This window comes from Cibotium barometz, chromosome 51, assembly GCF_041138505.1.
Source record: "Cibotium barometz isolate CiBa-2024 chromosome 51, ASM4113850v1, whole genome shotgun sequence".
NCBI lineage: Eukaryota > Viridiplantae > Streptophyta > Polypodiopsida > Cyatheales > Cibotiaceae > Cibotium > Cibotium barometz.
In genome coordinates, this window is record NC_141096.1 from 44,123,328 (window position 1) to 44,267,506 (window position 144,179).

Genomic DNA, 144,179 nt, shown 5'->3' on the forward strand with positions numbered 1-144,179 from the left:
GTTATTATAGGAAGTTCGTCAAGAATTTTGCTTGTATTGCCAATCCTTTGACTGAACTCCTTAAGAAAGCTACAAATTTCAATTGGACTGATAAGCAAGATAAATCTTTTGCAACACTCAAGAATGCTTTAACACAAGCACCAGTTCTTACACTACCTGATTTTCAAAGACCATTCTTTATAGTAGTGACTGATGCTAGTGGCAAAGGATTTGGAGCTGTTCTTATGCAAGACAACCATCCTATTGCATATCAAAGTAGAAAGCTTAAGCCTGCAGAGCAAAATTATAGCACTTATGATAAGGAATTAGCAGCAGTAGTACATGCTTTGAAAATTTGGAAGCATTACCTAATGGGCTCTGAATTTCTTATCAAGACAGACCAACAAAGCATTAGGCATTTGCTTACGCAACCTCTTATTTCAGATAGGCATATCAAATGGGCAGCTTTCATTCAAAGTTTCCAACCTATGATTCAATATCAACCTGGAAAAGAAAATGTTGTTGCCGATGCTTTGAGTCGAAGACCAAATATCAACAACATTTCTATAATTGAAAGTGAACCATTCGTTCTCATGAAAGAAACTTACGAAGTTGATCCAGATTTTTCTCAAATATGGATCAAATTGCGTGAAAACAATTGGACACCTCAAGGAAGTTATTCACATAATGATGGTTATCTTTTCTTTGAGAAAAGATTGTGTGTTACTCAACCTTACAGACAGCTTGTCTTGGAAGAGATGCACCAACCACCATTTGTGGGACATAGAGGAGTTTTCGCAACACTTCAAGTAGTTTCTCGAGAATTTTATTGGCCCCATTTGAAGAATGATGTAGCTAAGTTTGTAGCTGAATGTAACATTTGCCAAACAATTAAAAGCTACAAAGGCAAAGCTTTAGGATTGCTTATGCCTCTACCTATTCCTGATAGACCATGGGAACAAGTGTCTATGGATTTCATTACTGGCTTCCCTACTACTTCCAGTCACCATGATATGATTTGGACAATAGTGGATAGATTTAGTAAGCAAGCCTATTTCATTCCATGTAAAAAGACACTAACTTCTCAGCAAGCCGCGAACATATTTGTTAAACAAATTTTTGTTCATCATGGTCTACCCAAAGTGATAGTTTCTGACAGAGATTCTAAATTTTGTAGTCACTTTTGGGTTGCTCTTTTCTCAAACTTAGGCACTAAGTTAGATTTTTCCACGGCATTCCATCCGGAATCGAATGGACAAACTGAAGTTACAAATAGCACTATCTTAGATATGCTTAGAGCCTATGTTTCCCAGCAACCTAGTGCATGGGATAAGTACATACACCTACTCCAATTTGCTTATAATAATACTCCTCATACTGCTACTGGTCGAGCACCATTTGAGATCATCTATGGAAGAGCATTGCCTATTCCGGCTACTAGACTCTCTCATAAGATTGAAGCAGCCGACCAATATGTTAGAGACTTTGATCGCATTCTATCTGAAGTGCGTGATTGTATTCAAAGAGCTCAAGAGAAGTATACATCTCAAGCAAATAGGAAGCGCAAAGATTTTTCATTTCAAGAAGGTGATTATGTACTCTTGAGAATTGAAAAGCGTCGATTAAAGAGTGTGGAAAAATTCCCTGTAGTGAAGCTAGCGCCTAGATATTATGGGCCATTTAAAATCCTTCAAAAGATTAATGATGTGGCCTATAGACTAGAGCTTCCATCTAATTGGAATATCCACAATTCTTTTCATATCCATCTCTTGAAACCTTTTCGAGGAACACTTCCTACTCACCCAACATATGAGGAACCACCTCTTATTGAAGGAGAGGAAGAAGTACTAGTTCCTGATGCAATCATTGACCAAGAGATAACAACAACAAGGACAGGTAATCAATACTTCAAGTATCTTTTGACTTTCAAGAATCATCCACAAGAAGATGCTAAATGGATGCCTGAGAAATTTTTCCGAGTTTACCCTGAAATTCTTCATTCTTTTCAAACCCAGCAAATCCGCAATTGAGGACAATTGCAAACTCAAGCAAGAGGGATGTCATGAGAATATATTTTAAGTCCTCTACAAAAATATTATTTATCCCCTCTTGAGTAATTTGGGGACGCCTAGATTACTCTTGCGTCATGCCGGCTAGGTTAATATCGTGGGTGACACCACTATAAATATTAATACGTGCGGTATATGACGTATGTTTGAGGCCACCTATGATTATTTCAGTTAGGTTTGTATGGCAGGGTGATTCCTGGGGTACTTACGCCTGGTAGTCATGAGTTGGTGATGATTTGTGCCTGTCTAATATTTGTGGGATTAATTTAATAATTAATTGGGCTTATATTTTCAGGTGATGAAGACTATGGAAATTGAAGAGTTTACTTTGGAAGAAATGTCTTGGATCATCACATTTCATTTTTGGCAAGCATAGTAGCTTGTAATCTTATTAAATGATTTTTCCATTTTGAACTTTAGGAAAGATACATTTATTTTTGTGGAATTTATTAAAGCCTATGGCTTTACCCTAGTCCCAATTTGACACTCTATTTTTGTTAAAGAAGAGTGCCGTGCTCTCTAAAAAGCACATCTTGTATTTTGGGGGCTATGGCCTAATTTTGGTGAAAAGGAAAGCTAATAAAGAAATACTCTTGTGGGGGGAGGGCCACGCACAAGAGGGGGAAAGATTGCACCCAATATGGTCTTTTTGGAGCTAAGTATTTTTGTTTAAGTGTTTAATTTTCAATTGCTTTGATTTAGTTGAAGCTTACAAGCAATGGTTTTTATGATTGAATTAATTCTCTATCTTTCCACAATCAATTCCTAGAATAAGATTCCGGTTGCATTGGGTCATTAGTTCATGTTGAAGAGGAGTTGAGTTGCTTCAAAGCCATTGTATCTTTCTTTTGGTTGGTCAATGATGAGCACCACAATGATGAGTTGAGTTGCTTCAAAGCCATTGTATCTTTCTTTTGGTTGGTCAATGATGAGCACCTGTTAAAACCCTAAGATCTCTCTAGATAATTGTTATGCATAAACATGCATAAATCAGGCATAAACTCAACCACCCAACCACCCCCGAGCCCAAGGGATGCACACATGAATAATGAATGAAATACATCATACCTCTACCTTGATGTCCCATACCATCAAGAGGTATAACACAATCCAATAGCATGTAGCTATAGTGTGAAATGGTAGGTGAGTAGATATGGACCTCTACACAAGAGACCATAGCATAAGCCTCCAAGCCCTCAAGCTCCAAGCCCCCTTGAGTGTGCCCCATGTCTCTATTATATAGGAGGGCCCTCAAGTGACTCTTGACTTTCCATTCCTCATGTGTGACCCTTGGATGCCTGACCCTAACCTTAAACCTTAAGGTTAGTCCTAACCCATGCTCCACTAGAGCTTGTTCCCATGCTCCCATGCTCACAAGCCTAATGTGGGTTAGCCTCCTAGTATATGCACACATAATGTGTATATAATATAGCACACATAATGTACATATAACATACTTCCCCTCTCTCAAAACATTGCACTCTTGCAATGAAAAGAAGGAGAACTGCGCTGAACAATCTCAACCGACTCCCAAGTCGAATTCACAATTTCCCTATCTTTCCACCTAATTTTAACCTCAGAGATTAGTCAACTACAAAGTTTCCTTTCCCTGAATTCAAGTACCTTATCAGGTTCATGTGGAACATAGGATAATTCATCGACTTCAACGAGTTCTTGAGGAGTAACTGTGTCATCCTCACCTCCCAGTTTCCCTTTCAATCTATCGATATGAAAGACTGGATGAACTCTAACAATTGGAGGTAGTTTTAATTCATACGCAACCGTGCCAATCCGATATATAACTCGAAATGGACCACAATATCTAGGAGATAAATTCGAGCATTTTCCCATTGACAAAGTCTGACAATCTTTAAGAACATTAAAATAAACCAACGCTCCTGGTTCAAAAGACCGAGATAAGCGTCCCCTATCAGCATAAAACCGTGCCCTATCATGAGCACTCCTGATAGAATCCCGAGCTTCGGTCAGAATTTCCTACATATCTCGCAAGAAATCCCTCGATGCATCAAGCTCGATGTCCTTAAGACTGACATCAATAGGTGCCTTGAGTTGATACCCATACATAAGTATGCACGGACTAAAATAATAGCCGTAAATTTAGAACTGTTATAGGCAAATTCTATCATTGGAAGATATTTTCCCAATATGATGATTTTCTAGAGACATGCACGAAGCATATCCTCTACAAACTGATTCATACACTCTGTTTGCCCATCAGACTACTGCGGATGATCAGAACAATTCACATTCAAAGTAACTTTTTTGTTGTAAACCTTTCGGAATAAAGTAGGAAAGCATGGCATTATAACAGCAGAAACCAGGGATTCATCGGTGCCCCGACATACCCACATCTGCATATGGAATAATCGACGTCTCGAGTTACCATATCAACATAGAGTCATCAACGTCTCGATGAGACACATATGTCCATCCGTAAACCTATCAGGTTGATTGTGTAAATCACCTAAAGTACGGAACTAGAGAAAGAAATGCCAACAAAGGAAGAATCCAAATTTCCTTATCCGAATACAACAAGATAAACTTGTTTGAACTCTAAAGAAAGAGATTTCAACAAGTGAAAATGCCGATGAGATTACCCTCATCAAAACATGTAGGCTATAGATAAAAGATGTTTATCTAGAGAATGCCCACAGTATAACTTCTAGTGAATTTTAGAAAATAAGATTGTCTTTGAATGTTGAGGTCAACATGCTAAGTGATGTAAGCAAAGCAACAATCTTGAGCCCAAATTATCCATAAGATAATATATGTGAGGGATCCCTAGCGTCCCATACCACCATGATACCACCCATACATACCTTAACAATTTGAAACTCCCTAGTATGCCGTCTAGGAAAATATGAATAAAATCCTGTATAAAAGGAATAAGATGGCCTTATCCAGACTTTCACATACTAAACCTGTCTCTATATACTTGAGACTACATCAAGGAATAAATCCTTCTGAGTACATCATTAGAAAAGAAATTGAATTATTGGCGCCTTTCTAATGATAACTACCCAAAACACAATAAAGTTAGGGTAGACAAATAACTCACCTAGATATATAAGCAACTAGGTATCTGAGTTGGAATATATACAAGAGTATTAGAAATATACTCCAAAATTACGTGCAAAAAACGAAGGCAAATGCTACCTTCAAAGCACCATAGTTGATCATAAAAATCAATGCATACCATCTAATGGACATAAATCATGCCAAAAGAAGCATTAAAATTGGTGGCCAACTCATCAATCCGGAGTATATGAACTTATGTTGTTCAAATAAAACTCCAAAGTAATAAAGTGAAACACATGTGTGTAGCACTCAATAAAAAACCCCTAGACACAAGTGATCTAGGCAGAACCTGATGAGTCCATAAAAACTTGGAAAACATCCAATAAAAATCCACCAAAACAAACCGATCAACTAACCCATGATAGAGGCTTAAAAAATTAAGCACAAACCACACTTAAATAAGTACAAAATAAATTATCATGGAAACGTGTCAAAGGTGAAACACACTTTGAACGTAAATTATAGCCATCAAAAGAAATTAAGGAACATGTCCAAAAAGAATGGCTAAAAAATGGTAAAAAATCATGAATATATCGTTTAGAATTAATCCAAACATAAATATCCATTAATACGAGATATGATCGTATTAAAAATATGCGAATAACACGCATCTATCTAATGTCAGCACGATGAAACGTACTTCAACATTAAATAACCCTCGAAAATATTAATTTCTCGAGAAAAAGAATTATCATGATTTTTTTTCTAATTTTCCCAAATTTTACAGGGCCTCAAAATATAATAATTTTGAATTCCACCCAACCTATCCTATGGCATTCCAAACCTATATTTTTCCAGAAAATTTTTAGCAATTTAATTTGCCAAAATACCATTGATATTTTAAAAATACCAATTTTTAGGATTTCTAAAAATAATTTCTAGAAATTTCCTAATTTTCCCTGAGAATCCCATCGTTCACGAAATTTCCAATTCCGCCCGACAATTCTCAAATCCAATGAAAATTTTCAATTTTAATGGATTTTTCTAATTTTCTGGGTCAAAAAATATATTTTTAAAGGAATTTGAATGGTCATGGGCGCCCGAATGGACACACCACATGCCAAACACCAACCCCACATTTTTCCAAAATTTAAAATAACCTTTGTCTAATTTTCCACTAATTTTCAGGAATTTTTTGAAATTTTTAATCAACCCCGAACGCATTTAGAATACGAACGGTCAAAAAAATTTCGGAATTCCAACGGTTTTCCCGGAATACGGAAAGCCAAAAGTTTTGGGAAAATGAAAAGACAAAAAAAATCGGAATGTGAAAGGTCAAAGGTTTCCGGAATACGGAAGGTCAAAAGTTTTTCCGGAATTCGGAAAGCCAAAAGGTTTCGGGAAAACGGAAAGCCAAAGGTTTTCCGGAAGATGAAAAGCCAAGAAATTTTAAGAAGAAATTTTCCAGGAATTTTTCAGAGATTTTTTAACCTCAAATTCCAATTTTCTGAATTTTTTAGGCTTTTTTTTTTCAAGCTTTTTTCTTGAAAAATCTCCAAAAGCTTTTTTTTTAAATAAAAAACTCATTTTTTTTTAAAAAAATGAAAAAAAATGGAAAAATAAGCTTTATTAGCTTATGACTTGGTTTTGATTTTTCAGGGGGGGGGGAGCGATTTTTCGCCGGCGGCTGCTGCGCAGCCCCCCCCCTCCCGTCGTCGCCTGCTGCGTGTAAGAGAGAGAGAGACATTGATTCTCTCTTCTCCCCTCTCTCCTCCCTTTCCTCTCCATTCTCTTTCTCCACCCTTCTCTCTGTTAATCAGAGATTAGCTTAATCCTCAATTAAGCTTTTTTCAATTAAATCCTTAATCATAATTAGCATTAATTATGATTAATGTAAAAAATTCATTTTTAAGAGAATTTTCACCCGGAAAAGAGAAAGAAAAATCAGATTTGAGAGGCGGAGAGGACCCCACGCACACGGGAGAGCAATTTATGCATCAACACGCTGTCCCCTACTGAATTTCAGTAGCAAATTGACAGAAATTTGATCGCATTCCCGCGGAAAAAACCCGCAAAAAATGTATAAAAATACATTTTTAATCATAAAAATGCTCAAAAAATTCCTAAAAAATTAGGAAAAAATTTCTAAAAATTCTAAAAATTCAGGGAATCCATCCTACAAAAATATCCACCATAAACTTTATGGTATTTTTGTAAAAAATTCCATTAATGCTCAATTTTAACCATAAAAAATAGAGAAAAATAGCATTAACTCACGGTATTCCCCCGCAACGTCGATTCGTCCATTGAATTGAAGTACCACACGTTCCAATCACCATAACGATGATCCATGTGCATTTCATCAACACAAATCAACAAAAAATAACATTTTATTAGTAAATATTAAAATTTACTAAAAAAAATCAACAATTAAATAGAGATTGCTCTGATACCACTGTTAAAACCCTAAGATCTCTCTAGATAATTGTTATGCATAAACATGCATAAATCAGGCATAAACTCAACCACCCAACCACCCCCGAGCCCAAGGGATGCACACATGAATAATGAATGAAATACATCATACCTCTACCTTGATGTCCCATACCATCAAGAGGTATAACACAATCCAATAGCATGTAGCTATAGTGTGAAATGGTAGGTGAGTAGATATGGACCTCTACACAAGAGACCATAGCATAAGCCTCCAAGCCCTCAAGCTCCAAGCCCCCTTGAGTGTGCCCCATGTCCCTATTATATAGGAGGGCCCTCAAGTGACTCTTGACTTTCCATTCCTCATGTGTGACCCTTGGATGCCTGACCCTAACCTTAAACCTTAAGGTTAGTCCTAACCCATGCTCCACTAGAGCTTGTTCCCATGCTCCCATGCTCACAAGCCTAATGTGGGTTAGCCTCCTAGTATATGCACACATAATGTGTATATAATATAGCACACATAATGTACATATAACAGCACCACAATTAGCTTTAAGAATCTGACACTCGCTACAATAGTTGGATCTGGGATACAGTGCCAGGCATGTATCCATGCCAGCATGTGCTGTCTTTATTGCGCTATATATGAAAAAGTTACGGGGACAAATAATGGAAAGTTGTAGCAAACATGTGAATCCCACTGCTTTGCTTCATGGAACTCTAGTGGCATCATTGTGTGGGCGTGCACATTGGTATCATTGAGACTATATTCTGGAATGGTTAAGACTCCCTTCGCCATGCTGGCTATACACCAAAATCTTCTATTCTGGGATTTGCATCATCTGTGACAATTGTTGTATAGCCCCCCTGTGTATGTACAGGATGTGCTTTCTGCCACCGAAACAGTAAAGGTAACAATTCTAATCTCCAGTAGATCCGCCAAATGAGGGTTGGCCAATTTGGTATGCTTCACCACATTTGCCCCATAAAGTTCCTTCTCTTGCCAACTCGAAGTAATTCGTCCAGTTTTGGCATTGGTGCGCGGAGAGGATACGGTACATACGGTTGCCATGTAGATGTGACTTCAGAGTAAGCTTCTGGCATTATGCGTCTTGTGGGTCCGAATGGTGTGATTTGCATCAACACTTTGAACATCAGCTTCGACTTTAGCAATGGATTTCCAAATCTGATTAATCCTTCATACTCTACACCAGATAAAGACTCAAGAACATGGTCGTCAATAAACGCATATATATCATCTTTAGGTGGAATTAGACATACCTCTTAAATTGGCCTTGGTGGAGATGGGTGGGGTGCTGGCAACTCCTCGGGGCGAGAGTGTCAATGGGAAATTCTAAAGGGATAGAAGGAAGACCAGAGAATATACAATCCGCCTCAGAATAACACTAAGGTATGGATGTAGTAGTTTACATGCTATAGAGGAAAACACATGATAAGTGGTAAGATTGGTGTTTCCTCTTGACCCTCTCCGGAGCTAGGGGGTGCGTGGGTGGGGTTGTTAACTTTCATAAACTCTTAGAGTTCTATGATTTCTTCAGGAGTTATATCAGGATATTTGATACGTACTCTATCAAAATTATATATGACATTAGTCATCATGGCTTCCAAATGTTTATGTCTATATCAATAAAGCTTAAGAATGCCATATGGGTGATAAATTGTGGATGCACTTCAATTTAAGTGCTGATGTGTGTTATAGACCTCTAACCACCCATGACTAATTATCCATTAATAACTCAGTGCTACAACCTCATAGTTGGCTGGTGTATTTGGAATATCATCTTGTAGTACAAACAAGTCAAGTTTGTCGACACTGTTGTCTAAGATGTCTGAATTTTACAACACCCGACACCAACTATGTAGGTTTAGCACAATGGGATGCAAGGGATAAAAGAATATATCACTAGGGTCTATTAGTACTAAATCCCCCCGAAGAATACCCATTATTATAGTTGGGTCTGCATCTCATTCTATATTTTACTTAATTAGTGTTAAATCACCTAAGATGAGGTCTTCAAATAGGTTAATCTCATATTGAAGTAATGAGAGGGTTAGTGTAGATAAAAATAAATTTAAAGTTTGAGGAGGGGCCGGAGGAGTCACTAGTAACGAATCTATCTCTGAGTCTCTTTCAATCAGTAGTCTCAATTCGTCCGGTGGATCTTGTCTTACACTTCTTTCTCTTACAGCAACTTGGCACTCCAATTCCTCTATTCTTGAGTCTTTGTTTGACATAAGAGCTGATATTGCCGTTTCTCAAACCACTCTAGCAGAATCAAAGTCCTCAAACCTGCGTGTGGAAGCTTCCTGTTCTCTTTTCACTGATGCTTCCAAACCTTGAGCCTCTTCAATCCTCTGAAGCCTTTCTGCTGCCAACCCTTGGCTGTCCTTAAGTTTCTGGGGGATTTGTTCCATTTCTTATTTGTGACTTTTGGACATCTGTTCCATCTCCACCACCACGGACTTGGTATTGAGCATCTTATTTAATGTTTTAACTTTTTTTGCATGTGCTTTGTTTGCCTCTTCCCTTTTAGCATGAAGATGAAGTACCTTTTGGTCAACAGATGTGAGGGCTTCATTGATTGTAGCTATGGTCTTTGTGACTTCTTATTTCTTTTTGTTAGCCTCTTGAAGCTGTTGAGCATGTTGCTATGCTTGTTCCTTTGTGTGTGTGACTTCTCTTTGAAGTTGTTCCTTGGCTTTCTCCACTTGAGCCTTTAGTTATGTATTCTCCTCAATCCTCTGCGCAATTGTTTGGCTGAGGACTTGATTGTTGCTTTCTAAAACCTTATACCTGGTCTCTTACTCTTCCACAGCCTTTAAATCCTTGAGGATAACATCCTTATGTGTTGCAGCTACTGCTACCATTTGTTCTTGGAGCATTTGCACTTGGTCGCTTGCTTCATGGACTTGCTTTCAGATAGAAGCATTTTTATCCCCAAGCATGTGTGTAGTCAATAGATGGCAGTGCCATACTCTTTGTTCCTGTTCCCATATTGAAGCACTACTTGATGTGGGGCCTTCTAAATCTCGTAATGGTAATTGCATTAAACTATCCAAGCCCTCCATAATTTCTTGTAGGAAGCGGTCTACATCCAAATTATGCCAGAAAGAATCAACGGGGATCTGGTCTTCATCATCCAGTCGGTGTCTCTTACTTGGGATTGTTGCTTCTTTGTCTCTTTTTCTTTTGTTCGCTTCCTTGCTTTCTTTTGGGACCTCCGAATGTGCTGGAAGTTACTTCTTCATTCCTTTGGCGCACATCTTCTTGTAGCACATCTTTCCCTAGGGCTTTCTTTGCACCAACAATCTCTGTTGATGCATCTTGATCTTATATAATTTAATTTCAAAGCGGTGATAAGTTCTTGAAGACCATATGAGCTGCGCTAGGAGGAGGTGTTTGTTGAGGTACTTTAGTGGCTTTACTAGAATTTCTGATAAGCTCATCCCCTTGGCTTCCTGGTGCTCCACCACTTGTTGAGATAAGCAGCTATTTCCTGAGTGAGTTCTTCTTCTAGGTGTTCTGACTCCTCAGCGACTCCAAGGATGATACCCCTCATTTTCTTGTCGGTATGTTTTCTTCTGCTCTTCTTTAGTTCCTTCATTATCTCTTTTGTGTCCTTTAATAATGCTTACCCTTCTTGTAGCTCACTAGGGGTAAGTATTGGCTACTCTACCTGCATTGCTTGTTGTACTTATTCCTGTGGCACTAATTCTGGAATAAGAAGCTCTGCAGCGTGACTTAGCACCTTTGTAAGCAAGTAGGGGTTGCATACTTTGGATTGGTGCGCCTTCAGGTAGTTCTCCATTTCCATATGGATGTACCAGGCCCAGTCTTCCGCTTTCTCCTCATGCACCTTGCTAATCCTATTGAGAGGGACCCTGTTGTATCAATCCATTGGCTTTACCTACATAATGAGAGACATACGGTAGGCTTTCTCTCTCACCTCATCCTGTATATTCTCGTATTCAGTCCCATTTAAATTGTACGAGCTTCTCTTAAGCATGGCATTTAAGGGCATCTTTTTGAAGTTGTGAGAGTGGATCTTCATTGGCGGTGGTAGCTACAAGGCCTCACATATTAAATCTTCGGAGAGGAGGACCTATTTAGTGGTACCATCTACCTTGGTTACCTATCCCCGTTTAGTTGCCCTATCATAAGTCTTTAAATACTCAGCACATAACTCTGTGTTGATTGCGCGGGGAAGGCATTCAGCCATTCGTCCTAGCCATACCTTCTCCAGCTTATTCTTGACTTCTGCATCTTCTAAAATCTGCAAACATTATGGGCTATGGTACTGCAAGGCTATCTTCTCATGCACAGTTTATACACCCTTACTAATTATGGAACCATGAAACATCTATGCATATTGTCCCAAAATAGCTGAGCTTTGGATCACGTGATGGTCTCTTTTTTCTATCCATTGGTGACCATGAGGCACTTGCCTATGTAATGGTCAGAGTTTCTGTGACTTTCGATTCAGGGGTTTCGGATGTCGACATCTGTAACATTGATTAGAGAGTCAGTCATAATGTGACTGGTGAGAGCATGTGGTCTTCTTTCCTTTTTTTTTGATATAGTGTGCGTGTGTGTGTATGTGTGTGTTATATTGATGAGAAGGGTGTTAGTGGGGTGAGCAATAACCAGGTATAAAATTCATGAAGATGGATACAGGCGGGAAGGCTTAAGCCGTGAATATGCAGGTTTTTAGTCCATGAGATAACAGGTTGCTTAGCCAAACTAAGGCATTTCACGACGTGAACTGTTTCTAATCTTGTGCATGCAAGGTTGATATTCTATGATCCCTAGATTTTCAAACACTTAACCCCGTGCATCATGCATTCACAAAATGGTTGAATACACATGAAACGAATGATCATGTTTCATGGCATGAAACTCAAATATTTTTACCTTGTACCCATTGTTTGAGAAATGGATACCTCTTGTACATCTCTGTTTATTGCCACAAAAACCAATTTGGTACCTTGGCACTTGTGGGAATTTGTTGTTGCAACCGCTTCAGTTCGGTGTGGGAGTAATTGATCTTTCCCTCCATCCGATTGAAGAGTGCCTACACTGAATCCTATTGATTGGGTTCTGTTTCATTCACATGTGGTTGCACGTTTTCTCTTCTTTTCTCCTTAACTTTGTCCAGTTCGTAACAATTACTCCCTAGACTAGGTATGGATGTGTTTCAAGTTCGTAGAAAAACAACCAAATTGATTTTAAAATAGTCCTAAAGTTAAAGATCCATCAATGGGTAAAGTTGCCCCAATGCCTAACCGAATAGCAATCGCGGTACCAATTGCAAAAATTGTTGTAGCTACTGGATGTCGGAATGGATTCTGAAATTTATTGACATTTTTGAGGAAAGGGATGGTCAACGAACTTGTGGGTATTGACGCCATCAGAAGGACACCTAATAATTTATTGGGGACTCTATGGAGTATTTGGAATACAGGAAAGAAGTACGACTCAGGTAATATCTCCAAAGGAGTTGCAAAAGGATTTGCTAGTTCACCAATCATTGATGGTTCTGAAACTACCAAACCTACGGTACATGCAATGGTTCCTAAGATTACCACAGGAGATATATATAAAAGGTCATTGGGCCAAGCAGGTTCTCCATAATGATTATGTCCCATACTTTTATCTTGATGGATGCAGTTGGCGATATTGCTATCCTTTGTTCACTGTGTTGAATGGGCTTCTTTCTCCAAACCAATTTTTGTACCTTCTTAGCATTTGCTTTAGCTGAAAATTAGTCCTTTTTGCTTTTATCGTCCTTCCTTGTATTTCTGCAAGTATTTGCAGTATTGAACCTTGGGTAGGACTTCGGCACCCATATTGTTGTATTGCCCTGGTAATAACCCTATGCAGCTAGCAAATCCTTTCGAACCCATTGCTTTTGAGTGCTTTGTGGATGGTGGCTTAGGTTGGAATATTGCTGGCTAACTTTAGATGGCCTTCTCTTTCCCTTGTCTAAAGCTTGAACTTTTTTCTTTGATCCTTCAGTTCCTCCTTTTACATTATAGTCTCCCTGGGCTTGAAGGTGGTTCTTAGGAACCCACTGCTGAATTACTGGAGACTTTGGCTGTTTTTTTGTGTGGGGGCTGTGACGACGCCCTCTCTGGTATGATAGTTGTTTTCTTTGGCATTGGCATTTTCATGTCATTTATCATAGCCTGCTTTCCCTTATTTAATGGGCTCCATAATGACATAGTAATGATATCCTTGCCCTCGTTGAATTGTGTAGCCCTCTTTTCCCACTAGATATTACAATTACTGGTGCAAATCTAGGATCATCCTAGGATCATTTCTTCTTCCGTAGATCCTGCAAGCAACAAACACCTTTCCAACCAAGGGATTATTTCGGATGGAAATATTAACAGTTAAGAATCCCACAGCTTTGGTAGTTGACAAATGCACACTTCGTAATTATGCAATGGTGGCCTCAAGGTAAGGTTTATCTAGAGCTTCCCATGTTTCATAAGAGATCAGGTGAATACTCGATCCTGTATAAATTAATGCAATACTTGTTGCATGACTTTTAGTCGTAGAGACTTTCGCACTGAGACGTGCTAGCTCAATGTCCAAGTCATCCTCATCAACGAGGGTTAGTGAAGCCATGTTCACATGTAATATTCTCTCCTGGAGTCTCTGTTTGGCCTTGGCTTCTTCCTCATCTTGCTTTATTTTTTCCTTAGCTAGCTCTTTCTTTTGTTTTAGTAGATGCTCTTGCATAAGCAACTCTTGGGTCAGTGGTCCGTAATACTTTTTAAGCTTACTTCCATTGATATAACCCTCCATTTGCACACCCTTAATAGTTTCAATTCGGAACGACCCTTGAGGTGTGATTTCGGACACTCGAAACGGTCCTACTCCTCTGTACTTCAATTTCTTTTTTACGGTGCTTTCGACACCATACATGAGGATAAAGTCCCCCATTTCTAGTTCTTTTTGTTTTAGGTTATGGTCAAACCAACGCTTTCTCGACAATTTCTCAACCATAAGCCCATGTGATGTCATTAGCTGGGTTTCATCAAGTTTCTTTAAATCAACCAACCTTTCGACTAATGCATTTTCAGTTAATCTCTCTTGCACCACAATTCGCAGGCTTGGAACTAAGTACTCCATAGGCATGACTGCCTCCATGCCATAAGGTAGACGAAAGGGAGTTTATCACGTCGCTACCTTATACGATGTTTGATATGCCCATAAAGTTGTAGTCAGCTTATTTTCCAATCCATGTGACTTGCTTCTAATATTTTTGTCAAGATAGTATACAAAATCTTATTTGTACTCTCTGCTTGACCATTTGCCTCTGTGGATAATAAGGTGATGACTTTCAGTGGACTAAAAGGAATCCAGCAAGTAAGTGATCAATCACCTCATTAATGAAATGTGAACCATTTGCCTCTGTGGACAATAAGGTGATGACTTTCATTGGACTAAAAGGAATCCAGCAAGTAAGTGATCAATCACCTCATTAATAAAATGTGAACCCCGATCATCACTGACTAATTCCAATGGGCAGTCGAATCACGAAATGATTTGTTCATATAAGAACTTAGCCATTGTATGTGCATCAACTCGCTTAGAGGCTCTTGCCTCTACCCATTTCGTGAAATAGTTTGTGGCCACACGATCACATATCGGGCTTATGAGACAGATATGCAACTGGACTAATGGGTTTAACAAAATCAATACCCTACTTCTCAAAAGGTTATCTTACAATCACAGGGTAAGCGACATCCTGTCTCTTTGTTGTAGAATAGCGAATCTTTGACACTCTTCGCACCTTTTTATAAACTCCATGGCATCCCTGAATAACGTGGGCCACCATAGTCCGGCTTGAAGCACCTTCTGTGCTATAATCTTCCCAACGAAGTGTCCTCTGGCTATTCCTGAGTGTGCTTTATCCATTATAGTGACAAATTCGTCTTCCTACACACATCATCTTAAGACATTGTCCTTACCTAGCTTCTAAAATTCTCCAAGACATTGATAATGTGCAACTAGCTTAATAAGCCAACACATTTTATCCTTGTTCAAAGGTCGTTCTTGCAGAAAGCCATAAGCTAAAATAGTATGATATTTCCTCACTCCATTCCAGCACGCTGCACCATGTCCAGTTTGAACAAATAAGCATCTGGGAGATCATCATTAACACCAGTTGTTTGCAGGTTCCCCATTCAAAAGTAAGAGCAGCTAACGGGTGATTCTTCCCGTGGTGCAAGGCTTATTCACAAAATATAATAGGGCCTGATGGTCCATAAAGAATACAAATTTGTTTGGCCAATAGGTAATGTTGATATTTCTTGACAGCATACCATGGCCAACCCTTCCCGCTCCGTGGTGGTGTATTTTATCTCAACATCATTCAACTGACGATGACTGGCAAAATAGATTAAATAATCCAATTTGAACTCACTAGGTTGTGGCAGCACACACCCTATTACGAAGTTCGATGCATCAACGTGCACATGGAATATAAGATCCCAGTTGGGTGGTCTCATAATTGGTGCACTGGCCAATGCTTGCTTCAATTTATCATATGCTTCTTGGCATTCTTCAGTCCATTTAAAGACAATGAGTAGTCTATATAATGGTCTAGCAATTTTAGCATAGAATACTATGAAGCGACGATAATACCCAACGTGGCCCATAAACCTCTATACACCTTTATAATTGGTGGGTGGGGATAATTCTAAGATTAGTTTGACCTTACTTTTGTCCGTGGAAATGCCATTCTTAGAGACAATGTGTCCCAAGATCCACCATGTTTGACCCAAAATTGGCATTTCAAAGGGTTTTAGAATATTCGATACAATCAACATTGCTTAAATACCTTTCTCAAATAAGCTAGATGTTTCGACCATCATGAGTGTGCACACAGATCATTAATGAAAACCTCCAACCACTTTTGCAAGTAGTCTTTGAAGGTTGTGCACACCGCCGTTGAAAAGTTGCAGGGGCATTAGTGAGGCCAAAAGGCATAACCTTGTAAGCATATGTTCCCTACATTGTATTGAAGGTCATTTTATGCTGGTCTTCAAGTGCTATAGACACCTGATTATAACCTGAAAATCTATTTAAGAAGCTGTAAGTGTCTTCATTAGCTACCCGTTCCAATACATGTTCAGTATAAGGCAGTGGGTAATGGTCCTTCCTCGTAGCTGCATTCACCTTTTTGAGATCGACACAGACCCTAAGTTTCCCATTCTTCTTTGGCACTATCACGATTGGTGATAGCCAATCGGTGTGCTCAATTTTGTAGATGAAATCCGCAACAATGAGTTTGTCAATTTCCTCCTTTACAATTGCTGCATATTTTGGATTCATCTGGTAAGATTTCTACTTCGTAGGTCTTCATCCTTCCATGATTGGGATCGTGTGTTGTACCACTTCACATGGTACACCCTTTATCTTTTTGTAGTTCTAGGTAAAACAATCTTTAAATTCTTTGAGTTGTGCCTCTTAGGCAAGCTCGTCTAATTTTGGCGTTTTATCGCTCTCTTCCTTTGATTGGGTGGATTTGGTGTGAATAGTATCATCTTCATATCCATCCTAGATTGTGACCCTGGTGTCACCTTTACCCACTTTTTTCACTCTCCTTCTCTTGCCAGTTCTAGAAGTGGTGGCACCTGCTAGGTTCCTCATAGTACTCACTATTGATTTCTACCTCACGTACCATTTCACCCTCGTCTGATGGCTCCTTAATCAACACTTGGTTGATTTTTGCCTGTGGTGGTTGTGGCAGTAGAACAGGTGGCCGACAGCAGCAGAGGCGACGCATCGTCCTGTACCTGGAACATCCCTCTTGGTAAATAGGATGGGTTCGTCTGACTTACAGCCGTAATGATTTACACTGGTGGTGCTGGCAAGGCCAGTGGCGCTTTGGAATCTCGGATACCTACACATGGAAGTGTCATGGCTCCCTAATTTCACACAATGATCACAATAGAGTAATGGCCTTACTCTTAATTGAGGGCATTCAGCAGTGGTGTGATTCATTCTGCACATAGAACACCATACTAGATCTCTTCGAGGTAGAGATGAGCATGCCCATGACCTGATGCTTCTCTTCCATCCTTAACCTTCAATTTGTCGAGTATGGCATTACTGAGTTTGTCCATAGTCATGTTTCCAACTTGATTGCTCTGAGTTCCTGTGTCTTGGTGATTCGAGACTCGCAAAGTTGTTGTTGCTAAAGCTGCCTTGACATCTTTAGATTGTGGCAATTCAAGCATATTATCTTCATATTCAATTACCAACTTACAGCATGCATCCAGAGTAGCTGGTCGGGCTCATACTAGATAATCATGCATTTTGTGATCTCATACTCCTCTCTGGAAGCAGGGCAATAACTAATCAGTTAGCCTCTCCGTAGTTTACATCTTGAAGTCAAGTGCTTGAGCTGGGATACATAGTCTTGCATAGACTCATTCTCTTTCAGCTTAATATTATGCGCAGCTGTGCCACAGGGCTCCATCTGTCACCACTTCTCGGGCAAAGCTTGGCACGAACACATTCTTAAGCGCCGAGTGAAATTTATCTTATCTTATGGATTTAGGGTTCGAAACCATTGATGAGCCTTTCCTTCTAGGGTGAGTGAGAAGGCATGAATCATGGTTACATCACTCATTAGCCCACAGGTTTCGCATGTGGACTCAAAGATCTCAACATGCTAGATCGGGTCCCCATCCCCTGAGAACTTTTGAATGAGCTTTGAAATGATGTGCGGCTTCATTCGGGATGGTCTGGATTCTAGAACAATGCCTAGTTCCCTAACCACTCCTTCGCCCATTTCCACAGTAATATTCAACAAATCTGCCCTTGTGGCCGCATTAAGATCTACATTTGGATTCACCATTGGTCTTTGAGGAGCTACTCCCCCTTTACCTAGACCTCGTCCTCTTCCTGCATTGGCTCTTCTATGCATTTTGGGTCTATGATGAGTAGGTCCAACCACCTCATTATGGCCTAGCTCATTATTAGCAGCTTCCGCCCATCTTTGTATAATTAAGAGCTCCATGTCCTGCAATAACGTGGGATGATTGATCATTTGCTCTATGTCTTTCTTTGTGTACAGGCGGTCCTCAACTTCAACAGTTTCCCTAGGTAGGTTGTCCCCTTCATTGTGGGTATCAAATACCTCCTCCACCCTTGGCTCTTCATTTGGCTCTTCATTAATGGGTTCTAAATTTGGGATGGCTCCCTCAGCCCTACCTATTTCCATATTATCGGTGGCATTCCTGAACATTTTTGGTTCCTTGCCACGTGACTAAAATGGATTTACCTTTTCCATTTCCTTTTGTTCAGCCCTTGTTCGAGCTCTTGTTTCTTTAAGCTCAATGCTCACAGTTGTCACTCGATTTCAACCCTCTTCAAGTCTAATTCTAATTCCTCTGAGCTTGGGAAGAAGATTTGACCGGTCCTGGCCGCACTTTCCATATCCCTTCTCATCCTGGGAGTTCCAATGTTAGACAACCTAGAACTCAAAGGCTGGGTTGGTACTTCTAGTCTTACACCTTGTCCAGCGCGCGCTAGTTGACGAGGCTGCACCCCCGCAGATTATGCTTCGTCTTATGTGTTGGTTTGGAGACCAAAAAATCCCCTAGCTATGTCAAAGATACCACTAGATCTTGTAGGGAAAGATGGTTTTTCTTCCTCTCCAATCCTAGGGAATCGTATCCCTTCTTCCATGGACTCTTCACTAGTCATATCAATGGTGGTTAGATTTCTCTGAGATGAAACACTCAATTGAGTGCTCGCAGAATGGCCTGAACCAACACTCTTTTGATAAGAAGATCTTGGGTGGTTCGATGCACTATCGTCAAGAGTAAGGTTGTCTCCGATGAGTTTGCTAGACCTCAAGTGCATGTGAACACGATCTGATAGGCTAAATCACTACCTCAAATGAATTTTTGTAGGGTTCTGCCGATCCGAATTTTTAGGCCGTGAGACTGCAGATAGCAGTTCACGCCGTGAGATAGCATGAAATGGTTCACGTTGTGAACTATTTTTTGCACTTTCACGTGTTCAACGATTACTTTGAATTTTGGGTCTGCGTGCCCTTATCTGACCTAACTTGAATATGACTATCCTTAGTTCATGAACTAGATCCGTTATTGATAGTTCACGTCGTGAAACCAAAAAACTGATCACGTTGTGAAGTGTTGAATAGTTCACGCCGTGAAAAGGCATGCGTTTCGCGTTGTGAGACCAAAAATGGTTCACATCGTGAAAAGGTAGACAGTTTACATCGTGAAGTATTCTCTACTAATTCATAAGATAAGATTTCGCAAGATCCGTTCTGTCCGAGGTGTCAGGATAAGGTACCCTATTTTTAGCAAGGTAATCTCGTAAATTTGCAGCACTGATTGCGGAAGCAATTCACTTATTACCTATCCATATGCTCCAAAATGGTTGTGCTAGTAATAAGGAGTGTAATCCAAGTCCAAAGCACAACTAATGGCTCCTTATTTTTGTGATTTTTTTGAAAAAAAAATAAAAAACAAAGTATCACCTTGCTTATTCACGGCGGCAACAAGCTTGGTGATACAAACATCAAAATTTAAAAGAAAAAACAGTGTAGTTTTCCTCTAGGGTCACCCAAGTACTCACCCACACAACAAAAACAAACAATTTCTCACAAATCTTTACTTCCACTCAAACCTTGTCCATTCATTCTTTACACAATGCACTACCTAAATGCAAGGACAATGATGAAACATGTATAGTGGGAGCTGAAACTCAAGGAGAATGGAATAAATAATGGTGTTTCCCCGACAGTGGTGCCAAAAATATTATGGGTTACCACACCTCCCAAGAAGGAACTCTAAACATTCACCATTGAAAGGAGCAATAGATCACAACCCTCGTAGGGTACTTACCAATCCTTCGAGCTTGTGTCCCTTGAGGTCTCCATGCTCACTTTGAGAAGCTCCAATCCTCCAAGCTCTACCTCCATGCTGTCACCGTAGAGTTGCTTGCACCACCACACAAGGCAATCTCTCTCTCTCTCACTCCTCTACACAAGCACACAAGCATAGAGACGGCACATGCACTAGAGTACACTCTCACTCTCTCTCTAAAGACAAGGCAAGAGCTCTCGTAGCACAAAGGGGGATTGTGTCCATTCATTAAGAAAATACCTTATATACAACTAGCCCTTATTCACACTTGGGTGTTCAAAGCATACTAACTAAGGCCTTGGGTGGCTAATATCTCATAATGTACAACTTTTACCTTTGCATGACACTTATTAATGTCCTCAATGGAGGAGCATATTTGTTAATCCAACATGGGATTAACACACAGACTGCTATGTAACTAAATTTCTATTGCAACTTTGCACCAAACCAGAAATTAGGCATACACAATCAAAATCAACACTTTCATAGTGCCGATAGAAAACTTGTAGAGCCCAAACGAGGTTTAAAACGGCCTCAAATTGAAAAACCAAAATCACCGGGGTCCTATGGCTGTTGCTCAATCGTGAAGGGTGGCTCAAGATGTGACAGTGTACCTTATTGTTGTGCATCTCTTTGCCTAGCACAGCTACCTACACATATCTAGTGAGGTGGTGGACACTGACGACCTGCCTGGGGGATAGGCCCCACACTTACACCACTGGCATGGTTGGTGAGATCATGGGTGATATGCGGCCAGTGGGATGACAGGCTGTGTGACAGCTAGTTAAAGCGCCAGCTCATTTAGTTGGGTTCACACTATAAAGAACCCTAGTATGTATTTGGTTGAGTGCCTTTTCATATGTGTGTACTCTTATCTTTGTATATGGTGTGTTGAGTGTTGAGTGTTGAGTGAAGAAAAAGAAGATTTTCAGCCTCTCACCTTGTGTGTTCTCTTTTAGGGTTTTGTGAGTGTGTGTGTGCTTGCAAGAGCTCAAGCTCTCTTCTCCCCTGCATCTTTTCATGGTATCAGAGCCTGGTTCATGCTAAGGGCTGAGCTGCAAGCAAGAGAAGCACATGAAGTGGTACGAGGGTAAGAGCTTCAACTATTCTTCCCTATTTGTGTTGGCGCGCTACACCCTTGTCGGGAGCTCTACGGGAGGCACTGGCAAACGATCTCTGATTGAGGAGCTTTCTTCGTGGGAGTAAAGCTATAGGGAAACTATACTGGCTTGTCGGACAAAAATTTTCGGACCAAAAACGCATTTCGGGCGCATCAGGACCTCCGTTTTTCTTCCGAAAGCAAGCGATTTCGAGCACTGCTCTGCGGGTAAGTTATCGATTCTCTGCAGAACTCTGGTTTAAGAACTGTAAGAAGACAGATTGGCTGTGCAGACACCGTGTGTGCTGCAAGAAGGTCAACAGTTGCCATTGGGTGTATATATGCACATTGAGGTCACTGGTTGTGTCATTTGACTGTACTATAGTACCGCTGTAGAAAATACAGCAGTTTGTGCAGGACAAACCAGAGTGCTATTTCTGGTAAATTTGTGTGTCTGGCAAGATGTCAAATGATGGCATAAACCAGATTGTTGCTGAGAAGCTTGATAAGAACAACTTCCATGCTTGGAGGTTTAGGTTGACGAATTTCTTGATGGGAAAGGGTTATTGGGACTACATAGAAGGTGAGCATGAAGAGGCACCGGAGATACCGGAGATCAATCCGACTGCTGCAGATGTGAAAGAGTTCAAGGATTGGAACCAAGGAGCCAGAAAAGTTATGTATTGGCTCTCTATCAGTATACAGGACACCATGATTGGACACATACAGGATGCCAAGTCCCCTAGGGAGGCGTGGGACACCTTGGTAAAACTCTATGAAACAAATACCAAGGCACGAAAGATACAGTTGAAGAATGAACTTCATACTGTGGAGAAAAAGATGTGAAGAAAAATAGTATGTCTATAAATGACTATGCATTGAAGATAAAGGGTATTGTGGAATCCCTTGCATCTATTGGCGTTTCTGTAGATGATGATGATAAGGTGGAAGTCTGTCTACGTGGTCTCGGGTCACAATACAAGGCGTTCAAGACGTCTATTCAGACTCAAGAAAACATTTTCAATTGCACAGATTTGGTGTCTATGTTGATTATAGAAGAGAAGAGCTTGGGTGAAGACCAACAGTCTTCACAAAACAAAAACAGTTCAGAGCAATAGGCCTTCTACACAAGTTCAGGAAGAGGACGAGGTAGAGGAGGCTGTGGACACGGTCAAGGAGGTGGCCGAACAGGTAATCAGAATTATAGCCAGCAGCAGCAGCAACAACAGTCCCAGAATTCACAACAACAACACGCAGGTGGAAGAGGCTGATTCAGAGGCACGGGGGATCAAAGAGGTCGTGAAAATTGGCAAAAGCAGTATAATGATACACGTGGATGCTTTTATTGGTAAGCCTGGACATGTGTAGGCAGATTGTTATAAGAAGCAGGCTGACATGCCAAATGGGAAATTGCAGCAAAACAACTATGCATCCTCGAGCAGAAACAATGAGGATAATGAAAGGTTGTTTGTTATGCAGCACGTCGTTAATGCCATGTCTGAAAATGTTGAAGCAGCACATAAAGATGATGTATGGTACGTTGATTCAGGTGCTTCGAACCACATGACAAGTCATGGGGAGTGGTTCAAGGAGATGAAGAACCTTGAAAGACCAAGTTTTGTGGAAACAGGGGATGACACTGCTCATCCAATTGCCCATGTTGGAGATGTGCCATTGTCTATGCAGGATGGCAAAGTGAAGTACCTTGCAGATGTACTTCATGTTCCGAACACAACAAAGAATCTGGTTTCAGTTGGCCAGATGATTGAGAAGGGTTTGCAGGTTTGGTTTAACCCTGATGGTTGTTATGTTGAAGACTTTAAAGACAAGTGCAGGTTAGTTGCAAAAGGCAACAGAGTGGGCAGAATGTTTACGTTGAATGTAAACATGCCTGAAGTGAGTGCTGCAATGTTTGCAAATGGTTCAAGAATTGTTGCAACAGACACATACATTTGGCATAAAAGAATTGGGACATGTGAATGTGCAGAGAATAAAGTCTATGCAAACTCAAGGAATTGTGACAAGGCTGCCAAAATTTAAAGTTGAAGGTATGCAGAGAATATGTGAAGCATGCCAATTTGGAAAGCAAACAAAGCATGTATTTCCACGTAACAAAAATGTGAGCAGAAATGCACTAGATGTTGTGCATTCAGATGTATGGGGTCCTACAAAGACCATGTCTATGGGAGGCTACAGGTATTATGTGACATTTATTGATGACCACACAAGGAAAGTGTGGGTATACTTCATGAAGGAGAAGGGTGAGGTGTTCACTCACTTTCAGAATTTCAGAGTTATGGTTGAAAAGCAAACAGGGAAATATGTAAAGTGCCTAAGGTCAGATGGAGGGGGAGAGTACTTCTCCAATGAGTTCTCTGAATTTTTGAAGAAGAATGGTATTCGGAGATAGTTTACATGCAGATACACTCCACCATAAAATGGAGTTGCTGAGCGAAAAAAAGGCACATTGCTGAGATTGCGCGAGCATTGATGGAAGAGAAGAATATGCTGCATAGCTATTGGGCTGAGGCTGTTTCTACAGCAATTTACATCATGAACAGGACTCCAACTGCAGCCATACATGATGTAGCTCGAGAGGAGAGATTTACTGGTGGCAAAAAATCTGATTTGTCTCATCTAAAAGTTTTTGGATGCATTGCATATGTGTATGTGCCAGATGAGCTGAGAACTAAGTTGGATCCAAAAGCTGAAAAATGTGTGTTTATTGGGTATTCCCTTGAGCAAAAGGGATACAGGTGTAATAACCCTGCTACACGTGAGTTGAGGGTAAGCAGGGATGTTGTTTTTTATGAGATGAGCAGTTGGTATGCTGTTGTTGAAAAAGATGGGCTGATGTGAGTGGAAATGTGGTTGCACAGAATGCAAGTCAGCAATCACAATCTTTGAGTGGACCAGGAGAGTCCTCATCTAGTGGTTCAGTTGATAGACCATGGAGTGGCAGGCTGCGTCATAATACTAGTCCTACAAATGTGATTAGTACATCACATAAAGGCAAAGAGAAAGTGGTTGAGCCCCTTAGTATGCCTGACATTTCTGTAGGGCATTCTCATGTTGATGGAGAGTCTAGTGGCTCAGAGATGAGCCTTGATGAGGAGCTTCGGATAATACCAGCTATGAGAACACCTGGTGTAAAGAAGGCTATGGAAGCCATGAATGCAAAGCTGCGAAGATCTGGGAGAGTGAAGAACCCTGTGCAGAGGTTTACCTATGATGGTTATGTGGCACATCACTATGCATACATGGCAAAGGTTGTGCAGGTTGTAGAGCCCACATGCATTGATGAGGCTGTTGGAAATGTGTGTTGGGAGAAAGCTATGGATGAGGAGATGGATGCACTATATGGAAATGAGACTTGGGATTTAGTGCAATTGCTTGAAGGCAAGAAAGCCATTGGATGCAAGTGGGTGTACAAAGGAAAACATAACAGTGATGGAAGCATAAGCATAAGCAGGTACAAGGCTAGATTGGTAGCCAAAGAAAGCCATTGGATGCAAGTGGGTGTACAAAGTAAAACATAACAGTGATGGAAGCATAAGCAGGTACAAGGCTAGATTGGTAGCCAAAGGATATGCGCAGACATATGGCATTAATTATGAGGAAACTTTTAGCCCAGTTACCAAGATGGCAACAGTGAGAGTTGTGATAGCAGTGGCTGCGTCAAAGCAATGGTCTTTACATTAGATGGATGTAAAGAATGCATTCTTGCATGGGGATTTGCAGGAAGAGGTGTATATGTTGCAGCCACCTGGTTATGAGGATGTGAGTCACCCCGAGCATTTTTGCAGGTTGAAGAAAGCCTTGTATGGCTTAAAACTAGCACCAAGAGCATGGTCTGACAAGATTTCTGAATATCTTGTCACTATTGGCTTTCATGTAGCCAATGAAGATTTCTCGCTGTATGTGAGACACAGTGATAGAAGGGGTTGTGCTTGTTGTCATCTATGTAGATGACTTGATCATTACGGGGGACCATGATGCAGAGATCTTTGATGTAAAGATCTTGCTTAGACAGAAGTTTGAGATGAAGGATCTGGGGGAGCTCAGATATTTCTTGGGCATTGAGGTGATTAGGTCACCACATGGTATTGGATTACTGCAGAGACAGTATGGCTTGGACATATTATCCAAGTATGGTATGACAGGCTGTAAGCCTATCTCAGTGCCATTGGATCAGAATGGCAAGTTAAGTGTAGATTCAGGAGAGATTTTGGAGGATCCTACTATGCATAGGCGCATAGTAGGGAGCTTGATTTACATGACGATCACCAGGCTGAATTTGAGCTATGCTGTTGGGTTGGTGAGTCAGTTTATGCAGGTTCCTCGGAAGCCGCATTTGGATGCATTGAGACGCATACTGAGGTATGTGAGGTCTACTTTGCATTATGGACTATTTTATGAAACTGGGACAGAGATATGTGTACATGGGTACACAGATGCTAATTGGGATGGTAGTATCTCAGATAGAAGATCTACTAGTAGCTTCATGTTTTCTTTGGGGAGTGCTGCTGTGACTTGGAGCAGCAAGAAGCAGCCTACGGTTGCTCTATCCAGTACAAAGGCCGAGTACAGAGGTGCTGCTACTACAGAGGTGCTGCTATGGCAGCATGTGAGGTAGCTTGGTTGAGAAAGCTACTTGCAGATTTGGGTCTATCAGTGGATATACAAGTTGTCATTTTCTGTGACAACATTAGCAGTATACAGTTAGCTAGGAACCCAGTTTTTCATGCTCGCACGAAGCATATAGAGGTCCACTACCATTTTGTCAGAGAGAAGGTCTTGGCAGGAGACATTGATCTTGTTTATGTCAGCACACAGGATCAGGTAGCTGACATCTTCACCAAAGCATTGGGTACAAAGAAGCTCCGCAAATTCAGGGCTTCGCTTGGTGTACATGAGATGGAGTTGAGCTCGAGGGGGAGTGTTGAGATATCGAGCTCATCTAGTGAGGCGGTGGACACTGACGACCCGCCTGGGGGATAGGCCCCACACTTACACCACTGGCATGGTTGGTGAGATCATGGGTGATATGCAGCCAGTGAAATGACAGGCTGCGTGACAGCCATTCTAGAGACTGGCATAGTTATAGCGCCAGGTCATTTAGTTGGGTTCACACTATAGAGAACCTTAGTATGTATTTGGTTCAGTACCCTTTCATATGTGTGTACTCTTATCTTTGTATATGGTGTGTTGAGTGTTGAGTGAAGAAGAAGAAGATTTTCAGTCTCTCACCTTGTGTGTTCTCTTTTAGGATTTTGTGAGTGTGTGTGTGCTTGCAAGAGCTCAAGCTCTCTTCTCCCCTGCATCTTTTCACAAGTTGATGAGCAATATGAATCAATTTTTCCTATGTCATTCCACAAAGTTCTTGTTTGTGATATGCACACTTTAGTTTGGATCGTTCCCATGCCATAAATGAATCGTTGACATATAAAGGTTTATTTCTTCAATATGCAATTTCATTAACTAGGCTAGCTATGTTGTGCCACAATAAACACACTAGTGTACACTGCAAATTCGGGTTGCACCTATGAATATACTTACACTCATTTTAACACGTATATTACATTGGTTAAGTATTCACTAGTGAAAGTTAGTCATCTATTCTTACGTTTAAAAATGTTGATTTAATAGCCGAGTGGTGAAGTTGGTCACTCCACAAAAGGGGTAAAGAGTGTCTGAGTTCTTCTTCTTCTTCTTTTTAAATGTGTTGATTGGTGTATCAACAATAAAAATTGACAAAATTCCATTAAAAAACAATATTATATCTCGAAACTTGATCACTTATCTTTCAATCAAACGTAGGGTTTCTTTCCACCTCCCTGCAGTGCTCAAGGTAAAGTTTTGCGGACGGGCTTCTTCTACGAGGAGGTTCTCGGGGGCGTATTTAACCGGTTTTGGAGGAGCAGAGCATTTGGGCTGAAGCACACAGCTCAGGCTTAGGGTTAGGGTTTGATTTTGGTTACAGTGTAAAGGAAGCGATTATCCATCTTTTGCCTGCAAATTAGGGTTAGGGCTTTTTGCGAGGTCACAGGAAAAGGGTTGTACAGAGCTCCCAGCAGACTTCATCTCTCCAAGCGTGTTTATCGAAGGAAGGCGTTTCTCGCAGAGAATCTGTGCTGCGTTCATCATCACCATCTGTGCTACGTTCATCATCGCCATCTGCTTCAGCAGTGCATTTCTTGGCGGTTCGTTGCTCACAACTCCTGGCTGTGCTGCACTCCAGACTCACTGTTGCATGGATCTTCCGTTTGCGGTTTTCTTGCCCTAGTTTGCCTCCCTTTTTACCATTATAGTGCCTTTTTCCTGCTGATCTAGCTTCCCAGGCACGCTTCCGTTGATACCTTTCTCAATACACAAACCGTTTCTTGTGACGGACGGGAGGATGAAACAGCAGGGGAATCGAAAGAAACAAAGCGGCCCAGCCCCTCTGGTTAGCACAGTTGCAAACCCTACTTTCTTTCTTTGGTCATTTTTATGCTGTGAGTAGGTAGGAAACTGGCATTTTTATAGGGGCTTAGACGATAAAATGCATTTTACAGAGCCAACAGCAGGAAAAGCATGCCCTTTTGATGTTCCAAGGCATACAAATTGAATGCCCTTCATGTTGCTTCTTGATCACTGTTGCGTGAAAAACCTTATTTTCCACGTCATGAGGAAAAACTCTGACCAGCAGGAGAGAACCAGATTGTTTGCAGTAGTGTGACGCCACATTAAAATGCACATTAAGTATGATGCAGATCGGAATTTAGGTTCCATTATGGAATCCTTAGCTTTTTTAAAAACGTGAAGCAGCTAGCGATCCATTTCAGAAGGATTTCATGACATGCAACCTTCTTGGCTTTTAGTAGGTGTTTCCTCCATGAACAAAAGTGTGAAAATTGTAAATTATCCGAACCTGTCCAGTGTTGGATGCGGTTCTTGATTTCCTGTCAATTAAATGATTCAGTACAGCACTGTGCTTACCTCCTTGTAAGCTGGATATCCAAACTGGATAAGCATCTTCTCTTTCAACCAGACAACAAAAGCAGTTAATTTCTCTTTCCATCAGCATACATAACTTATTGGCATGCCTTATCACAACCACCAGCATCTTGCGTTCAAAAACCAAACCTTCAGCAGGTCTGACAACAGCATGAAATGCAATGTAACTGTCAATTAACCACCTGAAGTATACCGAGACTATGTTTTGTTACCTGCTCGCACATGAAGTACCTTGTTTGCAATGGTGCAAGAACTAGGTAGGTTCACATTTATCTTGTCACTGCAGATGTATCTTAACCATAGATAGCTTTAGTTGTCTGCCTGAAGTGAAACTTGACTCAAAAGTTCGTCTTTATCACATCCTGAGATAAAAGGATTTTATGGTTGACGGAACATTAGCAATTGACTGCTGCTTACAGTGTCTGGAATTACTTATTTTTAATAGGGCTGAGCTGTTGCAAGTGACTTTCTGCAAACTTGAGATTAAACTTTAAGCAGTAGGCCGCCCTGAAATGCCCAGCATCACCTCCTCTGTTAAACCTTCTGCCACATAGTGTCTGGAATCACTTGTTTGTAATAGGGCTGGGTTGTTGCAGTCGCCTTTCTGCAAACTAAAGGTTATACATTGAGCAGTAGGTGGCCCTGAAATGCCCCCAGCACCACCTCTTGCATTTACATCAGTGCAAGTCTGCCAACTCAAGCCATTTCCATTCTTTTGATAGTCAGAGATTACTTTTGTGCTTAACAGCAATCTGCTTGGAGCATTTGGTGGCTCCTCCCCAACCCGGGAAAAAAGGAGGTGTGTTTTTTGAGGTGTGGCGGCTTTAAAATGATATCCTTGCTGAGCTGTTGTGCTCTACACTGTGTTGGTCCTAGTTGTGAACTATGGCTTGTGAGAGTAGCTTGTTTGCCTCTGCATGGCTGCACCATAATCATTTCTTAAATTTCCCAGATTGGTATAACGTGCTTGTGCTTTGACATGCTTGGGTGGGGCGTGTTAGTAGGCCTGGTTTTCAAAGGTGAATATATGCGCATGCTCACTTGTCACATACATGACTGCAATCATGTATGTAGCCATATTGGGCTACTACTTTAGTAGGCCTTGCTATCGAAGGTGAATATATGCACTTGCTCATGCATGACTGGCACCATGTGACCTGGCAGATGTAAATATGGCCTAATGTAGACCTCTACATGAAGAATAATGAGTGGGGCAGTTTCACATGTGTTGCAGTGGTGATGGGAATCATTTGAGTAGACAAAATGCAGTCTGAACGTGTTCAGTTCAGATAGCTATCAAGGATAGCAATATCTGCAGGATGGAAGCGGCGTATTCACGGCAGATGGATCAGCCTATATAAATGTAAGCCCTTCAGGCTCTTCAGACCATCGTTTCCCTCACTCTAGTCTAAATACCAGAGGTCCAGCAGCTGCAGAACAAGTAGCAGGTCACTTTTGGTGTGCTTAGCGTGTGAGCTTCATTTTCAGCCTTAACTGAGTACACAGTGAAACTTTTGATGCATCCAGCAGTAGTAACTTCTGATATTGTTTTTTCTTATCAATTAAAACAAGTACCGTGCAAGCAGGCTGTATTAGAATTGATAGTCGAAACATAGGTGTAGATATTATTGTGAATGCATCCTTAGGAGGTGCACTGTGTGAATGCACCCTTAGGAGGTGCACATGATGATGAACATCATGTGTTGGTGTTATCAGCGATGATGTTATGCAATCATCAATGATGTCATCAGTTAGGGCTATGAAGCCTATATAATGGCTTAATTTGTAATTATCAAAGATTTAATGGAACCTGTTATTTTTTTTAAACTGTTCTTCTTTTATTGTAACCATGAAGTGAGCACCATTTTCTCTCTCCTTCCCACGCATAGATTAGGGTTTTTCATAGCCAGTTTCCCTGCTCCACCACCTCTTTAAGGCCTAACCTCAATCCTACAAATGGTTTAGAGCATCCTTATCAGGGATATGGCTTCGCATCTGCAGCATTAGGGTTATTTGTGGAAAGGTTCTTCCCTTGCTGCGGCAAGTCTTCTGGGTTTCTCTTTGCGCCCTGTGTCTGTTGTATGTGCAGGGGTGAGAAGTGCAGGCAGTAAAAGCGTTTGTGAAAGTGCTCTCTCTCAAGGGGTGCAGGCAAATGTGGCGCGCTGCAGTGGCACCCTAAGCAAGCGCAGCAGACCTTTAATACCAAAATTCGCCTCTCCATGCGGCTCCACAACAGCTGAAACCGGCCTTCAGAAATCTGGCGGGCGGTGGAACAAACACTCGCACACAAAACACTTCATCACCCATGGGAACCTGGAAAAGGAAAACAAACAGGGGAGCTAGAGTGCTCGTGCAAATAGTACAAGGACACCGATTGGCCCTAAAACGTAGTGGCGTCCCTTGCGGTATTTCTTTACTTGAACAAATTTGAGTACAAAATACAACTTGTCAAATCCTCTACCAGTAGGATCCCTTTTAGCTTTTCACCCAGGACTTCCAAATAAAAACTCTCGCTAATACAGCAAAGCATTCCATAGAGAAGGCACACCTGTACGACACCTCCCTGCTTGAAAAGGTCTTCTCCATCTCAACCATGGATCCCACGAACCCTTTCCCAAACAGCAGTAGGGCTATACCAAACCATATGTCCTTCCTATAGTCACAGCTTGCATGTAACCTTGAGAAAACTATAACCTGTTCACATGAATCCAGAGGCATGCTTTCCACACGAAACCAAAGACCTGTATCTGATAAACCATAGACCTGTAGACCAATGTCCTGTTTCCATGACAGATAAATCCACATATGCACCATCCAATCACGGTGCCAAAAACCAAGAGAGAGAAAGATAGAGGATGTGTCAAGCAATCCCTGAATACACATAAGTCCCAGACGAAGAGCAACACACATCTCTAAGTCTCTTCCAAGAACATCATCCTGTGCTTCTTAACTTGATCCTCTGCATCCCAATCTCATAAAATAAAAACCTGATTGCGAAGAGAGAGAGAGAGAGAGAGACCCCTTGGCTGTTAGCCCCTCGGTGCCTCCTTCAGCTCACCTTCTTCAAGAGAGATAGAGAGAGACCCGCACTGATTGCTTCCACACATGCAGCCACCTGGCGTAGAGGGCCTCCCATCTGACACTCGTTTGGCTGCCCGACTGGTTGCAGAGAAACTCTTGCCTGGCTGCCCATTGCTGGTTGCCCGTCTGGTTGCATGTTTGGCTGCCTGATGCTGCCCGGTTGTAGTCCATACGCAGCAGCAGTAACACCATGCGGCGGCAGCAGAGCAGCAGCACCCCATGCGGCGGCAGCAGCTCCTTGCACAGTAGCAGCTGCCTATGCACCGCAGCGCCCCAGGAGATGCGCCCGTGTAAACCATACGGCCACCCCCACACGGCGACCTTCCCTTCAGCTCGCCACCCTTCTCCTTTTAAAGAGGCGATGCGTTGTGTTCTCAAAAACGCCAAAAGCAAAGGTTAAAAAAATGCATGCTTTTCAAAATAAATAATAATACTTTAAATCATCAAAGGTTTAAAAACCTTATAACTTTAAAAATCCTTTTTGTCCCCTTTCACACTTGGACTGGCCACACTTATGATGAGTTTTCCTTTTCATATTAAACTGATGCCTGACCACACTGTCCATCCCGTGCCCGTGCCCGTGCCCGTGCCCGTGCCCGTGCGTGCTTGCTTGTTGTCCTGAGGGAAAAACATAGGGTCGTAACAACAGCAGCACTTAACAGTTTGTGCAGCCATACCAGCAACAGGGTGCAGTTGTATGCCATAGCTTAGCACTGCAGTGACTATACAGTAGTGAGCAGCCACACGATCACATGTGGTGCTTTTACACTGAGCAACTAGCGACAGATCTGAGCAGCACAATCTGGTGGCGGCTACCTTCTTGGTAGCTGCGGTGCAAAACAAGGATTGCCAAAGGATATAGAAATGTTGATGACTACAACCTGCTCAACAAATTTGCCGTACACCGTTTTTGGGAGAGCTTGAAGGTGGAGCCAGACGACAGAAGACCAAGTGGCAAGTGGGCGAGAGTTTCAATTGGTTTCCCAGAAACGTAGTAAGCTGTTCCTACCTTCTTTGTCTTCAGTATTAATATCTCATTATCATCTGCAGAACAGTAGTAATGGCATTCTCACTAGATAGAACAATTGAGAAGGTTGACAGCACCGGGTATCACACATGTCAAATCAAAATGTTTGACAGCACCAAGCAGAGGTCTTGGGGTCAATTCTTGCTACCTACGGCTGGTTGCGTCATTGCAAGGGGGTGGGGGGAGGAGTGTTATGTACGTGAGGCTAACACTAGGGCTATGTTGACTAATCTGTGGGTTAAGGGGCCTACACGTGCGTTGCGTGCTAATGCTGTGTACAGCACTAGTCACTCCGCCGTAGCCCTACTCTCTGTGTTAACAGTCCACACGCGTGCATGCGCTCATCAGTCCCTTGTACACATAGAACTAGAACTGCACGGCCTCTGCATGCCTTCCCTGCTACCATACTGGTGTATGCCCAAGGTCATGCACACAAAAAGTACGGCTTCTCTCTTTCTTCTCCTCCTCCTTTCTCTCCTCCTTTCTGCAATCAATACATACATACTTCAACATACACATACACATGCGTCAACCACATGCATCGCCAAACTTCTTCTCCGTACATGCATCACCTCGTTGCAAGCTAATTATAAGATTTAAGGCTCATAAAAGCTTATAATTTAAGAATAAAGCTTATAAGGTAATAATCTTGTAAGTAGAGATTTTCTTGGCTATTGGCAAAAGCTATACAAGTGTGGGTTAATGAGTGAGTTGTTATTGATATATTGCGATCTTGTGTACATGGGGTCTTGTTATGTGCTATCCAGCTGGGCTGGCTGGAGTGGTAACATCCTAGGAGCTCTAGCATGGGTCTCTGCCGGATGGCCTGGATATCTGCCATAGTGAGATGCTTGGTCGGACGAGCCCGATGCCTCGCAATGATGCTCTGAATCTTCCGGTGTAGGCACCGTCTCCGATGTGAGGATCCGCGAACCCTCGGGCGTCTGGATCTTATACTGTTGTACTCATTGTCACTTTTGTACTCCCCTATATTCATGTATTCATGTATCCATGTACTCATGTACCCCAATTTGACTAGTAGCATTAGCTTCCCACTCTCCCTAGTTGCTGCTTTCGGATGCTCCCTACTGATGTATTGTAGGGCTAGATACTTACCTTCAGTTCTTTCTTTTCTTTTGCAGACAGTGTATCAGATGTCACATGGTTGTAACTTTGGTCTCATAGGTCACTTTGGCCTTTTGAAGACGTTAACATTTCATTTCATTTCATTTCTCTCTCTCTCTCTCTCTCTCTCTCTCTCTCTCTCTCTCCCGTCGGATAGATCATATTTGGTCTCTCGGGATTGTTCCTACGACGTTAAAAGAGCTTCTTCTTCTTCTTCTCTCATGCATTTTGCATTAAGGTTTCGACAGGGTGCTTAAGGGTTGTGATTAAAGGCATGAAGGCTCACAAAAAATATGGGAAAAGTAAGAAATTGGGCTCCTAGTGAAGAATTTCAGCAATCGGGTGTGCAATTACTTAAAATTGAAAAGCTAAATGAGAAATTCGGAATAATATCAAGTGAAATTGGTTATTATTTTACTTCAATTTCAAACATATATTTATGTGTGTGCAAGCTTCAAACCTAAGGTTTGGGGAAAAAACCCTTAAAAGAATGTAAATCTAAAAAATGGTTTTAGGATGAAACACTGTTTCGACGAGGACGTTTTGTGTTGTTTGAAACATTTTGTCCCATTTTGAAGGGACGAATGCAACTACGATCTCGGGGTACCCACATATTTTGTAGAGATCCTTAATTAGACTAGATTTTTTTGATATTGAAATTAGTAGGTTTCTTCGATAGATTTATTCTCCCGAGAAGATTCAGTTTGTGTGCCAAAAGAAATTTCTAACAACCTTAGGAAATCTTTTGGAAGATTTGCAAGTTGAGAAGTGATGGATTGTAAGATGTATATGGGGTATGCTTTGGTGGTATGGGATTCTAGCATGTATTGCATGTGCGGGTTTACAGGGTTCTGTTGAGGCAGATGTTTTAGCCTGTGATGGGATGGTTATCTAGAACTCACGATTGCTGGATGCCTAGTACATGGGGTGAGTGCATGTCTTGTGCACCTTGCATTGGGATACACAGTGACACATTGGCATGATCATTAGTGCAAACATTTGTACAATATAGTACCTTTTCTATAGGAATATTTGTCGTACGCCGTGACCCTAGCCCTTAGTCCAGGGACAGTAAGGCATGAGCTACGTAGGTCAGTCTCCGAGCCATAGAGGCTAGTTTGGAGTCAGTTCTCTTAACCCACTTGGAGAATTCATCAGATAAAGCATGTAGAGGTCTATCCTTAGTCGTAGGCTGCATTAGCAAGCATGTAGAAGGTAGTAGAATCATCTATGGGCCAGCCCATAAGCATGGTAGCAGGCCTTGGAAGTAGTCGGCTGCCTACTTCTGCCCCTACCGGCAGTCGACCAGCCATGGAGGCCCTAGAGCAGCAGTCGGCCAGTCATAGGAGCCTTAGAGCTCTAGTTGGCGAGCATTGGAAGAGGCAGCAGCAGTTGGCCAGGACAAATAAACAGCAAAAGATGTGAATCACAGCATTTAATGCTATTTTTCCAGCATTTTGTCCAACTTGAAACTGGTCGACAGCGTATCTGGACTCACCAGCATCATGAGGGCATATATAAGCAAGCACATCATTGCCTCATAATTCATTTAGGAATTTAGCAACGTATCAACAATTCAAGCATCAGATAATCGTCCTACTCTCTCTAGGCAAATCTTTGAAGCATCTCTTTAGCTAGCATATGTGCAGTCCTACAGCTATCTGGACTTGCATACATGCCCCAAAGAGTCTTTTGCAGTGCCTCAGATTGGTGGATACTCAGCCGACGTAAGGTCTTCCTTGTCCTTGCGATGGGTAGTCATATTGCTTGTTTTCTCAAGCATTGTACAACATTTTCCAAAGAATAATATAAGCAAATACTCCTGCTTGCAGATAGGGGAGGGGAGGGGAGCTTCAGTGGATAATTGGGACCCAATATTGTGTCGTCTACTTCATTTCTATCCTCTTCTCTCTCTCTATTCTATGAATTGAATGCTAAAGATCTCACCACATAAAGGCATAAAGAAGGCCCTGCTGTGTGTTACCACGATCAAATGCCAAAGAACTCCTGAGAATAATGATGGAGCAAATAAATTCTTTGAAGATGCAACTTGCCACAGATAAAGAGAGAAGCCCAAAGAAGGTCTCTCTGATCTGGTAGGTTCTTCAGTATATGGAGAAACAAAGAAGAAAAGCTAATGAAAGACGTGAAGAAGTAAGAAAAAAAGAAGAAGAAGAAAAAAATAGGGAAGAAGAGAGACATGTGAAGGAACAAAGTACGCTTCCAACAAGCACCAAAGAACTCCTGAGAATAATGATGAGCAAATAAATTCTTTGAAGATGCAACTTGCCACAGAAAAAGAGAGAAGCCCAAAGAAGGTCTCTCTCTGATCTGGTAGGTTCTTCAGTATATGGAGAAACAAAGAAGAAAAGCTAATGAAAGACGTGAAGAAGTAAGAAAAAAAGAAGAAGAAGAAAAAAATAGGGAAGAATCTGCTCAATTCCAGACGTAATGATGCGAACATAATTTCCATCGGAGTCGAGCCAAAAATAGTGACTCTCCTAAATTTTAGGAGTGTGCTCCTTTATATTCTAGGATAATCTCCCATTCTCAAAGCTTGTTCTTTCCAAATATTTGGACGTCCTGGAGTCCACCAGACTTCTTTCATACTGGAATTGGTGACACGGGAAGAAAGATTGCACTTAGTTTTAGGCTGAAAAGTGAAACCGGCCTCTGGTAGAAACCAAAGTGTGGTAGACTAGCAGTCACCCAATCCAATTGTAGTCCAGCCAATAAAAACAAATAAATAGGAGCTAGAGTGCTCCAACACAAGAGAACGACACCTATTGGCCCCAAAGCTTGGCGCCCCTTTCGGTTTTTCTTTATTCAATTTCAATGGAAAAGTTTTAAATGATTACAACATGGCCATTCATGGCTCGTATGTCTGAAAGTCCAATCTGCGAATCCTTTGGACCTCTTAGCATAGAGGTTACACACACCTTTGTGTCCCATGAACACCACACTGTTATCTCCTCTAATCTACTAAGTCAGTGCATCCATGAGGCCTTGAATATGCATCTGACCATTCATGGCTCGTATGTCTGAAAGTCCAATCTGCCAATCCTTTGGACCTCTTAGCATAGAGGTTACACACACCTTTGTGTCCCATGAACACCACACTGTTATCTCCTCTAATCTACTAAGTCAGTGCATCCACGAGGCCTTGAATATGCATCTGACTGAACCATGCACATAGCCACAAACTCAGCCATGAAAACAGTCCAGAAACTCTTCCAAATCAGTCCACAAACTTGCCCTGTTTCCACCCTCTGAATTGTCAAACCCTTCCTCTCACAAAGGGCCAGATAAACAACTCCGAGACAGTCATGAGCCAGTGAAAAGAGAGACTTGATTATACACTACCTGCAGTCCCACCTGCTCGTAAAGAGAGAGAGAGCGAGAGAGAGAGAGAGAGAGAGAGAGAGAGAGCTGCAATCTTTGTGCCACCTTTCTCCAGAGAGAGAGAAAGAGAGAGAAACCGTCGACTGTGCTGCCTACAGTCTGCCCGAATGCATCCAGCTTTCCAAACAAGAGAGGGAGACAGAGAGAAGAAGCAGTTCAGCTTCTGTGCGCCACCTACAAGCAGCCCGCCGCCCTGCTGTTCAGCTTCTGTGCGCTGCCTGCAAACAACCCACCAATCCTTGCTGTTCACTTCTGTGCGCTGCCTGCAAACAACCCGCGAGCATGCTGTCGCCCCTGCCCCTCTGTCCAGCCCGTGAGCAATCTAGCACACTTTCCCTGCAGCCAGACTGTCGCCATACAGAGAGAGAGAGTACAAAGCACTTGCGCCTGTAGCATCAGCCGGTTCCTCCCCTTCTGTAGCTGTTTTTTTCCAAAGCCAGCCTTCAGTGCTGCCCGCCAGCCCCTCTTCCCCAAAAAGCATGAGAGAGAAAGAGAGAGAGGCGTGTGCTCCAAAAGTAGAGTAGCCCCCCATAAATAGCCTAGGGGCCACTAAAGGTTTTAAAACCTTCCTAGGGGCCACCCAAGGTTATAAAAACCTTTGAACTTTAATTCCTTTGTCCCCTTCACACTTGGGGTTGTCCACACATGTTTCCTTTTTGTCTGGCCACCCAAGTATGAACCTTAAAATATTTATCTTGCTCACCGACCACCATGCTCACACTTATGCTGCACCCATTTCATAGGGTCATAACATAAAAGTCTGCCAAGGCATCCACTTCCACATTAGCGACCGTAGCACCCCCATCCACACCTCCGCCATTAGCCTCGAATGCCGTTCAGCTTTTGCCTGTTTTGAATTCAGTGCCACCAGTGGTATTTGATGATAAGCAGGAGGGTGAGGCTGAGGGACATAAGAAGGCTCTCATCCGTGCCTATGGCATTGCAAGGGGACAACAATTCATTGTCCTCTTTGACATGGGCGATTTTGAGGATGCCATCTCTTCGTTGCTGGCAATCAAAATGAGCTGTACCTTGGTTCCTTACCATTGAGATGTGGACAGGTTTACACTTGGTCTACGGATACACATCTCTCATAAAGCTCAACAGTTTGAGTTTTAGATTCAGAGGGCAACATTCTAGCGGGATTTCATTGTCTCCCCTCTCTTAGGGTGTGACATGATCCTCGGGATACAGTGGTTTAAACAGTATACACCCATTCTTGATTGGAGGCAGGACACTTTCATTATCCTTGAAGGTTTTCCTGAGTCCATCATTATTTGTGAGGATCAGAGCATTCTTGGAATTCCATTCATTTCCCACATTCAGGTCCAACAAGCCATAAGAAAGGGAGTAGAGTGTGCGTTACTATATGTCCGTCCTTAGTCTAATGCAATTTAGACAGCACCCGTAGTGGAGCAGCGGATGGCTGGTCTTTTGTCTCAATACAACAACATCATGCTACGAGATGACCTCCCACCCATTCTCCCACCTAGTAGACCTAAGGACCATCATAGAGCTGGTTCCTGGTTCAGATGTAACGGGAGGCGGACGCGTGTATTGGAATCGTATAAATGTGAACAAGATTCTGAGCACTTAACACTTGAGCATTACAACCACAATGCTGAAAATGACAGTACATCACATAAAGGGGCCGATGATAGGCTGACCCCCCCCCTTTAGGTTATATTACCAAAAGAGTCTGCAAGTACAAGATTACGGGTGCCTGGGGATTCACCACCAGCCTGCACCTGATTCTTCCAAATACATCATGAATGAGTACATTTCAAACAAGAGAATCTGTAGGTACATCCACCCTACACACAGGTACATCCGCCCTGCACAAGCCTCTTCACAGGTACATCCGCCCTGCACAAGAGTATCACAATCCTCACAGGTACTCCGCCCTGCACAAGATGTAAATGGATCTTTAGGCCCTGTTTCCATGCGAGAAAGTGATCCAGAAACATGTATTCTCCGCGAGCAAGTGTCCCCAATGCTTGCCCTAAGCACCTGTTTTACCAGGAATCCTTGAGACACATCCATGCTCACATATTCCATTGCTGTCCGGCCTATTTTGTGCAATAACCAGTCCAAAACAGCAACTTTCTATCGCGAGAATTCCACCTGTAAAGGGTCCTACAGCCCTGTGGAGGTCCCTAGAGCTGTCGTGTACTGTCCAAGTTGACTTTGGACACCTGTAACCAGCCCAAAACTCGCAATAACCAGAAATTGCAGGTTTGAAATTTACCAACCAGCCCTTTAGAAGAGTGTGGGGATTGATGTCCAAGCTTGTGTGAGTCCGGGAAGCAAGCAACCAGTCCTGTAGCAACTCCCAAAGCTCCAACCAGCTCTCCAATGTGTTGAATAATGAATAAAACAGCCCAAAAGGCCTCTTGAGGGAGGCGCCTTTTTCCAGTGCCACCTAAGGGGCTTGGTGGGTACACATACTGGCTGACATGTGTCCCCATAAGGTGTCCAGGTAGGTGTCCAGCCCATACTGCTCCATTTGTCCTGTTTGTATAAGTTTAGGTCCAACCAAATGGGAAATGGCCATAAGCTGTCCGGACTTCATTAATTTTGGTCCAACCAAATGCGAATGCATTATAAGTTGTCCGGCCACTTATTAATGAGTGTGGACCTGCAAACCAATAAACTTTAGTAGTAAATGAAGTAAGCTGTAAATTGAGTGTGGATGCACTTACCACTTGCAAAACCCATAAGCCCACAGTTTTAGGCCCAAACAGGAGTGCACACACGTGTCCACAAGGTGCCCGGGCGTCCCCGGTCCCTCGGACTTCACAAGCCAAAATAACAAGCATTGTCCAGGCAGCAAGACAATGTCACACAAAGTAAACTAAAGTTATGGCATGCATCATTTATGCATTGTGCACATGTAAACTTGGAGAACCACCTATCATTATACTTGTACTTGAAAATATTCCGCCTGCCATCATAACACACCATGTGTGCATGGCCGGAATCCACACGGGCACCGCTCGAAAGTCCACAAATGTCCTGCCATGTCCTTGGACTCATATGCATCCACTCATATGATCCATACACATGCCCAGGTATAATACATACATGCATCCGCATGTTTCTAGGCCTGACACGCATCCGCATGTCCCTAGAATATAGGGGTTTGTGACATCCCCCCAGCTTCTAATAATCAATTGACCGCAACTGAAAAGCCTCCAGATAGGCCTTCAAAAGATCTGGGTAATCCTCGAAGTAGGCCTCATCCATCCATTTCGCATCCAAAGCTGAATAATTCTTGAACTTCACAAGGTACCTACGAACAAGTTTGCCTCCGGCAAGCTTTCGTTCCTTGTGAAAAACAATCTGTTCAGGTTGAAGAATCTCTTCCAGCTCATCCACCTCGGGTGGGTCTTCCAAAACCGGCTCAAACGGTGTCGGTCCCACATAAGGCCTCAATAGGCTCACATGAAAAGCATTATGCATGTTCCAATGATCTCGGAGTACAAGCCGAAATGCAACATCATTGATCTTCTCCAAGATCTGAAAAGGTCCATAGTACCTGTTGGAAAGCTTAGGATACTTTCCCTCTTTCCCTGGCCTCTTCCGAAGGCGTGCCTTTTCAAATTTCAGCAAGACCCAATCACCTTGTTTGAATTGTACATCCCTTCTATGCTTATCAGCTGCCTTTTTAATCTTGGTTTGAGACCTCTCTATGGCTGTCCGTACCTGTGCAAATGCAGTATGCAAGTCTCTGACATACTCATCTGCTGCAAAAATCTCATCCTTTGTACGAAGGATGGGTGGTAGTACCACCTTGCCATAGATAATCTCAAAGGGCGCCTTGCCCGTAGAAGTATGTACCGTATTGTTGTAGGCAAACTCCACGAGTGGTAAATACTTCTCCCAATCCGATTTGCGGTCGGATACATAAGATTTCAGCAAGTCGAGGACGGCTGAATTTGCTATTTCACTTTGCCCATCTGTCTGTGGATGGTAAGCTGATGAAAAGTTCAGCTTTGTACCCATATTGTCAAACAATGCGCGCCAAAATAAACTTGTGGTTCTAGGATCTCTATCTCCCACAATAGATTTAGGCATGCCATGGTGTTTGAATATCTGTGCCAAAAACATCCTAGCCATATGATCTGGTTTTATTGTCTTGCGCACGGGAATGAAATGTGCCTGCTTGCTAAACCTGTCAATGATGGTCCAAATAGTATCATTTCCCTGTGGCGTCCTTGGCAAATCCATAATGAAATCCATAGCAATGCTTTCCCATGGTTCATTTGGTATAGGCAAAGGCTGAAGCAATCCAGGTGTTTTATGTCGATCAAACTTGACCTTTTGACATACCATACATTCACGTACATATGCTTCAATATCCTTGCGAATACCTGGCCAAAAGAAATACCTCTCCAAAGCTTGTGCTGTGGCCAAAATGCCTCTATGACCTGCATATGGAGGAGCATGGCAATCATCCATAATCTTATGGCGAAGGTTCTTTACCACACACATACGATTTTGCATCATGAGATATCCATCTCTTATGACATAAGATGGGACAGCAATACCCTCTTGTAATTCAGCCCATACATGTGCAAAATCCTCATCCAGATGATAAGTATTACGCATATCCGATAAGTCCTCATGGTATGCAACTGTAATAGCATGAACCTGTGGTCGTCTAGATAAGGCATCTGCCACCACATTCTTTTTCCCTGGAGTGTGTAAAATCTGAAAATGAAACATTGAGAGGAAATTTACCCATCTCATATGCTTCTCTGAGAGCTTACTTTGAGTCAAAAAGTATCTCAAACTTTGATGATCAGTTTTGACCATAAAATCAGCCCCTAAAAGATAGTGTTTCCAAATAGTAAGGGCATGAATTACAGCCAACAACTCCTTCTCATAAACCTGTAAGTGAAGCTCTGCATGTTGCAAGCGTCTGCTCTCATAGGCAATGGCATGTCCTTCTTGGTTCAAAACAGCCCCTATGCAGTCCCCACATGCATCACATTCCACCACAAAAGGTTTGTGCAAATCCGGAATAATGAGTACCGGTCCCGAGATGATTGCACTCTTCAACTTTTGAAAGGCATCTCTCTCTTCTTGTGTCCATTTAAAGATTGCTTTCTTCTTCGTTAACTCATGTAACGGAGCGGCAATGAAAGCAAAATGCTTGACGAACCTCCTGTAGTAAGCACATAAACCAAGGAAGCTCCTCACTTCATGGATTGATTTCAGCTCTGGCCATTCTTGCATGGCTTGTATCTTTGCGGGATCCATGCGCACACCATCCGTTGATACAATGTGACCAAGATAGTGAATCTCTGGGAGGAAGAATTCACTCTTTTTTGCATTTATATAGAGCTGATTTTCCTTAAGCTCTTTAAACACAATAGCCAGGTGCTCACGATGTTGGACTTCATTCTTTGAGAATACAATAATGTCATCAAAGAATATACCCGTGAACTTTCTATGCTTTCTGAATACCCTGTCCATCATCCTGTTGAAGGTAGCGGGTGCATTTGTAAGGCCAAAAGGCACCACCAAAAACTCATAAAGACCAAAGGCTGTCCTAAATGCAGTCTTGTGTACATCTTGAGGTGCCACTCTCACTTGATGATACCCACTCTTGAGGTCTATTCGGCTGAAACATGCCGAACCTTCAAGCTTGTCCAAGATGTCATCAATACGCGGAATCGGAAACCGATTCTTGATGGTTATCTTATTGAGGGCACGGTAATCAACACACATCCTGTAAGTACCATCCTTCTTTTGAACAAGAAGTACCCGCGAGCAATATGGCGAGGAACTAGGCCGAATCAAACCCTTTTCCAAAAGTTCATTCACCTGTGCCATAATCTCTTCTTGTTGACTAGCACTCACCCTGTATGGTGGCCTATTAGGTGGAGAGCTACCGGGAATTAGATCTATGCAATGATCTTCCGGCCTCTCTGGTGGCAACCTTGCTGGCAAAGCATTCGCAAAACAATCTTTGAACTCATTCAAAAAGTTAAGCTTGTCTTTATCTACTGTACTAACATCAACACTAGAATGTTCAATGGTATCACGTACAAAAACCAAGTAAGAACAAGCTGATTTCTTTATTGCCTTATTAATTTGTACATGGCTTACAAGAGGTATGGTACTTCCAGTAGTACCAGCATCTATAGAGTGCTCACGGCCTCTATGTACAAAGCTGATTTTCTTCTCTTTGTAAGCCTTAATAGGCTCTAAACGGTGATGGCAGGGCATCCCCAACAAAACATCACAACCTGTAAGAGGAGCCACTAAAAAGCTCTCATGGTCGAGGTAGTCCTGTATTTGTACACGGAGCTTACCAATGACCGGAGTTACATCAACCTGTTTGCCCTCAAAGGCGGCATCTGCATTCATTTGCATTCCCATGTCTTCCACATTGAGACCTATGGCGGCAGCCATCTGTACGGATATAAAGTTATCTGTGGAAAGAAACAAAGCGGGCTGATCCTTCAATTTGCCCCAAGCCTTGCATATGACTCTACTTTTGGGCTCATGCCCTGTATTACCCTGCACATCGGGCACAACATTCACAAGAGGCTTTTCCACATTAGACTCAGGATTCTTAGGATTCTGTGGGCATTTAGGATATATATGATCTTTACTGCCACACTTAAAGCATTTTCTAGCCTTCCTGCACTCTTCCAATTGCTGTTTTGAGAGCCCAAAATTGTGGCGTTTACCCTCCGGCTTCTTTTCGGAGTCATCCTTTGCATCTCGGCCATCTTTGGGAGCATTCTTAGGTGGCTGTCCACCCTTTTTCTGGTTATAACCAGCCCTGAATTTGCTCTTGTTTTGACCTGCAAATGGCTTATTTGTGGGTGCTTTTATGTGTAAGTTCTCCGCAATCATGGCTGAGTGTATAAGCTCTTGTATGGTCTTATTTGGGTACACTCCCAAGCTTTGTTGAATGATGTGATGGAGCCCCGATTCAAACTTTCTCTTCTTCTCGTCCTCTCCAATATTCATGAAGGGAGTAACCTTGAGAAGGACTTTCCAAAACTTTGCTATGTATGAAGCAACGGACTCTCCCTCATCTTGGGACAGCCAATCCCACTCCTTCCTTGCGTACATCCTTTGCAAAGTTTGGTGGTAAGAATTGATCATAAAACTGAATTTTGAAAGAAGACCAAGTTGGGACAGCACTTCCATCAAGTATTTTTGCAAGCCACCAATCACTTGCTGTATCCTTGAGATGCATTCCCACATGCCTGAGCATAGACTTTTCCGAAAAGTCTTCATTGCAAAAAGCTATCTCAAACTGTCTAATGAAAGCAAGTGCTTTGGTAGAGTCCATCCGTCCCTGAAAGTTTTCAAATTTTACATCCTTGTCACTGGACTTGAACTCTCGAGGCTTCTTCCTTCTATATGCATCCCTATGTACATCCTGTTCATCTGCATGATGATGATGCCGTGATGAAGATTCACGATCCCTCTTCGTTCTTTCTTGAGCCACACTCTCCAAATGAGTGGAAAGCTCAACACGAGAACGGATATGTCTTCTTGGAGCAAAGCGGGAATGAGTAGAGGATCCCTCATCCTTACTCTTCTCTTGACTTGCGTCAAGCCTAGCACCAGGGACTCTTGTCCTTTCAGCATTTGGCACTTGTTGTGCTCTTTCTGCTTGTTGTGCATCATGTGCACCACCACGGGCAGCCATGAGGGGTGGCTTCTTGAAAGCCAAACTACCATCTGCTTCAGTGTATACATCACCCTTAACCATTAGGTATGCAAGTGCAAGCTCTCGGGGTTTCTCAACATCCATTTCCTTTGCAATTGCTTCAAAAGTGACTTCATGGACCGAAGCTTTTGCCTTCGCAGCCAACACCCTTTGTACATCCGGGTCATTTTTCAATGACCTAAGCTCTTCGGTTTCAGCCCTATAGCGTCGCACTTGACGCCTCAAAGATTCCAAATCAAAATGCATAGTGTCATGAGTACCTGCATCTCCATAGACATCATTGCTTGCAGCATCTTTTGCATCCCTTGTACCATGAAATTCACGGTCCTGTGTGTTCTCCACACTGTCAGAAATGTGGCTGTCCATGACACTCAAATCAGTTCACCAATTATGATTCCAAGCCTCAGACCGTTTTCCAATGAGGGAAAAAAACTGAGCTCTGATACCAATGTAACGGGAGGCGGACGTGTGTATTGGAATCGTATAAATGTGAACAAGATTCTGAGCACTTAACACTTGAGCATTACAACCACAATGCTGAAAATGACAGTACAACACATAAAGGGGCCGATGATAGGCTGACCCCCCCCTTTAGGTTATATTACCAAAAGAGTCTGCAAGTACAAGATTACGGGTGCCTGGGGATTCACCACCAGCCTGCACACCTGATTCTTCCAAATACATCATGAATGAGTACATTTCAAACAAGAGAATCTGTAGGTACATCCGCCCTACACACAGGTACATCCGCCTTGCACAAGCCTCTTCACAGGTACATCCGCCCTGCACAAGAGTATCACAATCCTCACAGGTACTCCGCCCTGCACAAGATGTAAATGGATCTTTAGGCCCTGTTTCCACGCGAGAAAGTGATCCAGAAACATGTATTCTCCGCGAGCAAGTGTCCCCAATGCTTGCCCTAAGCACCTGTTTTACCAGGAATCCTTGAGACACATCCATGCTCACATATTCCATTGCTGTCCGGCCTGTTTTGTGCAATAACCAGTCCAAAACAGCAACTTTCTATCGCGAGAATTCCACCTGTAAAGGGTCCTACAGTCCTGTGGAGGTCCCTAGAGCTGTCCTGTACTGTCCAAGTTGACTTTGGACACCTGTAACCAGCCCAAAACTCGCAATAACCAGAAATTGCAGGTCTGAAATTTACCAACCAGCCCTTTAGAAGAGTGTGGGGATCGATGTCCAAGCTTGTGTGAGTCCGGGAAGCAAGCAACCAGCCCTGTAGCAACTCCCAAAGCTCCAACCAGCTCTCCAATGTGTTGAATAATGAATAAAACAGCCCAAAAGGCCTCTTGAGGGAGGCGCCTTTTTCCAGTGCCACCTAAGGGGCTTGGTGGGTACACATACTGGTTGACATGTGTCCCCATAAGGTGTCCAGGTAGGTGTCCAGCCCATAGTGCTCCATTTGTCCTGTTTGTATAAGTTTAGGTCCAACCAAATGGGAAATGGCCATAAGCTGTCCGGACTTCATTAATTTTGGTCCAACCAAATGCGAACGCATTATAAGTTGTCCGGTCACTTATTAATGAGTGTGGACCTGCAAACCAATAAACTTTAGTAGTAAATGAAGTAAGCTGTAAATTGAGTGTGGATGCACTTACCACCTGCAAAACCCATAAGCCCATAGTTTTAGGCCCAAAGAGGAGTGCACACACGTGTCCACAAGGTGCCCGGGCGTCCCCGGTCCCTCGGACTTCACAAGCCAAAATAACAAGCATTGTCCAGGCAGCAAGACAATGTCACACAAAGTAAAATAAAGTTATGGCATGCATCATTTATGCATTGTGCACATGTAAACTTGGAGAACCACCTATCATCATACTTGTACTTGAAAATATTCCGCCTGCCATCATCACACACCATGTGTGCATGGCCGGAATCCACACGGGCACCGCCCGAAAGTCCACAAATGTCCTGCCATGTACTTGGACTCATATGCATCCACTCATATGATCCATACACATGCCCAGGTATAATACATACATGCATCCGCATGTTTCTAGGCCTGACACGCATCCGCATGTCCCTAGAATATAGGGGTTTGTGACACAGACCCTCCCAGCAGGTTCCCCTACTGCCTTTCGAAGGCACTGGAGAGCGAGCTGCTGGAGCAGTAGTTATCCCAGCTATTCCCCTCCCCATTTGCTGCTCCCATTCTGTTTGTCCAAAAGAAGGATAAGATTGCATGCTTATGTGTGGATTACAAGGCGCTAAATAAGCTATCAGTTAAGAATAGATTCCCCATGCCCAGAATAGAGTACATCCTAGAACGACTCCATGGTGCTAAAATTTTCTCTAAGATAGATCTTAAGAGTGGCTACCATTAGGTTCGGATCTTTGAGGCCGACATTCCAAAAACTGCCTTTGGGACCGAGCGCAGCCACTATGAATTTGTGATGATGCCCTTTGGACTCACCAATGCATCGGTGACACTCAACAAGATGATGTCTCGGTTTATTCGGGATCTCATTGGCAAATGCGTCTTGATCTTTCTAGATGATATTCTTATCTTCTTAGGACAAGCAGCATGAGTGAGATGTGGCACAAGTTTTGCAACTCTTGCAGGACAATGAGTTGTTTTTAAATCCGGTGGCCTAAAGCACACCTAAAAGGAGTCTTGACTATGAAAAGTCCTATTCTAGACCTAGTCACTGACCTATTCTCAAGGGGGAACTAGATGGTCTAACACAAAATGGTTGTTTTGCTTATATAGGCCCCAAGTATACAGGTTGGCCAGATAAAGACCTGTTGGCCAGATCTGTCCTCTTCATATTCAGCATTAAATGCATCGCTTTCACATGTGGGCTGCCCCAATGCTGCCAACTAGTCCTCACTATTGCTGAATGCCGCCTTCCTCTAAGCCTATAACGAGTCTAAATCTGGTCTTAATCTGGTTGCAAATCTGAGATTAGGCATGTCCATGAGCAATGCACATGACATCTGTCACCAGCTTGGACATTTCCCAGTCTGAAAGGGGTCTGGTGGACTCCAGGATGTTTAAATATTTGGAAAGTACAAGCTTTGGGAATGGGGGATTATCCTGGAATACAAAGGACCACTCTCCTAAAATTTAGGAGAGTTGCTATTTTTGGCCCGACTCCGATGGAAATTCTGTTCGCGTCATTACATCTGGAATTGAGCAGATACCAAGAGTTGGCAAAGTGTCTATGACAGAATGTCTACCAGTTGGGATATTTTTAGAGATAAAGTTTATGGAAGGACCCATCTCTTAGATTGGGACATGTGGCAAGGAGGTGGACCAAAGTGAGACAAGTGGCCTGACACTTGTTAGAAAATGGATCAAAGTGAGACAAGTGGCCTCACACTTGTCACTTCAGCTATTGTGTGGCTCTCCACTTGTCATTGTAGCCTTCTCTTGCCATTTTAGCTCATGGGAGGCCCAAATCTATAAATTGGAGCCCTCTCTCTTCATTAATAGAGGCTCTCTTGCTGCACACTAGCCTCTACCACCGTTGAAGGCTTCTCTAATGATGGCTACTCTCTTTCTCTCTCTCTTGAAGGCTGCCCATGAAGAATACCGGCTGTATGGGACTGTTTTGGAGGCTTCCATCGCGAAGAAATACTGAAGGCAAGGGTATTCAATCATTTATTATGATTTCTAGCCATTGTATGTGTTGTACCAGCATTTGTACTTGCTGTACCTGCTGTACCAGCCATCGTACTTGTTGTACCAACCATTGTACTTGCTGTACCAGCCACTGTACTTGCTGTACCAGCTTTTGTACTTGTTGCACCTATTGTACCAGCCATCGTACCGACTGTACCAGCCATCGTACCTGCTGTACCAGCCACTGTACCGGCTGTACCAGCCATTGTACCTACTGTACCGGCTGAATGGAGAGTTGTACTTGCTGTACCCTCTCTATTGCATGAAGACCCGTGGTTTTTGGGGAAGAATCAGTACCGACACGGAGGTATATGGATTATATTGTTGGCTCGGCATTTCTACAGTCTATGTTCCGGCTTGGTTGCCTTGTGTGGGGCTGTGTTATGGCATTTGTATATGGATAATCCGGCATCTCCCGTGGGGAGAGTAAGGCCCTCAAAGCTTGTACATGATATTATTCTCCTTGGGTAATAAAATACTCCAAGGGGGGGGGTCGGCCCATTCCGGCCTCTATGCGGTGTCACACGTGCAAGCTCCATTTTCAGCATTTGTGGATGTTTTATCTAGCTTTATGTTTTATGCAAAGTGATGATTGATATGTGTTAAGGCTGTGGCCATGTTTAAATGTTTTAATATGCATTGATGGTATCAACAAGTGTGTCAAAGGCCCTAGTCCCCCGGGCACCGTTGCTACGAGTTACAACATCCCCCTCTACTAAACTTGATGACGGGCTTCCAACTTCTGACGGTGGATGACTATCATCATCCCTTTGTCTCCTCATGAAATCCCACTGTCATTCTTCTTGCAATCTTTTATTGCAAACCTTGCACTCCTCTGATTCCACTCCATAGTCTGGTGTAGAATCTAGATTTGTGCAACTATTCCACTCTGTCCCCTTGTCCTTCATGCCCTGTCCCTGAACACTTCCATGGTCTTCTTTCCCGAGACCGATCCGTGGTTTCCTTGCATCCCCCCCCCTCCCCCCCTTGAATGGTTACTCTGAAAGCCTTTCCTAGTATGCCCCACGTGGCATGCGACTCTCATTTCTGCCATTCTTGCAGGTTATGCTGTACAACTTGACCAACCTCATGGTTTTCCTCCATGCTGGTGTTATTTCCATTGGGCCTGCATTTTTCCTGTACCTTGGACCTGTGCACCTTCATCTGGGACACTGCAGCACTTAGCATTGCTGAACTTGCTGTGATACCAATGTCACACGGATTGCACTGATGGGTCTGATCTTTTAGCCCTTAATGCTTTTCACAAAAACACTCATGCAATCATGGAGAAGATAGATGGAGAGAAGAGAGAAAAACGCAAAGCTTTCACCTAATTTATTGTATCTTCATATTATCAGAAGAGTATAAGTGTTTATACAAATCCGGTGGCCTGAAGCACACCTAAAAGGTGTCTTGACTATGAAAAGTCCTATTCTAGACCTAATCTATGACTTATTCCCAAGGGGGAACTAGATGGTCTAACACAAAATGGTTGTTTTGCTTATATAGGCCCCAAGTATGCAGGTCGGCCATATTTGTCCTCTTCATATTCAGCATTAAATGCATTGCTTTCACATGTGGGCTGCCCCAATGCTGCTGATTGGTCCTCGCTCCTGTCGAATGCCTCTTGGCTTTCCTCTAAGCCTATAAAAAGCCTAAATCTGGTCTTAATTTGGCTGCAAATTTGAGATTAGGCATGTCCATGAGCAATGCACATGAAACCAGGTTATCCGCTTTTATGGTTGCTATCTAGAGCTATGTAGCGAGGAATTGAGTGTACTAGTTCGACTGAGTTCTTGTTAGAATTTATGCATCTTAGTGTATTTGGGGTTGTACCTATTATTATATATATAATTGTATTTTCTCCAACATTTATAGGTCGTGGACTAGTCGGCCTGTTCTAGGAGCAGTCGGCCAGGCCACACATGCACTATATAAGGAGTTCCCCCATTTCTCACTATTCCATCCAATCCCTTGCACAAGTTCAACATTCTCTTGTTGGCCAATTGCCATTGTAAAGCTTCAAGCTAATATAAAAGGTGATCTTGTCCACAAGCTCTCTCTACTCTCTCTTTTGTCTTGTTTATGCTTCCGCTTGTGCATTCTCCAACATGGTATCACTCGCTTAGGTTCAGGCTGCTCCATCTTTTGCAAATCTGCCTGCGTTCTCATCTGTGCCTTGCGTTTTTTGCCCTAGCTCCTTCTGGCTGCAGATCAGTCCCAAACAGTGCTCGCGTTTCCCTAATCTGCTGCATTTTCTAGTCCAGCCAGCGCTTTTCTTGCTGCCGGCCAATTTCTTGGCTGCGTTTTCTCCTACAGAGGCAAGACGGCCAGGTTCTTGGCTGCGTTTTCTTCTACAGAGACAAGCGTTGGAGTTTTGGCTGTGTTTGCTGCTCCGGCATTAGTTGAGGTGAGCTTCTTGCATGTGGAGTTGCCAGACAAGTGGCTGTACATCTCCTTCTTCCTCCACGAGTCCTCACGCTTCCAGTAGGAGGTTCCCGGTGGTTTCTTGGACTATTTTGCTGGTGTCCAGCCTTCTTCTCTCTCAGGTTTTGACGGGGCTGACTGGTTCTGGAGCCTCGCTTCATTGGAAAGCACTTGAGAGAAGTCTTTTAGAGCTGAGATCTGTGTTTCTTGTTGCTGTGGATATGGCTCGTGCCCTGTGCAAATTGTCACTCAGGTATGGTCTAAATTGGAGGATCTCTTTGCTCGAGATTTGTCAATGAGGGCTTTTACCTTGCAAGGGTAGCTCTATGGTTTGTCATTTCTTGAAGGCAGTTCCATGTAGTCGTTCCTTATGAAGGCCAATGCTATCCATGACTAGCTATTGGTGGCTGCTTTGTCCTCTGCTCAGCTGGTTGCACTTATTCTCACCAAGCTTCCTCCGGACTATGATGTGATTTCTCGATCTTTGCGGTGCCAGGTCACATCCACTCAGCTGGATTTTGATGATCTTAGCTCCCTACTTTTGGAGGAGTCTGTTCTCGTCTCACAGGGTAAGTTGAAGGTGTTAGTCAACAGTTCTGACCAGGCAATTTCCTCAGTCTAGAAGAAAGGTCGGATTCGGTGCTCTCTTGCGGAAAAGAGGAGACATCTGTCTAAGGATTGTTCGTCCAAGAAGAAGGACACGACCAAGGGCAAGGCTTCATCTCAGAGAAAGGGCAAAGACACGACACGTGACCGTGATACAGATTCTAGCACCACTTCTAGGGCTCCCAAGGCGCTTCCGACTCAAGAGGACCGAGATGGTGTACTTCTCTAGTACACATGCAGTTCACCTCCATGTGCTTCCAGGTAGAGGAGGCTTGTGGGCAGGAGAGGGGGTTGATTATAGCTTCACTTGCTGGTGCATGGGGACTGTGCTTCGGAGTTCCAAGCATTAGACATTTGGCAGGACATGGTTATCTTTTGTATAGCAGAGATTATGAACTGGGTCTGTTCCGAGTTCATTGTTCGAGGCTTTTGGAATGTGATGTGTTTTCCGTCCACTGTTGGAGATTATGGACACAGTGTGTCCAGCAGCTCATCATCTATTCTTGGAGTTCATTGCACACTTGTGTGGGAATTTGTGGCCAAGCAAAGTTCCTTGTTGTTCGTGGTGGCATTTTGTTTCGAGGAAACAGGTTGGTGGATGCTCTCTCCGAGGTGATTCCAGTATTCGCGATGTTGGAGGGTCCATGGTTGCATCTTCATCAGCTTATCTTCTTCCAACTCTTGCACACTATGAGCTATAGGGGGGGTGTTAGAATTTATGCATCTCAATGTATTTGGGGTTGTACCTATTATTGGGTATTTTATGTATTTTCTCCAACATTTATAGATCGTGGATCAGTCGGCCTTTTCTAGGAGCAACATGCACTATATAAGGAGTTCCCCCATTTCTCACTATTCCATCCAATCCCTTGCACAAGTTCAACATTCTCTTGCTGGCCAATTGCCATTGTAAAGCTTCAAGCTAACATAAAAGGTGATCTTTCCCACAAGCTCTCTCTACTCTCTCTTTTGTCTTGTTTATGCTTCCGCTTGTGCATTATCCAACAGTTCCAATAGAGAGATGTTGATGTTGTTAGATTTTGCTTGCATCTTGACTACCTTGACATAGTAGGCTGAGTTGGAACTTGAAGTTTCTTGATACTTTAGACAGTCAGAGACTGAATAGGTGTCACGACCCTGTGTTTTTCTCTTGACAGTTTGCAAGTGTGCACGGGGACATAGTGGACAGTGTGAATGGCACCAGTTTGGGGCAATAGTTTCATGGACAGATTGGTTCAGCTATTGGGGTCAAAGATGACTCTAGGCATTTAATAAGGTCCTTTTGCAGCCCCTTGTGGGGGATAGGGGACAAAGGTTTAAAACTTTTAAAAATTAAAGAACTCCCCTTTTTGAAAGAAATCGTGGCCCATGAGCTATATTTGGGGCCTATGCTCTTTTTGGAGGAGTGGGCTACAGCTTGAGGCGTGGTGCTTTTTGGCGACAGGGGGCTGCAAGCGCAAGGGGGGACTGCTCTCTCTCTCTCTCTCTCTCTCTGGTCAAGATCTGCCTATGCTAATACGGAACAGATTATGTTTGGTATGGGTGTCAATCCAAGTTTCTCTCGAGAATTAGAACTTGAAGATGTAGTCGTAGAAAGAATTGACTTGTTGTACAACCAATTCCATAGTAGTGCATTTGGCAGAGGATATGGTACAGTAGGAGAGTTATATCATGGGTATTCTAGTTTGGACACGGTCTTGATAAGAACACTTTCAAAGGTTATTTATGATGAGAGTGTGTAGATATCTAATAACCCCGTGGTTCTCAGAGAGAGAAGATATTTTCTTATGTATGAGGAATTACCCAATCTTGATAGGATAGGTAATTTGATTGGCTACAACAATTGTCTCTGTGCCGATTCCTCGGGAGTTGGATTGAGTGATTGTTGTGTTCCTCACGACTCTGGTTCAAGTTGGTCTGTTTTTAGTTCCATTGAGATAGTTGTAGGAACAATAATTGTAGATTTATTCATAGGAGATTTGAGTGGAAAGAGCATGAATGGTGAACGAGATTATGGAGTTAGTTGTCAGATATAGTTTAAGTTTCCCTTGTTAATTTCCAAGACTAGGAATGTCTTCGACTTTGGAGACAGTTGCTAGCACGTACATCCACGTTCAAGCATGGTTTTAAATCATCCATGAATCGCTTAATCTGCTTTGACTATCGGACAGTCCTTGGGACATTAGCAGAAGCTTCAGAAATCGGGCAAGAGAGTTGGTTATTGATCCTCGCTACTGTCATGTGCATAGTGTGTATCTAGCGTGTGCTACACGCATGCAAGACTAGTTTCGAGGCTTGGGAAAGCTTGGAGCTAGGCAGACTGATCACACTTTTAATATAAAAAAATATCTTTTATGCATACAAATCATTTATGATGAAAATCACTCTTTTAATATAAAAGAATTTCTTTTATGCATCTATTTATGCATAAAAATCATTTATGATGAAAATCACACTTTCAATATAAAAAAATATCTTTCATGCATACAAATCATTTATGCATACAAATCATTTATGATGAAAATCACACTTTCAATATAAAAAATATATTTCATGCATACAAATCATTTATGATGAAAATCACTCTTTTAATATAAAAGAATTTCTTTTATGCATCTATTTATGCATAAAAATCATTTATGATGAAAATCACACTTTTATAATCAAACTAACAATTTCAATATACTTCCTTCTATGCATGGAATTTAATTCTAAAGAAAGTAACACTTTTTTAATAAAATATTTTTAGTATGTGCATGGATAATAGCCAGAAGCTCCTTTTCATGGGTAGGATACCTCGTTTGTGTCTTTGAAAGATTCTTGCTTTCAAAGGCTATGGGTCTCCCATCCTGGAACATGGTAGCACCTATTGCATAATCGTTGGCATTTGTTTCAACCACAAAAGATTTACTAGGATCCACGATGTGTAACATAGGCATTGAGCTCCTTTAGTGCTCTAAAATACCGATCTAGCTTGTCACTCCAAAGCACCGGAGGACTTAACTTGCCCTTCTTGCTTCTCACCCCCTATAAAAGTTGAGTTATAGGGGTAGCAATCTTGGCATAAGTCTCGGTGAACTTCCTGAAAAAGCCAGTGAAACCAAGAAATGATTTCACTTGCCTAATTGTACGTGGCATTGGTCATTTCGGGATCTTCCGAACCTTATCTGGATCAATTCTCACATCATCAACATAGATGATGTGACCGACATACAAGAGTTCTTGCTTGAAGAAATCACACCTTGGCTAGCTTCCATACAACTCCTCTCGTAAGAGCATCTCCAAGACGACTCTGAGATGTTGTATGTGCTCTTCCAACGACTTATTGTAAATCAGTATGTCATCCAAGAAGACAATAATCCACTTTCCCAATATGGATGAAATAAATCATTCATATATGCTGAAAAGTAGCAGGAGGATTGGTCAACCTAAAAGGTAGGACCAAAAACTCATAGTGGCCATAGCGCGTTTGAAACGCGGTCTTAGGCACGTTCTTAGTTTTAACCCTTATTTGAGGATAGCCTAGCCGTAGATCAATCTTGGTGAAATACTTAGCACCTTGAAGACGATCTACCAGGTCATCCATCCTCGGTAAAGGATACCTATTCTTGATAGTGAGTTTGTTTAAGCCATAATCTACACATAAGCGCATGCTACTATCTTTTTTCTATGACAGAAGAACGGGAGCACCCCATGGAGACTCTAATAGACTTGAATAAAACCTTTCTTAAGATAATGTTGCAGTTGTCGATGGATCTCATTCTCCTCCTTTTGGCTAAACCGATAAGGTTGCCAGGAGATAGGATTACTTCCAAGTAATAGCTCAATCGCATAATCAATGCCTCTCTTGAGTGGCGGACCATTTGGTAACTTACATGGAAATACATCACAGACTCTCTTAAAATCATCCAAAATTTGTTTTTGTTTAGAAATTTCACTGCTTGAGATTGAATTACATTCACAAGTAGATGATCTTAACAAAATTTCAGAATTGAAAGGATCATGAAAATAATAGTATGACTCAAAATTTGGATAAAAAAGAGCATCATATATATCTTTGGCCGAAGCTTGAGTCGAGTTTACATCACGAAATCCATGGGGGACATCACCCCAGATTACATAAGTTCACTGTCATGAATAGATGAGAGCCTATGAGACTGATAATCTAATGTCATTGTCTTGCTCTTATAAAAAAACGAGGACTTTCCCAGGATCACATCCACCTTGTCAAGGTTCATGATGTGGAGTCCAAGCCTCCTGGCAGTCTTGAATTTGGACCTCGAGCCTAGGCATTGTTCGATTCCAGACTTCCACTTCTATACCCTTGGCAAGATTGACCACATAATGGTAATCACTTGCCACTGTGGTTAGCCGGAATGTCTGCACCAAATGTGCGATGGCCGCCTGGAGATCCCTCAGCACCACGGAGGAGGTATTGAGGTCTTATCCCTTGAAGACTTCTTCTTCGAACAATCCCTGGAATGTTGGTCGGGTTGGTTGCACTCGAAGCATAGGTTGTCCTTCCGTGTCTTTGCCACTTGTTCCTTGGTAAGTGGCGTAGACCTTCTCTTGCCTCTTGAGTGCTTCTTGGGATTGCGTTGCGGGGGCGACTGACTCTCTTGGGATGCTGCAACATGTCCTCGCTTCTTGTCTTTAGAGGATTTTTTGCTCTTGTGTGAGGTATCACTTGCATACACACGACCCCTTTTGACTGCAAGTGTATGATGAATTTTTCTGGCATATCGGTAGATGTCATCCAGTGAGTGAATATGGTTTCGGAGAACCTCATTGTGATAATCTGGTGCAAGGTCGAACAAATATAGCATAGAAACCAACACATGAGGTTCCTCAAGAGCCTTACAACGGTTCACGAGGTCTCTAAACTCTTGGGAATATTTGTCCAAGCTCTTCTTTCCCATCTCCAGTTTTAAAAACTGATGAAAGTTGTCTATCTTGTTAATGGAGACAAACTCTGTCTTTAACACATGCTAAAATTCAGCCCAAGTTGTCGGCTTTGCACGGAGGTTCTTCCACCAAGCAAATGCTTTATGCTAAAGCATAATTTGAATGTGACTAATACATTGAGCATCAATGTACTTGTATAGATCAGAAGAAGCGGTCCGTTTTCCAAGCCACTATCCAAGTAAAGTTCCTCACACTCTTTCTTGTCACCGGAGAAAGGTTCTGGATGGAAGGAAACTTGCAGGGGAGTAGGATTACTAGCTGTAGCTTGGGGAGCCTTAGAGCGTAGCTCCGCTGATTGTCTCTGTAAATCAGGCATAGTGGAATACAAAGAAGATGTAGGAGGTTGAGGAGCAGGTGATGGTTGTCTAGATGGCAAAGGAGGCTGCACATAGCCCATATATTGATGATAAGGCTGTGAGAAAAAGCAGAGTAAAGATTAGGATCAATACCAAAATTTGCCATAGAAACTGGCTGTCCCAATTACTGAGGTGGTACATGAGACGTCGAAGTCATCTGTACTTGAGGGCCGAGAGGTACCTCTGTGGACTTCATGGTAATATCGCTCATGAGGTCATAAGTAGATGACCTTGTCATGGGCTGGCCACCAAAAGCATCCACATGCACCCTGAAGTTGCTTGTTGTTCCGCCATGGAGTAGAAGATGGAAAGATCTCAACAACCGTGCAAGGAATTAGAGAGTATAGAATGTTAAAGATGGTCACTTTGAATGGGTGGAGCACTTAACCTTCTGCTTATAGTGGAGGCACAACTCTGACTCTCAGCCCACGCTTCAAGCATGCAGGCTCTTATGAGAGCTTGTACCCCAGAAAAGCAAGCAAACACCTAAAAAAGCAAGCGTAGCCCCAAAATAACGGGGCGCCTAGATTTCAGCTTTCTCTTATGGCTAAAGTTGCTTAAAATAACCCATACACTTGCTTTTTTCAGATGGGGAGTCATCGCTGTTGTCTGCATCCCGTTTCAGGCCTACTGTCCGCCCTGTAAGCACACACATGTGGGCTTGGACTGTACACACGTGTCTCAGGCCTCCATACCTGTGTATCTCAGGAAGTGAGCGTTGTACAGCAGGCTATAAGCACGCTACAGTTCTCAGCTTTTCTCTCTATCATACAGGTGTCTTTCTCTCAACGGATACCACTGTATATTAGTTTCCCATAGGCGTTTTCTGGTTCACAGATGGAGGTACTGCTGTTTGCAGTCATACAGAGAAAAAGCAGTGTGGAGTCCCAAAAAGCGCAAACTCCCACGCACAACCAAAAGCGCAGAGAATTCAGCCTTCTGCAGAACCCAACCAGCCCTCTGTACAAATGCAACAAATCAGTCCAAAAGCCTTCTATGCATGAAAATGTCCATAATCCAAGCTGTTACCCTCACACACAAGTATACTGGATCTGTCAGAGAACAAGCAGCACATACAAACATGACAAAAGCTCCTGCTTTTTCCATAGATATGCAATGATTCCATGAACCGCCTAAACACATCTACTCATGGCGTCCTCCCTGTTCACCTCTGACTCTGCTCCATCCTCCGCCCTAAGTGCCCCATTTTGGAAGACAAAAAATGGCCCATAGATTAGAACCCGTAAGATCCAGGCGATGGATTTTCTCCTCTCCTTCTGGAGTGTTTTCCATTTAATTCCAGCAGGTCTAGCTCTGATACCAATGTCAATCCTCAAGCTAACGGACCCTACGATAATGTATAAACAAGAAAGGAAAACACACAAAGACCGAGGCATCTAGGTCACCGCCCAACCATGAAGCCGTTCAGGCTCACCCCTGAGCACAGGGGGATAGTAGCATGAAAGACATGGCTCCACGTGCAAAGTCCTTGGCATCCCATACCGCCAGTACACACCTATCGGATGTTAGCATGGAGTAGTCAAGACCTCGAGTCCAAATATGAGGTGTTCTCTCTTAAACTGACTCATAAAGTCACTTATATAGGCCGCCTATAAACTAGGAGCCAAATATAGCACACATCTCATAAAAGCTACTATAACCCCACTTAAGATGCCTAAACCCTAGGCTATGGTTAACCTAACTTGAAGGTCTTAACCCTGATTAGCCTTGGGATGTAACAGTCTAGATGGCATGAGTGACCTCTGCTGATTGTGCCACCATGATAGAAGTTTGCTTGTGTGATAGTTGAAGTTCCTAGCCCGCACCATCCATCTTATAGGGAATGAGAGCGCCCACCATCATGGCACCACTGTGCTCCGATTGATGTGGTGATCGTCATGACAGTCCAGGTTGAATAGATGCAGGATCTTGCACTAGACGTTCCGGCAGCAAGGCAATCCCATGGGTAGTAGTGCCGGGATGCCCAAGAGGCTCTATAGTGGTGACAGCATGCTGGGCAGCCCTTCGTGGCTACCGAAGTCCGCACCGCAAGAGCTCTATGAGTGGTTAGCTGTACAAAGTAGGAGATCTTGCAGGGATGGTGACTGCTTTAGATGATTTTCCATCAATCCGACGTGCTGATTGCAAATATGTTGTGTCTACCAATGCTACTGGGCATGGGGGACAATGGTGCTCACCTGCATCCGAATCCTTCTCCCGGTCGTGGCTGAGTAGCTGAAGCCAGAGTAGTCCAGGTGAGGCCAATAAGCAAGGGAATGTGCAAACCCGCCACTCATCTGGGTACCATTGAAAGCAGGCAAGGGGTCAGTTCTAGAGCCAGAGGCACCATATGGGATCGTCTGTGACGTTGAACGGGGAACTCCCCTAACCTGGCTTGTCCGGACCTTTTCTAAATGGATGAATGGGCTTGTAATAGTGGAGGTAAAAATTCTACCCTCTCAACTATGCACATGTGGTACTCTCGCTAGATAATCCTTGGCAGCATGACTATCAGCAGTTGGTGGGGATTTCAGACAGCCTCTTGCAGGACCCAAACATTCAGCAGAGGATTGTGGCGGTTTGGCGGGAATTTCCTGTTTTGCAAGGACTCACCTCGTAGGACTGGATTGGGCGCTCGCAGCAATGAGTGTCTTTCTTTAGTCAGCTGCCGAGGAGAGGTTGCTTACTTTCAGAGAGAGGAGGTGCAGCTTGTGGTGGAGTCTTTCCTTACTCCATTGGATAGAAGATTAAACCCCTGACCAGTGTAACCATGAAATGGGGCGTTGCAGTTCGGCTCACACCTATTTCGGTGAAACAGCTGAAAATGTCTTGTGAAACATCTCCACTATGTCTGCACAGGGGAGGTGTGGGGCGCTTAAGGTGATAGACCATCTTGCAGTAAACCATGACCATAAGTGGAGGTCTTCGGTGGGAAGTAGCAAACTGCAATGTGTATCAATCGATTGGCTGGTAAGCTATGTAGGTGGGGTTTGAATAGGACTACTACTTTGCTAGAGAAATAACACACCCACACACCCACACCCACACCCACACCCACACCCACCCGCACCCCCCCCTCCCCCCGCCCCCCTTCCCTCTCGGTTTTGGTCACTCCTGTGTAGGCTGACTCTCAAAAGTAACCAGAGTTTGGACACCTTTAACAACCCGCTTTCTGCACTCAGATGTGTCTGTGTAGAAAATGATGTCCCTCCTGGTGTAAGTCTTTGCGAAGCCACATTGATTTGACCACGTATTGCGATTGCAATTCCAAGTGGCTATGTGCAATGTAGCTATGGTCTTATTGATTCCACACCCCTATGCGGGCTGATGGTCTGCAATGAAAACCCGTTTGTCTCTATGCACTGCCTGTTGGATTTTCACACGCTGAAATTAGGGTTTTCTGCAGATTAGGGTTTGTGTGCAGAGAGTGAACAGAAATGGAGAGACAGAATTACAGCTTATGTATTGGAAAACGTGCAAGAGAGGTATCTTTTACACACATATGTACAATTTTGTGCCATGTATCTGGCCACACCATATTTATTTAGTAACAGACCACGTGCTAATACTAAGGTACATGTGAGTGTGTGTTCCCATGCATTTATTTATCCCAACCCCCCTGCCCCCACACCCCCCTCCCTCCCCCTTTTTTTTTCCCCGGGAAAAAGATCCTTCTATTAGTTAAATAAAAAACAGCCACAGAGGCCTAGATACTACCACAAAATGCTAAGTATAGACTCACCTCATTTAAGGGCGGGAATCACATGATCATAAGGGGGAAGAGACGCTTCTCCTCCGGCTGGCCGCTTTGTGAGGAGAAGGCTATCTCATAAGGGGGGGGGGGGGGGGGGGGAACACACAGGTGGGGTTTGTAATGCCAAACGGGGTCACCGTGTCTATCGGTGAGAAAAGGGCCATGTCTCCAAAGCCTCAAGAAAGCTTCTTGACACTTCCGCATGTGGTTAGAACCTCCCTGTACCCCCACTGACCGCGGAGGGTGTGAATGATATCAAGCCAAATGCTCCTGATCGTCTTAGCTAGCAAAGTTGGGTATCCTCGATGGCCTCGCTGCATCTAGCATGCCAAATGTGCCAATGCTACTACAAATCTCCCATATTTGGCATGAGCCTGGACGCTAGTCGCGTGTAGGTGGCGCTGTGCCAGGTATTGCTGCAATATGATGGTGAGAGACCTGAAGGCCTAGCCCTCTCCCATTCTCCTCATAAGCCTTTGTGGCCCAGCGACAGTGCCCCATGTAATGATTTAGGTCGATGACACGAGATTGGTGTCTCCATCTCTTGAGGCTAACAAAATGACGGAAGCATTTTCCGAAATCATTGAGTCAGTTAAGGACCGCTTGACCAAAGAAGCCCAGGAAGCTTATAGCAAATAGGCAAAAAAGTCCAGACGAGATGTCCACTTCAAGGAAGGGGATTGGGTCTATCTGCGCATCATGAAACAGAGATTGAAACAAGTGGGCAAACGTTGTCCCAAGCTTTCTTTTCGTAGTTTTGGACCTTTTCCAATAGTTAAAAAGATAAGTGATGTCTCCATGAAGTTGAAGTTGCCTAACAGTTGGACAATGCATGATGTTTTCCATGTTTCTTGGCTAAAACCATATGTTGGACTAGAAGTGTTTGATGTTTGAAATGAACAACAGCTAGATGTGGTAGACGAAGCAGAAGTCATTGAGCTTGAGCAAATCCTTCTTCACCGTTGGAAGCATGGTTCCGGTCGATGAATACGTCAGTTCTATATGAAGTTCTAAGATCGAGGTACCCACGAACCCGTTTGGCTAGACGAGGAGTTCTTTCAAGAGTACCCCCAGTTGTTGGTGGACTACTTGGAAGCCATGTACCTGCCGCCAAGCTAAGCAGGAGGGAATGTCACATATCCTCTGCATTGTAGTGCATGGTGACAAGATGGCTCATCATCATCATCAGTGCAACATTGTACAGTAATAGTATCCTTTAGGATGATATTTGTCATACGTCGTGACCCCATTGTAATCCTCAATCCAGGAGAAGTCAGGCACGAGCTACGTAGGTCATTCCTCAGCCATAGCGAGTCAGTCAGTTAGTCAAGTTCCTTAACCCACTTGAAGAGATTCATTCATGCATGTAGAGTCAGTAGAAACCTTAGGATTTGCATTAGAAAGCACTCTGAAACCGGCCTTCAGAAATCTGACGGGCGGTGAAACAAACACTCGCACATAAAACACTTCAACGCCATTGAGGACCTAGAAAAGGAAAACAAATAGGGGGAGCTAGAGTGCTCCTGCAAACAGTACACGGACACCGATTGGCCCCAAAACGGAGTGGCGCCCCTTGCGGTATTTCTTTAATTGATTAAAAGAGCTTTGATTACAATAAGGCTGGGAACTCAGCCGTCATAGTAGAACTCCTGAAACCTGCAAATAACCTGCATCATGGCTTCTTGTCCACTCGGCATCCACAAACAAATCCAGCCATTGTTCACATCGAAAGACTCTCTCACATTGAGTCTGCATACAACAGCTTTCTCCTATGATCAGGGCTGCCACAACCATCCATAGCCTCTCACACTATGAATAGCATCACACCCTTACACATCCAGTGCTTCTGTATCACAACACAGACTCCCAAACTGTCTCTCAAAAGAGAACTCGCATCACAGCACAGCATACCATACAGTCGACACACCTGTACCAACCCTCTCTACCTTCCAAGGGTACTATCCATCTCTGTCATGGATTCCCTGTCCCCTGTCCAATCAGTAGCAAGGCTGTACCAAGCATGTGTCCATTCCTGTACCTTCTGCCTGCATGTGACCTATCTCCTGGAGAAACCCAAAAACATGTTTCCTCGAGAAACCGACGACTTGTTGCCACATGAAACCCTTAGGCCTGTTTCCCTTTGAAACTTCTGTCCTGTTTCCATACAGAACCACTCATAGCACCATTCAACAACAGTGCCAACAACAGCATACATCTAGTTACCTGTTCCCTCATGAAACATCTGGCAACATAGAGATGTCCATAACTGTAGGTCCCTCTGTTCCTTTCTAGCAGGAAGAAAACAATCTGCTCCATGAGCACGCAGCCATGCGAGCTTGCATCACTCCCATGCCAAGAAACATAACCAAGTGACCTGTACTTGCAGCCAGAAACCCAAGTACATAGCTGAATTTGCAGCCAAACAAAAACAGCCCATAAACAGTCCCGAAACAGTCCCCAACGGGCCTGTATACTCAGCCACACAGCAGCCAACCAATCCTGCATCGGCCAAAGAAAAAGAGAGAGAAGTAGGCCTGTGTCTCTGCCCTGTAGTGCAGCACAGCAGCCGACTTTAATCCCCTAAAAGCATGTGTAAACAAGTACTAGGTTGCGCCTCTGCACTCGTCTTGTCCAACAGCCGCCTACAGTTTCCCTTGTGCGTGGAGAAAGGCATGCACTGTTCAGTCCAGCGCTGCCTGCAGATCTGTTTCCACGAGCCAAAAAGCACACGCATGGCAACCAGCTGTACCCGTCCGTACACCTGTACGTGCAGTCGTACAGCTGCCACGTGGATTGTACCTGCGACTATCGATTGTACCTGCCTGCGCCGCTTGAACCTACAAAATTGCCAGCCGTCTGCGCTCTTGTCGTCAGCGCCACACCTGCATCCACAGCCGTCACCTACTCTGTACGGCCTGTAGTCTTTAGGTCTGTACGGCCAATACTGTACGGCCTGTCTGATGGGGCAGTTCTAGGCGTAGCCAATCACCTGCAGCAATCAGTCGACCAAACTCTCCTCTCTTCCACGCATGAAACTTGCACCACCTCTCCCAAAAAGCAAGAGAGAGCAAGAGGCGTGCCCCCTCCCCCAAAAGTAGAGTAGCCCCTAAAAATTACCTAGGGGCCTCCCAAGGTTTTAAAACCTTTTAAACTTTAATTTTTGGCCACCAAAGGTTATAAAACCTTTTTAATTAAAGTCTCTTTGCCCCCTTCACACTTGGGGTTGTCCACACATGGGATTACTTTTTGACTCCAACCTGATGCCATTCACACTGTCCACCATGTCCCCGTGCGCACCTGCATACTGTCCAGAGAAAAGCACAGGGTCGTGACATACCCCCCTTTTGAAAATAGCAAGCGTCCTCGATTGCACTCAATGGCATAGTAAGGCATCTTATGAGCAAAGACGCACATATGGCAAAAACAATGGCCCTCCAATGCATCTGGGTGATAAAACAATCATCCTGCACAATAGGCCACACTGTCACATCAAAGTGACAAACACCTCTTGCTTGTTCCTTCAGAACTTACAACAAAAGTCTAAAATCAAATGGAAACATGTTAACTGTGTTAGCCAAAAACAAAACCATGCATCATTCTACATATGACAAACATATGCATGACACACATTTGCATTCACAAACAATATGCTCCTCAAGATGCTCTACCTACTCCAAAGTAACAGTCTAAGGGCTGCTCGCAAGCCTTACGTCCATGGGCATCCCGCAGGACCCACGACTGATGGTACAACATGAGCATATGAAAGCACTCAATGCATCTAAAGACTACATCCACTAAGTACTTTCCCACACATGTCTCATGGCCATCCCGCAGGAGTCACACCCAATGGTGCATCCATGAACATAATAAAGCACTTGATGTATCATACCAACATACATGCAGCACACGACACAATGCAGAGTATTTCCCAATGTATTCTCAATGGTACCAGGATCCAATGGCACCAGAATACAAAAATACCTCTACCTCAAAAAGTGTATGCATACATGCACAAATAGAGTTCGATCCATATTTCCATGAACCAAACCAACTCTAGGACTGCTCGCAAGACTTATGCCCTCCATAGAGTTATCCATAGTTGCAGTTATAGTTCAAGGTGCGGCCGACTATGAACCATACCCAACTTTACCATCTCATGTGACTAGTACACAATATCATAGAAGTCCCATAAGCAGATGTACTGTCAGCCTCAGTACCTTCGGGTGAATACAAAGATGTCACCAAGCGACTCCTAGATGACAACTGAGCCTGTCTGCAAAACGAGGGAGCGGAGGTGCTACCCCCCTCTTGAGCATCAGGCAATGCTCCAGACCTATGCTCTGCTGAACCTGAATGAGCCGTAACAAGAGTCGACTCCAACTCATAGGCATCAAGATAAAGTTGCAACTCCTGAGGTGAATCTGCTAAGTCACCGTCCTCCATCCACTTCGCATCCATCAGTGAACCTCCTCCATCCACTTCGTATCCATCAGTGAACAACTCTTGAACTTCACAGGATAGCGACGGGAAACCTTACCCTGTACCTTTCTTTCCTTTATGTGCCAATATATGCTCAGGAATAAGAACCTCGTCAAGTTCCTCCACTTCCATCTGAGCCTCATCTGATACATCCTCAGGCACCCAAAACCTGCTTGCACTCCACCCAAGTGGTAAGCACAAGTCCTCGATGAAGCATAGTAGATCACCACTGCTAAACATAGAAAGAAACTGTCTTCCGAACCCATGAAGCCTCTATGAAGATACCACCGGTGACAAACTGTCAAAAGCCATAGCCTTCAACGCATCTCCTGCACCATAATACTTCAACTGCTTCTTGTTCCTGGCCGACTACTTCTTGTCCTTGGTGTCTTTTCTCCTGAGCTTCATCTTCAGCTCTTGCTCTTCACCTCATATAGGCAAAGACACAAAATCTTGTATTGTGTCCTGCACTTCCTTTTCACTTTCCTCATGTTGAAGCTTTTGATGCGACTCTAACCACGAGCTCGCCCCCTTGGGAAAGTTGGTGGTTGTCGCGGCAACGGAACCTTGAAACCGGCCTTCAGAAATCTGACGTGCGGTGAAACAAACACTCGCACATAAAACACTTCAACGCCATTGAGGACCTAGAAAAGGAAAACAAATAGGGGGAGCTAGAGTGCTCCTGCAAACAGTACACGGACACCGATTGGCCCCAAAACGCAGTGGCGCCCCTTGCGGTATTTCTTTAATTGATTAAAAGAGCTTTGATTACAATAAGGCTGGGAACTCAGCCGTCATAGTAGAACTCCTGAAGCCTGCAAATAACTTGCATCATGGCTTCTTGTCCACTCGGCATCCACAAACAAATCCAGCCATTGTTCACATCGAAAGACTCTCTCACATTGAGTCTGCATACAACAGCTTTCTCCTATGATCAGGGCTGCCACAACCATCCATAGCCTCTCACACTATGAACAGCATCACACCCTTACACATCCAGTGCTTCTGCATCACAACACAGACTCCCAAACTGTCTCTCAAAAGAGAACTCGCATCACAGCACAGCATACCATACAGTCGACACACCTGTACCAACCCTCTCTACCTTCCAAGGGTACTATCCATCTCTGTCATGGATTCCCTGTCCCCTGTCCAATCAGTAGCAAGGCTGTACCAAGCATGTGTCCATTCCTGTACCTTCTGCCTGCATGTGACCTATCTCCTGGAGAAACCCAAAAACATGTTTCCTCGAGAAACCGACGACTTGTTGCCACATGAAACCCTTAGGCCTGTTTCCCTTTGAAACTTCTGTCCTGTTTCCATACAGAACCACTCATAGCACCATTCAACAACAGTGCCAACAACAGCATACATCTAGTTACCTGTTCCCTCATGAAACATCTAGCAACATAGAGATGTCCATAACTGTAGGTCCCTCTGTTCCTTTCTAGCAGGAAGAAAACAATCTGCTCCATGAGCACGCAGCCATGCGAGCTTGCATCACTCCCATGCCAAGAAACATAACCAAGTGACCTGTACTTGCAGCCAGAAACCCAAGTACATAGCTGAATTTGCAGCCAAACAAAAACAGCCCATAAACAGTCCCGAAACAGTCCCCAACGGGCCTGTATACTCAGCCACACAGCAGCCAACCAATCCTACATCGGCCAAAGAAAAAGAGAGAGAAGTAGGCCTGTGTCTCTGCCCTGTAGTGCAGCACAGCAGCCGACTTTAATCCCCTAAAAGCATGTGTAAACAAGTACTAGGTTGCGCCTCTGCACTCGTCTTGTCCAACAGCCGCCTACAGTTTCCCTTGTGCGTGGAGAAAGGCATGCACTGTTCAGTCCAGCACTGCCTGCAGATTTGTTTCCACGAGCCAAAAAGCACACGCATGGCAACCAGCTGTACCTGTCCGTACACCTGTACGTGCAGTCGTACAGCTGCCACGTGGATTGTGCCTGCGACTATCGATTGTACCTGCCTGCGTCGCTTGAACCTGCAAACCAAAAAGCAAGAGAGAGCAAGAGGTGTGCCCCCTCCCCCAAAAGTTGAGTAGCCCCTAAAAATTACCTAGGGGCCTCCCAAGGTTTTAAAACCTTTTAAACTTTACTTTTTGGCCACCAAAGGTTATAAAACCTTTTTAATTAAAGTCTCTTTGCCCCCTTCACACTTGGGGTTGTCCACACATGGGCTTACTTTTTGACTCCAACCTGATGCCATTCACACTGTCCACCATGTCCCCGTGCGCACCTGCATACTGTCCAGAGAAAAACACAGGGTCGTGACACACTCTGCATATTGCATATCATTCATACATTGCATATAGACCATTGTAGAAGCCTTCAAATAACATCTAGTATTTTTAGAATATTTTTAGCATTTATCTGGCATTTTTTCCATAATTTACAGCATTTAAAATCATTATTTTAAAGGAACAAGTCGTGTAGCATTTTATGCTACAATCGGCCAGCATTAAATGCCAGCCGACCAGCACTTGTGCATATAAATAGGCATGCTTTTGCATCATTCCATCCATCATATCATAATTCAGCAATCAAGCCTTCAACGATTGAAGCCTTCAGCACAAGGAGCATAAGCGATTGAAGCATTCATCACCTCAGCTCTCAGCGGTTCGTCCTTTAGCATCTAGGAGCATCAACGCATGAGCATTCAGCCTTCATTAACCTAAATGCATCAGCATACAACATTGAGCCTTCAGATTACCTTGTGTTTTCTGCATAGGAGCAGTTTTCAGCATTCCTATCTTCATCGTTTTGCTACTTCACTTTGGTGAGGTAAAACTCAGCATTCATATTCATTTTAGCATTCATTCACAGCCTAGAAACAGTCCCAATCAGCCCCTACCTCAGCCTCAGATTTGCAACCTTCCCTCATTTCATTGGGAAGAGTGCATAGGCTCGAGATTGGTCATCATTGGTGCTTCTACAGCCGTGTACAGTTCAGCTCGACTCTTGGTCCTCTGGGATCTTGCGTTTGGCTTATCGTCAGTCCAAAGTCAGTCTTTTCAAAGTAATAAAGCAAATACTATTCCGGTAACAGGATAGGGGGCCCTTCAGTGGGTAATTCGGGACCCCATACGGTGTACAATTTCTATCTCTTTCTCTCTCAAATCTCTTAAAGTTTGAAGTCATAAAAGTGGATTGCTAAACTCGCGAAACTCATGATACAGAAGGCGGTGTGAGACTTGTATGACAGGATCCTTAATTACGAATACTTCCACTGCATGTTACACCAGCCCATAAGAAATTCCGGATCAATCGCTGTACCTGGCCAATACATGCCCGAGAAAAGGCCCAGCACGATGTGATGTACCGCATGGTGGCAAGAAGTACCTGGTTCGCCACCACCACCCTAGCACATTTATCACTACGAAATGTGCATAAATCCTACAAATCCCCCTTGTAGTGATAATGCGATATGTACAAAGGAGTAGTAGCAATAGATCAGTCTTCAAAAGATAGTAAGCCTAAGCTTTATGAAAAGCTTCAAACTTTGGTTGAGGAAGTCCCTTGGTGAACGTATTTGCAATGATGTCCTGTAACGAAGCGGATCTATCCTACATGTAACCTCTCTCTCACAGAGTAGTAGTGAACCTCTATGTGCTTAGTTCTAGCATGAAAAATTGGATTTCGTGCTACAGCCATAGCAATGACTATGTGTGAGGATAGGTGTCACAGTATGGTGACTTATAGACGTCTGCCATAAGTCTTTTGAGACAGCACTCAACTATCGCGGTGAAAGTTGCTCTGTACTCAACTTCACATGACGAGGTAGCCGCAATTGGTTGCTTTTTACTTAGCCAAGACATGCATGGATTTCCAAGCAGAAAGCAATTCCCATTGGTGGATTGGCAAGTGTCATAATCTCCAGCCCAGTCTCAATCACCATAGGCACGCAACTGAAAGCACCCCCTTGGCATAAAACAATCCAAGAGTTTACATGCCTTGTAGGTATCTTAAAAATGCCCTTAAGAACTTGCCAATGCTTTGTTCCTGGGTTGTGCGTAAACTTGCTGAGCAAGGACACACCAAATTTTGATGTCTAGCTGGATGTTGCACACGTAAATGAGGTATCATACAAAGGCTTGCCTGCATCATGTATACTAATCCAAACACATGGTTCTAATTGGCTTACAGTCTTCCGTATTGAACCTTTTTAGTGTTCCTATTATGTACTTAGATTGCAACATAGCAATGCCATCATCTTCCTGCATGAATTGTATGCCAAAGTAGTGGTGCAAAGGCCCAAGAAGACTTCAAATCAGCCTTGAAGGCTGAAATTTTCACTTCTTGTGTTCGTGTCACAAGCATTTCATCAACATACAAAATGACAATAAGAATGTCAGCACCCTCTTTCTTGGCATAGAGTGTACTCTTAGTCAGACTGTTTTGAAAACCTTGGCTCACAAGTTAAGCCGTACCAAGCTCGAGGAACTTAATTTAAACCATACAATGCTTCAATCTGCACACTTTGTGCTCTTCGCCAGGCACAACAAAACCAATGGGCTGATTTACATTCACCTCTTCTTGCAAATCCCTATTGAGAAACACTGTCTTTATATCCAACTGATGCACGTGCCAACCCATATGTGCAGCCAATGCTATCACTACGGATTGGATGTGGGAGTCAGTTTTATGCGCAGTTTTTGCCTCCCAACTTTGCCAAAAATATATGCAAAAAGTGGGATTGGCTGGACCAAAAAGAAGGGGAATCAATCACCTTGTATGTATCAAAGTTTTGGAAAGTGCTAGTGGAGGTGATTCCCGTCATGAAGATAGATGAAGAGGAAAAGAAGAGAAAGTTTGAGTCGGGTCTTTAACCCATCTTTCAACATGGGCTTGAAATCTACCCGAATTAAACTTTGCTGTGACTAATAAATTCAGCTTTGGCCTCTAAGCAACTCGATGTCAAATGAGTGCAATTCAAAATTGATATAAGCATGGGAGAAGGGAGGGACAAAGTTGATTTTAATATGCACAAAGGTGGACATCCACCTAAAAGGGACTTCAAGGATGCCAAAGGTGCTTTGAAAGCTGAAAATGTAGAAGAGAAGAAGCCATGGAACAAGAGGAGCACATATGTGTTGTTTTAGCAACATACAGCACAATACATGAGAGAAGGTAGATGCTTTAAGTGTGGTAGCAAAGACCACATATCTCCTCAATGCACTAGCAAGGGCAAAAAAGAAGAAGCACCCAAAGTGCATGTAAATATGGTGCCCGATGTGCTGGGCAATACGGGTCATGCAAGCAAGGGTAGAGTGATATGCAAAGCATGGGGGCAACTCGTATAATGGAGTAACCATAATTAAGATGAAGTCGTATTTGCTTACAGAGTATCCTTGTCTCTACATGCAATGTACATATATGCACTGTTCCAAACTTATAGATAATATTGGATCCCAAGTACGATCGTAGGGTACAATTTGTTGTTGTGCATGATGAACTATCTTTGTAGTGGACAATGAGATAGTATATCCTCTTGATTTGGCACATTTGATGCTTTAAAGGGGCGGCAACTTCTAGAGAGAGGGGAGAAGAGAGAGCTGATGAGATGTCCACTGTGGGTGTTAGGGTAGAGGGGGAAAGTGAGTTGGGGTTCAAGCTGGGTTTGACACATGGTCGGTTCCAAGCAATACATCACATCCATTGAGAGGCACAATTGGTCGAGGTAGCCTTGGATGAACTCCTAGCTTTTCAATGAGAGGAGTGACCTTCACATCCTTCTCAACAAAAGCTAAGCATGCATGTATTCTAGGTCCCATGTCTCCCACTTTAATCCCAAAGTGGCATCCATTTGACTGGAGATGAAGTTTTCGGTAGAGCAATCATCAAACACAAATAAGGCGGACTGATTAAATGCATATAGGTGATGTGCCGTCTCAAAAATATCTCTAGGAGAAAAAAAAGCTAGATGATTTCCGTCTAACTATGATAATAAACAAGTGATAACTATGTGAGAATGTTGGAAATCTTTATGTGAGCATACACCCAATTAAGTAAGCAATCCAACAATGGCCAATGTAAGACTGAAAGTTTGGTTGGAGTTGGATAAATTCATTAAACTTCTAAGGCTGCCTAGAGAAGAAGGCAACTATATGGAAGATTATAAGAAGACTGGTCAATAGCCTCATAACAACAATTGTGGAGGCATGGGGAGCAAAGAACATAACATATTATTGGTAAAATATCAATTTTGATGGAAATCTTAGACATTACTTATGTGAATTCTTTATGTTTGTGAAGCACATTTTGTTTATATATGGGCCATATTTTATGAAGACTCCTAGTTGTTTGGAATACCCAAGGCATGAAGGAGTCACATTATCAAGCATGGACTGCATACTTTTAGACTACATGGCAACAGTGGACCATATGCCTCCAAATTTTGTGTGCTGAATCTTCACTTGATGGACTTGGATCACCTCAAAGGAATTGACCCAATTCGAAGCGACGAAGGCGAATTGTTGTGTTGAACAGAAAACGGACTGTCTGGTTGGCGATGACGAATTCGTTGCACTGCGTTGAAATTGGCTGTTGAGCTTCGAATTGGAGCAAGCGTGGGAGCAAAGCTAAGAGCCTATATCAAAATCTTGGGGTATAATCAACTCAGGTGCACACATGGAAGCAAACTACAGCATGTGGTTCAAACTGAGAAAAACTGGCTATGGTGATTAAGAAATTGATTAGGGTTTTTGCTAATAAACTAAGCCTAATTGAGTCAAAACAAGAAGCAACTCATTACATGAACTATTTAATTGGTTCTATAGGCATGTAGGGTAAAGGGTTAAGACACAAGTTGCTAATTTGTAGGTAAAAGGCACTATTTGGTGGAGTGGTTTTAAATTAAAATTTTAACTTTTGAATTTTACATACACTTTTCATTTTGTATTAAAAACTACTATTTTAGAGAGAGTCTTTAAGTAAATTTTATTTGTTATGAAAAGGTTTCTCCTCTAAGTGTTTCCAAGCTGTATTCACTCTCCTACACACTCCCAATGACTAAAATTCAGCAAAACAATCCTTTTTATTTGCTGTAATTTCTGGTCTTTTGGCTGATTGCCTTAAGTACTGCAAGAATTACAAGACAAACAAGATTTCTTTTATGTACAAAGGCCGTGGCACGCTTGTATTGCTTGGCAAACTGTGGCATGCTTGCTTTGAGCCCTACAAGAACTACAAGACAAACAAGCTTTCTTTTATGTACAAAGTCCGAGAGCATCTTATAGATGCATGCATATCGGGTGATATTATCCCCGTTGTATCTCATGTATAAATCAAATAAAGCAATGAAAAAGAGTGTTTCTTTGTACTTGGCTTTTGTATGTGATGATATGGAACATAGTAATGTGCATGTTGATTCTCTCACTCATGATAGGCTGAATTTTTGGAGTGAGTATAGTGATTCCTTTGTAGATACTTTGGCAAGTGAAATGCCTCCTTCTCGGCCAGAGAACCATCGCATTGATTTGGTGCCAAGTAGGTCGCGTCCTAATAGGCGGGCTTATTTATCTTGCTAGTACTTGCCAACAAGAGGAGATTATAAAATAGGTTGGTGAACTCTTAGAGAAGGGTTGAGTACGACCAAGCTCTTTGCCGTTTTGCTCACCTGTTCTTCTTGTGAAGAAGAAGGATTGTTCATTTCGTATGTGTGTGGATTACAGGGCACTAAATAAGATAACCATCAAGAATAAGAATCATCGAGGATTAATAATATCTTAGACAAATTGGATATGGTTCATCATGCTTTAGTCGCATTGATCTTAAGAGCGGCTACCATCAAGTGAGAGTGATGTCTCAAGATGTACACAAAACAACTTTTCACACATCTTTTGGTCTCTAATATCTATGAGTATTTGGTGATGCCATTCTGTCTTGGCTATGTTTAACCGAATGATGGACCGAATTTTCAAAAACCATGGGGCTTTTAAAGGTCTTTTCTTCGACGACATTTTGATGTTTTCAAAGAATGAGGAAGAGCACAAGATGTACTTGAGAGTGGTCTTTGAAGAGCGGAGGAAATATTAGCTTATGATCAATGGCATAAAGGGTGAATTTTTTCTGACTCCGCTGGCAAGGTGAGGGTGCCATTGATATCCTCACTGCGTTGAGCTCTCTAGATGTGCATATAGCAATACAGGTGCAAATCTCCCATCTTTGGCTAGAACTTGGAGTCCAATGGCTGAAAATTTTCCCACAGCCTTTTCTAGAAATTTAAGAGAAACTCAGGAGGGAGGCTGTGATAGCTACCAGTGTTGTTGGAGTGCCCTCAATCTCTGGCATCTGAATCGGTAGCCTAGCCGTGCAGTAGGCAAAGAAGGGGGTACTAGGAGTCTCATCACTGTCATTCTAGATCCTGCCATGTCCACTTCCCCTAGGTCCCACTGAAGTCGTGTGAGAGGACGACCCTCCTAAATCCACAAACGCTAGAATCTCTCCCCTGCTACCTTGGCCGATGGAGGGTCTATGTGCCACTCACATGCGAATGGAAAACCAATCACCCTCACTTTCTGCAAGGTGCATCCACTGAAGTCCTCCATAGGGGGCTTTGCTTTGTCAAGTTTGCCATGAGGTCCAATAGAGAAGGTGAGTAAGGTGGAGCTCTCATCGGCTCCATGGATGGCCAAAGGTATGCCATGCCTAGTGAACACTCCCAATCCTTGCCCCCGGGGGGGGGGGGGGGGGTGGGGGGTGCCCACCTGGCATCCAAAATAATGAATTGGAGTGCCACTCGGGGTCCACCGAAAAGCCTCAACTAGACTCGAAGTCGGGGCAGGTGATGAGCCAACCCAAAACCCACACGATTTGTGCCAATTTTGATTTGCGCTCCTGATGGACAATAGAAGATCTGTGTTCTCTTGGGGTTCCCCTCAGCTCCGGAAACGTATGCTGGTGTGTCATTGGCAAACTTTGAATCAAGGAGCTCCTCCTGTGCGCGAATGGGAAGACGCAACCCTTGGAGCCCTATCTGTGGAGCGGAGAGAAAACTACTCAAGGTCTTGGCAACAAACAAAAATAGATAAGGTGCCAGTGGACAACCTTGCCGGACCTAGTGAGTAAGTGGAATTTTGTTGCCTCTGGCTCCCTTAACGAGAACCTAGCTATGTGAAGCCGAGTAGAGCCGAGAAACACCTCAGACCCACTGCTCAAAGAATCCCATCTAGCACATCGTCCCCTCCAGAAAGCCCTAGTAGTCTAACCTAACCTATCATAGGATTTCTCAAAATCTAGGGGGAGAACAATAAGATCCTGCTGCCTCAACTTGGCCGAAGCGGTCACCTCCGAGAAATTGAAGATGTTGTCCAGAATGCTCTGATGATGGATGAATCTTGTTTGTAGGCCATGCATTAAATCGGGGAGGAAAGGCTATAGTCGCTGGCTGATGGCCTTGGCTAGAACTTTGTAGGCATTCCCTAGGAGGGCGATGGGTCTCCACTACTGAATCTCCAATATGGCACCAGCCCGTCCTTGGCAATCAAATGGATCAATCCCTCTGACAACCTCTTCGGCATGGCTTCCGTGATCATTATCTCATTGAAGGAAGCTTTGAAGCCACCTTCCATGAGATCCAAATCTCAGAGAAATAAGGAAACGAGAAGCCTGTCTTCTCCTTGGCATTTTCCCCTAGGGAGTGCCGTCAAAACCTCGGCAAGCTCCTCTACAGTAAAGGGTGTCGACAAGAAAGCCCAGAGAGCGGGAGGAACCACCTCTCTTGTATGCCTTTAGACCTGCTCATGCGCGACGAGCACCTGAGAGGAGAGAGTGGAAGAAATCTGTGGCAATGGCTCGCACATGGGGGGGTATCCGCAACTATGGATCCATCCTGGCCTTGCAACTTGCGGCGGATACCATCCCTCCGCCTATGTGGGCTTGCTATCTCAAAGAAATCTTCGGCGACCTTGTCTCTTGCCTGTGTCCAAAAGGAGGCTTTTGGTATGATATCTATACTCCATGCTCCGCTCCTCGATGGAACTAAGCTCTCTACAGGCTGTAGCCAACTGGGCCTCAATTCATGGGCTGTCTGGGGTACCCTCCTGAACCATTGCAAAGAGGCTAGGCTTCGTTCGATGCTCCTTTCCTGCTTTTGGAAGCTAGCCAATGTGCTCTGCGCTGCCGACGAAGCCTAGCCTCCTTACAGTGCCTCCAAGAGAGGACCATCCGCCGATGGAGCCTAGCATCCAATCTTCTTTGCGCTGCCTCCTATAGTAAACTGTTGATCTTTCCAATTCTGATGGTTATCCACTGAGCTCTCCTAGTGACAATGGTGCTTGAGTTGCCCAGTGCAGGTAATAGCTGCTTGCTGACAGAAATGCATACACTATGGGCTAGCAGAAAGGGGGCCAAAACAAGAGGTGGGGCGGGAGCTCAATAGGCCGGGGGAAGTGGGCAGGAGCCAGGCGAGGACAATGCGGGCTGGACTGAGGCACAGGTCACAAAGGGATGAGGCGGGGGCTCAATGGGTGGAAGAGGAGAAGGCAGGAGATGGGGGCGACACCAGGCGGAAGGGAGGAGTAGGGCGATGGTGAGAGGGAATAGGCGACGCTGGCGGAGGTCAGGGCAGCATGAGGCGGAGGGCAGCGCGAGGCTGGCGAAGGCAAGGTTAGGTGCGCAGACTTGGGGAGCTCCAGCACTACGATCTTAGGCGGCTGTGGATGAGAGTTGTCTTTAGTCTTCCGAGGCAAGACATGACCTCTGAGTCTTCAGCCAAGACCATGCTTGCTAAGTCTTTGAGCCATGCTTATTGAGCCTATGAGGTTTTTGTGCCATGATCGCTGGCCTGTGAGCCATGCTTACTAGCCTCTTTGAGTCTGACCTTAGTGAGTTGCTATGTCATAGTGTCATCCTCATTCATAGTGAGTATGTCCAATTGCCTCTTTAAGTAAGAAACTCAGGCTTCATTCCGAGTCTTCCAATGTATCCCAAGCTTGTTTTGCAGTCTTGCATGACTTGATATGAGGTATAATGAACCTCTTCACAGAAAGTGCAATAAGAGACATTACCTGTGTGTCTCTTGCATTCCAGCTTATTTGTTCTTGAGTAGGAGCTGGTACCACTGGCTCTGGTTCTACACCAACTGCTTGCTATGCAACTAATGTGGGTGGTGTTTGTGGCTGTAAAGTGGGTGGATGTGCATCTTCACCATTTACCAAGCCCCATAGTCCCTTGGCAACCAAGAAATTTATGATCATAAAGCTTCACGAGGAGTAATTGCTCCTGTCAAGCCAGAAAAGATAGGCCTGTGGGCTGGCTTAGGTGCCACGTGGTAGGTGATAATGTGGCAGGCCGTGGACTTGAGTATGTCCTGGATGTGCAGCTGATAGGCCGTAGGCCTGGATTCCCAGATGCTTGGGCATTTGGCTCTCAGGAGGGATCACACTCTCCACAGGTGCATGGGGCCAAAGGATCGTGTGAGCATGTGGGGGGTGGTCTCTGGCTGAGAGAGAGAGAGAGAGAGAGAGAGAGAGAGAGAGAGAGAGAAAGAAAACTATATTAACGTCCTTTAGAGGCCACATCTGACCTATAGGACTAATCAGATACATCCATGTGATTACATTCCACTTCGGGGGCAACAAAATGAAAATAGAGATAAAACTAAAAATAGTTCAAATTCCCTACATGACCGTAGGAGAATCCTAGATAACATGAAGGATTTCTCTAGCAGCTACTCTTCATTACTACCATGTTTGGTTGTCCTGAAATCTGCAATAACAGCTCTACCTCTACGGTAGACTGCCCATTTTCCTTGTTTCCTTGCTTCGTATACTTTATTGAGTTCTTGTTTCCTGTTTTTTAGTTGAGTGGCTGTGAGTTCATCCGCCATCCACACCTTCGTTCCCTTAAGTGACCTTGTTTGCTTCATGACTTTAATTTTGTCTTTCATATCTGCGTACCTCAAAACCACATGTTTTCCTTTGATTGCCATTGAGGGATCTCCAATGTCGATGAAAGGGATAGCTCTGCACAGCTTTCTTTGTAGAATCTCGCATTCCGGGACATAAGTATCATTCGCAATCTCCTCATCCTCCAATACCTCCACCTGTTCCCAACTCTCTGACAAACCACCCACCCTAATTTCTTTTGCAATCCATTGCTGCTCGTTCTCTTCATTAATCTGTGATATTACTTCTTTAATGAGAATTTCTTTAGGCTGTGGATCAAGTAAATTTACCTGTGTGATTTCCTCCCTGTTTTCTTTTTCGTGTTGTTGTTCCTTAATCTGTTTCTCCAGGGTTGAAAGATGTTGTTTTGTCTGGTGTAGTTCATTTTGCAAGGCTGAATTTGTTTGCTGAAGATGTTGAATCATGCTCAGGAGGTACCGCTCCCATGGTGATGGTTTTTCATTGGGTTTGGTAGGGGAGAGAGAGAGAGAGAGAGAGAGAGAGAGAGAGAGAGAGAGAGAGAGAGAGAGAGAGAGAGAGAGAGATTGTATTAACGTCTTCAAAAGGCCAAAATGACCTATGAGACCAAAAGGTACATCATATCCATGAGGTACATCATCTGGTACAAAATAGTAATAAAGAAAGATAACAAAAATCTAGAACTTTAAAATCTGATCTAGGTACATGAGCAGAGAGCTCCCATATCACCCTAATACATCCCTCATGGGCCGTTGTGACATGGTGCTCAAGGTGGTAAAACTGAGCTGGCACGAGAAGGTCCTGCGATGATGACCCGGATCCTCTTGTGGTGGCGTGGCCATGGGCGAGGGCCATGGGGTCTGGGGCGTCGAGCTCTGCATAACGCAGTGGCTTTGTCGAGTGTCACACCTCTCGGCCGAGCTCCTACACTAGCCTGTGGTTTGGGTATGATGGGTGGATCGGCCGTCGGAGTGCTAGTATGGAAGAAGTCGGTGAGAGCTCTCTGTGCTGGTCCTCGAGCAAGTACAGCTGATCTGGATCTCATGAAGGACTCCGTGTGTCTACGGAGCTCTAGAAGAAAAAGTCCGAGGCATCTCTGATCCGGGAAGTCTATGATACTGGAAAGTGGTCCGAACCCAGCTCGGGAGAGGTAGTGGAACCTCCCCCGAATCTCATAGCATCGGCATATGTAACGATCCTGTCTCGGGCTCTGTGTGACAGAGTTGGCATATCCTGCAGCCGCCCTAGGCCCATATCTGGCAGTCTCCACTCTCAGGTGGTGGGACGAGGTGCGGATCTGGCTGATCGCACATCTCACCCCAAAGAAAAGGTGTATGTCCATGTAGCGTTGGCGGATGATGAACCCATCCTTTGTCAGGCATAGGAGGTGATCTCTGTGGAAGGCCATCTTCGTCCCCTGTGGACGACTAAGTGAACTCCATGTCCTCTGAGTATCCAGTTTGACAATGTCCTTCCTGATAACCCTGTTCCGCTCTGTGCGGTTGAGAGCAAATGACGGGGCCTCTATGCTGTACTGGAACGGGGGGAGTGCCTACCTGTGCATACTAGCACTCTGTATCTCCCTCAAGTGTCAACTGTCTCGAGGACTCCAGGGCTAGCCGGGGGTATCTATCAAGTGGAAGCTCCCATAGCCTATGCCAGTATGTCACTGTCTGGAATAGAGCCTCTGTCACTATCGGTGCAGCCCCTCTTTGCCCGCACAATCTCATGTGGCACTGATGGCTTACTCCTAATCATGCGTGAGATCATCGCCATTAGGGGCCTCTCCATCGGCTTCCACCCATCATATACCTCCTCTGTATCTGTCTCGGCCGGCTCTCTTCTCTGTCTCCTCCTGTGGTATAAGCTAGGACCCCAGATGGGGGCACCATACAGTAGTGCAGGTGTAACTAGAGTATCAAATAGCCAAAGCTTCGTCCTCGGCTCCTGAAACTGTATCTGTGAGCATTGGCTCTCTAGCGAGCCAAGGGCTGCTGAGGTCTCCACTGTGTGTAAACTGTACTGTAGATCTACTTATCCACTCTGAGGAGGTGTTAAAGATCATGACCTTGGTCTTTCCAGGTTCACAGCGAGGTCCCGGTCCTTGTAAAAGGCCCGTAATGCATCCAATGCCTCTGCAGCCCCTCTGGTGAAAGAACAATATCATCTGCATACAAGAGGATCGGTATCAGGACTCCTGCCAAATGTGCTCATGGTCCTCCCTGTCTGTCTATGTAATCCGAGATCTCGTCAATGTATAGACCAAATAGAGTAGGAGACAAGGGGCAGCCTTGCTTCACCCCGATAGTGTTGTGTATGATCCCCGAGTCACCTCTTGGAGCCCGTACTCTGCCTGTGACTGACTCCTAGAGTGTAATGATCCCGCACAGCATCTCTGTTGGCACTTGTCATGACCCTGTGAAAATGGAATAGCACAAGTGTGGGCATGGTGGTTGCTGAGCAAAAATATTAAATGATTCACATTTGGGGTGCTCGGACAGAGATAATGATGTGTGGACATCTCCAGGTGTGAAGGGGGGAACTAGAACATTAATATTTTAATGTTTTATCTATAGGTTGCCCCTAGGCCTTAGTGGCCCCTAGGGAACTTTAATGTTTATTAAAGTTGGGGCCCTAGGACATTTTTGGAGAGAGGCCACTCCACTTTTGGAGTTGCATGCCTCTCTCACCTCTCTCTCTTTCTCTCTCTCTCTTGCTTTTGGAGAGTCGTGTAAGCTCAAGCGTGGAGAAGGAGAAAAGAAGCTGGTCGACTGCTGGCTGTGGTTTTTGCTGCTGTTTTCTGTGCAAACCTGCCCGTACAGTCCACGTGTGTAGGCCGTACAGAGTTGTACGACAACAAGTACAGCAGTACGGCTGCTGCAGGTTCATCTACTGGTACAGGCAGCGCTGACAGAGGCTGAGCAGGTACAAGCGGTGCTGTGGATACTGACAGAGGCTGTACTACAGGTACAATCGTACGGAGAGCAGGTACATGTGGCTGTACGACTGCTAACAGGCGGCTGTGCTGCAGGTACAGAACAGTACCATCAAGTACAGTCGCGTACAGCAGGCACATAAGTAGACTCGGGCGACAGTAGCACAGTCTGTACAATTCTGTACGGACAGATTCAGTCAGGTGTGCAGAGGCTGTACGGACAGGTGCAGTGCTGAATTTTTGACCTGTACGGACAGGTACAGCATCTTCAGTTGTTGCAGGCAGAGCTTTTCCAGAGCTTGGTTGGTGCAGTAGTCAAGTGATTGCAGGGAAAAAAGTACAGACAGTCGTTGTTGTCAAGTGCAGATTGGTATGAACTGTTCCACGGGTGCAGAATCACGCACTGACTTGGTAAGCTCTGAACTTGTTCATCTATCTTTCTTTCCATTGGCTTATGTCTACTGCAGAGTTGTGCTACCTGGCCCCTTGTGAGAGGAGGGGTATGGTAGATTGAAAGGGTGGAAACAGAGATTGGGCAGTGGATGTATGTATGTGCTGAGTTGTGAAATCATGTACATGGGATATGCCAGATGTGTACTCAAGGCTGCCCTGCTGAATAGTCTTGGCTGATCAGAGGGGAACACAGAGTGTTGCTTTTGTTGGACACAGATCTGTGTGTGTATCCTTTGTGCTAAGAGGTATTGTGGGCTACCAGATTGGACATAGAGGTGTACTGTCCTGGCTGGTTTTGTTATACTCAGCCTTACATATTTTTGAAATTGAATAAAGAAATACCGCAAGGGGCGCCAAGCTTTGGGGCCAACAGGTGTCGGTTTTATTTCATATTTGGAGCACTCTAGCTCCAATCACATTTGTTTTAGATCTGGACTACAAGTGGAAGGGTGACTGCTAGTCTACCGCACTTTGGTTTCTACCAGAGGCCGGTTTCAAGGTTCCGTTGCCGGGACCAATCATCAACTTTCTTAAGGGGGTGAGCTCGTGGTTGACTCGAGGAAAGTCATCGCTGAAAAATTCAGCAACATGTCTGATACAGAAGATGAGTACTTTTATCATGAAGAGGAAGAGCAAGAGACCTCTCCTGAGAGAAATGTATTTGAGGATATTCTTGCAGGAGAACAGGCTGCAGATGATGAGCAATATGAGGATGTAACACAGCCAGAAGATGTGCCTGGTAAAGAGGAAGATGATGCTCAGTTTAAAGATCGTCTGGCTGGTGTTATGGATGTGTTTATGCAGCTCACACAAAGTGAGAAGTTTGCTGAATTTATGAGATCCCGTACAGAGCCTGAAAAGAAGAAGAGGGTGCGTTCTAAGAACCTTCCTCAGGGTCATAGTGGTGCCTTCCCACAGGATCCATCTTTTGGACAGTTTCCGAACATGCAGCATGCTTATGGTGCTAACTCTCAGAGTTCCTTCTTTGGACAGCCATCTATTCCTCAGCAGACTATGCATCCAGGTTATTTTGGTGGTGGCTCAGTGTTCCAATCCATGACTGGGGGTTATCCTCAGGGAGGCATGGGTATGCCAGGGACTTTTGGAGCTAATTTTCAGCCTGGAATGCAGGGGAATATGTATGGTGGTATGTAGTCTGGAATGCAAGGAAACATGTTTGGGAACATGCAACCTGGAATGCAAGCAAACATGTATGGTGGTATGCAGCCAGGTATGCATAATGGTATGTTTGGAAACATGGCTGGAATGTATGGCATGCTAGGTGTGGGAATGGGTAATGTTGACCCTATGATGGGCATGAATGTTGGGGGCAGCAATCTTGCGAAGCCACTTCCATACGACAATCTAACGCCTATGGGAAAGGCGAAGGATTATAAGGAAGGGGGAGTTGCTGTGAAAATTTGATACATTCAGTGGAGCAAAAGATAAATTAAAAGCACTCACCTTTTTACAGCAGTTTGATGCTGCCTTTTCTGGGGGTAATTACACGGAGTCCTCAAAGGTGAGAAAAGCTGCGACTTTTCTCAAAGGCAATGCATTGCAGTGGTGGTCAACTCTTCTTTTGCAGGGCATAGCACCCACTACTTGGGTACAATTTAAACAGGTGTTCTCTTCCGTATGGCTCACATCTACATTTTAGGTAGATGTTATGACTGCATGGCACAAGTTGGATGCTTCAAAGTGTGAGAATTTGGAAGATTATAACAAGAAGTTTTGGGAAGCTTTACTCCCCCGTGCAGTGCCTTTGTCTGAGCAGGTAGAGAAGTATTGTTGTGGGCTGCCCAAAGAGGTGCGTGATTATTGTATCAAGACTCGCGTAACGAACATGTCACAGATGATAGAGAATGCTATGACAGCTAATGCGTTACTCACTGGAGGTTCATCTGGGTTTAAAGGAAGTAAGAACTCGAGCAAGAAAGCTGAAAAATCTGGGCATGCTTCACGTGATGCTAAAGGGTCTTCAGAGACGCGGTATAAGAAGTTGCCAATGCCCAAGAGATCTTTTGAGGAAAGACAAGCTTTGAGAGATGCTCGGAAATGTTTTTACTGTACTGAAGAGGGACATATGTCATTTAATTGTCCCAAGAGAAAGTCCCAAAAGGACTGTGACAATAAAGGAGAGCCCAAGTCAAAGAAACCAAAACCTTCTGCAGGGTTAGTTCCTGATCTTGTTGGGGAACCGCCAGGTGGTGAAGAGAGAGAGTTGTGCAGGGCATGGGGCAAAGTGAGAGATCAAAATGCCTTGATATTCTTTGGCACAGGTGCTAGAGCCAACTTTATTTCACGAGATTTGGCTGGCCGATTGGGGATTCGTGCAGAGGAGATGGGGCCGTTATATGAGGCTAACATGGCTTGTCCAGGGTATGCAGAACCCGTTACTCCTATGGTTGGGAAGCTTAGGCTTCATTTGCAGGGTTATGTGGACAGCGAAGAATTTTTCATCATGCCTCTGGATGGCTATGATGTTTTGTTGGGTAGGCCATGGTGCCACAGAGTACATGCGGTGGTGGACACATACAATAGGAAAATCACTTTGACTCATAGAGGGAAAGAACATGTTTTGGATGTAAAACTTAAAGGGGAATCTGTTCCTATTGTATCCGCTTCGGCAATTTCATCAGTAATGAAAAAGCATCTTTCCGCGTATTTGATTTATGTAAAGGATGCAAAAGATGATGAGTCTGGGTCTAATTTGTCTATGCTAGATAAGGACAAGACTGATTTCTTATGTGGGTTCCAAGATTGTTTTTCCGAGTCATTGCCAGGAGAACTTCCTCCTGAGAGGCCAGAAGATCATGCCATTGATCTAATTCCTGGTAGTACTCCACCGAATAGACCGCCATACCATGTTAGTGCAGCCCAACAAGAAGAAATTATGAGTCAGGTGCAGGAGCTTTTGAATAAAGGGTTGATACAGCCTAGTTCATCACCCTTGTGCTCACCTATACTCTTAGTGCAAAAGAAGGATGGTTCTTGGCGTATGTGTATTGATTACCGGGCGCTGAACAAGAACACCATAAAGAATCGATTTCCCATTCCGAGGATCGATGACATTTTGGACCGCCTACAGGGCTCTACCGTCTTTAGTCGCATTGACTTGAAAAGCGGGTATCATCAGATACGTATTAGACCCGAGGATGTGCATAAGACAGCATTTCGAACCACGTTTGGGTTGTATGAGTTCTTGGTTATGCCCTTTGGTTTGACAAATGCACCTGCCACATTTAACAGAATGATGGACATGATTTTCAGGCCTCATAGAGCGTTTGTGGACACATTCTTTGATGATATGATTGTGCATTCACAAACTGAGGAAGAGCATAGAAGGCATTTGGCCATTGTGTTTGTAGAACTCAGGAACCATAGGCTGGTTATTAATGGCAAGAAGAGTGAGTTTTTCTTGCAAGAGATACACTTCTTGGGGCATATTGTGTCTAAGCATGGAGTCCGTATGGATCCAGCGAAGGTGGAAGCAATTCTTAATTGGAGGACCGTACATGATGTACGCAGCTTTCTAGGATTGTGTTCCTATTACAGGCGGTACATACGGTATTTTGCTGAAATTGCTTCGCCTCTTCATGCCTTAACAAAGAAGGCAACTCCGTTTAGATGGGCTGATCGGGAAATTACAGCTTTAAAAAAGAACAAAGAAAAGCTTACTTCGGATCCAGTCTTGGTGTTACTGGACCTCCGAAAGGCTTTTGTTGTCCAGTGTGATGCATGTGGGAGTAGCATTGGGGCAGTTCTCATGCAGGAGGTACATGTGATAGCCTATGAGAGTAGAATATTGCAAGATGCCGAGAAGCATTTACAGGTTTATGAGAAAGAGATGTTGGCTGTAATTCATGCTCTTTCTACCTGGAAACACTATTTGCTTGGGGCTGATTTCACTATGCAGACAGATCAGCAGACATTGTGTTATTTCCTCACGCAAACTAAGCTTTCAGAGAAGCATATGCGTTGGGCAAACTTTTTGTCTATGTTTCACTTCCAGATTGTGCATGTGGTAGGCAAAAAGAATGTAGTGGCAGATGCTTTGTCACGCAAGCCACATGTCTCAGCAGTTTCACTTGCTTATCATCATGAGCTTGATGAAATGAAAGAGCAGTATGCCCATGATGAGGATTTTGAAAGGTTGTATGATCAGATGTCTGAGGGTCAGCGGCATGAGCACTATACTCTCAGAGATGGATTTTTATTGGAGCATGGCAGACTGTGTGTTACCAGGCCATTGCGACTCAAGGTTATGATTGAAAGTCATGCTCCACCGTATGCAGGTCATAGAGGTATTGACGCCACGGTAAAAGCAGTGGAGACTTTCTTTTATTGGCCAACCTTGAGAAGAGATGTTGATGCCTTTGTGAGGCAATGCATCGTATGTCAGAAGGTAAAGTTTGACCATCAAAAGACACCAGGGTTATTACAGCCTTTACCTATTCCAGATAGACCTTGGGAGAGCATTGCCATGGATTTTATATTTGATCTTCCACGGACACAAACAGGCAATGATGGTATTTGGACTATCATATGCAGGTTCAGTAAGCAGGCTCATTTCATTCCCGTGCGTAAGACGATCAAAGTTGATCATATGGTGAAGTTGTTCATGGCGAACATCTTCAAGTATCATGGCTTGCCTACGTCTATCATTAGTGACCGTGATCCACGGATGACGAGTTTGTTCTGGAGAGGGTTGTTTGACAACATGGGTACAACTCTCAAGTTTTCATCGTCATTTCATCCTCAAACAGATGGTCAGTCGGAAGAGGCCAACTCTACAGTGTTAGATCTTCTCAAGTGTTATGTGTCAGAGCACAAGCAACAATGGGAAAAGTATCTTCCTTTGGGGGAGTTTGCATATAACAACACTGTTCATACCTCGACAGGCAAGGCGCCTTTTGAGATTGTGGAAGGAGGGAAGAAGGTACCACCCATTTTGCATACAAAGGATAAGATCTTTGAGGCTGATCAGTATGTGGAGAGTATGGATGAAGCTTATCGGAGAGTTAAGTTGGCACTCCAGAAAACTCAGCAGAAGCAAAAGAAAGCCGCAGACCGTCACAGACGTGCTTTAGAGTTTGCATTGGGTGATTGGGTTCTTTTGCGCTTTTAAAAGGCTAGACTCAAGAAGATGAAGGGTAAAGAGCGCTTATTCCCTAAGTAGAGCATGCGTTATTATGGGCCTTTTCAAGTATTGGAAAAGATTGGTGAGGTAGCCTATCGTTTGAAGCTACCAGATCACTAGAAGATTCACAATGCTTTTCACGTGAGTCTCCTTAGACCTTTCCGTGGGGATGTGCCTGAGGATGTATGAGATGAGGCTCAGCCGGAAGTTGAGGAACTTGATGAGGTTCTTATTCCAGAGCAGATACTGGCACATAAGGAAAGAAAGGTACGAGGTAAAGTTTCCCGTCGCTATCTTGTGAAGTTCAAGAACTATTCACCGATGGATGCGAAGTGGATGGAGGAAGGTGAGTTAACAGATTCACCTCAGGTTTTGCAGCTTTATCTTGATGCCTTTGAGTTAGAGCCGACTCTTGTTGTGGCTCATTCAGGTTCAGCAGAGCATGGGTCTGGAGCATTGCCTGATGCTCAAGAGGGGGGTAGCACCTCCACTCCCTTGATACAGACAGGCTCAGATGACATCTAGAGGTCGCTTGGTGCAGTTTTTGTCTCACCCGAAGGTACTGATGGCTAACAGTACATCTGTTTATGGGACTTCTATGATGTATGTGTACTAGTCACATTGGATGTTGTGGTTGTGTATGGTTCACAGTGGTATACAACTTGGACTACTACTACGCCATTGGTTTGCAGTGAATGATGTTACATGTGCATGGCTTAGAGAGATTGGGACGCTGATCTTGTCATATTGTATATTTCACTCTGAATATTTTGCTGTATCACCAGAATGCAATCGAGGACGCTTGTCCTTTTTCAAGAGGGGGGTATGTCATGACCCTGGGAAAATGGAACAGCACAAGTGTGGGCATGGTGGTTGCTGAGCAAAAATTATAAATGATTCACATTTGGGGTGCCCGGACAGAGATAATGATGTGTGGACATCTCCAGGTGTGAAGGGGGGAACTAGAACATTAATATTTTAATGTTTTATCTATAAGTTGCCCCTAGGCCTTAGTGGCCCCTAGGGAACTTTAATGTTTATTAAAGTTGGGGCCCTAGGATATTTTTGGAGAGAGGCCACTCCACTTTTGGAGTTGCATGCCTCTCTCACCTCTCTCTCTCTCTCTCTCTCTTGCTTTTGGAGAGTCGTGTAAGCTCAAGCGTGGAGAAGGAGAAAAGAAGCTGGTCGACTGCTGGCTGTGTTTTTTGTTGCTGTTTTCTGTGCAAACCTGCCCGTACAGTCCACGTGTGCAGGCCGTACAGAGTTGTACGACAGCAAGTACAGCAGTACGGCTGCTGCAGGTTCATCTACTGGTACAGGCGGCGCTGACAGAGGCTGAGCAGGTACAGGCGGTGCTGTGGATACTGACAGAGGTTGTACTGCAGGTACAATCGTACGGACAGCAGGTACATGTGGCTATACGACTCTTGTGACAGGCAGCTGTGTTGCAGGTAGAGAACAGTACCATCAGGTACAGTCGGGTACAGCAGGCGCATAAGTAGACTCAGGCGACAGTAGCACAGTTCGTACAGTTCTGTACGGACAGATTCAGTTAGGTGTGCAGAGGTTGTACGGACAGGTGCAGTGCTGAATTTCTGACCTGTACGGACAGGTACAGTATCTTCAGTTGCAAGCAGAGCTTTTCCAGAGCTTGGTTGGTGAAGTAGTCAAGTGATTGCAGGGAAAAAAGTACAGACAGTCGTTGTCAAGTGCAGACTGGTACGAACTGTTCCATGGGTGCAGAATCACGCACTGACTTGGTAAGCTCTGAACTTGTTCATCTGTCTTTCTTTCCATTGGCTTATGTCTACTGCAGAGTTGTGCTATCTGGCCCCTTGTGAGAGGAGGGGTATGGCAGATTAAAAGGGTGGAAACAGAGATTGGGCAGTGGATGTATGTATGTGCTGAGTTGTGAAACCATGTACATGGGATATGCCAGATGTGTGCTCAAGGCTGCCTTGCTGAATAGTCTTGGCTGATCAGAGGGGAACACAGAGTGTTGCTTTTGTTGGACACAGATCTGTGTGTGTATCCTCTGTGCTAAGAGGTATTGTGGGCTGCCAGATTGGACATACAGGTGTACTCTCCTGGCTGGTCTTGTTGTACTCAGCCTTACATATTTTTGAAATTGAATAAAGAAATACCGCAAGGGGCGCCAAGCTTTGGGGCCAACAGGTGTCGGTTTTATTTCATATTTGGGGCACTCTAGCTCCAATCACATTTGTTTTATATCTGGACTACAAGTGGAAGGGTGACTGCTAGTCTACCGCACTTTGGTTTCTACCAAAGGCCGGTTTCAAGGTTCCGTTGCCGGGACCAATCATCAATATGGCACTCCCATATCCTGTAGTCTCCTCATCAATCTTGCTCGTGGGACAGAATCAAAAGCTTTGCGGAAATCCAGAAAGCAGCAGTATATCCGATGCCCGTGAGCTCTCCCCTCCTCAATGATCCCCCGTAGTGTAAAGATATGATCTAGTGTGGAGTGCCCTCTCCTGAAGCCTGCCTGCCCCGGTGCTCTGAATCTCTGCTCCTCCTCGGACCATCTACTAAGCTCATGCTCCAAAATCTAACCATAAATCTTGGCCAAGGTGTGACCAATCATGATAGTCCTATAGTTGTTGGGGTCCATGGAGTCACCTGCTTTCAAGATAGGTACAATTGTATTTGATGACCAGCTAACGGGGAAGCCCTCACATAAAGCCGTGTTAAACATGTGAACCAGTAAAGGGGCTGGCATGTCCCTAGCATGGGAGAAATGCTTGGTGAGGAGTCCATCATGATCCTGTGCTCTCCCAGTGTGCATCCTGTCAATAGCATCTCTCACCATGCTGAGGTGAAAGAAGGAATAGAGTGGGGGATGAGGTTCGGGTGGATGGGGGAGAGGTGGCTGCTCGGGGACATGGTAGAGAGAGGTGGCATAGATGTGCCAGGTGCTGGGTGAAGTAATCGGAGTCGGAAGGCGATGATCCTGGAAGATTCTCCATGCCTCCTTACAGTCCCTTCCAAGAAATAGCTGGTATAGCTCCTGCTCAAGCCTAGCTAGGTAGGCTCTCTTCTTTCTCCGTGTGAGACGTCAAAAGATTACTCGCGCCTGCTGGTGAGTGGTGGATCCTAGTGCCATCTCTTGATGTAGACGGGCTCGGGTATCACGACATTCCTCGTCGTACCAGCTATTCTGTGGGACAGTCCCTCCTGGTGATGTAGGGGTGGCTCTAGAGTGCGGGAAGGCGGCTGCAGCGGATGTATGGAGGGTGGCTGAGAGGTTTGTGGTAAGCTCATCAAGTGGGATGTGGGGGTCGAGGTCGGAGAGGATGCGGTAGATGTGATCATAATAGATGGAAGAGGGCTCTCTGGTGAAGTAGTATCTTGGACGGCGATGGGGCAAAGCAGGTGGTTGCATGGTGTATCGGCATGTGAGGGAGAAGGCTAGGTATGCATGGTCGGCTGCAACACCGATGGGGGGAGGAGAGATGGTAAACTCCGGAATGAACAGGATCAGAGAGAGGGATCCCATTAGATAGTCCACTATACTGGCTCCATGTCCGAAGGGGTAGGAGGTGAAGGAGTTGGATCTAGGCCATCTAGCCAGGCCATTATAAATGGCTAGCCTATGAGCCCCGTTGAGCGCTAAGAGATACTCTCCATAGTCTGTGCGGGCTGTTGTATCCTGTGATGTCCGCTCCAGATCCATACCCACCGTGTCAATCTCCTGGTACATGGGATCGTTTGTCTCAAAGAAGGGTACCTATGCACCTACGGGGAGGGCATTGAAGTCTCCAGCCAGGAGGATGTCCCCTAGACTGGAAAACTTCATAATGTCACCATAAAGGGGCAGGTACGGGAACTCTCCATGGGTGGCATATTTAGAATTGGAGGGTGCAAAGTAGCACACTGCAAGGTAGATGTCTCGGGCCCTCTCTGTGTGGATCCTCACCCACAAAAACCGTGCGGCCTCATCCCGTCCAACCACCTGTATCACATGTTGAATCTCCTCCCTGTATAGTAAAGCCACCCCTCTCGACCCCCGGGTATCTCCTATTGTGCGTAGGTGTGGGTGGTGAACAGACTCCCATCTGTATCCTCTCACCTTTGAAAGCTGACTCCCCTGGCATTGATGTGTCTGTGTGTATAAGACCAAGTCTCTCCCTCTAAATGTTTCCTCAAACAGACTTGCATCTGTCCTCAAGGCGCCATTGCAGTTCCAAACCGCAATCTCTGGCTTGGTCTCATAGGTCTCGCACCGTCATTGGGCATGTCGCTCGGTGATGATCACCCTCCCATCTCTATACACTGCCCATTTCCCTGCCTTCCGTGCATCCAAGATGCGTGGCATGCACTCCCTCCTTTTTGCCACCTGTGCTAGTGTGAGATCGTCTTTGAGTAAGTCTTTTCTCCTTTTAGTGCCCGCCTTTTGGTAAGGAATGCTTGCCTTGCCTCCAACCCCGCAAACTTGAGGATGAGTGCGTGTTCCTTGGTGGTGTCTTTGCCCACCCTCCATGCCTCGACGAAGAGGGTATCAGCGATTTCCAGCTTTCTGCTTGGGGCCCTCTTTCAGCGAGGCTCCTTCCTTCCATCCCACCACTCTCACATTCAATGCCCTAATCTTCCTTCTTTTCTCCTCTTCGAGTGTCATTGATGATGTTTGGGGATGATGGTGGGTTCCGTTGCTTCTTGGCAACCTCAATCCATATTCCCGCTTCTTCCACTTGTTTCTGTGTCTTCTTAATCACCTCGGCCCATGTAGTTGCCTCGTTTGCCTTCTTCTCCTCTTGTTCCTGGAGGGTCTTCATTCGCTCTGTAAGTGTGTTCAGCTCATCTTTGAGGGATAGCTGAATTTCTCCTTCTTCGAATTAAGTTTCCACTTTAAGGGTGGCGACTTGGGCCTCCAGCTCTGTGATTAGTGAGGTGTGGTGGCTGGTTTTTGCGTCCAACATTTGGACCATTTCCTCCTGCATCTTGCTTAGCTGAGTTGCCATGTATGCCTGCATGTCTGCCTTCCATGGAGGCACGCAACTCACGCCTAAGGTCATGAGAGAGAGAGAGAGAGAGAGAGAGAGAGAGAGAGAGAGATTCACATATCTACTTTGAAGCAGGGGAAATTTGCATCTAAAAATGGTGGTTCGAGCAAGTATGGTCCAAATTTTAAAGACAAAAGACAGGTTGCATCTCAGAAAGCGCCCTCTCAGAAAACCTACGATGAGGCATCTCCGTCTCAACATTTGTGGGTAGGAAATGTCTCCTCTGTTGTAACAGAAACAACACTTGCAGAACAGTTCTCAAGGTTTGGAGACATTGAGAGTCTCAAACTTCACTCATCAAAAAATTATGCCTTTGTGAGTCTGAAAACAGTGGAGGATGCTGTGTACGCAAAGAAGGGGCTCCATGGTACAGTTCTTGGAGGGTTGGCGATAAGAATTGAGTTTGCAAAAGGGGTAAGAAACTGAAGTGTTTTATTAGGTTGACCTTAAAAATAGAGGCTTATCCACCATAATAGTATTTATTTATGGTCAGTAGATACAACGTGCATGTGTATTTGTGCGCGCACGTTTTTAACATTATTTTTTGCACAAAGAAGATTTTTGCTTTCTATATGCTTGAATTATGCTCTTTTTTATGTTAACCTTAAAGAATTGCATATATCAGGCATCAGCAGCAGGATCACCTGATTGCACCAGGCCAGTTGCTGTGGTCATTCTGGGTAGTCTCACCGGGTGCCAATTGTATTTGGTTTGCTAGGCTAATGGATGGTCAATTTTCTTAGAAAAGGGCACATCCACATCCTCCACCTGCAAACTGAAGTGTGCACTCAGTTCACGCCGTGACCATTTTTCCTTCCTTTATGTGTGTGTTCAAATGTACCTGATGAGTAGTGATGCATGTATGAGATGTGCAACGAAACATCTGTTTTGGGGTCTCAAGTCTGAGAAGTGTATCGGTCTCTTTGTGTTTCTTGTTCATGAAACTGCATGCCCACTAGTCACTTTCAGTCCTGCGGAGTTTTCACTCGCGGCTTTTTGTTTGGAGCCCGTCTTGTTTTTGCAACTTGCTAAAGAGTGAGCCCAATGTTTGACTTGGATTGCATTAATGGGAAAAGAACTGCAACTTTGCCTACTCTTACATATCGTTTAGTTTAATTTTTCAAGTCCTTGATTTCTCAACTGGCTGCAGGATAGCAAATTTAACAACCAATCACAGCTGGATGAAAAGATCCCGTCCCAAGAGAAAAGGCTAACAGATGAATCAGTCATGTCCCAGGATAAAGGGCCAACAGATGGAAAGATCATGCCCCAGGAGACAAAGCCAACAAATATACAAGCAAACGTTTTGGATGGTGGCAGCAGGCAAATTTCTGAAAAGCCAAAAGGCAACAAAAACGGTGATCCAAGTGAAGTGTTATGGATAGGTTTTCCTATTCATTTGAGAATTGATGAGAGAAAGCTACACAAGCTTTTCGCACCTTTTGGTGGAGTTGAAAAAATCACCACTTTTCCAGGGCGCACATATGCATTTGTGAGGTTCCAGAATGTGAAAGCTGCTTCCAGAGCCAAGGATGCACTCCAAGGTAAACTTTTCAATGATCCTCGTGTGAGCATCAGTTTTGCAAAGAGTGAGGTAGGCCCAGTTGATCAGAACCAAGGGACAAGCAAAGTACTCCTTCCCAGTTCACCTGTCAAAGTGGAGGTAGGAACAAGCACACTTCCTTTTCCTTCACCCATGAAAGAGGAGGTAGGGACAAGCATGTTTCCATCACGTTTTTCTGTGAAAGGGGAGGTAGAGACGAGGAAATATCCTTCATCTTCACCTGCAAAAAAGGAGGTGCCCCCTCCCGTCTTTCCTATTTCCAAAGCTGGCGACCTTTTAAGCCCCAGAGATGAAAAACATTTAGGCCTTGATTCTCAGAAGCCAGATAGCCTCCCTTTCAGCGCAAGGTCTGGGATTGGTCTGAATGAAGCAGCTATCTCCCCACCAAGTCCAGATATCAAGCCACGGCTGGAAGGTGATCTCAGTAAAAGACCAAGTCTTAAACATGGGTTGAAATTAGAGACGGATGTAGAAAGCCCTGGGATCCAGAAAGGAGCTTTTCCACATGGTAAAACTCTGGTCTTTGAGGAGAGGTGGAGCATGCATGAGGAAGTTTCTGGCAAGAGGGAGCAAAAAAGGCAGAGGGTAGGCGATGGGCATGCTATCGGTGAAACATTGAGTAAACTTGGCTCTCTAGTAGCAATTAATGACAGATCACCTCTACAAGAGGAAGATGCTGGGAAGGGGGAACCAAAAAGGCAAAGGGTAGGGGACGGGTATCCTAGTGGTACAGCTGTAAGTAAACTTGGATTTTTAGAAACAAGTAATGGCAGGTCACCTTTGCAGAATGCAAAATTCGTTTCTGAAGCTGAATCCGAATCTGCTATCAAAGGAATGAATCTATGCATTCGGGAAGACAGGGAAGACCAAGTCCATAAGAAAGGTTTGCTAGGAAGAATGCCTTTACCTTGTTCTATTGAAGAGACGACAGTACCTTCGGGTTCTGAGGAGAATTGGGAAAAGAAGGAAGGCTCACAGAAGGGTTTACTAGGAAAAATGCCTTTACCTGGTTCTAATTTGGACCAATTTATGGGATCCAATAATGAGCAGGGGCTTTCTGGAGCTCCTATACACCCACCACCCAAAGATGTGTTCCGATGGGAGGGGATTATTGCTAAGGGTGGCGCTGTAGTTTGCCATTGCCGATGCTTCCCAGCAACAAAGGAGATTGATGTTACATTGTAAGTAGCTCCTTCTTTCTGTCATCACAATGTAGGGTTTGCAACACATACAAAATCTTTTTTTGACCACGGTTCATGTTGATGATGCCCCGGTGTTTTTAAACTGCAGCCCTGATGTCTTAAATTGCACGGCAAGAACAAGTCTGGATATGCTTGCTAATTACATAACACAGGTAAGAGACTTTGCGGTTGTCTTGTTCATGCCAAAAGGAGTAACGGATGTAGCACCGTATCAAGAACTGATGGCCTTCTTAGCCGATAAGAAGCGGGCAGCTGTCTGTAAGCTTTCTCAGGAAAACACTCTATTTCTAGTCCCTCCATCAGATTTCGTAGAGCAATTCTTGAACGTACCAAAAAGTAACAACATTTTGGGAGTAGTGCTGGGACAACAGCAGCTGCAATCCCAATTTTCTCAAAATTTGGCAGAGCAAACGATGTTTTCTCAGCCTAAACAGATGCTTCTAATTGATGATTTGAAAGAACAGAGCTATCAGAAACCTGATGTCCATGCATCTTCAGAGCATCTGATGGCCTCTGTGGCCATACCTGTGCAATCCTCCACAGAATTCAAGAACACAAAACCTTCATTTTCACAGCAAACCAGTTTCCAACTCTCTCGGTCTGGAGGCTCTAGTGTGAATCCTGGCATGTCTGCATCAGTTGGGGGCACAGGTCAAAATCCTTCAGGTAAGAGTTTACTAAGGATAGATAACTCTCTCGGTGGTGGTGTGGTCACGGACAAAAACAGGGTGGCTTATCAGACTCAGGGAAGCAACCCGAACTTTATGTCGGAGGGTAACATGGTAGCGTATCAGACGAAGGGGAAGAATCCTATGCCGAACAGTAACAGGGTGGCCTATCAGACTCAGGAAAACAGCCCTATGCCACATGATGATCTGCATATTACTGGTGGCTTAAGTCTTCCTCTCATCAAGAAGTTGCCATCACACCAGGATACAGGCATGCCATCGCATCCTCAGTTGTTTTTTTCACCTCATAGTTCTGCTTCTACTGAGCAACAACCAGTACTAGTTCCAGGCTATGGCCAAGGTCAGATGACCATTGATAGCCAGAATTTGTCAGGCTCTTTACCATTTCATGAGCAGCCTCGGCGGCCTCCATTCCTACCTTCTATGATGCAGCTTCCCCAGTCTGCCCCATTGGCTCAACTAAAATTTCCTTTGGCTCATCAGCAAGAGTCATTTACCTATGGCTTAGAACATTCACAGCCACTGCCCCTTGCTTTTGATGGTGGCCAACAGGAGCATCGGATGCCATCCTTCAACTTTGCTTTCAAACCAGCACCATCAAATGCAACGAGTATGCGACTACCTCATCCACCAGCTCCACTTTTTGGTCTGCAACCACCTCATCCACCAGCCCCACTTTTTCAAGGTCAAGATAAGCAGACACTGGTGGAGGCGGAGCAACATGCAGGGATTCAAATGGCACAGCAAAAGCCTTTGGCAGAGAGTCAGGGCCAAGGTGATTCTGATGAAGATCAGAAAAAATTTCAAGCCACTCTAGAGCTTGCTGCTGCATTACTGCAGCAGTTACAGCAGCAAACAAAGTTGTAAGGAGTCAACTGCTGTTGTATTCTAGAAGCTTTAGTAGCTACCTGCTTTAGATTTCTGGTACTCAGATGACTTTGCTATGCGTAAAATCCTGGCCACCATGTGTACAAATGTTTTCATCACGTGTAACCTTTTTTCTTGTGCACGCCCTGGTCCTATTAGTCTTTCCAATGTTACCTCATGGAACATGTGCTCATGTAAGCGCTCGAGACCAAGGGTTGAACATTTTTTGATTCACCATGTCATCCACTGCAGGTCTTTCGATCTGCTCTGTTAGGTGAACACAGTATCATGAACACAAACTCAATGCCAAAAACCTGACAATCTTAACCATGGTAAAAGCCTAACACTCCAACAATGCAATTCTTGTGTACGTAGGTATGACCATACGCACCAAAGGCCGGCAAGCTTGCATATTCCTTTTGAGAGAAAATGCATGTGAGGGAACACATGTGGTCTAACTGATGAGCTCTGCAATCCATTTCTATGCACATTTCATAGTTTGATTTATTTGTGAGATAATGGGGAATTAAAACCATTAGCTCAACCAATCGTGGGCACTACAAGAATGGGATGTTACTACCAATCCCGTATTGTCATTGGTCCAAGTCTAAACAGGCAGTAGATGGATTTTAGCTTTTGTGTTGGTCATGGTATTTGTTGCCCACTGGTCTGATGTTTGTCTGCAAGGCTTACCGTGATTGCTGAATGCACGCATCCTAAGTCCAGGGGAATCTCAATGTCAATTTTGATGGATGGGGACGTTTCAAAGAAGGGTTTACTTTTCTTTGCAAAAGTGAAGGAAAATCTTCTTCCCATAGGAAAAGATAAGCACGAGAGCATGTCCTGAAATAGAGACACGGGGGTTTCCTTTGCCAAACTTTGAGTGGAAATTTTGCTGAAAAGAAAACTTGTGTATTGTTCTACACCCATGTTATTGCTCTACACCTAATTATTGTGTAGTCTTTCCAGCTTCTCTCTCTCTCTCGCGATGGATCTTCCTCCCCCCCCCCCCCCCCAACCAAAAAAAAGAAAAGCAAGGCAAGTCCTTACTACCCATGGCAATGCGCCTATTGAATATTTTTTAAGGTTTTTAACCTTAGTTTCATGCCACGCGGCAAGTAATACCTAGTCTGCTTCCCCTGTATATCGTATTGTTTTCTGCGCGACTCTTTGATCTCTTGGGGCGCTGCGTCCTCATAGCAGAGGTCGCCACCGTAGTAGGCATGCTTTTACGTATCATGGTTGCCACTCTCGCGTACATGTCTCACAGCTCTATTGGGCCTGTGATTGTTGTAGCGCTGCACAGAGCGTAGGCTCCTAACGGCGGCCACATTTGGTTGGTTGATGCCCTCAGCCAGAGCAGGCGAAAACCGTGGTAGATTAATGAGCTGAGACATTGTATATATTTTTCTTTCTACCTCTTTGATCCATGGTCGTCTCCTCTGAAACGCGATTATCTGGAAACTCTGCCGACGGATCCGGCGACCTCCCTTTCAGCCTCGTTTAGCTTGGGCTTTCCTCGTGGGGGATGGCAAGAACAGCTTGGCGGCGCAAGCCACAGAAGCCTTGAAGACCTGCGTTTTTAGTCGCTTCACCTCAGTCCTGCAGGCACTGCCCAGGCGACCCTCTTTCAGCCAGACGACCTCCAGATTCAGGTTGCAGCCGCCCTGTGATTGGTATTATGGCTTCTGCCCAAGTCAATGATCCTCCAATCCCACCGGTTGCGAGGACAATACTTTTTTTCGAAGACGAGTGTAGAACCTTACAGGCAGATTTTCGAGTCTCATCCCTCTTGCTCTCGGGGTAGAGGTTGGATCATGGTGGCGGCACTTACCACAGAGCTAGCCTTGCATTTCCTTGATGCCCTCTTGCTTGAAAGGAGCTTCTTCCAAGCAGATTTTGATTCGGTGGAAGCAACTGCACAGACTTTGGCTTCCATAGGATCAACCTTTGTTTTATAGATGATCATACGGCTCCTTATTTTGTCCGAGAGCCAGGGACCATGGAGACAACAAAAACGTGCCCCCGCACGTGACACAGCCCAAGGCTTCTCCAGCCCCCTCGCTGCTCCCAAACCTCAAGCTTGTTTGGGTTTATAGATGGGTGACCTGTCAAGTGAGATTCCATTATAATGGGTGAGATGTGGATGTTGAAGCATCATCAATGCAAGAGGACGGACTCATTATATAGGGATTTATTGCACGAGGACGTACTGAATGGTGATGTACATCAGAGTGTGTAGGCAGATGAGTCAGATGTACACGTCTTGCAGCATCTTGTTGATGATGTTCATGTTGATGACGATGTCTTATGTTAAGTTTCTACCTCTTTCACCGTCGGATGTAGGTCATTGGGAACTAGCTTCTCCCTGCAGTTACAGATGGTCCCATGGATATTCTGCTCAACCAGGAGCATAAGCTTGAAGTCAGTGCAGTAGATCTAGAAAACTTTTATCTTGGTCCACCTTTTGGTCTGCTAATATTGAAGTACAGGTGGAGTTATTATATGATTGGTCATAGAGTTATTATACTTGCTAGAGCACAGTTGATCAAGCATTGAAAATTGATGTGTTGAATGTGTGCTCCTAAGCCAACAGGAGAAATAATTGCTTTTTGGAATGCCATCACGGCCTCTCTCCCTTCAGTAGATATCTAATTGTATCGTTAGAGGTGACTTCAACATGGTCGAGAAACCCGTAGATAAAAAGGGAGGACATGAAAGCATCTTTCACCTACTTGAGAAAGATTTAGCTTTTCCTCTCATGGCACGGACTGTTGGTTAGAGGATGACTTCTATAGAAAGTTAGATTCACTCTTCTTTTCTTGGAGTAATTGCAGGAATGGTGCACGTTGCATTTGTGTTTGCTTGGACCACTATTATGTTGATGATTGGGCACTTGATAGAGGTGGCACTATCTTCATTGTCCCATGCACTTCAAAGCCAGTTTGGTGTCCGGTGATTTCGTGCATCATAGATTTGAGAAGCCAACACTCTCCTCGAGTACGCATATCAGAGTCTCTTTACTCAGATATAGAGTTATCTCGATAGGTGATGGATGTTTGGAGAGCTTGTGATGCTCTTGACTCTAGGCAAAGAGTTGCTCTTGCCTTAGAGAGTGTCAGTGATCTTAATCACAGTGGCCCTAGCCGTAAGGCAAGAGATCTTAGACAGAGAGAGCCATCGGGCCTAGATTGTGTGCTTTGCAGAGGGAACTTGAGAAACACCCTGATGCCAAGTGGATATCATATGCATTATGCACCGATAGGGCTAAGTTGCAGGACTCCTTAGAGCAGAAGGCTACCAACAACACAGAAACCCTAGGTGGTGACCCTAGAAAAGGGTAAGGCAAAAATTAACCAATTCATGGAGTCCCATGACCATATCCAAACATACTCGGGATATCCAAACATACTTGGGACACGACGAGATCCTTCCACGACGAGATGTAGTCGAAGGTCTAGCACCACCCATTTCCCTACCACAAAAAATGACATACATCCCTTTCAAGCCTCACTAAGTGGGCTAAAAACAAGGACCTCACTCTTGCTAGATGAGAAGGGGTACCAATTAGAAAAACTCATTAAAAATGTCAGAAAGCAGAAAAAAGAGTTGAGAAAATCAATTCAGAAGAGGGGCAAAGAAGAAAGCAGAAGGATGGAGGCTTATGAAGGAATCCTTTTGCAAGCAGCAATACTATTCATGTAAAATGGTTCTCTAATCACTGGCCCATCACCTTGATTACTAGTGATCAAGATACCACTAACTAAGGCACTCCATCATTTGGAAAAAAAAGGTCCAGGATGCACATTTACGTTCTCATTTGTGCATGCACGTTTCTAATTTTTATGCATATGCGTTCTCATCTACGCATGCACGTTTCCAGTTTTAGCACATGCACGTTCACATCTCAGCACATGCACATTTGAAGTTGAGCCTACATATATGTTGTTCTGTATACGCACGTTCCTAACAATTGTATGTGAACATATGTATCCACTACGTATATATATTTCTAGGTATGAGCTATAAATATTTCCCTCCTCTCATTTTATACTGTTTGCTCTCTAGCTAGCCAGACTATTGACAAAATTATCATGAATCTTCTCCACCTCCCAACCTTCTACGTTCTCCACTATCCTCATGGTGACTACAGTAGGGGCCTCCGAGACCTCTTCAGATGCTATACTCCTCCCACCCACCAAGAAGAGGTCACCAAGCTCTTGGAATACCAGATAACTACTATCCTTGAATTCTCCCCTACTAGGAGTGGGAGATGCTTCGTGAAGTTAGCAGGGCCACATGATTCACACCCACATCTAATCCAACAAGAAGTTGGAGCACAAGATCACCTACCACACCTAGGGGAGTGCTACCAGAAGATTTCTAGGAGATCAGAGGTCATGGAGACTTGGACTCGGTGGGTTGGTAATTCTTCCCCCTTGGAGCCTCGACCTTAGCACCTATTTTAGATTCTTCTTATGATACCTAGCTCAGTACTAGCACATTCTGTGATACCCACCTCAACACTTATCCTTGGTCCTCACAATCGATGTGGTCTTGAGCTATAGAGTCTTACCAGAAGTTGAGCGGCACACAAGGGATGGTTAGAGACATCATCTAGTGCCTCGTCAACAAAGATGGAGTGAAATGGGAGGACATCACTCAACTTGACTTGTGTATCCCAGCCAGAATCCTCACCATGCTGATCAAACTTTGATGGTGGGATAGTTCTTGCGATGGATCCGTGGATTAGGGAGGGGGTATGTTAACCACATTGGCTAACAATACTGCAAAATGCACATCAACATTTTCAAGCCATATTTTGTACCAAACAATGCACTATGTAAAATGATAATGGAAATTCTCGGAGCTTATGACTTGTGTAATGGTGAAAGATAGTTACACACTGAGCTTACGCCTTATGTAATGCCAGTAATGTACATTTAGACTAGGTAATTAGCCTAGACCAACTTCTTGGTCCTTAGACATTAGTTGGGCAGTTAGTAATGTACATTTAGACTGGAAAATCAGCCTAGACTAACTTATTGGGTCTTAGAACATTAGTTGGGTGGTCGGACATTGTACAAAATAAGTCTTGTATATAAGACATTTTGACTCATGAGGAAACATAATTATACACATAATCCCATTCTCACAATTGAGTTGAGTCTTCTTGCTCATGATTAAAGTTGCTTGTATGCTTTCTCTTCTTCTCTGTTATATGCATGCTTTATGTGGGGGAGTGATGGTGTTGATGTATGTCCTCTTCTCCCTCTCTTCTTCTCTTATCTACTCTCTCATGCCCTCACTCGCCGTGGCATTGAAGTAGAGGTTGAGCTCTCGATTTAGCTCTCTCTCTCTCTCTCTCTCTCTCTCTCTCTCTCTCTCTCTCTCTCTCTCTTTGCTCCCCACCCGTTTGCGAAGCTCCTTTGTGGTGACAACAAAGGAGAGAAGGTTGAGGTACCTAACTCTCCACAAGAAAGAGTTACTCTACTAATAAGACCTTTGCATTCTCCTCTCTTTCTCTTTGTCTTGTAAGACTCTAATGTTCTCAATTGGCAAACAAGAGGGATGGGTCCTTTCAGGATCTATGAACTCACAGCTAAAGGGACAACACGACGCCTAGAAATCCTTGATGGAGTCTAGAGATAAGGCTAAAGAAGAGAGTAGGAGGATGAGATGAAAAGACAAGCCCAACGGGAAGCTAAAGCCCAAGGAAAAAGGGAAAAGCAAAGGAGAGGTATTATACCTATCCACATGGTTGAAATGCATAACGATCATGAGAAGGAAGAGGTCAAACTTGCAAGGCTTTGCGTAGCATTTCCTGTGAATACATAGACCATAGTCAAACTTTCTTTATTGGATATAGGAGCAGGAAGAAACTTAATGTCATATGAGGCTTGAGTCTCATTAGGAAAACCTACACTTGATCCGACCTAAGGTCTAGTGCAAAACAGACCCAATCCCCTAGGTTTTTAAGATATTCAGCTACCAGGTTTCCCTGGTGGGGGGTATCTACTGCTATGGGTGCCGCTGCTTGGTGTTTGTTCTACACCTGAGCCTCCTCGGTAGGTCGCATGTTGGAAACTGAGGGGCATGGCTCTAGGTAAGCCATTGGAGGCTCATCCTCGAGTTAAGCTTGGCAGTCCCGAACCAACTCTTAGGTTGCCATTAGCCTCTCCTTTTCCTCAATGGGATTAGGGCATTCGGCTAACTTTCTAGGAAGTTGGTTAGGGTCAATTGGCTCCATGGCACGGGTGGCTAAAGGTAGCAGTTGTTCCTCTTCAATTAAGAGGCTGACGCATGGGTGGTTGTGCCGCCATCTTTTGAACCACTTTTAATGACTACCCAGCTACCCTTTTTCCAATTTTTGTGGTCTTCTTTTGCGAATGTTTAGCCACACACATTTGTTTTGGGACATTCCTTTGAGATAAAACTTTTGCGTGTCCCTGGTTTTGTGAGGTCGATGCCTCCATTGCAAAGTGAGCTGACCATTTGTCTGTTCTGTAATTACCATGTTAATGAAGTCGTCTCTTACACTCAACAAGTTAATGTTGGTGCTGGGATTAGCTTCACAAGCTTTTCCTGTTGTGCCTACTCTCAGCGGTCCTTATACATACAGTCAATTCCGCACCCAATGCATAGAAGGGTTAGTGTGGAAGCACCTACGGAAGTACTTGCTACCCCTTTTTTGATCAGACACTTAGCTACCCGGTGAGGTCCTGCGCAGTGGTAACATTGCATGGGTGGTCGTTTAGCCACAATGTTCATGTCCTGTCCCCGTGGAGTTGGGGTGACTAAGTATACATGGTACATACGGTTGCCCTCCATCACATAGTGGCTTAAAATCTGGGAGGGTGAACTATTTAGTTCAAGAGTGTTTCTCGCTGATTTTCCTCTCAGTGGAATGGCAAGACATCAGTTTGGGATATTAGACTAGTCAGGCAATGCCGTGGGAGACGTGTAGCCACCTGCCAAAGCTTCTGGATTCAAACACCAACTCTAGAGTGGTCATGGGGACACTCAGAACGCTACTTAGCTTTAGAACTTCACACACTCACACTCTACTCTCACTCCACTAAGTCAGTCTCTCACTCACTCTCTCTCTCTCTCTCTCTCTCTCTCTAGTACACATCATGTTTCTTAAAATAGAGACACAACATTCCGATTCAACGCATTGCAAAGAGTACATAGAGATAAAGTGAATAGCAACATTGCTCTTTGTTAAATGTATTACTTCCAGAATCAGTACAAGTTCACTACAGAGCAACTGCTCAACACAAGGCTGAGACCTCCTAAGAACTATGATTATAGTAAGTTTCACATTATTGGTTGTCCACTAGCTATGAGAGCTAACAACAACATGCAACTTCAGCAACCTTCAGCTCTAGTGCCCCTGAGCTGCTTGCCTTGCACCATCCTTTTAAGCTTAGTCTTCTTGATCTTGGCAACGGCTACTCTAGCGGTTACAGGCCGCCATCTTCACATGTGCAGTACCAAGGTGGTGCTCACGACATGGAAGGTGGTCAGATTGAGCGCTCTGTCGCCACTGAGCTGTTGGGTGCAACACCTAGGACGCCCAGTGCTGGAGCTTCTGCTCCGCAACCCGTTCCCTTGAAAAAATTTTCTTTGAAATTCATAAATACTGGAGGAGTGTAGTCTGGAACGTACACATTATCGGAGTACGTTGCGTACTTCTACATCCTCTTTAGTTTTGTTGCCTGCTCTTCTGAACACCCAAGATTCCTGTTGTCAGTTTGTGGAGTTTGTAGGTCGAATACTCTTAACACCGGTCGAAGTGGGGTTAACCTTAGGATTTTCTTTTCTGCCCCATCGGTACTAGGCTTCCACTTAACCTGTGTGGCTTCTTCGTACTCTCTCGGATGTTTTGGAAGTGGGCTTTGTGTCGTTTTCACACATGGGTCTCCAGTACCCCACTTCTAGACATTAGCGCTGCTTGGTGATTGCATCCTCAGTGGGAGCATCTTCCTCCCATGGAGTCTAAGAGAACAAGAATTAAGAGCATGGATGTTCTTAAGGGAGGGGTTTCCTGGTTAGTATGGACCTTATTCTGTCTACATTTCGAAAGTATTTTGGTAGCTCCTTGCTAGCCTTCAATAGCTCTAAGAACATCACATGAGAGTCTTCAAAAAATGGGTTATCTATGCTGGCCCATGGAGGAGCTGAGCTGTTGGTTAACCTATCTTTCAGTGCTCATTTTCTTTGTTTAGGGCTTGGTTGGCATCGTGCAACTTTAAAACCTCAATCAGTAGCTCTCCTTGCTCTTTCCTTAACACACTGACCATAGCATCTTTATGCTTTTTGAGGCTAGTTTTGCATGAGCCTTCACCTTGGCGATTTTTGCTTGTAGACTAGCGACGTCTTCTTTCACTTCACGCAACTCTAGTTTGCACTGTAATCTTGTTTTCTGGGTCTGCTATACCTTTTTCGCCATTGGTCATGCCTCCTCTGGAGGGTAGTCTTGTTTTCTTCCTAGTCTCCGGGCCTTTCTCTTCTAAGTTGGTCTTCGTTTTCTAGACTGTTGAATTTCTAATTCAAGGGAGTTCAAATCATTGATTATGTCCATTTCAAATTTTGTGCTTTTCTCTAATTTTTCCTTGTATTCTTCTGCCTGTGTTTTGGCCTTATCTTTGTCTTCATAGGCTTCTCTCAAAGTTTTTGCATATTCCTGGGAGGGTGTGGTGTCTTGCAATTCCTGCTATAATTCCTTATTTTTCTCTGTTAGCTTCTTAGCCTCCTTCTCCCAGTGAACTACTTTCCAAGTTGTGGCCTTCAGGGCTTGCACTAGGCTGTGCTCCTCATTTTCTGTTTGTTTCTACTTTCTGAAAGTGCTTGGCTTGGGGGACCCTTGGCTTGCAGGCTGCTACTATTGTTGTTGTTGCTGCTGCTCCTTGTCTACATTGTCATCTTCATCTAGGTCATGGATGACCTTTTGAGCTTTACAATACTGTAATTCCTTATTTATCTCTGCTAGCTTCTTAGCCTCCTTCTCCCAGTGAACTGCTTTCCAATTTGTGGCCTTCAGGGCTTGCACTAGGCTCTGCTCCTCATTTTCTGTTTGTTTCTACTTTCTGAAAGTGCTTGGCTTGGGGGACCCTTGGCTTGCAGGCTGGTACTATTGTTGTTGCTGCTGCTGCTCCTTGTCTACATTGTCATCTTCATCTAGGTCATGGATGACCTTTTGAGCTTTACAAGTCATTTGTTTCTGTATTTCAATCAAGGCTTCCAAGGCTTGGTCCCACACTTTTTTGAGTCTAGCCTTTGCTGTTTTTATAATCGTTGTTTTAGTATCAAGCGGAAGGCACAATATCTCTTCTTCCTCCTGGTTCTTTAGGGCTTGGAGCTCCCCTCGTCTGGGTGACTTCCAACAATGTAGTGCTCTCAAGCACTTCTTCTTTCAGCTCTTGTTGGATGGTGTCGCCCCCCAGACCTTGGCTGGCTTTTGGGCTTTTGCTAATTCCGTCCTGAGTCCTTCCACCTGAGCTTGGATCATGTTTTTCTCGCTAGTGAGGGTTCTAATCTTCCCTTCACTTAGCTCTTTTTGCTGGAACAAGGCCTTTTCTGCCATGGTAAGCTTGTTATGCATCTCCACATTATGCTGAGCCATAATTTGTGCTTTTCTCTCCAAATCCCTAGCTTTGGCTGCAGCTTTTGTGAGTAGCTCGTGTTGTTGATGATTTAGGGCGATCGGATTGGATGGGTATGCTTCGGAGGATATTTCCCCCTTTGTTTGGGATTTTTGAATCCATTGCACAACTATTCATGAAGAGTGCACATCTGGTGAATGGTGTTCTGGGCATTTGACTCATATTTCTCCACCGAAGTGATGGCCTGAGAAAGAATGTTCTCGGCCACAGTCATCAGCCCTTTATTCATGCTCAGCTCTGCTGAGTGGGGAGTTGCACCTCCAGATCTCCGAGGAGCTTTGGGCTATGGCTCGGTTCCTCCTGCATTTTTTGTGCCATAGTTGCCACCTTAGGACGAAGTTCTGTTGGTATAAAAAGCTCTGCCCCTGTAAACATCTTGCTCTTTTGTGCTTCCTCTTCTCTCTTTTTATGTTGTTCTCCTTCTCTCGTCTTTTTCTCTTCCTCCTCTTTTCTTCTCTTTTCTTCTTTCTCCTTTTTCCTTTTTTCCTCTTCCACCTTCCTCTTCTTTTCTGCTTCTATAGCAGCTTCTTGCTTCTATGTCTCCTCTAGTTGCCTTTTTCTTTCTTTCTCCGCTTTCTGTTTCTTTACTTCTTCCGAGTTTGGCAACAGGTCTTCATCCACTCTGTGCTTTCTCTTTTTACTAGCCTTCTGAGCTATTTTCTGCCATTCCTCTTCATCATCCACATCATCTTCGAATGAATCAAAGGTCACTCTGGTGGGCTTCAAGGATCCTCCGACTTTGTGGTGTGGGTGTTTCGCGTTGGGCTCTCTGGACCTGAGATCCATTGACCTAGTAGCCTGTGCGATTTCCCTTAAGTGTGCATGCACCATCGTCGGATATTTTTCTTTGGCCCATGTGGTTGCTCGTTTTGCCAAATTTCCTTGTAGATGTCAGTCCAATTGATCCTCTCTCCTACTTCTACTGCTCTGACTAGCCTGTACTAGGTCTCCTTGCTTGAAAATTTTATGCTTGAGATGCCTGTTAATCTAGGCTTTACTTCTCTGCCCTGTGGAGAGTTGAGTTGTCTTTCTTCCTCTAAAGCTAGGAGCTCCTATATTCTTTGCTCTCGAGATTCCTCCATTCGTAGCTTTTCTTGGATGGCCACTCTCAGACTGGGCATCACAAATTCCATGGGCATTAGTGCCTCTAGGCCATAGACTAGTTTGAATGGCATTTGCCCCGTTGAGACTTTGTAAGGTGTGCGGAATGCCCGTACGGCAGCATCTAGATTCTGGTCCCAATCATTTTTGTTAGCATTTACGATCTTCTTTAAAATTTTGGTCAGAACCTTGTTGGTAAATTCCACCTAGCCATTGCACTGTGGGTAATAGGTTGAGGACTTCTTGTGTGATTGGATAAGGTACATTTCCATTAACTCTTTCATTACCTTGTTTATGAAATGTGTGCCCTGGTCACTGACTATTTCCACTGGCAATCCATGCCTAGCAATAATATCCTTGAAGAGGAACTTCACCACCTCTTCTACAGAATCGCTCTTCATAGCTTTAGCTTCTGGCCATTTGGTGAAATAGTCAGTTTTGCCATACTGATGTATTCACACATGCTACCTTTTTTGGGCAGCTTGATTGGTCCAACTAATCCAATCCCCACTTCATGAATGGAAACAACGGTAGTATGGGCGAGGTGGGAAGTCATTAGAATGACCAGGTTGACCCATTCGTTGACAAATATCACATTGCTTTGCTTCGTTGTTGGCATCCTTCATGAGACTGTTGGCCACCATAGGCTGTTTGCAAAAATTTTCGGGCTATGATTTCTCTACCCATGTGTCCTCTGGTGATGCCACAGTGTGCTTCCCCCTCAATACCGCTTGCTACTCATGGTCTGGGACACACCTTCGTAGGATCTGGTCTATGTCTCTTTTGTAGAGCTGCCCGATAATCATTGTGAAGTTTCGTCGTCTCCTTAAGGCAATCCTTTTCTTTTTGTCAATAGTGTAACCTTTCGAGATTGTTCCATCCTCTAGAAACTGCATCATATCATAATACCAATTCTCTCCCGCTTCTGCTATGAATAGGTTGGTATCTGGGAGTTGGTCATCCACCCCATCTAGAGCCGGTACGGAAAGTTTGCCATTACATTTTCTTTTCTGGGCATGTGTTGGATGGTGAACTCAAATTCTTGCAGTAGGAGCATCCACCTTGCCATCTTCCCCACCAAAAAAGCTTTGTTCACCAGATAAATCAGGGCTTGATGGTCCACATGGAAAACAAATTTGTTTCCCAAGAGGTAGTGTCAGAACTTGTTCACAACATATATCATTGAGAGATCTTCCCACTCTGTTGTACTCTAGTTCCTTTCCACCCTTGTGAGGGCTTTTCTTGCATAATGAATAGGTTGCATTCATATACCCCTCTTGCTTCTCCTGCATCAGTGCACTGCCCACCACTGCTTTGTCTGAAGCATCTACATATACATGGAATATTTCATTTCAATTTGGGGTGGTCACCACTGGTGTAGTTGACACCATTATCTTTAGCCATTGGAATTCTTTTTAACACTCTGGATTCCATTCATACTTTTCATCTTTCTTGGTAAGTGCATACAATGGGTTGGCCACATGTGCTAAATATTTTAAAAATCTAGCATGCCACTTAACCTTACCAAGGAACCTCTCTAGTTGCTTGATGTTTTGTGAGGTAGACATTCTAGATATGGCCTCTGATTTAGCAGGATCTATGGCCAATCCTTGGGTTGACATTATGTGTCCTAACAATGTTCATGATCCTACTGCAAATGCACACTTGGCTAGATTTAGCTTAAGCCTTGTATCTCTGCATCTCTGTAGATACAGCCTCAAATGATAAATATGCTTTGCCTTATCTTCCAGATACATTGAAGTCATCCACAAAATATTTCATGAGGTCTATTAGGTAATCATAAAAAATTTCTTCACCATTCTTTGTTTGAAAGTAGCCGGTGCATTTTTCAGGCCGAACGTTATGATAGTCACCACGAAGACACCTAGTGGGTACAACCATGTAAAAATGGCACCAGAACATTGGGAGAAAACAACCTTCATCACTGAATCCATCCAAAAATGAGTACATTTCCTTCCCATCCACCTCATCCCCAGTAAGGAGTCCGTAAACGGAAGTGGAAAGGGATCGGAGGTAGCTATGGCATTCAGCTTGCGGTAGTCCACACAGATTCTGATTTTCATGTTGTTTTTGGGCACCACCACAATATTGGGGATATCCAAGCGGCTTTCTCTACTAGCACAATGAAACCTACTCTCAACAGCCTGTCAATTTCTTCTTTAACTTGTTTGGCATAGTTAGGGTTTATTCTGTACCTTTGCTATCTGACTGGTATGGCTCCTTCTCTTAAATTGATGTTGTGTGCTGGAAGAATTTAGGGTCAATGCCCCTCCATGTCCTCATACGACCAAGCAAAGACATCTTGGTATTCGTTCAGTAAGAACACCAACTCTTGCTTGAATTCTTCTTCCAGTTCTTCCGGACTAATCTTCACCGCTTTTCTTCTTTTTCATTTCCCAGATTCACCTCTTGTAGTCTGTCCGGGCTTATTTTTGCAACATTTCCCTTCTGTTTCTTTTTTTTTCTTTTGCACCCAATCACGGATCTCTTGTGTTTCTTCCTCTTGCTCTACATTTTGGGCCCATTCAACCTCTTCCGAGGCTTTCTCTTGCATGGTTTTGCTCAGTTTTTCTCTCCTTCAGCCCTCTAGTTTTACGGAATTTGATTCTTTTTTCTTTATTTCTTTGGCTTCCTCTTTCACTTTTCCATCTTTTTCTTCCGCATAGTGTCCCATCACTTCATCTACATGTAACATGTATAAGGGCATTAGGTCGGGATGTTCGCAGAGTATTCTGTCCTCTTCATCATCATCAAAGCCTTTTGACATATTGAATGTTCCACATGGACTGGCCTTTGAGCAGGTGTTACTGATCCCCTTACACTGGAAAGGTCAACATTTACTTTCTGCTTTTCCTTTTTGATGGAGATTTTGTTTCTTCCCCAGTCCTGCTTCACTTTGTCGTGTCTCAACCAAGGCCTTCCCAATAACACCTGGTAAGTCTTGGTGTGGTTTTCAGTGGTTATGACCACTAGATTGACCTTGAAGTCTACTTGTTTGATTTTCATTTGGATATTTTTGATAATTCGCTTAGGAACCACCATTCTATTATCTGCCCATGAATGGAATGGGTTCCCATTTGAGACCCAATCCTACTACAGTTTCCTCCATAATGATGTTTACTCCGGATCCACCATCCAATACTGCATCATTGATGAGCACATTGTTCCGTGGATTGTGACTTTGGCCACTTCATCATCTCTGGATGCTGGGGGTTCCTAAGCTTGCATTCTGCTGCATTCCAGGTTTCTTTTTCTTCTGAGTGTTTCAATTCCTTGCTTAGTCCTTCAATGCTTGCCATCAAGATTTTAGCCTTGAATCTTGAGCATAATCCGGCACTTGTCTTAATAGAACCTGTTTGTCTAGTAGCATTAATACTAGATTGGTTTGTAACCAATCAGCATCCTTCTTGCTTTCTTCTAAGCATATTTCATTGTTGTGCTGCGCGCATCTTGTGCAGATTTTCGCTTGCTTCCAAAATATATACGATGACTTCACATGAGCTATCCTCCTGCTTTCCTTGCCTTCTTTCTATTTCCTTAGTGGTTTGAATCCTCACCTTCTCTTGCTGGTCTCAGTCCACAGCTGCCTTCTTATGGGCTTTGGGTGAGTTTGGATTATCTACTGGAGTTATTACTACACTAGATTCATTAGCTTTAGCCCTTGTGATTGACAAGATGTCTTGAACCTCCATCTGTATGTCATCCGCTTGCATCATGTTGGCACTTGGTGGATTTTCTTTGAGTTGCATCAATTCCGCTTGTCTTTCTTCATCATGCTTTTTCTTTATTGCACATTCCGCCTTGGTGTGCCTAGGTTGTTGGCAATAGTAGCATGTGAAGTTGGTAGAACCACTGGCATGTACTTGGCTTCTTCTTCCTGAGTAATTTCCACAGTCTTTGCTCCCATACCTTCCCATTCATGGGGGTCTTCTTTTCACTCCTTCCATGTTGTTCACCATGGGAGCTCTATTTTTCATGTTGTACTTACAGTTCCATGTACTATGATTGTACATGTTAGAAATTGTACACGTTGGTGGCACTATGTATTCCTCCTTGAGGTGGCGTTCCTATTTGTATTGAGAGCATAACACATTTTTACGAAATTCTAACCTTTTTCTCTTTTTCATCTCTTGCATCAGCTGCTTCACCTACAACACAAGTTCTCCGGGGCTCATTTTTGCCTTCGCGATTTTCTTCTTTTTATCTTTCCTTTTCTTCATCAATGCCATTGGAGTGTCCTGTGAGGTGTCACTTGAATCATCCTCTTGAGTTGTGACACTTTTCCTGGGCTTCCTCTTTTGTCTTCTTTCTTAGCTTCTTTTTTCTACCAGTTTGGCCAACTCAACCAATTCCTCAAACTCCTCTTCAGTTTTCACTTGCTTTTGTGCTGGACCGCTACATGGATGTCCAGCTTAAGCCCTTGGATGATAAACCAATTTGCAACTATTTGCATTGAGGGTCAGGTTTGTTTCGCCACTCTTTGCCTCAAGCTTTTAGCAATTATGTTGCATAGGCTTCTACATCCATGTCTTCTTGTTGGACTTCTCTCATTTGATCACAGAGTTGAGTTGTAGACTTTATCTTGCGGAATCTTGCCAAAAAAGCAGTCATGACCTCTTCATAAGTCTGAAAATAATTATATTGGTATCGTGATATACCCACTCCTCCATGGCTCTATCTTTGAAGGTGTTCATGAAAGTATCTCTGTGGATTTCACTAAGCTTTGGCTCTTCCACATCCCAAGGACTTGCCACTTTTCAGTATTGCTCAAACCTCCTTACATGCAAATCTGCATCTTCCCCTTTCTCTCCTAAGAACACTTGGAAAATTTTGGCTAATGATGCCATGGCTCCCTTGAACTTTTTTCGAGAGTTTTGTTGTTGTAGTTGTTCTTCTGGATTTTGTTGCTCCACCCTTCTTGGGTTTCTGGACCTGGGCTGTGCACAGCTTCTAGCTCTAGCACTCCTTTTCTTGGTCCAAATTATGCTTGAAACCTGGCACTCCCTCTTGCTCGTGTGGTGTTGTAGAAGTTTGCACACCGTTCCAACTACAAAGATAGTGTGGAAACTTCTACAACACCACACGAGCAAGAGGGAGTGCCAGGTTTCAAGCATAATTTGGACCAAGAAAAGGAGCTTATGTGGTGTTGTAGAAGTTTCCACACCGTTCCAACTACAAAGATAGTCTGGAAACATAGCTATCCATTGATATTCCCTAATAGTACAGTTCATCCCAGTTTGTACCCCTTGTTTAATGCTCTTTATGCTTAGTTAATGTAGTTTATTCCTTTTTAAATGCCTCTGCTCAATTTAATGCAGCAGATTCTGGAAGATATGCTTTGGGGGGAAAGACACGAGCATGACAAAGAGGACACAACCATGGTTTGGAAATCCCTACCCTTCCAGCGACACCTTTCACAACTACAGTAGCAATCACGGGTAGTCTTGATGGGGTACCACGAGTCATAGCCATTGCGCGCACTGGACTAAAATAGCCACTATTTTTTTCGATGCAAAAATGCCTATATCCAAATTAGAAGGGTATTGCCGTACGCTTCTTCGAAAACAATTCAGAGTGAAAAACTTGCCTCTTCTCCTCCATAGAATTCTGATGATTTGAGCTCTTTCTTTATGATTTTTTAAGTTTTTCTTTTTGTAGGAGGCTAGAGCTAGTCTCTAGCTACCCAATGATGCCTAGAATGCCTAATTACCTAAGATTAATTAGAGGATTAACCCTAATTGCCTAGAATGCGTAAGAAAACCTAATTACCTAAGATTAATTAGAGGATTAACCTAATTATGCAAAACTTAACAAATGTTGAACAAAACCAAAAATTGCATGAATCTCAAGAGCAAGGTTTAAGCACCTGCTTGTGTCTCCTGCATCTGATGAAGACTTCAACGCTCCTCATGCTCCATTGATCTCCATGGCTCCATGGCAAGACTAACACCGGGCAATGTGATGGCTCTAGCAAGTGAAAATGTATAAAGGACCCTAAGCTAAATGCTCATCTCGCAGCGGTGCCAAAGATGTCAAACCAAAACATACTACCTTGCACAAGAGAGGGAGAGAAGAAGAGAATGATGCCATGCAAGGGTCGATTCAAAGAATTGCATTTAGCCAACCCTAATGAGGGTTAACTCCCCTATGTGAGGCCACTAGGGGCTCACTCCACCTCCACTTGTGTCACTCAAATGGAGATCCACAAGCTAGGAGCAAGGAAGAAGGAAGCTATGGAAATCTCTACCTCCACACTCAATGCCAATGTGCATGCAAGAGGGATCTTGAGAGGGAGACAAGAGAAGGAAGAATAGAAGAGAAGCTTAGACTAACACTATTCACTCTATTAAAACCCTATAGATCTCTCTAGTTAATAACCATGCATAAACATGCGCATGAACCAGGCATATACTCATCCACCCAACCACCCCCGAGCCCAAGGGTGCACACATAAATACAATGAAGTATCACATATCTTACCTTAGTGTCCCATATCACCAAGAGATATGACTTCACTCCATCAGCACTTGGCTCTAGCTTGAAATGGCAAGAGAGTAGACAGAATGCTCTACACTAGAAAACATACCTTGAGAATGCCCCATGCCCCTCTTATATAGAAAGGCCCTCAAGTGACTCTTGACTCTCCATTTCCATGTGTGACCCTTGGTTACCTAACCCTAACCTCAACCCAAGGTTAGACCTAACCCTTGCCCCACTAGATCACGTTCCCATGCTCCCATGTTCACATGCTTAGGGTGGGTAGCCTCCTAGTATATGCACATAACATACTTCCCCTCTCTCAAAACATTGCACTCTTACAACAATGAAAAGAAGGAAAACTGCGCTGACTGGTCTCAATTGACTCCCAAGTGAAATCCTTAATTTCCCTGTCTTTCCACTTAATTTTAACCTCAAGGATTAAGCGACTACGAAGTTTCCTTTCCCTGAATTCAAGTACCTTTTTAGGTTCACGTGGAACATATAATACAAATCTTTGACTTCAACGAGTTCTTGAGGAGTAACTGTGTTATCCTCACCTTCCAGTTTCTCTTTCAGTCTACTGACATGAAAGACTGGATAAACTCTAACATGTGGAAGTAGTTTTAATTTATACACAACTGTACCAATCCAACATATAACTCAAAATGGACCATAATATCTAGGAGATAATTTTGAGCACTTTCCTGTTGATAAAGTCTGAGAATCTTTAGGAACTTTCAAATAAAACAATGCTCTTGGATTAAAAGATCGAGGTGAGCATCCCCTATCAGCATAAAATCGTGCTCTATCTCCTGAGCACTCCTGATAGAATCCTGAGCACTCCTGAGCACTCCTGATAGAATCCTGAGCCTGGGTCAGCATTTCCTACATATCTCACAAGAAATCCCTTGATGCATCAAGCTCAATGTCCTTAAGACTGACATCAACAGGTGCCCTAGGTTGATACCCATACATAAGCATGAACGGACTATAAGCCGAGTGCTTAGAACTATTGTAGGTAAATTCCATCATTGGAAGATATTTTTCCTAACTTGGTGGCTTTCTAGAGACATATACACAAAGCATATCCTCAACAATCTGATTCACATGCTCTGCTTGCCCATCAGACTATGGGTGATCAGAGGAACTCATACTCAAAGGTAACAAACCTTGTGAAAAGGGCCTTAATTAAAGAACGTGTTTATTTATGTCAAACAGTGTGGTAGGATTAATTAGAAAACAAATTGACGCGAGTAGGGTGGAAAGTGGGAGGATGGAATGCCCCGATGGCACCATTCTACGACGGGTGGACCCGATTAGTCGGGTAGCTTTCCAACAACAGATTAACTGAAAGCCCTACACTAGATAAATAGGTTCTTGGGCAACTCTATTCTAGAAGACTAGGTCAGCGGGGGGCTGTGCCTTGCATAGATGAGGAAAAACGTGTTGCCTCTAGAAATCAAGTCTAGTAGTTGCCCAATTTATGATCAATTACCCTATGGTGATTTGATTTTTAGTAGATCACGTTTCCCCTGTAGGATAGGACTAGGTCTTACCTATGAATCGTATCCTTGAATCTCTACATGGTCAAGGTGTTGATAAATAGAAAATTTTCTCCAAGTTAAGACTTAGTGGACTATCTTAAGTGTTTCTTCTATTTTAGAAGGGGGGAACCTTACAGTTGGCGATCTTGATCAAATAGAGAAGAAAAGGAACCACCGTTGACGATGAAGCTAGTTGCATATTCTCCAGGAACAAATGGATGTGCAATGGTGTACATCTCAAACCTCTAAAGGCGATGTAGACGTAGCTCCTCGGTTGGAATGAAAGTTCAAATATGAGGGAAAGCTATCTAAGCCCATCATCACAACAATTAGAGTGTGAATCTAACACACTGAAAAGATCCACAAAATGAGCTCGAAACTCCTAGTTGGAATATCAAACGTTCCTAGTACCAAGGAACTATCATGTAGACCAAGAATATGATATGTCACAGGTGCATTTGAATGTCGAACCGTATAATCATCCACCATACATATTAAGTGGCAAGGAATGCACCCAAAGAGAAATGTCCTGGCTCCAAAGAGCATATGATCATGTCGACACCCGTGGAGATCAAAGAGCACAACTCGAGGTTAGCATCATGCAAGATGAAATGTGAACCAATACTCTTGTCCCATATAGTGCTACTTGAACAATTGATGACATGATCCACTACATCTGTGTGTGTATAAACATGATCCCAACTATGCAACATATCCTCTACTAGGTCAATCTCTCTAATAGCTTATCACATCAAGTGATTAAATATAGAAAAGGTAGCTTGAATAGCATTGCTAATGCACTGAGCCAAATTGGTGAAGTTAATGAACTTAGCTTCACGAAAACTACTTCTAACTTGTACGATTCACTCAAGGGAAAATGCAGTACAGATATTTTCTTTTTGGAAAATATTAAAATTTGGCAAAATCAGGGTCCAACTTTGAGGTAGATCAAAACCTGGTGAATCAAGGAAAAGCCAACCAATTTTTTATTCGAAATGGTCTTTTATTATGAAATGATAAGGTTTGCGTACTGGATGTGCCGAAAATTAAATTGGGGATCCTATTTGAGTGTCAGATGCACCATCGACAGGACATCCAGGGATACAATGTACCTTGGCTTTAGTTAGAAGGACTTTTAATAGGCCAAGAATGAAGGATTTTGTTCAGAATTATGTGGTCAAATGTCATCAGTGTCAGATTAATAAGGCAAAGCACCTTAAATTTGCTAGGTTATTACATCCTTTGGATATTCTCGAAAGTGGAAAAGTATTTCCATGGATTTCATTACGGGACTTCAACGTACCATTTGGGTAGTCGTGGATAGATTAAAAAAGATGGCTAGATTTTTACCCACACAAAGACAATAGTTAAAGCTTCGGAATTGGCTTATCAATTTGTTAAGCAACTATTTAGACGAAACGCTTCAATTCTGAGATGTTTGCTCGTCGTATGAGCAAAAGACTATAGCACATGAACCCTTTCTTAAGGCAAAAACCTCTTATTAAAGTCTACGCAAATGGGGGGGAGGGGGGAGGATTGAGATGTCCTTAAGTCAAAAACGTTTTGCTAAAGGGGAGAAGGGCTGAGGGCTGCTGTAAGTCTCTTCACACAGGGGGGAGAAGAGTTAAGGACACTGCCTCCTAGCAAGAGGGGGATGGAGAAGAATTGCCTTATCTGAAAAGAGGCAAATGAGGGGGTGTGAGAGGGGTGGCTGCAAGGGGCGCTGAGAGGGGTGGCTGCAAGGGGCAGTTGTACTATAGTAAGTACACTGCACAGGGACAGACGACGGTACAAACAGGGCATACGCTGCGCAGAAATGTGTGTTACCTGTGGAGCACCCCGGGAGTTTATATAGCTATGGGATACGGGTACAGGCGCTGCGCAAAGCAAGGACTAAAGGACGGTGTACCATCAAAGGCTATGGATCAATGGCCTGCATGGGTCTAGGGGAAAGATACAGTGTCGGTTATCAAGGAAAGGAGTGGTACGCATGTACCTTATCTGGTCTGGGGCAGCATGGGTGTCCACGTAGCTGTACATGTAGACCACACAGTGGGCAGCTGTCCCTTGGTTCTTGTGCAACCATCGTACGGGCACCCTGGTAAGTGTGTACGGTCTAAATTTTTGGGGCGAGATGCCCAAATTCGGGACGTTCGTCTCGATTTATGTGCCGGACCGCCCCGGGAGGTTCTCCTGGTCGTTGGGTTCAGACCGTTTGTCGTCAATCGGACGCACGGTCGTGCATTTATTAAGGTTTAAAGGTCGTCGCTTCCCCCCTTAAAGAAATCGAGATATCCTCATTTCGTCATGAATTGGGGATAATCCTTTAAGAGTGTAGCTTCATCTTTCCAAGTTGCATCCTCTTCAGGGTAATCTTTCCACTGTACTAGATATTCTACAAGAGTTCTATTTCGGAGTTGCCTTTCCCTAGAATCTATGATGCTACTGGGTTGTAATTCAAGGACTCTTTGAGTAGGGATTACAACTTGTTCATCATCAAGAATATGATCGAGACTGGGTACATATGGTTTTAACAAACTTACATGAAATACATTGTGGACTTTGATATGGGCTTGGGAGTTGGAGTTTATAGGCACTTTTACCTAGACACTTGATAACTGTATATAGGGACCACAATACCTAGGACTGAGTTTCTTATATTTCCCAAGTGATAGAGAACTTCATTTGGGTCGCACTCGTAGAAGAACTGTCTCCTTCCTTGAAGATCCTTTCAGACCTCTTGGTGTCAGCATAATGCTTTTGTCGATCTTGGGCAGCTTTAATATCCTTTTGGATTGCCTTGGTTTGTTCCTCCATCTCTTCGAGCATTTTCCTGGATGCCTCAACTCTCATGGTCGGATCAGAGAAATTTAGAGGAGACAAGCATTCTTGCCCATAGAGTGCTTTGAGAATGGTGACATTCCTATGCTCTAAGATGTATTGTAGGCAAATTCTACCAGAGGAAGGTATTGAATCCACCTTCTTGGTTCCCGTCCACAATATGCTTTGAGAATGTCTTCAATTACTTGATTGACTCTCTCAATCTGGCCATCGGTCTCTGGATGATAAGCTATGCTAAAGCAAAGTTGAGTTCCCAGGGCTTGAAATAAGGACTGCCAGAACTTTGAAGTGAAGTCAGAATCCCGGTCACTTACTATTCTTTTTGGGAGACCATGAAGTTTGAGGACTTCCTTGATGAATATTCGAACAACATCAAAAGCTTTGAAGGTCTTCTTTGCTGGTATAAGGTGAGCTACTCTGGTAAGTAAGTCCACTATTACCAGAATGGAGTCATATCCTCCTTGAATAGTGGGGAGACTTGTGACAAAATCCATACTAATGCACTCCCACTTCATTGGGAATCTCCAAGGGTTGAAGTTTTCCAGGCATCTTGACCCTTTCAACTTTGATCCTTTGGCATGAGAGACATTGCTTCAAGTACCGAAGGACATCATTTTTCAAGCCTACTCAATGAAAGCTCCTTCTTACAATATTTAATGTTTTTGCATAGCCTAGGTGTCCTACAGCAGCAGGACTATCATGAGCTTCATGGAGGATTAGTTTCTTTAAAGCAGGATCCTTAGGGATACATAGCCTGTGTGATTGAAGTAGAGGCTTTCTTCATGAGTGGAGTATCCCTTGATTAGATTCTTCTCTTTCTCTGAATTTCCCCCTTCTTCTACTAACTTCATCATCCTCTGATAATTTGGATCATGAGATGAGACTTCTTCCACCTTGACTAGATGGGTAGAATTGGATTTTGGAAGCCTCAAAAGACGTGCAAAGAACTCCAAACTAGTTATATAAATAATGAACTTGCCCTTTTTTGGGCAACATTCCAATGTTCACATTCATTTTATTAAAAAGCTTCGAAGGCTCCATCTGGCGATTTTAATAATCGCTTTCATACTCTTGAATTCCAAGGTTACTGTAACATGCATTATCATTAGGGCCAAAAATAAAAAAAAGGACCCGTTAAGGTTTTGATTAAAACACTAATTAGTTAAGGTGTTTTAGTAGAATGAGACCTCTAGATTTGGCCATTCAAAGACACTTTTGGTGCATTTAAGAGACGGGCCACAATAAATGCTAACATTCCTTAAATCATGTCAGAGAGGTACTTTTTAGTCGTCATTCTCATTCTCAATGTTATTTGAACTTCTGAAACTTCTATTGTACAAATATTCCCACCAAAACACGTCCGTTTTTCCTCTCTCTCTCTCTCTCTCTCTCTCTCTCTCTCTCTCTCTCTCTCTCTCTCTCTCTCTCTCTCTCTCTCTCTCTCTCTCTCTCTCTCTCTCTCTCTCCTCTTCTCTTCTTTTCTGTTATACCCTTGCACAGTGGATTATACTCTAATGTCTATCGTTCTCTTTACTCAATGCAAGAGAACGCAGATACAAACTTGCTATCAACATAGATCATGTCTACTCATCTTGGAGAAGTATTCATCACCGAGCATTGTTGGACAAAGATGAGACAAATAGACTACGACTAGAGGGAAGAGTTGGTAAGAGACTTAAGGACCATTGTGAAACCAGATGAAATAGTAGAGACTTGTGACATTGTGGGTATTAGTCGCAAAGGTTACCAAGCTCTTTCTGGATTATGGTTCCAAAATCTTAGATGCAAGAGAATAAGGGCTTTTGGTTTGCCAAGATCCCTTTCGGTTTCTACTGCTAGGACTGCTATGAATCAAAAAATTTTGTTTTTGGAGAGTACATACATATTGAAGGGATAATGCCTTATGAGAAGCAGAAGAAAAAGAGTACATTTGTCTATAATGCATTCAACAATATATTTGTGGATCTTAGAAAAGTACAAATTGCAATGGTGCATATGTATAAAATTATTGTAGAAGAATGTGGTGGTGTGCTAAAGTTCGTGTTGAACTTGGATGAGGCACAAATCCAAAAAGGACAAAAGATGGAAAGAGTGAGCATATCTATCATGAATAGGGCAATTGAGTCAGCAATGGTAGAGGAGAGGAACCATAACATAAAATCCAGTTGGAGATGGAGCTTTTGTGGGTTGGTGCAGCTTAGATACCAACTGAAAATCATCAAACCCTCAAATGGTTGTTCTCCCACATAGGTATCTCTAATATCATTCAATCCCAAAGTACTGGAGATATGTTCATAGTTGATGGAGTTGGCAATTTCAAAGCGGAATGGCATTTGGGTGATGACTCAAAGACTATCAAATGTATGCTTGGAATATGCAACGAGGCTAATGCAAAGTATCCTTGCATTCATTGTATGGAAGGTATGGGATCAAAAGAGTGGAGTAGTTTGCGACCAGCAAAGGAGAGTCCCAATGAGAGACTCTATAGATCTGAGTAAGTTCAAGAAGAAAGAAGACGTTTGGGATCCCATTCTTCCTATCTCTCTTAAGAATGTTCACATATGCACTTTGCATGCAGAGATAAGAATAATTGACATGCTTCTAAGATTGCATCTTGATTATGTATATTCTATTAAACCAACATCGTTGGGCAGATCAATGTATTAATAAATGTGAAGCATTGTTATCAAAAATGGGCTTTCATGCGGGTCAGGTTCATTTAAGGAAAGATCCAATTGGCAGTTTTAGGGAAAACACGAGATGTCTTGGCAGATGTCTCCATGGTGCAAAGGCCAGAAGATTTTTAGTGAATGTTACGTGGGATTGTTGGAAAGAATTGTGTAAGATCACGACAAATGTTGCCAATACACCGCGGCTAGCAAATCTTAGAATGGAGGTTTGGAAGCATCTTGACATCTTTTTAAATGTTCTGAGACAACAGAAGATATCAGCTACATGTGTGAAGAGTACAAAAGTTCTATTACAAATCTCATACAAATAATAAGGAGAAAAAGATATAACATACTACTTGGTAAGACTCCTTTGTATTCATGATACACTCAGTGGAATTGACATATGCCAATTTATTTATTTTTGTTATGCAGCACATCCTCCATGTACATGGGCCATATTTTGTTGAGGAGCATGGACCCCTAGCAACATACAATAACCAAGGGATGGAAAAGTCACATTACCAGGCATGCACATCATTCTTTTAGAGCACAAGACTCATCCATTTTGGACAAATAGTGTCCAAGTGTAGTATCTTTCTTGCTAGTGCCTCCTTGCCGCCTTGAGCCTTTACCTCTCCCTAAGAAGCTGTCTTCATCTGCTAGCTCCAACTGTAAACAAGAGGAATAATATGAAATTATTGTAAGTTAAAACAATATAATGTATGGATTCAAATTCATATTCATTTACCTTTTGATTTTTATCTTGTTCAATTCATTTTTGATGTCTTTAAGTTGGACATAATCACTGTGTACCAACATCAGTGATACCAAGTGAAGCTTGAAGCTAATTAAATTCATCTTTGGAGATCAATGGTTGTAACTCCTATGCTTTCTTTATACATTATGATAAAGCATGATGAGTTGAGTCAATGAACTTGTCATCTGAAGTAGACACATCTAAAGCAGCAAATTCATCATTATGCTCATTCTCAATATCAATGAGCCCTTCAGCAACTTCACAACCCTCTGCAATGATGGCAAGACAATAGTCCTCCCTCAAGTTAAATAACTTTTGAATATTAGTAAGGAGTAAATACTCCTTATCCTTGATAGGAAAACTTGGCAATGAAGGAACAATATATTTATGCAATGGATCTGCACCTTCCTTGGGTGAGTGAACAATTGTATGTGCCTTTAATTCTGTGATTTCATTATCCTTGGCAAGCCTCTCCTCCTCCTCAAGTCCAAGTTCCTCCTCTATATCATTTGCCTCTAAATCTCTGAGAAAGCAAAGTTTGAAGAGCCTTCAATCTCCTCAAGTTCCTCCTCTTCACCTCTAAGAGGATATTTGACAATGGAGAAAACTATGAATGCAGCAGCTTTGACCATTCTCCTGCAGCCTTTTGGATGAGAGGAGCATTCTGCATTTTCTACTAAAAACCTTTGAAGTTTGTACATACTACACCTCTTTGTAAATGTTTGTTGTCTCTGAACAGAAGAGGTTCCCACAGGGACATGGACATACTCCTTGTTATCAATCAAGATAGAAGGCCCTGCAAGTTCCTCAAATTCATCAAAGTCCTCTGATAAATTGCATGGCATGACTAATAATCACTAAAACATCAATTTCTGGATTGAAAATATCCTTAGCAACTAGATAGAAAGAGGTCTCAAATCCAACATTCTCTCTATAGGAGACACCTCTACTATCTCAGAAAGACCAAAAGCCTTGGGTGATGACTTAAACTTTTTTGATGCTATGGGACCTACCTTTAGTGACTTTGTAAGCCTTCCACGTGCTTTGGATACACTAGACTTTGATTGGGTATCTAGTGCACTAAGGGAAAGTAGCGAGGACCCAGTAGGCTTTGTTGGAGAGGGTTGGCTTGTTTCCTTCACTTTCTTAGATGATTTTGTAACTCCTGCAGGATATTTGGAAAGCCCTCTCTTTTTGGAAACTTTGGACCTAGATGGAGATACTTGTGAAGACTGCAAACCAATAGGTGTTTTTGGTGAGGTAGACCTTTGAGCTGAAGACTTTGAACCACTCACTGGAGATGGTGACCTTGGTGAGGCATGAGTTGGTGATGGGGAAGATGCCATTCTAAAACGGGGTGATAACGGAGACCTTCAATTTCTATAAACCAAGCCTTCACGCCGTTTTACAGATACATGGAAAAATGAAATGAGCGACAACATTTATATACAACATTTACATACCTTGTATAACAACAAATCATGAAAGGCCACGTGGAATGTACCATTGATGAAAGATCCAGTAAAAATGTGCCATGTGTCACTAGCCGTTGAAGACAACGAATGGCAATGTGGCACGTGTCTAATGGTCAGTGAGGTATATATAGAAATGTGGGACCACATTATTTATTTTCGACTTCAAGAGAGCTTTATCTTTGCGTGCGACCACATCATTCCCAAGTGACCACATTATTTATTTTCGACTTCAAGAGAGCTTTATCTTTGCGTGCGACCACATCATTCCCAAGTGAAGTCCACGTGCCTTCATGTAATCCAGTGTGATCTTCTTGCTTCCGTAACGGCGCGAAGGGATCTAAAGTAGCATGCGGTTTTGCCCCTATCGCGCCATTTCGGACAAGGTTGTAGGGGTGAATTTATGCTTGAAATATGGGACCCTTGAGTTTGTCATAGAGATAAGACTATATACCCAAATAGATCCCATAAGAGCCTGATGTTGTAAGTGGCCCCCCTCTCCGATCCAAGTCTAGTGCTAGTGCTACCAGAGAGAGAGAGAGAGAGAGAGAGAGAGAGAGAGCGAGAGTATTGTTTTTAGCCGTCCGTAACGGCGCAAATCGCCTACTTCTTCAATGAAGAGGGCCACCATCTGTCATGGGGAAAGCTTGAGATATTTCAGCTTTAGCTTTGATAATGAGTTGGAGTGAGCTAGATAGGGGAACAACATCATCGACATAAAGGTCGATGATTACAAAACTGACTGATGATGTAATGCGAGTGTAAATGTTAGGTTCACTATGAAGGCGAGTGTAACCAACTTGAAGCATGAAATGGTGAAAGCGATAGTACCATTGACGAGGGGCTTGTTTAAGGCCATATAATGAGCGATGAAGACGGCAAACATGAGTAGGATTGTTAGTGTCAAGGAAGTGTGGTGGCTGCTGCATGCAAATTTCTTCAAGTTCACCATGAAGAAAAGCCGTCTAGACATCCATTTAATGAAAGGCGATAATGAGCCACCAGGACTCGAAAAGAAACCATGCTAAGAATAGGAGAGTGGGTTTCTGTGTAATCTTCACCGCGCAACTCTAGAGAACCCACGAGCAACAAGACGAGCTTTATAGCGAGAAATGGAGCCATCAGGAGCATATTTGCGCTTAAGAACCCATTTGCAGCAGCTGACAATGCGGCAATTTGAAGGTGGAGGAACAAGCGTCCACGTCTGGTTGGACACTAAAGAAGAAAATTGAGATTGCATGGCCTCCTACCATTTAGGGGCTTTCGGGCTAGAGAGAGCAGCACCAACCTCAATGGGATCATCGATTGAAGAGGGTTGTAAGTCATCTCATCAGTGGCCACATCAAGGGATGCAGGATTTCTTGAATAGAGCGAGACCGCCGTGGACGAGTGGGGGTCCCACTAGAAAAGGATGGAGAGGAAGAAGAAGAGGGTCGCTGTGTGCAGATGGAGAGCCATAGGATATGCGGGTAAGAGGAGGGCTAAACCAGCGAGAAACTCGAAGAGGGGCTATTCCAGCAGGAAAGCAGATCACCGTCATGATCGGGAGGATAGCTACAGCTCTAGCTAGCATACAGAGGCTGACCAACAATGTCATAAGGGAGGGCGGCCAAACTATGGATGAGGTTGTGGTGTTGATACATGAGGAGCGGGTGCTCCAGGTAGAGGTGGAGCAGGCAGCACGGGAGCTTGAGGAGGAGGTGGATCAGCTAGTTAATGATGTAGTTTATAAGATCAGGAAAAACGTCTAGAACATACTATTGATCATGTAGGGTTGAAGAGGAAGATGAGGGTGAGTTGGTTTGGAGATAAGAGCAAGCTCATTAAAGTACACGCTGCGATTGAAGGAGAAACGCTAGACTGTATAGGCGATAGGCTTTAAAAATCCCTCACCATAGCCTACAAAGATAAGGCGTCATGCACGAGAGGCTCAAGCCTTTTACGTAGTGGAGATGGCACACGAAGGGATAAGCAGGGCAGCCAAAGATGCAGAGATGGGACATATCAAGAATTTCACCAAACCATAACGAGTGTAGCGAGTGAGGAGTTGCATCTAGAGTGGTTGTGCCATGCAAGCGATTTTGCAAGTAACATGAGGTTGCAACGCCCTCTCCCCAAAAAGAATTGGAGAGGCCCGCAACTTGTAGCATAGCACGGGATGAGTTGAGGAGTGTACGATTTTTTCTTTTAGCCACACCGTTTTGTTGTGGTGTGTAGGGAACAGTGAGTTGGTGATCACGAATACCATGATCATCACGACAGAAGGATTGAAAAGCATTGGAAACATACTCGCCACCATTGTTAGTGGTGCAAAAAGTTTTGATGTGTGTGTCGAGCTGATTGCATTTGTATGCAATAAAATGATCCAGATATTCAGATTTGTTCTTTAGAAAAGATACAATGGCGTATTTTGTGAAATCATCAATAAGAGTTAAGAACTAGTAGGAGCCTGTGAGGGAAACATGAGGCATGGGACCACAAAGGTTCGAGTGAATTAGTTGAAGGGGATAGACAGAACGAGATGTAGAATGCGGAAAGGGTTGGTCTGGCTGATTTACCATACAAGTAGCCCTCGCAAATTTCAATAGGAGTGGGGCAAAAGTGCAAGCCTGTGGCTAAGTTACGCCATTGCATGGTAGTGATGACACGGATATGGGGGTGACCAAGCCGATAGTGCCAACGAAGTGTCTCTAATTCCGATGTGGTTTGAGAAACACTAGATAAAGCTTGAGAAGGGACCATGGTGACTCTCCGAGAGGATAAAGACGATCTTGTTGTTTGCAAGTGAGATGGATGATATCACCATTAGTCAAGGGCACCCTAATAATGGAGTGATCATTGTAAAATTCAATGGAACTTCCATTTGCAGTAGCAGCACTCACAGATAGGAGATTTTTTGTGAGACCGGGGACATAGTAGACTAGTTTAATATGAGTAAAACGCCCATCAGGTAATTGGATAGTGATCTTGCCATGTTCCAAAGCTTGATAATGTGAGTCATCCCCAAGAAAGACATTGAAGTGTGTGGCTAATTCTTGAAAATCTGATAGCCACAACTTCTGATGGGTCATGTGGTGAGTTCACTAGTGTCAAAATACCAAATGTCCGATTGGTGAGTGCTGGCTATCCTTGCAGCTAGGTGGTGCCCTTTTATGGAGGTGGTGAGCTGTATGGATAGCGTGGGGGTAGCTTCAATGGAGGGGGCAATCGTGAGCAGCAAACACTATCAGTACGGCAACATAGAGTGGCTAAAGTAGCTACTATGGAATTGCAGCTAGGTGGTGCCCTTTTATGGAGGTGGTGAGCTGTATGGATAGCGTGGGGGTAGCTTCAATGGAGGGGGCAATCGTGAGCAGCAAACACTATCAGTACGGCAACATAGAGTGGCTAAAGTAGCTACTATGGAATTGACAGAAGGAGACAACGGTCAAATTATACTGAGTACGCGATTGATGACACCCGGAGTTTGGAAGCTATTGATGTGTAGCGGAAACCTGTAACGAAGAAAGCAGAAAGATGAAGACCATGGAATCAACCTGTACATCTTGCCTAACCCTAACCCCAACCCTAACATGCTCACCTATTCCATGTGGCCCTGTGGGAAGTACCAAACCATCTCTCCTGAAACCGGAGCATGCTTGTCATAGCTCCTCCGCATGGCCCCCTATAACATCATCTCAGAACAAAAAGCTTTAAACAGCCGCCATGCATCTTAGCTCTTCTCCCCCTTTCCTTGTGCACCTCTCGCCTACTGCCGCCGCCACCATCATGGTTCTTCCCACGCTGTGAGTAAAGAGGAGTCCCTACTCTTGCTGCCTTCAACACACCCTTTCGAGTGTTGTGGAACCCTAGTGGGGTAGTGGTCTGCAGAAGGGAAGAACCTTGGCTTTGGGCTGTTTGTTGTTCCATCATGATCCTACGGTCAAAAAGATGGGCACACAAGTCGTTAGTCTAGAGTCTCTCTGTTATGAAAGTCACAGATGATGTGCCTTTGCTGAGCCTCAGCAACTATAGTTTTGCTACAGAATATGCCACAAGAGAAAGAGGGTGCGCGGCTATGCATTGAACATTGTGAGCTTGACAAGTGGATTTCTTGGGTATAGTGGGCTTGACTGCATGTTTCTCTCCCTCCCTTTAGATAGAAAAGAAAGACAAGACAGACACGATGGAAGGAGGAGAAACCATGTAGAAGAAACTTGTCGCTTCCCCTCACGCTCTCCCATGCTCCAAGGGGGGAGCTAGAGGAGCTTCCACACGCGGAGCATGAGTAATAGTTGAAGTGTGAATATGGGTGCCAAATTTTGTTTCTCATTAATTAATTAAAATGAAAGCCTTGAGAAGAGAACTTTAGGAGTAGGGCATTTCAAGTTTGGGAAGCAAAAAATGAAATACGTGGTGGTTGAAAAAAATATCTTGCATGAGGCGTTCATGCATACTCTTCCATGTAGGCGACGACCTTTAGAAGAATTGCATAATCCTCCTTACATTGGTCATTGAGGTATATACACTTACTACTTTGAAAGCAGTAATAGATGATTTTTATTGGCTTAATGTAAAGAATGATGTTTCCAACTTTGTTTTTAAATGTCTTGTTTGTCAAAAAGTTAAGTCACATCATGGAAAATGGCATGGCTTCCTCATGCTATTGCATATTCCTAATGGGCATTGGAAAGAAAATTATATGGATTTTATTACTAGTTTGCCGAGTAGTTCTACATGAAATGATATGCTTTCAACCATTTTTTATAGATTTAGTAAGCAAGCATATTTTATTGCATGCAAAACAACATTGCCTGCTTCACACGTCACACATCTTTTCATTAAGCATATTTTTACACATCATGGTTTGCCTAAAGTTATTGTATCTGATCAAGATTCCATATTTTGTAATCATTTTTGGATTGCTTTATTTTCTAATCTCATAGCTAAAATTGATTTCACATCTGCTTTTTATCTTGAGAGTAATGGCCATACTAAAGCAAGAAATTACCGACACTGGCTTCTCGACTTTCACATACGGTACCTGCCCATATTCTTCAACAAGTACATGAAGCTATTGCTAAATCCCAAACACAATATGTGACCCAAGCGAATAAGAGATGTAACGCAGTGACTTTTTGAGAAGGTGATTATGTTTGGCTTCACATAAAAAAGAGAAGACTAAAAAGTGTAGAGAAACACCCAATAGTTAAATTAACTCCTAGATTTTATAGCCCATTCAAGATTATCACAAAAATTAATGATAATGTTTTTCTTTGGATATTCCATCTCATTGGCATATTCATAGCTCTTTTCAAATTAGTCTATTGAGTCCATTTTGAGACACTCTTCCCACATATCTAGTCTATGATGACCCTCCATTGTTAGACAAAGATTCTAAGATTATAGAACCCAAAATTATTCTAGACCATAAGTAGATCATAATAAGAAGAGAAAATATTTATCATAAATATTTAGTAAAGTATAAAGGCCACCCCATTGACAAGGTTGAATGGTTCCCTGATTATGCCCAAATTGCCTATCCATCCTTGATTACTTCTTATCTTCACACTTGTCCATAAATATTTTTTATTTTGTGACAATCAAGAGGACAGTTGTTTCTTACCCCCAAGGCATGTTATAGGTAATAAATTCATGGAGCTTAGTATTCTCATGTTTCTCGTTATATATGAGATCTCCTATACGAGTTTAGATTGAGATACCTTTCTAAATCTAGGTAATCGTAGTAGCTTCCTTTACGTGTACATGGGTGATTTCATACATGCATGAGAGTATGGGTTGCATCTTCTTGATTTATTGAGTTTCATATGGCTATATATATTTTTAATTAATTTTTTTATTAATTGATTGTTGGTATAGTTGATGTAAGTGTAGACCCTTGGGTTGGATAATGGAGGTGAGCTAGTGGTGGTCAAAAAGATTTTGATTGGCATAGTTGATGTAAGTGTAGATCTGTGGATTGGACAATGGAGGCGAGTTAGTGGTATTCAAGAAGATTCTAAGACACTCGATCTTGGATGTCGGCAGAGATTATTATTTGATTTAATGTAGTGCACGCTATTTAGGTGATATCCATATTTATTGTCAGTGGTGGATATATTATTTATTGGAAAATGTGAAATCTCTCTTATACATTTTTAATTCTACAAAATATGTACATATTTATATGGTTTGAGGTTTATACCTATTTTTAAGTAGTTTGGTTTAAAGCAAGCTATTTTTGTTAAAGTCATCTTTATAAAAGAGGAAACTATTTATGATTCCCACAAATTATTTTAAGTAATATGTAAGGTTCCCCCCTTCTAAAATAGGAGAAACACTTAAGATAGTTCACTAAGTCTTAACTTGGGAAAAATTTTCTATTTATCGACACCTTGACCATGTAGAGATTCAAGAATACGATTCATAGGTAAGACCTAGTCCTATCTCACAAAGGAAGCATGATCTTCTAAAAGTCAAATCACCCATAGGGTAATTTATCATAAATTGGGCAACTACTAGACTTGATTTCTAGAGGCAACGCTTTTTTCCTCATCCATGCAAGGCACAGCCGTTGACCTAGTCTTCTAGAATAGAGTTGCCCAAGAAGCTAATTATCTAGCATAAGGGCTTTCACTTAATCTATTGGAAAGCTACCCGACTGATCGGATCCACCCGCCGTCCGTAGGATGGTGCCATCGGGGCATTCCATCCTCCCACTTTCCACCCTACTCACGCGTCAATTTGTTTTCTAATTAATCCTACCACACTGTTTGACATAAATAAACATCTTCCTTAATTAAGGCCCTTTTCACAAGGTTTGTTAAAACAGCTTTTTTACACAATACAATCATGCCAAAGACAAGATATATATATAAAAAGTTTATACATGAATCAATTCCATACAAACCAAACTGGCTCTTTTATTCTTTTCCTTTATTATGCCGATGATCTAGAATTCAGCATTCCAGCCTCTACATGCTGGGCAAAACCCTACAGGACCATACACCTCATCGTCGGCCGCTGGACTCAAGCCGTGGCCTGTCGCCCTCTCAGGCTCCATCGCTCGATCCTCCTGCCCCTCAGAGAGATGGTCTACACACTAGGGTGGGCTTATTTACTGCACTAGCCTGGGCCCTCAGAACTAGGCAGCATCATAACCTCTCGCCTCAATCGGCGAACCTTATTCTTCTAATAATATGAGGGATAACTTGGGCCATTCTCGGGCTTTGTTAACGACACCGCCCGGCTACACAAGCATGGAACGGAGTTAGCGTTGAAGCCAGGAAAAACTTGCACTCTTTAAAGATAACAATTTTAATGCAATTTATTGAATACAGTATCACACAATTCGTAACTTCATACAATTTTATGTCATTATTTTTAAAAGAAAAAGATACACGTTTATTAGCACTAATATAAAGGGAGCATCTTCCCTAGCCTCGTTTGTTGTGCGCTCCTCTCGAGGCAATATTCTGACGTTTCCGAGATGTCGACGTCGACTTGTAGGGCTCGTTGCCGCGGTCGAAACGCTTCAGTCGGATCTCAATTTTGAGATCGTTTGCTCACCTCACTGTATGAGCAAAAGACTATAGCGCATGAACCCTTTCTTAAGGCAAAAACCTCTTATTAAAGTCTACACAAATGGTGGGGGGGGGGGATTGTGAGATGTCAACACAAAAACGTTTTGCAAAAGGGGAGAAGGGCTGAGGGCTGCTGTAAGTCTCTTCACACAGGGGGAGAAGAGTTAAGGACACTGCCTCCTAGCAAGAGGGGGATGGAGGAAAATTGCCTTATCTGAAAAGAGGCAAATGAGGGGGTGTGAGAGGGGTGGCTGTACTACAGCATGTACACTGCACAGGGACGGACGACGGTATGGACGGCGGCACAGCAGGGCATACGCTACGCAGAAATACGTGTTGCCTGTGGAGCACCCCGACGAGGGTTTATATAGCTATGGGGTATGGGTATGGGCGCTGCGCAAAGCAAGGACGAAAGGATGGTGTACCATCAAAGGCTATGGATCAGTGGCCTGCATGGGTCTAGGGAAAAGGTACGGTGTCGGTTATCAGGGAAAGGAGTGGTACGCATGTACCTTATCTGATCTGGGGCAGCATGGGTGTCCACGTAGCTGTACATGTGGACCACATAGTGGGCGGCCGTCCTTTGGTTCTTGTACGGCCATCGTACGGGCACCCTGGTAAGTGTGTACGGTCCTAATTTTGGGGCAGGGTTCCCAAATTTAGGACGTTCGTCTCGATTTGTGTGCCGGACCGCCCCGGGGCTAATTTTTTTTTTGTCCGAGAGGTTCTCCTTGTCGTTGGGGTTCAGACCGTTCGTCAATCAGACGCTCGGTCGTGCATTTATTAAGGTTTAAAGGTTGTCGCTTTTAACTACTAAAATGACTAAAATTTGCGTATAAGCTTGATCCGGTGTCCGTTTTGGATGCTATAAAATCCTATATTAGGGTAAAATCATGTGCAGATTCTAAATTCAGACTCAAAATTTGAAGATTCTAAGTAGAAATGACTCAAATAATAAAATCATTGATTTTTTACCATAAAAACTCATAAATTTATCTATTACATGAACATTTCTTTATTAGTGAAGATGGGTATAGTACATAATATGATTAAAATACACCAAGAGGAAGCATGGAATCACTCTTGTGTAGAGGAAAAAATGGAGTCAATCTTGTGCTATGTGTAAATTTTACACTATGTCATGTTAATATGACCCATGCCAATCGTCGCAGGGGATTTACAAGCTATATCTTATGGTATCATGTGTCTGTTCTGGAAGGCCCCGGGGATCAGCCAATCCCCTTGAATATCATCAGCGACATCACATTGTGGAGCTCTAGTGAATGATTTAGGGAAGAGTTCCACAAAAGGAGTACGAGCTCTATGCATTAAAGTTAGGAGGCAACACCCAACAAATGGGATTTGTGAATAATTTATTTAGTTCTCTGTAATAACACAGTATCGCACACTTTCAGTGTAGATCAATCAATACTTGGTATTCTATTCATGGTATTCTTGGAAGATTGTTAAAGGGACCTCGATAAAAAAGGAGGAGAAAGAAAGTCTATTAGTTGCAAGATTTATCTTGAGTGATGTAAGTGAAGGTTCATTGCCATTGCCAAGACAAAGAGCTCCTAACATGATAGTGCCCTAGCCATGTACACTCTCCCTGTAAGGAGGGAAGAAAAACTGGTTAGATAGTGGTCAAATCTCAACAAATAATTTAATGAAAAGATTCAAAGATCGATAGAATTTCCAAGTGAGGTTGTTAGTAGGGAAAATATAATGACACCTAATAAACTACATGCCTTTCACTTGTGCATTATAGGATCGATAGAGAAGCGATTGAAAAACTCTATAATTTTGGATCTCCCTCCATGCTCATGTCTAGATTTCACTCAAAGAGATTCCAAAAAAGGTTTCTATATGCCACATAAACACATTTACTTTGTGTTCATTATTATCCTAGGTTTAAGTGTAAGAAAGTGCATGATTTATACACCAAGTAGCTTGTGACAAAGGTAGAGTTGTTCCAAGATCTAAGTGGTAGGAGGAAACAAACTACGGTGGATTAGGAAAGAAATTATAAGTGCCATGTTGGGTGTCTCATTTTTGTAGCTATTAAGATCTACGCGGTAGATTCATTTTGGGTAACTATTGATATCTATCTAGAAGCTTAATTTTAGGGAACTACTTTCGTAAGAAAAGCTTGGCTAACTAGAAAGTTCTTTACTATAAGCAGTTTTGAAAGGTTTGATTATACTACCCATATGTGTTATTGCCATGGGTGGTTAACTATTTCAATACAAGAGAAGTACAAGACAAGGCACATGAGCAAAGGGTTATTATTGGCACCAAGTGGTTTGGAAGGCTAAGTACAAGTCTGATGGTACATTGGATAAGTACAAGGCAAGGCTCATGGTTTAGCACAGGTCAAGGTATTTGACTTTTAGGAGAGACATTCACCCCCTTAACTAGATTGACCGCTATTCATATAGTACTTGCCTTGGCTTCTCATGGGAAGTGGTTGGTATTACAAATGGATGTGAAGTCATCTTTTCTCAATGATTAGGTTTATGTGGCACAGCCCACCCACATTTGAGATACGTGGTTTTTTTAAAAAAAAGTGTGCAGACTTTGGAAGGTCAATATTGTATGGGCTGAAATAGGCCCCTCGGGCATGGTACTAGCAGATAGATGCTTTATTTATAATTATTTATCTTTCTAAATTCTATGGTAAAAACAAATTATTTATAATTATTTATCTTTCTAAATTCTTTCTTTGTAAGTATTGGTCTTTCTAAATGCTTAACAAATGTAAATTTATATATTTTCTCTGAGCAGGGTAGGTATACGATCATTGTTATATATGTGGATGACCTCATTATGATAGGTAATCATGAGAGAAGATCCGATAGACATAGGAGATGTTGAGTTTAGATATGATAAATCTTGGGCTTATTTGGGGATAGAGTAATGGAAAGAGAGTCAGTAGATAGAATCTTCATTTCTCATAAAAAAGTATGGAGAAATTCTAAAGGCATTTGGCATGGTGGCTAAGTATGTCAATGGTTACACCCATGGAGATTGATGTGAAGCTTTCTGTTGAAAATACTTAGCCACCACCACTGGTGGATATGAAGGAGTATAAGAAGTTGGTGGGGAGTTCGATCTTCCTATGTAATACATGTCAGTAGTTACACCCATGGAGGTTGATGTGAAGCTTTTTGTTGAAGATACTTAATCCACCACTGGTGGACATGAAGGAAAATAAGAAGTTGGTGGGGAGTTTGATCTTCCTATATGTAATACATATGTTGACATCATCTTGACAGTTAGTGTGTGACAAATATTGGGCCTATGTATTTGTATTTGTGGATAGAGGCATGGCAAGAGTCAAATAGAATCTCTATTTCTTAGCAAAAGTATGTAGGAGAAATTTTAAAGGCATTTGGCATGGCTGAGTGCATCAATGGTTATGCCCATGGAGGTTGATGTGAAGCTTTCTATTGAAGATAATTCTCCAACCATTAGTGGATATGGAGGATTACAAGAAGTTGGGGAGTTTGATCTTCCTATGCAATACACATCTCGACATCATCTTTACAATTAGTGTCCTTATCAAGTTCTCAAATCAGCCCAAGAGAACCACTAGAAGGCAGGGATACAGGTGTTGAAATACATCAAAGGTAGTATTGGGTATGGCATCACTTACAAGTTAGGTAATTCCTTGACTAGATTTTGTGACTCACAATGGGCAAGAGATTATGATAGTAAGAAATCTGTTTTTGGTTACTATTTTCTCATTGGGTCTGGAATTACATCTTATATTAGTAAGAAGCAGCCCACAACTGCACTTTCTTCTATATAGGCTAAGTGTACAAAGGTAGCATGTTTTGCCTCATATGAAGCAGTTTGGTTGAGAAGGATGTTAGGAGACATGGGTGTTGCTAAAAAGAAGGGAGCAACTCTGTTTTGTGTGACAATCATAGTTGCATGGCCTATTGCCAAGAGCTCAATGTTTCATGCTTGCATTGAGATACAATATCATTATGTGCATGAGCTAATTATGGATAGAAAGGGGTGTAGCTTGTCTACTACTTGATGATAGAGGATTGTGCAAACATTTTCACAGAGGCTCTGGGGGGGGGGATTTGCTAGAACACCATCTTCATCAACTTGGAATTTGTAAGAAGTAGTAACTTCATTAGTTAGAATTAGGGATTATGATCATGGGCTCAAGTATAAAATGGGGTCATATGGCATTATTGCATCTTTTGATCATTTGACATTTGAATGAACCTTGGATCCTTGAGCTACCACACTTTTGCTTATGGAAGGCTATTTCCATTCTCACGGTGGGAGATTAAACGACTTAGGCATTATGTGTGATATGTATGTGGTTCTCGCTATTTGCATACTAATATTACTACATGATGCTTTGTCCCATATCTTAGCTTTTTAATCTTGCATTAGTGATTATCTATTTCAATTGGTATCAGAGCTTGAATCTTGATCATGGGGATTTTATGGCAAGAGATTTGCAAGAAAATGGATTTTTTTTTGGTGTGATTTTGGTATCATGGGAATTTTGATTCTAATATGGCATGAGATTTGCAAAAAAATGGAATTTTATGTGTGTCTTTGGTATTTCCTTAATTTATTGTATAATTTCTACTTGTATTATCTTGGATTTTCTTCATATGGATGGGGGAGATGGTGAAATGCCAAATTTACCTTCATTTAGACATTTTTAAATATTTTTGTGTAAGGTTTGGCCAATTTTTGAATTTGGGGGCCAAACTTTTTGTTCAATTATTGGAAAAATTGGACCAAAATTGGAGGAAATGTGTCTCACATTGGCATTTCAAGCATGGAAAATGTTTATACAAGGTGGAAGCTTCTCAATGATTCCTTCTAGGATGTGTTACCTTCATGGAAGCCTTGTGCTTGGAGCACATTGGTAGAAGGCACCCACGTTGTTGGCTTCGCTTTGCTTGGGGTTGCTGAACTTGTGGTTGTGGGACCTTTTGTCATGGCTTCTTGGGGAGTAGTTGTGGATGAGCACAAGCAGCATGCTTGGGTAGCTAGAGGTAAGTGTTTCCTTCTTAGTAGCCTTGTGTTTGTAATAGGTGGTCACAGACTAGCCAATGTTGAAGCTTTGTCTGAGGGTTGGTGTGTGTTGGCTTAGTTTCCTTTTTGTGCTTGGGTTTTAGAGATGGCCGTTTGGGGATCCATAATTCTTTGCAGCCATCATAGAATCCCTGAGCGGTAAGAAGATTATTTGGCACCCACCATTGATTGCCATGATAAAGAGACCCATGTTTCCCATAGCAAAAGATGGTGGGAGACAGCAAAGCATGTTTTCTTTGCATGTTTTCCCATGGCAAAAGATTATGGCTAGTTGTGGGAGACAGCAAAGCATGTTTTCTTTGCATGTTTCTACCAAAGGGGAAATCTATCCAGACCCGAAGGATGGTTGTTTTGAGGTTGTGGAGCTACAACTACACTCAGGGTGTTAAGCGAGGAAATGGATTTGAAGGGTTCATGAAGGGTCTGGCTGTTTGGGAGCACGAATTGTGTGCCGAGTTTGCGATTTGGGAGGGTGTCAATTGTAGCAAGGATTTTAAGCCAATCATGGTTGACTTTGTCATTATGGATAAAACTGGCCGAGGATGGCACTCGCACGTCCACTCGCACAGCATCAAAGGCTTGGTGACAAGCATTGCAAAACAAAGAGCTCGTCGCTCCTGGCGGTGGTCTTAGAATCTTCTGTAAGGGGAGATTTGGCCATGGGATGTGAGTGCCAGGTATATAAGTTGACCTTAAGTGTTTGAGATGCTTTGCAGAGGTAGACATTATGCAGGTCCCAGTCATGGAGCAGTCAGGTTTGTCTCATGAAGGGTCGATCCTTCATGAGGTCCGCACCTAAGATGGCATCATAGTTGCAGTAGGAGGATAAAACTCCTCAACAAATTTGGTGTGCGGACCTCGTGAGTCTGTGTCACACTCCGTGTCAGTATTCGCATCGAGTTATTCAATGTGAACGTGGGATTTGGGCTTGGCCATTTATGGAATAGGCATAGGAGGATGAGGAGGCGCATGAGGGAAAAAATCATCATTTGTCGACATCACATGTGACGAACGGATCTTCCTCAGCCTAGAGCAGTTGCGGGGGCTCCTGCTTGACCTGGTGCGGAAGTTTAAGTTCCATGGGGGACGGCGTGGACTTCGGTGGTATGGGGTCAAAGGTCACAAAAACGGGTGTTGGTTCAAGTTGAGACTGGTATTGCTCTACCAGTGCTTGTGCCTCCTAAAGACGTTGCTTCTCAAGGATGGCATTGGGATATGTAGCCAGCCGTTTTCCCCCTTTAGTGAGTTTTTGGTGGGTTGCATGGGGGAGGGGCAGTTTGGCATGATCATCGCTCGCGGAGGAGGATGATGTGGTCTTTGTTGAGCCCGTGCGGATGCTAACTCGATCGTCACCATGGCCAAGGTGCTTAGAGCGTTGTTTCTTTTGGGATGTGGCTTTCTTTACCTTGGCTTGCAACAGTGTGACAACATTCAATGGGATAGTGGATATCTTCCCATGTTGAACACTCAACATGTTGAGGGACGACATGCCTTCTACTATGTAATGAGAAACTGGTTGCAAAGGGAAATCCTTATAGTAATGGTTAATTCCACATCCATGACATTGTGGTTGCATTGGCAAACATGTCCACCGCTTTATGGGGTTCATGGTAGAGGAAACACAAAAGAGGTGGTTTCCCTACGGGTGCACTTATAGTGTGCACAAGTGGTTTAGGGTCCATGTGAGGCACCGACAGAGGGAGGTGAGGTGTTAGGGGTGCCTCGGGGATGGCGGATTGCATAGGCTCCATAGGTTTATCAATGGACCTGGTTGGAATCTTTCCATAAGCAATGGGATTTTCCTGGTGGAGAGGCGACAGTTGGGATGGAAGGATTGGTACTAGAGAGGGGCGCGGTGGTGCGTTATGTGAGTAGTTGGTTTGGGGTGGTGCCACCAGCAAGGTTTGGGGCTAGGGAGGAGAGGAAGGTAACATTACAAAGGAGACTTGGGTTGTTATTGGCGTGGTGGCCAATTGCGTGGAATAGCTTTCTCGTATGTTGTCATCGAGAAAGATCACCCATTTTGCAGACCTGATCAAAGGTGGAGGGGGTCCTTGACCAACATGAGATTGTGAAGCCTTGGATTGTGCAAGCCCAAGAGGAAACGGTCCATTAATTTCTCATCACTCAATTTTTCCCTCTCTTCACACAGCGAAGGAACTGGCTATAACCATGGCTCAATTGGCCAGTGAAGGTGCAAAGCGCACTCCTACTATCTGATTAGACACTTGGTGTGTGAAGTGTTGCAATTATGGACATGGAGCCCAAGAATGTAGCTTCTTCAATGAACTCTGGTGCGCCATCTATAAGATAATCACACATACAATTAAAGCCTACCACTACAATGGTAGGAGAGCCCCTCCACAACCGGTAATCCAACCTTCCGTGGTGGCCGCAATACAACCCACCCAGCCAATGGCTCCGGCAGACTAGTACTACAAACCTCGATTCCATCCACACGGAAAACTTTCCTCCCAAGGATGTGGTCGGCATCCCAAGGCTTGTCTTCACATCTTTTATTGCCATGGCAAAGGCCACTGGAAGTTGGAGTGTGAAATATAGAGAAAGCATAACGCAGAAATCGAGGGAGCCCAGGCTTCCACATCCAGTTAACCCACAGCGGTGGAAATCCAAGCTCTAGATGAGCAAGCAATACCCCAACCAAGCACATAAGCGGCTGAATAATTAGCCATGGCGGTGAAAATCCAAGCTCTAGATGAGCAAGCAACGGCCAAGCACATAAGCGGCCGAATAATTAGCCATGGCAGTGAAATATAGAGAAAGCATAAAGCAAAAATAGAGGTAGCCCAGGCTTCCACATCCAGTTATAACCCGCAGCGGTGGAAATCCAAGCTCTAGATGAGCAAGCAATATCCCGGCCAAGCGCATAAGCGGCCAAATAATTAGCCATGGCGATGACCAAATCCATGCAACCTAAGACTGTGGAGGCGATGCAGGAATCAAGAAGGGGAAGCAGAAAGGGGTCACCTGGCAAGAACAACACAAAGTTCGGGGACAAAAGTATCCGCTTGGGTGGAGGAGCAGCAAGACAGAGAGGCTCTATGGAAAAAGCACCTAGAAAGGTAGAGGCCAAGATTTTGGCCATAATCATAACTCGGTTTTCCAGAGATGAGCTCGGAAGAAGAAGGCAAAGTGTCCTCACCAGTCAAGATGCAATAGTCAATGCAAGGTGTGGAGACACAAGGCCGGAAGAATGTGCTGAAGCACACAAATGGGTGGATTACCCAAGAAGGCTCACTGAAGTAGAACACCAGCCGTATGATCTATGGGAAGATCTGAAGCGGCAGCCAATACACATGTGGTGGAATAGTTACTCACATTGGTGCCAAGTTTCAAGGAGCAACTGATAGGTGGCTTGAAACCTTTGGGAGGGGAAATGCCACCCTTGTAGCCGCTGGAAGCCCTAAATATTGAGACGGTAGATATCCCACCAAGGGAGCCGGGAATATCCTATCAGATGCAACATGCCGCATGCTCCGGTTGAGCAAATGGGAGCCCGCGCCATTTGCTATCAAAATGGCAAACCAGGGACAAGTGCAACCACTCGGATTAATCTGTGAGCTCACACTTGAGGTATCTGGATATAGTTTCTAGATAGTAGTTGTGGTGCTTTGGATGGAGGATATCAAAGGTGCTTATCCAATGTTGCTCAACAGACCATGGCTCCACCAAGCATGGATCAAGCAAGATTGGGATGGGGATATGCCTGTCGTGGAAAGAAGAAATTAACAATCTCTGTCTTGTCTAGGCAAAAGGTGGAGAAACCATCTCGGTTGTAAATAGCCGAAGGAGTCAACATGCTCGAAGGGCTAGACCTCGAGACAAGGAGGAGTATTATCCTTCTCTAATTCCTCGCTGGCGATGGAATCATCGGAATCATCCTCCTCGTCCGAAGATTTGGATGAAGACTTATTGGAATTCCTTTTCCTCTTGGACTTTTTCTTGCTTTTGACAACGCCTACCAACACCCGCTCTTCTATGAGAGCTGAGTCTACAAGCTGCTCCATGGTGATGGTAGTCAAGTCGGCACCAGCAAAGTGTTTAAGTTGCTTGCTGAGAACCTTCATGAAATAAGAATTGAGAATTTCCTCCAAGGGCCAATTAGTTGCATCTAGCCTATGGAGAAGTTTCTGGAACTTTGTCGCATAATCTTCCATTGTCATTCTCTTATGGTTCATTTTGCACAGCTCTTCTAGCACATGCACAGATGTCTTGTCTTCTCTTTAAGCATTGAAGGAATGCATCATGGATGGCATCATAAGTGGGAAAACGGGCGTACTCATACTGAGCAACCCAAAGAGCGGCACTCTTCTGGAGTGTGGGGATAAAGGCAGCCTTTTTGAGGTGCTGGTCCACTAGGCCGGGTACATTGACACGCTAAGCAGTGTTGAAAATCAGGATGTGAGCATCTACATCATCCAAGGATTCCCCAAAACATTTGGGATACTTTATAGTGATAGCTGGTCACACTGCATCATGTTGTGGTAGCAGAGGGGACGAGGTTGTGGGGGGGTGGTGGTGGTGGAGGTGGTATGAATAGTGGTGGTGAGGTCGGGGTAGTAGGGGTGAGTGGTTCTTCTTCTGAGTGGGACAGGGCTGTTCTGGTTCAGATTCGACAGGTTGGTCTTCAGGGTTGGCAAACAAGAATTGAAATGCTTGGTGGCCCTCCAAGTAGGGCCTTTCATGTGCTGACATGAGGGACATGTTTGAAAACAAGGGGAAGAGATTCAAACACGATGGCAATCAGATGGCAACAAAAAAAAAGCAGCAAAAAGCATCGTGGTTGCCAAAGTGTTAGCGAGGGAAATGACTACTTATTCCCTTAGCAACCTACTAAGAGTCTCTAGTTATGCACACAACATACACCAGGCAAATATAGATCTAGCACAAAACAATGCAACACCTAGACCACTGAAAACTACTGGACTGATTGCTTAATAAACAATGCAAGAACATGATAATTTAATAGATAAATCTACCAACCATAACATACGAAATGGAAATGAATGCGTAAAGACAAAACAAGAAGACAAATGTAGAAGAGAGAGAGAGAGAGAGAACAAAAAGAACAGTCTTGCTTATATAACCCAAAAAGAAAAATGATACAATTAGTGAGCCTTTACAAAGCTCAAGATCCATCATTTTATACTACCTGCTTGCAGTATCCAGTAGTACTGTGATAAGATGCGCCAAAACTAGGTGTTAAGGAAGCACCGTTCTCGTGATATAGTACTCTAGCTACCGTTCAGTTGGCCCTGATACTTGGTGGTGCTGACATGCTATCGGGTGCTGCTGTCTGCAACATTGGCCCGCGGCACAGGTTAACCTACGGCTAACAAAGAGAGACAACATGCAAGGGTCGATTTTGGAGAGTTGAACTTAGCCAACCCTAATGAGGGTTAAATCTTGGATGTGAAGGCGTTAGGGGCTCACTCCACCTCTACTTGTGTCCTCTAAAAGTAGAGATTCAATAGCTAGGTAGAGAGCAAGAAGGAGGGATCTATTGAAAGCTCAACCTTCATCTCATGCCACATGCATACAAGAGAGACTTGGTAGAGAGGAAAGAGAGGGAAAAGAAGGAGAGAAGCTAGAGCATCACCATCCCTACAAGCACACACCAACAATCTAGCATGCAAGCACAAGTAATCATACAACCACAAGCTCATGAGAGAGAGAGAGAGAGAGAGAGAGAGAGAGAGGTGCGACTCAAATGAGACTAATGGGATTGTCCCTTTTCATATTTCATCAAATTTCTTATATACAAGAGCTCATAATTTACAATGGCGGGCTGCCCATTTACAATTGGGGGCCCAAAACTACTCTCCCTAGCTATATGTACAACTATTACTTATGATTGGCATTACACAAGCCGTAAGATTGGTCATCCCATGTCTCTTTTACATTAAGCACTTTGCGTGGTTACAAAAGATGAGTATAATAAGCATAGCCACACTTGAAAAGTTATGTTAACCAAAGTGGTTTCCTAATTTAGGTCCATCCTCAGAGCTAGCTGGATCTAGCGATAGTAGATCGAATATGTGCGGATAAAGTTGCGACACAAGGTAGGAGTAGGGGTGCTCAATGGAAGACTTTGTAGCTAGTCCAAAATGTCATCTACATACATCATATCTTCAAAAATCTACAAGCTCCAGGCAAGCATCCACATGATGCGCTCATAGTATCCAAAAATCTTCTTGAGCATTGGCCCTTTGTTGATGTCAAAGGCTAAGCCCTGCACGCCTTTGTGGTCATGGTACTAGTTTGGGAAGGCCTCCAATAACGAGATGATCAAGTTGAAGTATCTCGTTTTGTTACTATCAGGGCTAGGTCTGGTACTTGATCATAGCGGTGGATGAATTCATGGAAGTGCTTGATCATGGCATTTTTAGTGCAGGGCTTTTGCGCCGTCGAAGGAGTGAACCACGGAAGTTAAATTGCAGCTTCGGGTTCTTTTGCTGCTCCTTGTGGAAGAGGTTCCATGCCCTTCATCTTTGGATTGGTAGGTTCTTTGGTTTGATTTGGAGGGGTCGCGACGCCTTGCAATAGGTTTCCTAGATGAATGGCTTTAGAAGAAAGGGGTGCCTCTAGGCCAACTGCTTGCCCATGGGTTCAAAAGTGATGGGGCAAGCAGTTGCGGGTGGCGAGTGGTATCCTCCACGCTATCTGGGTGGGTGCTCTTGCCACCATGTTCAATGCTTGGCCTCAAGGTAAGGATGCAGGACATTTATGTCCATGTGGTCCATGACGTGGTGGGTGATCGGTGTGGCCTGGAGCTGTCAACCGACCAGGATTTGTATCACCTATTCGAACTCCATTTGGTCAAGGGGGTCTTGCTAGTTTAGAGGATTAAGCAGAGGGTTGACCTCCTTGTGCTTAAGTGGTGGCAGCGGTGGAATCTTGCCTTCTTCTAGGGTTGGGTGGTAGGGGTAGTCAATGTAGAATCCCCCATGATGGTGAGGTTGGCATCAAGGAGTGGTGGGGGCTTGGTTGAGGTTCAAGGAAAAATAGGGTGGTGAGGGTGGGGTTAGTGAGGGGGTGGGGTAGGAAAATGAATGGGTGAATAGGATTGGGAAGGGAAGAGGGATAGTATGGATGAACCATATGGGGGTGCGGGTGCTGGTGTGCTTGGGTGAGAGAAGCTGGGGGGTGGAGGGGAATGTGGGGAAGATGAGGATGGTGGGGGTGGTGTTGGGAGGCCACCTTGGTTGTCGTCGCGTCTGTCATGCACATGATGGTCGTGGGCTTCATCAGCCGAGTTGGTTGGTCCATGTGGTCTGAAAAATTCTTCAATATTTGCTACTTCCTTGAGGGTGAAATCCATGGGGATGCCCACGTGTGAGTCATCAAACTGGTAGATGCCTGTGCACTCCATGACTTCCATTTGTACATGACACCAGTGTTAAAGTATAAGTAGGTTGGCCACTGAATAGGGAGGAAGTGCATCGTTGCGGAGGGAGTAGTATGCGGCATTGACCATGTGCCAACCCCTACTATGGAGATGGTGCAAAGCATCGACGATCCTATGGGAGGAGTAGGGGTATGGACACATGCCTTTGGGGATGGAGAGGTTGATAGGATCGACTAGGTCTACTGGTTGGCCGAATCTGAGGAGATGACACCAAATGATCAATGTGGCTTGGAGAGGGTGGGGAGGCCGCTCATAGAAGTCGTGAGGGTGGGTGAAAGAGATGAGACCTTGGAAGTAAAAGTTGGGGATGAGGGGGATGCTAGCAAGAGGGAGACTATACGTATAGGTTTGGCAAGAGAGTGGCTCATCCAAAAAGACATTGTGTTGGAGTAAGTTGAGACGGACACTCCTCTAATGGAGGTCGATGAGGTGGAAGGGATTCTGTGGGGAGTGGGTGAGAAAGGGCAGATCTGTATGGTTGTATCCATAAGTGTGTCCACCTTTCGGTCTATGGTGCTAGAGGAAGGAGTAGAGGGATTCGGTGGCGGTTGTGTGGCTCTGACTCTGACTTTGGCTTCAACTAGTTGTTCCTCCATCTCGCAAATGGTGTCCTCCAAGACCTCCCTGTATCGCTAGACATCCATCCATGTCTTTGTAAGGGCCTCTTCCACAGCTTGAGCTCTATTTTGGGAGTCTTGGGCAATGGCCTCTACGCCCTCTGTGTGGCTTCGTGAGCATGTTGGAGCTATTGCTAGAGTTCTGTTATCCTTGTGATGGCTTGCCCAAGCTGCTGCTTCTTCTCATCAAGCATGTTCTACACCTGGAGGTTGTTCAAATTGGTTGTGTATAGATCTTCTGATACCTACCACTCTTGTGCCTTTGCTAGCAACATCTTTCTTTGCAAAAATAGCGTGACCACCTCCGGTTGTCTATAGATACAATCTGTCATCTGGGTTATCATATCCCCGACCATATGTGAGAATCCAAGTGCAAAGTTGGGCACTGTACCATGGGTCGCATGCACACTCTCGCGTATGTCTAGATTGACCTGAAAGTTCTTGAACTCACCCAGCGGAGGGTCTTGAGTGTGTTGAGATGAGAAGAATGAGGGAGGAGGGTCCTGCCTCTATGAAATGAGGGGGGAAATATGTGAAGCTTCCTGGGGGTGGTTTTTCATATAGATTCTATTGGAAAAAGTCCTATTTTTGCCTCTCCTCCTTCTCGGCCTTTCTTCTTGCTTCCTTAGCTTCCAGGGGCCTTGACTGGGTGGTGGGGGTACTTGCTCCTTGTCCTTAGGTTCTAGGTGGTGGCGCTTTGTGGGTGGCGATTTGGGAGAGGTTGCAGTGGGGGCATGGATATTGGCACTGCGTCTGGGCCAATAGGTTGGATGGTGCGGGGTAGGTCCTTTGTCAAGAGAGTGGCTATTGCAAGCTTCCCTTGTGGATTAGAGCAAGCTGTGTGAAGCTCCTTGTGCACATATTCCACCCATTTGACCATCTACCCCTACTAGTGTACCATGGCCAAGGTGGACATGCTGCATCTACTAAGTCGGTTGGTCCAGTGGGTGGTCAAAAGAAACTAGATGGCTCTGGCTGGCGCATGACCATGTCTTCTTGAGTGATATTTACACACTCTTTGTTTGTGGCACCCTTGTAAGTGCCTTTGGTCAGCTTGGGGGCATTCGTGAGCCTAACATATGGCTGTTCCATATGGGGGAGCTGTAAGCATCTCTAATAAGATCCATGCTTAGCTGCACTCTTTTAGGATGGCCCTCATTGTCTAGTACTTCCCCTATATGCAAGTTTGCATCATATGTCTCTTTGAAATAAAGGCAGTTGTATAGGTCTAGCCCCCATGGCTCCAAAGTAAGCGATCCTCCAAGTCCCAACTGCTCCAGCTTTGTGACGATTGCAAGGTCTATTGCCATGGCCCTCTGAAGTAGAGGAGTTTTTGCTCTACTTTGTGGTTGTTCTCCATGAGGGAATGCATAGTGTGTCCGCTCACCTGCTTCATGAGTGGCCCCCCCACCAAGTGTGACAGTTGTGTGGGATGGCGGGCATACTCTTCAAAGCGGCCCCCCTCCACACGGGTGCTTTCTCTTGAGGGTGGGGTAGTGTTGGACCTCAAGGGAGGAGTCTAAGGTATCAGCTATGAGGGAAAAAGGGTGTGAGAATAGGAAGGCTTGAGAGAAAAAATTGAAAGAGTTTGGCTACACAGAGAGCTGAAAATGAAGAAATGAGGGGGGTTGGGACCTATATATATAGTTTTCTAGGACACAGCCATGGCAATTTGAATGTACATGCATGGCATTCCCAGCAAATGGGTGTGGCAATTTGGTGTGGATTTGGTACAGTCATGGCAGTTATTGGAACGGGCATACCAAATTATGGTTGAGGAGGGAACTCGCGTGGCACTTCAGTTGGGGGAATGTAACGGTCATGGCACACTTAGAATACAGAGAATGTGGGGGAAAGAGAGAGCTTGAGTTCTTTGCAAGCAAACACACACACACACACACAACAGAAGTTCCAAGACACAAGAGAGATGGATGGTTGAATTTTCTTCTATTTTCTTCTCTTCTCTATATCCATATAACTAAAAGATAAGAGTACACACATAAAGGGAAATTACTCTCTTATAATATACAAAGTGGTCGGTCTATACTGTCAACCCG

At 43.7% G+C, this 144,179-nt stretch overlaps 1 protein-coding gene across 2 annotated transcripts; it reads left to right on the plus strand.

Annotated features, from left to right (window-relative positions):
- Window positions 1-27,368: 27,368 nt before the first annotated feature.
- Window positions 27,369-95,161, plus strand: LOC147609666 (uncharacterized). 2 transcript variants are annotated; one of them, XM_086787463.1, is made up of 4 exons: window positions 27,369-28,012; window positions 90,639-90,977; window positions 91,714-93,308; window positions 93,418-95,161. In XM_086787463.1, the coding sequence occupies exons 1-4, from the start codon at window positions 27,965-27,967 to the stop codon at window positions 94,883-94,885; spliced, it is 3,450 nt and encodes a 1,149-aa protein (XP_086643589.1). In that variant the 5' UTR covers window positions 27,369-27,964; the 3' UTR covers window positions 94,886-95,161. The 2 variants fall into 2 exon arrangements, with proteins under 2 accessions (XP_086643589.1, XP_086643590.1); XM_086787464.1 differs by lacking the exon at window positions 27,369-28,012 and having other exon boundaries at window positions 90,660-90,770; window positions 90,895-90,977.
- Window positions 95,162-144,179: the final 49,018 nt, after the last annotated feature.

Coding starts and splice junctions, on each gene's coding strand:
- LOC147609666 (XM_086787463.1), top strand. CDS start 27,965: ATGAAACAGCAGGGGAATCGAAAGAAACAAAGCGGCCCAGCCCCTCTG. Junction 90,978..91,713: donor GAATTGAGTTTGCAAAAGGG/GTAAGAAACTGA, acceptor AACTGGCTGCAG/GATAGCAAATTTAACAACCA. Junction 93,309..93,417: donor AAGGAGATTGATGTTACATT/GTAAGTAGCTCC, acceptor TTTAAACTGCAG/CCCTGATGTCTTAAATTGCA.